This window comes from Pseudochaenichthys georgianus, chromosome 11, assembly GCF_902827115.2.
Source record: "Pseudochaenichthys georgianus chromosome 11, fPseGeo1.2, whole genome shotgun sequence".
NCBI classification, from domain to species: domain Eukaryota; kingdom Metazoa; phylum Chordata; class Actinopteri; order Perciformes; family Channichthyidae; genus Pseudochaenichthys; species Pseudochaenichthys georgianus.
The window spans coordinates 20,186,242-20,316,320 of NC_047513.1; the positions used below are offsets into that span (position 1 = coordinate 20,186,242).

The window sequence follows — 130,079 nt, forward strand, 5'->3', positions numbered from 1 at the left end:
TCTACAAAGGGTTTGTTAAATGAATAGAAAAACCTCATCTGTGTTGAGAAAATACAAATTAAAGTCCATTAAAACATATTTTTTAATCAACTTTTACTTAATAATGGGGTTTTACTGTACACACATGTTTTGCTTATATCAGATTTCTGTATGTATGTGATAGCAAAACATACAAAAACCCCTGAAGCAGTTTTTAAATATGTTTTACTAAACTTGATTTAGCCAGATATGTAATGATATAGATAAATACTACACCTAAAATAAACTTCTCGTAATAACTCTCATTCCCTTAAGTTTATTTTTAATTTCCTGCAATATATTTGTATGTTAATTTCAAAGTATAACAATGAATATGTCCATCACAAAATCTATATAATCTTTCCTTAACATGTATTTGGTTAACAAAAAACTAGCTGATGAAATCATTGGTCATATAACAAATAAACATCTGTTTCCTGCTGACTAGAACAGGCACAGCTGTGCATCAGTGCCCTAAAAATCCTTCTGATAAACACAAACCTCAGTTTGCCTGCTGACGATAAAAAAAAATATATATAGTAATTATTTAATAATAATTAATGCTGGACTATGGTGATCTGGTCTATATGAATGCACCTGCCCATTGCCTGGTCAAGTTAGATGCTGCGTATCACAGTGCACTGAGATTTGTGACAAACTGTAAAGCATTAACCCATCACTGTACCCTGTATGCAAGGGCTGGTTTGCTTTCACTAACTGTACGGAGGCTCAGTCACTGGTACATTTTTATATACAAAGCCATGTTAGGGAAACTTCCATCTTATATCTGCTCCCTGATCTCACGGCGAATTGTAAGTGGCTACTGCCTGAGATCGAATGCTCTGGTTTTATTAAATGTGCCAACTGCTAGGACTGTCTTAGGGAAGACAGCTTTTAGATGCGCAGCTCCTCTGTCTTGGAAGAGTCTGCAAATTAAATGGAAACTGAACAATCTGGTGCCACTAAATGTTTTTAAAGCTCGGTTGGATGCTACTCAATCAGAAGCTATTGGTACCTGTTTATGTGGATAATTATGTAAATGATGCTGTATGATGTCCTTTTGTTGTTCTGTTTATGTTTTTATGTTTCATGTGGAACTACTTGAGCAGGTCTCCCTTGAAAAAGAGATCAATGATCTCAATGGGATTCATCTGTATAAATAAAGGTTAGAAATGAAATGAATATTATATTTTAATAAGAAATCATATTTATAATGTTCTCCTTGTAAAGCTGGTCTGCTACATGAATCACAATCATTATTTCAAATTATTTTTAGCTTTCATCAAACTTTTGTCACACAGCACTTAACATCCTTCAGTGTGATGAGCAATATTCCATTAGATCAATGTGTGTGTGTGTGTGTGGGGGGGGGGGGGGGTGCGTGTGCATGTGCAGATAATAGGAAGCTCTATGCATACAATTAGATGTCTGTCATTCATAATTACAGGTCAGAGATATACAGACTGCTGTGCCTGTAAATCTGTGTATGTATACGGAGAAGTGGGTATTTACATGCTCTTGCATGCACGTGACCTCTCGCATAATGTAGCTGCTGGTGACTCTCCAAACAGGGCCGCCCCAGCGACAGCCCATAATACAGTTTATAATAATGGGAGATTTGCTTTCATGAGCTAAGCTCCGGGAATGTTTGGACCTCCCATTTAGACGCAACAGGAGCTTGGCACAGACTCTGCACAGGTGCAGACTCGGAGAGAGAGAGAGAGGCAGCGAGTGAAGGGAGCAGAGAGAATTGGGTCCTGCGAACAACATTCAACATCTGTGTCAATGGCTGTTGCACAAATGTTCACCAATAAAACAGAGAGCAAGGGGAGAGGAGAGAGTCAAACAGAGAGAGAGAGGGATAAGGAGTAAAGCGGGGATTCAACATCTGTCACTGTCTGTTATGCTTTCTACTAAATTGAGAGAGAAACAGAGAGAAAGGGAGGTAGGAGCTTAAAATAGCTGAGAGAGAAAGTTGGTGGCTAGCCAAGCCTGGATGAAGCAATCTACATCCAGCTGTTGTTCTGTTTGTGTATCAGAGAGAGGACAGGAGGGGAGGCAGGGAGGACGGAAGGTAAGACGCTACTGAAGGTGGGGAAGTAGAGAAGGATGAAGGGAGGGGAAGATTAAAGTAATAAGCTGAGAAACATGGAGGAAGTGAGGAGGCAGCGGGTCCAGAGGTTGGATTGATGAATAGGAACTCTATCTCTGACGTAAGAGCAGTTCTGTATGTTTTTCTTTCCTGGATCTCAACACACAGAAATCCCAGTCCATCTCATCAACCCAACTTCTATGAATCTTTGGCCTGATCTCACTGATATTTGAAATGTGCTCTAACTATCTGGTTTCTTAAACTCACTTGTTTGTTCAAAACCATAACCCATCTTAATCATTTATTTATTTTCTATACACACTTATGATGTTCATTTGTTCAAGGTGGCAAAATTCTAGATTCAACACAAAAGCCGAATACATAAAATAATGCCAGCAAGAAATACTTTGAATTTGTTTGTGTTGTAGGCTGTGTGTCCTTGAGTAAAAGCGCGAACAGATTAATCAGTTTGTGGGATCTCAATATTTTTTCTTTTTTGTGTGCCGAACAAAATGATATTTAGAAAACAAACCATCCAATTCATTTGGAAAACCCTTTTTCATCTTCACAACTGCACTGATTAAGCCCGTGGTGATTGACATTCTTTTATCATTTACAATAAGCTCTGAAAAATAATATGTTTGTATTCAACAAAGCACACATGACATGTCAAATTGAAAAGATTGCCTTGCATTTTAAAAAGAAAGTGGCTTGAATATATTTGATGGAGAACTGATTTCTAACATTGCACTCATCGTGTCCTTCTTAGTTTGTTTCTTAAAAACACCTGCTGTTATCGTGGAAGCTGGTTCTTTTATCCAACCAATGATCTGTCACTTCTGTGTGAATGTGAATCTTTTTCTGTGTGTCTTATTTTTATTTCTTTAAACACATCCTGAGTTTTCCTGATAGATAAGTGGCAGTTGTAAATCAAAAAGCTTTTTAAATTTCTAAAATCATCAGGCTTGAATAGGGAACTGAGAATTCAAAAAGTAGTGCTCTCTTAATGTGATTGCATGTGAGCCAAAACCAATCTTTTTTTCGGCAATTGATTTGAGATGTTTTCTTTTTACAGTCAAATGGCTAAAATGAAGCTGTTTAAAAGCTGAGGAGACTTGACCGGGGAACAAAACAGTTGGAAAGAACACTTCCTCTAATGTGAGGAATTTGTATTCAACTATTTATACGTTTTTATTTGCATCACGTTTTTGTATCTGTCGTTCCAACAAATCAATAAATACATCAATGTGATGTCTGTTGTTTTGAAACTATTGTTGTCGCCATCTCCTGAAGTCACCTTGACTTACTTTCAACACCCATCGAGATCCTTGAGGTTTTTTTTCCGAACGATTTTCTCTCCTTTTGAGTTTCTGTAAAGATTGCTTCTTGGCTGTTACCCATGCATAGCAAATGCTGCCACAATGTTGTAGATTGCACCCAATGCATAGAAAGTAGATACGTCTGTTGTGTTTTTGGAGAAATGTTTTGGAATCCGTCAATACTGATAATGATGACAGTCTTTTGTAGTCACAGAAAATCTGTGTTTGTTCATTTTGTTTGGATTTTCTTCCAGTTTCCAGACTAATAGCTGTCCTCTTTTTGTGAGTTTTCACTTCCATTTGAAGAACAATAAAACGGCATGATAATAATAATAGATTTATTTTGTTAGCGCTTTTACAGGTGCTCAAAGTCGCTTTACAGAGATAGTGAAAAGAAAAGAACAACAAATAAATATAGTTAAATTAAAATCAAGCAATACAAAAACAATCACACATTAAAAGCCAGATTGAAGAGGTGAGTTTTTTGAAGGTGGTGAGGTCAGTGCAGTCTCTGATGGGTTGGGGGAGTGAGTTCCAGAGGGAGGGGGCAGCGACGGAGAAGGCTCTGTCCCCCCAGGTCCGGTGCTTGATGCGGGTGGCGATGGATAAGAGGTTGGCTTCTGATGAGCGGAGGCAGCGGGAAGGGGTGTGGTGGTGCAGCAGGTCTGTGAGGTAAGGGGGAGGGGCCTGATTGTTGAGGGCTGTGTGCGTTATGAGCAGGACTTTGAAGATGATGAAGGATATATTTGTTTTTTTTAGACCTATCTAATGCAAGGAATACATTTGGTCCGTTAACATTTTTCACCTTGAGAAAGGCAAAGAGATGGTTATTGGGCTGTGAAATTGTTGAGTGGCCCAGTGAAGGACGTTTGACAGAGATGAACATGTGTGTAACTGGTGTGTGTTATTAAAAAGGAGCGTGTGCACCCTACCCTCTGAACATAAAGTAAAAGTGTAAAACGTTTGAATTTCCTTGAAATTGATTATATCCACACATTCCACATTACCGTGTCTAAGTGCAGATGTGTTGGCAGACCCCATGATTTATTTCTCACTTTGTCCTTTTGTATTAGCAGTACATTCCTCCATTATATAAAATACATCTTCACATCTCCATTTTGTGTGTTAGTCGCCGCTTTATTAGAATTGATCTCCTCATTAAGATTCATAGCGGCACTAATGGTTAATGGACACCTCACACAGCTCATCAGTTAAATGCATGGCTAACCTCTCACAATTAGCAAGATCAAGGGACGCAGCTCTCTTTAAATGGAGAGAATGAGAGAATTTCAATTCCATTAGAAATATGAATAATGTCTTTTATGTAATTTCTTCTTCTGCATATAGATCTGCCGTATGTTTTTTCACTTCTTCTTTTCACACATAGAGTTGTGTGAGCATATGCTTTTCACACACTCTCGCTCTTGTCTTCTGCACAGGCTATTAACCTGTCTCCTTTCTGCAGAATCTCTATAATTTGGCCGTCAATTATTAAAATTCTACCTGCTGGCACGTGGCAGGTGAAAAGATCCCCTGCACTCATTCTGGACCCCAAAAAGACTGACTGCTAATACACACGGGCTAATGTGACTGTGACGTCGTGGGTACTGCAGGTTTGACACTGGGCCCAGCACACTGAGTGGATAATTGTATATGTGATGAGAGGGGTGGGTGAAAAGGAAGGGCTGGCGTTTGCTTAACAGTACGAAATGTTATAAAAAAATTGGCCACCGGTTGTGTTACTTTAAATGGGGACAGACAGTCATTTCATGTACTTCATACTGAATATTTTACAGCAATGGAGCCTTGATGTTTAAACAAAGACACACAATGTCATTGATACAGAGCACCTGAATGTGTTGGAGCTCATAGCAGAGAGAATATAAATGTACATCTGCAGGATTAAATGTCTGCAGCTGCATTACTTTCATATACTCCTAATGGTTGGAGGGAATAGCTGATGCACAGCTTTTTCTGCAGCCTGCTAAGTGTGAGTTTGTGAGTCTGTGAGTGGCTTATAAGCAGTGAAGTGTTTTGCAACTGAATATCAATTACTCACTGAGAGGGGAGGGGACTGTAATAGTTCTAAACAATTGCTATTTGCAGTGACAAAACTTGTGACAGGAAGTTATTGGAATCGAAAATCCATCCATGCAGGCTACACTTTTTGTGTGAATGGAGAAAAAAAAGGAACAACATGCTAACTATTGAGCTTTAAAGGTCTTTGAAGAACTTTGTATGGATCCTGATTAACCCGGTTTCAATTCAATGCTAAGCTAAGCTAACCAACTGCTAGCTTTAGCAAACACTTTGCGCACAGAAGAGAGAGTCGATCCCTTTAATCTCTGCAACAAATTAATTAAGCAAAAATGTCAAACTACTACTAGTTTCTGTGACTTAGCAAATATTTAAATGTGTCTATTAGTGTTTGTTTAAGTGTGTGTTTTCAATGTTTGTATTTCATTTCTGCCATGACTTCTTAAAGGAATGGTCCACTCATTAGATAATTAATCAAAACTTCAGTATTTAGTGAAACGTTATGTTTAAACCATACCCTGAAGAAATCAGCGATATTCCCCGGTAAATAATGATTTTATAGCTCTTTTTTATCAAGACCTGTATATTCCGTCTGGCCGCCGCCATGTTTGCCATTTTCAGTAGTCACGTGATGGTCGTGACGTCATCCATGCGTTCACTTTGTCAACACACGGAGTATTTCAGTTCGAACTCGTCAGCAGAGGAACACGTTTTGACCAATGTGAAGAGATTGGATGGGGGAATTCAGCCATACATATCAGTATGACAATACGACACCCTCTGTCCGTAGACCCTCACATCGTACAAGGAAAAACTTCCGAAGAAAACCCCCAGTTTAAAGGGAACATGGGAGAAACCTCAGGGAGAGCAACAGAGGAGGGATCCCTCTCCCAGGACGGACAGACGTGCAATAGATGCCGTGTGTAAATTGAAAAGATAATACATTTGCAACATAGGTAGTCCAAATGTTTGGAAATGCATGTGTGTATAATGGGAAGATTATATAAGATACTATATGTATGCATGTAGTACCACCCTTGCTAGCGATTCCCTCTCTAGTCTAGCATACTCAGCTTCGTTGTCCCTGGCCATAGAATCACGATTTTATGGAGCCGGAAAAACTGGGGGGAAATACACACTAGTCGGTACTACGCTATATGGAAAGGCCACCAAAAACTGTCCTGGCCTGGACGTTAAAACGGGGCTAGCCGCTGCAATGGAAATGCGCTATAACATACCTTATTCTTACTCCGAGCACTACTTCTGCTCCTCCGTCGCTTCACACTTGCAGAGGGCGATTTCTCTACTGGCCGAACTGGTGTCCTGGTCGGTGATGACACCAGAAAGACCGATGGTACTGCATCTCCATTGAGTAATGGTTGTTCTTTAAATCCCATGTTATGTTTGATCATACTCTCAGAGTAGTCGTCCGGAAATGTGAAATGTTCGCTGCATACATGAGCCTGTAAATCTCTCGGTTCGGGCCGGCCACATTTCGCTAGCCACTGCCTCCGAATGTACTTCTTACGCTTACCTTTTGGCAACAGATGGAACCGAGCATTCCGTGGATTGTTCCTATCCGAATTATGGCAATATTTCGCGATACAGTGAGGCATATTTGAAGAGAGAAACTACAGTAAATAACATGGGGATCAACGTGTCTTCGAAAACCAAACGCATGGATTACGTCACGTCCGGGAAATGGCGGCGCCCACAGTGTTGATGTTATTTCGGTATATAATCAGTTTAAAATCACTGATAATGTCATCGGATTAAAAAAAAAAAAAGAGAGACTGGCAGAGACTGGTCTGTTTTATCGGATGATAATTTTTAAAAAATGAGTGTCATGAGCATACCATTCCTTTAACAAGAAGTATAGTGTTACTCAACAACTTGTACAGCAGCATGGAATTTTCCAAATTGACTTCTATATTTCTGCAGTGGAATGGCACATTCAGTATAAGTAGCACCTCTACATTTCTAAAGAGAAAAAGCTAAATATAGTTGCTCTCACGTTGAGTGTGTGGTTTTTGAGGTCATTGTGCCTTTCTGCAAGACTTTGCACGAAAAACTAAACAAAATACAGAACCATATTGAAACAGAATGAACATTTTGCTCTTTCCTTTCAGGCTAATACGAACCATACAGTCCCCCGCGACAACTTGCCAAGAACAAAATGGTAATGGTGGAACGTTGAGGGGGTGCGCTTGATTATTTATTTGTGTTTCAACAGGGGGAACCGGAGCTCCGTCACCACTGTGACTCATAAAAGCCTGTTTATTTAGAAACCAGAACTTGCTGCTCAACAGGCCGTTACATCTGGTGACAATTATATCATTCAGTTTTCGATCCCACATGCTGAATTCAAGTCATATGTGGGAGTTGCATCACATCAGAGTGTGTCTGTTTGTGTTGAACTGTATGTGTAGGGGTGGGTGTGTGTGTTACATGCCTTACATGGTTTTACTTGGGATCCGAAAAACAAAACACAATGTCAGTTCAAAGGAGTCATATGTTTTGGACTGAAGAGATATCCAGTATTTTACGTTCGTATTTCCCTGGATGATGGGTCTTGGACTGTTGACATTCATTCGACTCAGAAAGTCAATTGTGTTCTTGTCTGGGTCAAGATTTTTTCCATTAGCTTTTATCACTGCACTGAATGAGGAATGTTTTTCAGAAGAATGGCGAGGGTTTCTGTTGTGGTTTCTTTTCTTATGGGGCTCCAGTCCAACAGCTGCTTCCCGCCGTCACTAAAACAGAGCTCGGCTGTCGAGGGAAAACATCTTGTTTCATTTTAGCCGCTCTGTTGTTAAAGGACTTGGAACAGTCGCTCTCTCATCTCCTCGCCGCTCGCTCGCCCTCCTCTTGCCTCCTCCCCTCTCTACCCCTCTCCTCCCCTCAGGTCCTGTCAAACCTCTCACCAGGGGAGAAAAAGAAGGTGTGTGACTCCTCTGCGCTACGTGTGTTTCTGTGTGTCTATGTGCGTTCTGGTGCGTTCAGCTACGTGTGTGTCACAATGTGACTCAGTGGATGCTCTGTCTCCAATGCCTTACAAGGCTTCCTGTGTGTAATTGGTGACCTATTACTTTCTACCCATTGCATTTGACAGATATGAATTGGAGACTGCCAGGTGGCCATGCTGATTAATGACAACCACAATTTATCCTTTTTAATTGCCAAGGTGAGAAATCAGGCGTCGCAGAGCTAAAGAGAGGGAGAATGATGAGCACGGGCATACATTTGCACACATCTATAATTATAGGGTTGCTATGTTTGTCTCCACATGTACAGGCCATTTCTGACACTGGGATGGAGTTATTCTAATCAACCAATGGTAGAGCATGATGGAGCCAGCTGTTTGCCAATGATGCTACTCTCTCTGTCTGTGTGTGTTTTCATGTATGTGAACCCATGGGGGGCTGGGGCTGCAGGGGGGTGGCATTAGTAATGTGTGTAATTTAGCACACATCTGGTCATATACACTCAGCAAGGGAGAGAAGAGTTATATTAGCACACAGTGCGCACACTTGAACAGACCTACACACCGCTAATTAACCTGGTGCTTCTCACAGCTGCTGGCCTCGACTCTGCTCCTGCCGAGGCGGACGTGGGTGGCTCCTCAACCTAAATCAATCCGCACTAATTGCTGGTCTACGCTCCCCTGCGTCTTTACCTTGCTGCCTGTCAGCATCCTATCTACCTGTCTCATTTGACAAGCAACTCCCACATCTAGGAGCCACTGTGATCACTCAGGCAACTCAAAGGACTCGCTGTTTTGACGTAGCGATGTCGAGATATTGTGTTGCAGAACTGGCTGAAAGCTTATCTCTGATCTCTTGTAGTATTTAAGTGTTCGAATGAGGTAATGTGTGCTTAAATTCATGTATCGCTCCTCTGTGAATTCTCTACTTCAAGTAGCTGAACTTTGTCCTCGCTTTACCGTCTGCCCTAACTGTGCAGTCATTTCCAACAGGAGTTCACGTTAAGGCCGTTTAAACTATTCATCACATTAGAGCTGACATAAAAGCCTCTCGTTTAAATTGCACGGTGATTCAGTGGTGAAGCCGTTCACTTAGATTTAGAGAGATGTGGTTTGGAGAAAAATGAGGATTACAATTCATGTTTAGGTGAGTCGCAGTTTTCTGCCTTTTCTGGCACGCTAACATATTCTTGTCACAGATGATCAGTTACACTCACTCCATCAGCAGCTTGCAAGCCGACTAGAAATGGTCTTGTCATCAATAAGCTTGTTGCCAGTAACCCCAGTTTGAGAATGGGACCAAGAACAGAGTTGGAGCCGACTGAATTGATATGCAGCTGAGTAGCTGAGCTTCTCACAGCCAGCAGGGCCTTAAAAGGGAAAAGGTATGAGGAGACAGTATACTGTTCTGTGTCATTAAAAGCAGACATATGTCTTCTTTTGGCATTCCTCCCCATGCCGACAGAGGTCATGAGTTTGGGCGGGTAACAGTGATTCTGTTCAACTCAATGGAATGATATGAATGTGACGAGAAAGGCAAAGAGCATGTAGAAATAACAGAAACATGAAAGATGAGCCAACGGGAGTAATTGAATTGTGAGACAGGTTATCCATAGAAGGGCATTCATTTCACCTCAAGATCATAACTGCATAGAGTCAATGTTGGAATTGTCAAAAAATTGTAGAATGAATCCATCATTTAACTTAACTTCACTCTGGCTTGTTTTAATATTGTTGTTATTGGACTCGCTTTTGGAGCACCTTGTTAGCTTTGAGGATTTTATCTGGGGCTTCAGGTGAAGACGTTTGGCATTGGAGAGGGGGATTGTGTACATCTGTGTGGTAGAGGAATAAGTCGAAGGCCTCCATCCCTCCCTCTCCACCGATGGAGACGAAGCTGTACTTTAAAACGCTGGATGAGGTCGCAGAGGGGCTACTGAGAACAAAAAAGAAAAGCACCAAAGAAAGGCTGTGGGTCCTTTTGCTGGAGCAGTTGTGTGAAACTGTAAATCCATCAGCTTTATTTCAGAGGGGCTGGCAGCTCTAAAGGACGCATCTAGTTAATATTTTATCAAGTGTATGATGTGTGTGCAAGTTCAGGGGAAAAGACAAGGGGTGTTGCAACAAGTCCTCCAACTCATACGACCAAATGGGTCGATTGTTTAAGCACCAGATTACGACCCATAGCCACGTTTTAAAGTGTAGCACCTCTAGTGGTCGTGTAAGAAACAACATGCTCCCGTTTATTTACAAATAACCCTCTCTGGAAAATCCTAAATTGTAGGATAGTTTGGCCATTAAAACGCTTTATGATTAGATTTCTAGCGAGAAGTATATATTGTACTTTTAGAATCCACGTCCAGTCGATATGTAGGATCTATAGTTTGATAGATATTACGAAGATGATTTGAGATTTCGTCAGGAGAACGTGTATATGCGGCAAGCTTCCATGTAAAGTTACGGGTTGAAAACAGTATTTCCGGTCTCGCCGTTTTCATAATAAAACCAATGATCAAATGATTTAACAGTGATATCTGCACTACTCATCCACTAAAAAAACATCAGTTTATCCTAGTTAATTATACGACATTAATTGGTTTAAATTGTGTACAATGCTTTTGTGTTTTTCCCATAGGTTTTTCTCTTTCGATTCTGAGAGACACATTTCTTTTTTCAGAGGTTTTGATAGGCTAAAATCACGCCGCAATGCACGTCGGGATTTGGTGTTTATGTGATATGAAATCGGAAAAATAATAATAATAATACTTTATTCCGAGTGTTCTTGCTTTTCTCTTTGAAGGTCATCACATAACGGCATTGTAATACACGGTTCGGCTGCATTAAATATTACATATCTGCCCTAGATATGTATTTATAGAGCCCTGATCAGAAGACCTTTTGACAAACTGGAAGAGATGCCGCCAAAACTGAATACGTGACGTGAACCATAAATATATCAACAATTAAACAACATCTTCCATTTCTTTTCACACAATACGTCTCCTTGCAGTATCAACACTAATTCGGCTGACTTTTATATTTGATCCAATTAGTAGATAGTCTGTATTTACACCATAACGGTGCACAGCTTTTTAAAGATATTACTGATTTTCTGAACTACCTTTCCAACTCCTCATGCAGTTGACTGTTACAGGTCTATACAGGTTCATGGTACAATGCATAAGCTTCACATCGAGAGACTGAAACTGTATTTTCCTTTACCGTTCTGTTTTAAACTCACAATAAAGTGAATAATCATATTATGTACGATATTATTATGTTTTATTAACTAGACCACTGGTCTAAACCGCACCTCCTAGTGGTTAAAGCACGTTATTGAATGTAGTTGTTGAATAAGTTATATTTATTTAGTTATTGATGAAAACATTTAAATATTAAGAGTAGCCTACATACAAAATAGGGGTCAATGATAGAAATATAGAATGGAAAATATCTAGAAGATACTGTAGTGATCTCTACAATAAAACAGTTTAGTGCAGGACGTCCAAAGATATTAACAGGAGGATGTGCAAAACAGACAAACTGATAAGGCTGAATTTTACTCAGGTGTAACTAAAGTCTGATTTAAGGGTTGTTTATATTTCACATCATTAATCAGAATCTGCAAAGTAACAAAAATAAATGTAATAGAGTAAAAATACCAGGTTAACCTCTGAATTGTAGTGGAGTAGAACAAAGTAGTACATGCTGCTGTAACAAAAACATTTCCCAACTTGGGATCAATAAAGTATATCTTATCTTATCTTAAGATGATCGATGGCTACTGCCATATTTGCAAAATTTGCCTCTGAACCTTGACAAGTGCATGTTTCCGGCTTATCAATGAACAACAGGAGGGGTAGACATAAAACCATCTGTTAAATAAAGCTCTTCTGACCTTAGGTGTCATGTGGGTATATTATTTCACCATTTATTAATTATATGTTTTACAATTGATAACACCACTGTGTTTCGTATCCCCTAAACCTCCAGGGTGTACACGTTTAATACTGCCAACTTCTAATTGTGGGAAATACGAAAACGTCTTATAAAGAGACGTGCCATATATTGCGAAACACACAATAGCCAGCATGTGTAGTTCTGGGGGGGGGGGAAGCTGGAGCCGGGGGCTGGACCCGTCCAATTCCAGTTTTGGAAAGTCTGCCGTGGTTCCATTCCATTTCAAAGAGCTGTTTGACAGCGTAACCTTGTCGCACTGCCACTCCAACATCCAATCACAGGGCTTGATGACTAATCACGGGGTTTGTAAAGCAAGGCGGATGTAGTCTCAAACGATAGCTGGGGATTCTGGGTAGTGTAGTGTCTTCGGAAACTGTAGTGTCTAAACTCCTAAAAAACTATTTGTTTCTCTGACTCGAAGGTTAAAAACACAAAAGCATTGTACACCATTTAAACCAATCAATATTGTGTAATTAACAATGTTTTTTAGTGGATGAGTAATGCAGATATCACTGTGTAATCATTTGACAGTGAGGGGAATATATCCGGTTTTATTATGAAAACTTCGAGACCGGAAATACTGTTTTCACCCATGCTAACTTTACATGGAAGCTGCCGCGTATACACGTTATCCTGGCGAGACCTCAAATCATCTTCGTAATATCTATCAAACTATAGATCCTACACTTCCACTGGACGTGGATTATAAAAGTAAAATATACACTTCTCGCTAGAAATCTAATCAAAAAGCATTTTAATGGCCAAACTGTTCTACAATTTAGGATTTTCCAGAGAGGGTTATTTGTAAATAAACGGGAGCATGTTGTTTCTTACACGACCACTAGAGGTGCTACACTTTAAAACGTGGCTATGGGTCGTAATCTGGTGCTTAAACAATCGACCTATTTGGTCGTTTTTTGTAGGAGGACAGGCTGGGTGTTGTGATGGTGTCACACCACACAGGCAGTTAAATGTGGTTGGCAGTTATGAGAGAAAATGTCAGTGAGTGCATGAAGAAGACGTACTGTGTCTCTATCCCATAATTCCCATATTGTACATGCCGCTGTAAAACAAGCTCGTTCAGGGCCTGCAAGTAAAGAGTTGACAATTGCAAGCGAAAGTATATTAGGTTATATTTGGGAAGCATTTACATTTACTTTATATTTACAGGAATAGCAATAAAAAGCATTGTGATACTCCTTCAGCTATATGATTAAGGTATTACGGAAACAAATATTACAGTTTTTAATAACGTTTTTGCATTCTGTAAACTTGACTTGACTGGAAATTAGAGAAATGGCATGAATGAAATCAATGTAGAGGATTTGAGGTGTGTGTGTGTGTGTGTGTGTGTGTGTGTGTGTGTGTGTGTGTGTGTGTGTGTGTGTGTGTGTGTGTGTGTGTGTGTGTGTGTGTGTGTGTGTCTCGCCGCCTGTACCCTCCAGAGTGTCTGATTCCCACGAGGAAAACATTGCCATTCTGGACTTTTTCTGCCTCATAGACTCACATCTGCTTTCTCCCATAAGAGGAGATTTGTCAAAACCCATACAGGAACCAATTCATTTCAATGTTAACACACGGTTGAGAAAGCCAAATGAATAAGGAAACGGTTGATATTAAAAACATACATTTATTTATACAATAAATGTCATTAGATACATCTCCATCAAAGTGGTAGTATCCTGGATAAGCCATACATTATTTGTTTTTGTATTTAAATAAGTGCACCGTGTTGATACAATATTACATCTGACTTGGTGGAAAAACGTGTTGTGGTTAGAACACATAAACACCCAATATGAGGCAGTTTCATTCTACACATCGCTTAGTTTTTGTCATGAGCCTTATAATGAAGTGTTGACCAGCATGGAGTCAGGTCATGCTCTATCTAGCCATCCACCTCAAGGCTGGAGCAGTCACAGAATCCCTCCTCAGTCAAAGGCACTGGGAGCAGTGAGAGGGGGGGCGGTCATGGACGGTCGTACACCGACTCCAGAGGATGACTGCGAGGCAGAGAAAGACAGACTTCAAACCCAGATGGGCTTTGATACGGACTCTGAACTGGTCCCTTGTCATCTAATGGGTGGTGGCAAGAGAGAGATATGGAGGGGGAGAAGGGAAGGAGAAAGGAGGCCTCGGGACTTTGAAGTGAATATACTTGTATCATGATCAAAGGGGAACTATAAGAAAGAGGGGAGGGGGAAAAAGCAGAGAAACCTAATGCCCTTCAGAATTGTTCAAGTCAAAGTAAAGTTAAACTTTGCTAAACACTGAACACTTCTAAGAAGCAAAAGGTATTTTTATGGTAAAGTGTGAATATATAAATATAAACTACTCATTTAATGGGATGGAAGTGCTTAAATATACTTTATCTTTATAAGCAAGTATTTTAGGTGCCTTATCTGACATTTAGACAGTTTTCCTGTACATCAAGTGTCCCCCAGGTATGTCATGTAGCTCTTTGGTCAAACCATGTGTGAGATCTGAGCTTCTATGGCCTATGTTCTGACATCTGTTTTGGGTGAGAGGGCTAAATGGGTCTTGGACGGGCTCTGTGACCAACTGTCTGTCCCTGAGCGTCGAGAGCTTGACTGTGTGACCGCTAAATCAGCCCAGCTGAAGAGCTGCCATCCAGCCTGTGTGTGTGTCTGTGTGTGTGTTTTCTATGAGTTTATCATGTTGTGGGGACTATAATCTGTTAGCACCATTATTAGTGAGGGACTCGCCTCCCATATGGGAAAAGTCTGTTCCACATAAAAATAAACATTTATGGTTAGGGTTGGAGTTAGAGATGGTGAAGGTCAAGGTTTATGTTACCCCCACACACACAAGTAGCATTTCATGTGATAACATGGATCTTGGATGGATGTGGTGGAATTACTTATTTATTGTTAAGGTATTTGTTGGATGCTGAAAAATCGCAGGTTTACAACAGTAGCAACAGCCCAATATGCCCCTAAATATTTTCAGGTGATAGTAAAATCAATGTGTGTGTGTGTGTGTGTGTGTGTGTGTGTGTGTGTGTGTGTGTGTGTGTGTGTGTGTGTGTGTGTGTGTGTGTGTGTGTGTGTGTGTGTGTGTGTGTGTGTGTGTGTGTGTGTGTGTGTGTGTGTGTGTGTGTGTGTGTGTGTGTGTGTGTGTGTGTGTGTGTGTGTGTGTGTGTGTGTGTGTGTGTGGACTAGCATTACTATACTTGTGGGGACCTAAATCTGTTTACATAGTCACGTGTGGGGACTCGCCTCCCTTATGGGGACAAATTGGAGGTCCCTATAAGGGGGATCATTAATTTTAGGGTGAAGACTTGTTTAGGATTAGGGTTAGGGTTAGGTTAAGGGTAAGGGTAAGGGTTAGGGTTAGGCATGTGTTGGTTATGGTTAAGGTTAGGATAAGTCTCTAGGAAATGCATGTAAGTCAATGTAATGTCCCCTGAATTGATGTATACATGGTGTGTGTGTGTGTGTGTGTGTGTGTGTGTGTGTGTGTGTGTGTGTGTGTGTGTGTGTGTGTGTGTGTGTGTGTGTGTGTGTGTGTGTGTGTGTGTGTGTGTGTGTGTGTGTGTGTGTGTGTGTGTGTGTGTGTGTGTGTGTGTGTGTGTGTGTGTGTGTGTGTGTGTGTGTGTGTGTGTGTGTGTGTGTGTGTGGCTCACATACATGTTATGATACCAAAGATGTAAGTGTGTACATCGTTCAATAAGAAAGGAAGAAACGGGAAAGAAGATGGCTTTAAGGGTAAAAAGTGGTTTAGAGAGGAATGCTTTGCTCGAGTAGCACTTCCTTCTCACTCGCTCCTTTCCTCTCGTGTGTTCATTTTCAGTTGGAGAAGTGATGGTGGGAGAAAATGTGAGATCCAGATGTCGAGCCCTGACTGCAGATGTGTTCACTTAGAGGCCAAGAGACGCTAATCTGCCTTGCCGTGCACATTCACACAAAAACTGAGCACACACATTTGCATAAGCCCATATTATCATAAAGAATATAACACAAAGACAGGATGGTTCATGAATTTAAAAGCAGAGAGACAAAAAGAAACAAATGCTTTAAACCAATATAAATCTACAGAGCAGAGTCACATATGGGTTGAGAGACAAAAAGACAGCCGTGCTCATGCATCAAGGACTTTTGGTACAAAACCTCTCAGCTGCATTTTTATTTACTTAACAGTCACTAACCTCTCACTCCTCACTGGCCAGGAAAAAACATGCACACACTACAAGCTTAATGGTCTTCAAAATGGTTTCAAATATTGATGTTTCCTCTGTTCGGTACTTACATGCCTCATAGCCCATTATTGTAGAAACAAGCTGCGTACGAAGGACCTCGGCTAGCCTTGTCCAAGGACTTGATGCTAATGAAATGAGTGGGGCACAGCCTCATTGAACCACTTGCATTAAAGGTGACATGTCATGCTTTTCCGGTTATTGCCCGTCCCCTTGTGTGTTATGAAGGTTTTTATGCATGTAAACGGTCAGCAAAGTCAAAACCCTCAAAGTACACCATGTAGGGAGTAAAACTCTAACACAGAAAATACCTCCCCAAAGCGCCTCGTTGGAGATACGTCACTGTCCATTTGATTCTTCCGGGTACATCATGATGTCATGTCGTCCCCGGAACGAAATGGACCAATCCGTGGAGCCGTTACGTTACGTCCCGCGGAGCCGTTACGTTAAGCCCCCGCTGATTGGTCCAAATTGACCAATCCACGGCAGAGTCCTGCACGGGTCTGATTTTCAAGACCCGCTCCCGCCCCACACCCGCGACGTGCAATACCGAACCCGCCCCGCTACCCGCACATATTGCCAATTAGTTCCGCAACCCGACCCGACCCGTCGGCACAAGATCCGCGACCCGACCCGAACCCGCATAGCTTATATATGAGCAGTGAAAACGTGCAATTATTAACACACGCAGTTGCATATTTGTCTCAAAAAGCGTGGGATGTTGGTTATTTCCTCCATCTAGGAACCAAAAGCCTCCCAGACGCTGGGTTTCGCTCTTGAGGAAGTGTTATTGAAAATGCTGTATTCTCCGCTAGAGAGCTTCACCTCAGCCATTTCGAATGTGGCGCGCACAGCAGCAGATTGATGCGCTGCAGAGGTTATGATTATGCACGGTCCCGCGGGGGAGAAGTCTGAGGATTTAAACATTAAACTAAATTATCATTATTTCAATATATTTATTATGCAACACCCACGACCCGACCCGCATCATCTTTGTTTTACCCAGAACCGAACCCAGAAAAAAGCGTTTGGAAAAATACCACCCGCGAATCACCTTTTCTGCGGGTCACCCGTCGGGTACCCGCGGGTACCCGACCCGATGCAGGACTCTGATCCACGGACTTCCTCACACACTCAGTGCAAGCAGCTCTGCTGATCTCTCCTCCCTGGCTGCAGGCTGATAACAGACAGTTGGGATCGCGGCGAAATTCTCTCTGCAGACCCATTCTCACAGCGTTTATCAACCTTTTTCTTACTCAATATCAAGCCACACTTATTGTTTTTACTTCGGCTGTGCCTTTGTGTGTGCTCAGGGTGAGTTTGGCTGTGTTTCGCTGTGTATCGCAAAACAAGGAAATCACACCTCCACGGAGCTCAGCGCGATTCACAACGTCCCGACTGGTCCCGACCAATCGGAGCACACTGGGCTCACAGGGAGGGGGGGGGGGCAAGAGCTGCAACGAGCCGTTTAGTGGAGAGAGTGAATACACATACTTTACAGAGATGCTGTATGCGAAACCAATGTGAGTTTGGAAAATTGCACAGTATAAATCTATTCTAGTAGACCACAACAATGGAATTATGATCAGTGGAAATGGCCATGATATGTGACCTTTAAGGCCATTACAGAGAAATACAAAAAATGGGAACAACCAGGCACAGGAATCCAATTCCCACTTATGTTCTGTGAACCATTATCAATGTAACAAGCAATAGACTTGTTCAGGTGAAAATGACGGGTTGAGCAGGGGCGGTTCTAGGGGGGGGGGGGGGGGGGGGGGCAACAGGGGCCATTGCCCCCGTAACACTGACCTTGTGGCCCTCCCTAAAAAGAAAATGTTACAATATTATGATTTATTGGAACTAAATCAAATCATAGACCCGGATGTACAGTGGAGATGAAACTGTTCATTACCTTATAAAAGCAAATGCTATTTTTTTATTAAATTGTCACTCAAAGTTACTAAAACAAATACTCTAAATGAAAAAACTACTGAAACAAAGGACTGTAGCTTAAATGTACTAAAACAAATACCTTTACAAAATTGTATGTTGATGTTACACAATAACAAAGTTTGAGTAAGCACAGAAATAAATGTTGCAGTGGAAAAGAGGTAAAGCTAAATTAGCTTTACTCGACTGCAGCATATCAACATTAAAAATCATATATACATATACATAGACTTTAGTAGTATTAGCCTCAGCCTGTACTCTAGTGGATAAGCTAAATTAAAGGAAAACTCTATAGAAATGAAAGACTATAGGTCCACGACTACTAATTATTTAGTCTTTAAAGCTTATTTTTTCGTATTCTTTTATCTGTCCAAAACATGTCCAAAAAATTGTGACAAATATTTTTGGCAAGCTCTCACTGCCCGTGGAGATGTCTTCTAATGTCTTGTGTTGTCAGACCAACAGTAAATATTCACATTATAATGAAAGAAACTCATTCTGTTGGAGAAGCTGGTGTCAGGGAATGTTTGGCTTTTTCATGAATAAGTGACTAAAATAATGAAACTTTTAGCAATGTTGTGTGTTTGTGTGTTACATTCCAGTAAATCATTTCAGTCAAAAAGAAAGCATTTTGAGATAACACCCTGCCGGCAGGAAATTTTTTATTGACATGCTGTGTTATTATTAATATTTTGATAGAAATGTTGACATTTAAGAAACATTTTAATTTGATCTGCTTCAAATTAGGCTCTCTTTTTGCCTTTAAACTGCACTGCTGATTCAATGCTCGGGTCTGCTTTGGTGTAAACTCTCAGAAGTATTCACTGCGTAAGCCGAATAAATCTCTCTCTCTTTCTCAGTGTGTGTTTGTGTGTGTGTGTGTGTGTGTGTGTGTGTGTGTGTGTGTGTGTGTGTGTGTGTGTGTGTGTGTGTGTGTGTGTGTGTGTGTGTGTGTGTGTGTGTGTGTGTGTGTGTGTGTGTGAGTGTGTTAGGAGTAAAAAAAACATCAATGTGTTTGTAGTGAATGGGTGGAGCTAAAGAGTGGCTTTGAAATATTCAATATAGAACAACTCACTGACATCAAGGAAAAAACACTGATACCCATGAATGTGTGTGTGTGTGTGTGTGTGTGTGTGTGTGTGTGTGTGTGTGTGTGTGTGTGTGTGTGTGTGTGTGTGTGTGTGTGTGTGTGTGTGTGTGTGTGTGTGTGTGTGTGTGTGTGTGTGTGTGTGTGTGTGTGTGTGTGTGTGTGTGTGTGTGTGTTTTTTCTGTGTGTGCTTCCATTTGTCTTACTGAGACATACTATAAGAGGATGCCGGGCCACTTTTGAAAACCTTTTATACTTCGTTGGTATGAGACACTCTAGAGGGCGATTGCAAACAAATTGAAAAGTATCACCAGGGTTATGAAGGGCAAAATCCTTGACACACCTGCACACAATTTACAGACTAATTCAAATAATTACATACCATATGTTACATACTTGTCCTTACATTGTTTTGACTATTATTGTTGTTGTGACATGTGCAGCAGTCACGGTTAGAACAAGATGTCATGGCATTTACATTGTAAAAGGGTTTGATTATATGGAAGGTGAAACCAGAAGCTAGGTCTGTATTTAATTCAGCTATTTGCAAACCATGAATCATAACATCCTGCAGAAAGAAGCACTAATTCATGTTTCCCTGTGGAGAATGTCTTATTAACTTCATCACGGCTGCTTGCAAACACACGCGTCAGATCTCCATTGAATTTTGTATTTGTTATCTATTTATTGCATCTTTTGAATCCATGTATTTCTCTCATTGCGGAAGGATTGCCGCAGATAACACGCCACTATTCATTCTGTTGGTTGAGGATTTGGAGTGCCTTCTGTTGGCTTGCATCAGTGCCCTCTTGTTTGTTTTCTCCACAAGAGTAGATGAGTCAACTGATTGGCAGTCAGACGGTACGCTAGACGATAACGCTAAACCTTGGCCCGGGTTAGCTGTTCAATTATTCACAGAAAGAGCAAGACAGAAAGGGGTGTGTGTGTGAGAGGGAGGAAAACAGAGAGCTGGAGAAAAAGAAAAATATATGAAAGATGGCAATTTAAACGCTGAACGTCACATAATATTACCAATTGAAAAATATCAGCTTCTCACTGCCTAATGCCTTAATCTTGCTGCTAGCCACTGCCACCCAGCACAGCTTGAGACACAATAAAGTAGCTCTACCTCTGCCTACACAACACACACATACACCAACACACACTCCAAGCACTCCAGCATATGGGTCAGATCTAATCACAATAATTTCATTTCCCCCCTCATCAGCTCCGAGCCAGATAGACTAAGTCCCATTTGCAGCGCTACTGGAAGGAAATATGACAGATAAGAGGACTCTTGTAATAAGCCGGCTGTGTGGATCTGATAAATGAAGAGAGCTTTTGCCAGTTAGCTAGAGAAATATATTGTGGAACGGAGGAAAAGTGTGGTAGCTTGAGGATTCATAAAAATAAACGGGGGAAACAAATGAACTTTGTTGATTAGCGGCTAGATGGTGGAAGCTGCTTGGAAATGACTCAACGACGCCTGGGAAATCTTGGGAGCGCTGTGATATCAAGGGAAAAAAACATGTAAGATACTGTAAAACCTCGTAGGCATCTTTTCGTCGACAGTCACTCCTCTCTCTTTCAATAACGAATCTCTTTATCTCTCTCTTGCACACACACACATTTGCACAAGCACGCTTTCTGCAAAAAAAAGCCAACCTTTTCAGCTGTTCCTTCCTAAAAGACAGATGTGCAGCGCTGCTTTAACGGAAAGTGTAATATCTGTTTAGAGCATAGGCCTGCATCATGCCCATATGGTTTTCAGTGGGAGAGGTGGAGTTGCTCAAGCGGAATTTGAAACGTAAATAGAACAAAGGATTGTGGGAGGTGGTTAATTTCAGCTGTTTCCATGGCAGGTAAGCTCCGTCGGCAAGGCTGTGATGTTTATTTGTGTGCAGTTTTTTCTCCACACAGCATGTGAAATTATGTTTGACATGCTTTGCACAGTTAAAAGATATGCATGAAATGGGTTTAAACAAATCAACAATAAAGGGAAAGTTGCACTGTGAGAAAATTACATCATCACAGCTAGATTTCTACAGTATGACTGTTTAAACTAGGACAAAATGGGTTGAAACGCAGAGCTGTTTCAACATTGTTTTATCTAATGTCTGAAGAGGCGGACTGAGAGTTTCTAGATATTTTCTGCACAGGTTATTCCAATGAACACAGGTCGAAAGAAAGTCGTGCCGTGCTCTCTAGAGGAAATGCTTCGTTGCATCTCAGAGACTCATCCATGCGAGACCAAACACACAAACAGTCACCTTCTCAGTGACCTTATCAATCAGCCTGTCCATCAGTTAGCCAATACCCAGTCCTCCACCTGTCCAGCCAGGTGATCATTTAATTTTCCTTCTCACACACACAAGTTATACTCTCCTAACTCCCCAACACCAACAGTGTCTCTAGGGAGAGCTGCAGGCATAAAACCTCTTTCCTTTCCCTCACATCCACTCATGGTGCTCTACATTGTCTACACCAGGGGTTCCCAAAGTGGGGGGTCGCGAGATGATTACAAAATGTTTATTTAAAAAAAAAATAATAATAATTATGTTTTTTTTTAATTATTATTAATAATAACGTGTGCATAGACATTTTTCAGGGGCGGACTGGCCATCTGCATAATTTGCCCGCAGCGAGGCTCCCCCCGTTGATAATAAACTAGCGCAGTGTTTCTCAAACTTTTTCATACCAAGGACCACTTAAACCAATAAAAAAACACTCACGGACCACCTAACTCCACAAATATCCAAAAACAATAGGCCTGCTTACCACTCCAACAGTACATAACAGCCTAATAATGACAGCTTAACTTTCTCTATATCGCCTCGTTCACACAATAAATCAACAATACAAATACAACTACAGATTATATAAGCGTTTAGTTCAAATGCGATTTGAAATGCTCACAGGTTTTACACCTCTTGTGAAATGTAGACTACATTTATTATGGAGTTTATGTCCGAGACAACAGACTCACAGATCGTTGGCTACTGAGAGATATGCAAAGTACACCGCATGTAGTACCGACACAAACCTCCGCTGTGGATTTTCAAAACAAAATACAGTATAAAATTATGGTCGCAGGCCCAAGTTTAACTCTCTGAGGTCTAAGCCCTTTTTTCACATGTTAGGCTCGCCTGGGCTTTTTTTTTGTAAAAATGCTATTAAAACATGAACCTTGGTGACCATCTGCCTACAAAACTAAAATAAAAAACGTTTTTTGCAGCCCCAACAACAGCCTCTCTGATCATCAACAGACTCTCTATCTCACTCCTAAAACATCTAAATCTACTTCCAGCATGGATAAATGTTCATAAAATACATCCATTGTTTGTTCTATATGCTTCTTGAAATCCAAAAAAACTGTTTTTCTAGAACAGATTACAAATCGCCAGAAAATGGTACAAACAAGTGGCAACATGTGTGATGAAGGTGTTGCGCTGGGCTATATCATGCAATCGAAACTTAAACTCGCTCCATTGCGGAGATACGGCCCGCGAGACCATTTGATACGGCCCTCGGGGCAATTTATAAATGCACGCTAATTTTTTTTTTAATTAAAGAAATCTAGACCGCAAAATAATTAAACAAACAAGTACCTGTATTTCCTGGCAAAGGTCAGGGTCCTTGAAAACACAACACAAGCCTAACGTGTCATCACGTGGTATATGTCTCGTCTGACAGGGGTGCAGTTCTGACTGAGAGCACCAGAACGCGGCTCCGTACACATGCCGCAGTTTTTTGCGTGGCTGTATCTTTAGTTTTAAGCCCATGGCATCTGTTCATCTGTCATACTGATACAGTCAATAACTTTGTTGTTATTAGCATCTGGCTAGCTAGCTATGCTAACGAATATAAGAAGCTTTTTCTACAACCAGTGAGGTAAAGGCACATCTTTATATGATCATTATAGTTATACAAAAATAAGAGAATAAAGGAAAAACAGGTATAAAATACTATATGACAGTAAAAAAAAAGTTGATTTGTAAAATATCCATAAAGAAAAAATAAAATCTGCTTACAGTTCTGTTTCATATGGGTGTTGTTGAGAGATGTATCCATATATCTCTAAATGTTCTCAAAGTGCACCAGATAGATGGTTTTAACTTCAACATTTAAAAAAAATCTTCCCGGAGGGCATGCCCCTGGACCCCCCTAGAGGATGTTAGGTCCACCGCCTACTTAAATCATGTACACATGGATAGGATACTAAATACATTTGCACACATCTTGGGTCCATATCTTTCTGTGTTGGTGGTCATGCCACAACCGTGCACGTGAATGCATGCGTGAGTCATGGTAATCTGAATTAAGAGGTTGCTTTTTCTTTGCACAGCATGAAAGAAAGGCCAAATGAATGGGCTGTGATGTTATTATTTTTAAGCAGAGGTCAATAATGTGTATGGCCCTCAGAGGATGTTGTAAAAATTGAAATGGCCCTTGAGAGGAAAAAGGTTCCCCGCCCCTGATTTAGAGCAACAAATTAGCTTGATATGAAAATGTAAATTGGAGAATAAAAATTAATTTGGTCATAAATATTTACTTTTATCAAATTTAGGGATTAATAAAACACTGTCCTTTGGGGAAATTATGTATTCCAGGGCTGCCATTGAAACATGTAAATGTTAAGATCCATAATTGTTATTACTAAAGCATCAGAGCAATAAATACACCCTACCAATCGGCAATAATGTAACAGCGAACATGTTAATATTTTTTATAAAATAAACTAAACATGCATTATTTTAGCCATCTCTCACTGCATATCGATTCAGAATCAAATAAAGAGGAAAGAACAATTATTTCTGTTCTTTCAAAAAAAAATGAGTGTGCTTGTGAGGCAACTGAATTGGCATAATTACATGGGTTTAAATGCAAATTTACAATGTGCTTATTAATTCTATTCTGCTCATTTCAAATGACTGACTGCACTTAATTAAATCAGATTGATTAGACCTTTTATAGACTTTCCCTTTACAACCACATAATTATGACAAATAGAGCCACTTGACACACAATCTACAGCAGAGGACTGAGCTTTCTTTTCTCTGCCATTCAGGGTCTTTCAGGTCCTGCATGGGGAACCACAGGCGGGTCACAATAATGTCCAAATGGCCTGCCACATTATCCTCAAGCAATGCTGTTTACTTCTACAGCCACTGACCTGTTCACTTTTCACCTTAGTGTTCATGAAAATATGACATTGGCCATGTCCTCCGCCCACACACAGCACTTTCACTCAAACATCGCCTTTTCAGACTCAATTGTTCACAACAGATTGTGCTTGTTTCATTTCATGGTGTTCCTCATCATGTTCTGGAGAAATTGGTGACCACTGGTTAATGGATGTAATAGTTATGGTTTGCAATGTTGGGTCTTGCACCTAAATTGGAGACAGGATGTTTAAAATAGTATGGACGATGGCTCGGTGCCAAAACTCAGCATTTTCTAATTGGGTTTCTGGTTGCATACAACAGTAGTGACTCCTTCAAGATGTGTCCATAATGACGCTGGTTGTTTTTGTGGCTTGTATATTTTTAAACTTTTATTTCCTGCAGTTTAATGAGCAAACATCATGTGTGGCTGTTCACAGTGTGAGACAGTAAACAGAAGAAAACTAGCAGCCTTCTTGTAAAAGTGGTGCTTTGTCTAATACACTTTAGCAAGGTCATGTCAGTATACAAAGAGACTGGGGATGGGGGGAATGATTAAGTGCATGAACTTTTTAATATTCTTTTGTCAATGCGGTAATTTAGCTTGAATATTAATAAATCCCAAACAGTGCTAATGGTGAGTTCAAGACAAAGAGAAATAGGAATAATAATGACATAGAAAAAACAATATGCAGAAAACACATTCAAATAAATGTAATATTTAAAAAGCAGCACCCCAGGACCTGGCGAGTTAATGGCTGAAAGGGCTCCTGCTCCTCAAGTGTTTTTCTGAGCTTTGATTGCAATTTGGAGAAGGAATTATCTCATCGGGGTGCGTGGGTGGAGGGAGGTCGGATCTGACTGTGAAGTGCTTGTCAGATCTCTCCCTTTTTTATTTCCCTTGTTCCCTTTGTCTAACTCCTTCCACCTCTCCCCTTTGTCTGACTCCTCTAGTTGTGGGTGTTCTGCAACTGCAGCTTGACACTGTCAAAATATTAGTGAGTGCAATAACACCACACACATTGCAGTATACTGCACTTTAGTGTGTATTAATACGGTCAAACACACATTTATAAGCTTTGCAAGCCCTTGGATGTTTGATACTATCCATGATTCCAAACAATAAAACTAAATTAAACATGCAATGTATTCATTTAGGAGGATTCATAAATTGTAGGAGAAATACAAAAACATAAGTCAATCATGTTTCAACCCACTCATACCTGCAGTTCAACCCACTCATACGTACCTGCAGTCAATTTACTAAGTTCACACTCATAGAGGCGTGTTCATGCATACTGAATCCATCCCTTTTGTAATCACCGATGCACCCCATCAAGACAGGTTCACTCTCCACATTCATCCCCCCTCCCTCTCCTCCATTGATTTGACAATCACTGTCTAATATCAGGCTTAAATGACTCTTTTTTTAAATGCCGTGGGCACCAGGGTCATGATATTTCCCCTTAATTACTGTGCCACATTATCACCATAAAGCACTTTCCACCTCTCTAGCACTTCTAATTACATTGTTCCGATTGCCGTGACACGTCCTTTCATTCGCCGATGCACTTTGCAAGCAAATGTGTGCGTGAGCAAGAAAGGAGAGAAAGAGGGCGAGAAGGCAGCGTCATAATGCAGGCAACATGACTTCATTAAAGACATTGTCTAAATCATGTCCACACTCACAATCCCTTATAGACACACACACACACACACATCATTCACAGAAAAGACTACAAACAAGTGGTCGGATGTTGTGCTTTATTGTGAACAGGTCACAAATCTCTGCAAAATCTCGTATTTTGGAGACAATTGGCTGGTATTTCCAGTCTTAAACTCCCTGTTGTTACTATGTTAAAAATAGAGTTGCAAAAGTAAATGACGTTTTATGCAAAGATGCAAAAAAAAGTACCTATATCGCTTTATTATGTAAAACTGTACCTTGTGAACTTAAGTAAGCCTTACTTTTCACTCCAGAACTTCCTTCTGGAAAGGTACATGTTTTACTTCCAATAATGTTTAAAATACATATATCCAAGTTTTAAGTTGCTTTCAACAAATGTTAAGTCAGAGAATCCTCAGAACTATAACTGTACTTGTTTCTATGCATAATTGTGCTCATTAGGGAACAGCGTTGTGGAAGTAGCTTCGGACAGAGGAGGGGAAAGCACATTGCTACAATTGTTGAGCTAAAGGTGAGACATTCAAAGTGTTTACAGAATAAATAACCCAACCCTGTTGGGCTGGGCTTTCCAATTTTAAACACCTTAACTCCCACCCCCACCCCAATTTACTTGTCACAGTGTTCACAAACCATCATGAGGTCTCTCCATGGTTTCAGTGTGGGAAGGGGGGAAGGGCTCGGGGGCTGCGGTTCCACCAGGTGGGCTGTTACGCTAAATGGCTGTTGCTCACTTAATGTGCCCATTAAGGGCAGTGAAGTGTGGGACAACCCCTTCCTGTTTGAACACCTTATGAACCCTGGTGCTTTTCTATTGGTGGTCTCCATATCTCTTATTCTCTCTCTCAAACCAGAGCTATTACACACTGACAGGGAGAGTCATGTGTACGACATAACATTTAGCATTTTCCCAGTGTGTCTGAATTACGGGGCAAACAGTGGACGTTTTAGGTAGTGGGGTGCAGAGGACATGGAGACATTTAGGATCAACATTTGTAATAATAAGGGTCTGTTTTATTTAGTATAGTACATGCAGTAGATGTTCACACACACACACACACACACACACACACACACACACACACACACACACACACACACACACACACACACACACACACACACACACACTCATACACGTGACGCAGAGATGTATCTACGGGTTAAAGGAAGTGGACAGGAGAAAAATGGAGCTTTGAGTGTTTTGTATTGAGTGAAAAATCAGGAGGAGCAGAGCATCAGCAGATTGAAAGAGCAGTGCTTTGTGTGGGCAGTGTTGAAGGTCAGTTCCCTCAGAGCAATTAGTGTTTCCATTGAATATGTGAGCTAAATAATTCACCTCATGTAAAATTAATACATGGTTTTATGAAACAAAACCTGTCTCTGTATTGGTCTACATCTCTTTCAACAACTAAATGGTGGAAATACTGTAGCCTGCATGTTTCCTCGAGAAAAGATGGAATAGACTGAGTATAGCTTTGCAATCTTTTTTTTATATTGTTGCCATGAACTCGCGTTTAATGATTTTATAAAAACGACAATGTCACAGTATTTCAACATACATTTTTTGTAAAAAGTTGCATTTTAATTATTTTATTAGAAATACACCTTAAATGGCAAAAGTTATGCTAATTAGGTTTGGTAAGTGTCGAACAAACATATTGTCTGATACAAAATTCAAGTGAAATGAGGCAAATGTGACTCAGGTTTGGTATTAACCTTAATATGGAGTCAGTCCGGCACAATTTCATCATTCATTCTTGACCTCCTGGTAAACAGATTAAATACTTCCAATTTAGCTAATTATCTCCGTGTTGGGCTATTTTTTCACAACCAATTAGCAGTTCAATACTACTGGTTTTATTTACCCTACAGCAGTGTATGTCAGACGGTAAGGACATACATTAACATAATCAACAGATTTCCTTTATTCTTAGATCTGAGTGAAGTGTATTCAACAACCTCAGCAGCTCATCATCTTCATACGTTTCCATTACTGACGTGCTTTTCCCATGTGCTATTGTTCTAAAATAAAGGCATACTGTTCTTCTATGTGTTACTATAGTTACCATATTGCACCTAATCAGCCACACTAACATAGTGTATGCATTACATATATCAGCATGCCATGGGTACTTTCCAAGGTCACACATATGAACAATACCCTTCTAACATAATACAAGACGATATAATCATGATGGCTTTTCAATGCCTGCGATGATGTGGAGGGAGATGGATTGCTTCAGAGGGATGAGAAATGGATGGTTGGGGGTGAGGTGTCAGGGAGTGTCCATTTGTCAGTGTGTGATTGCATCAGCGTGTGTGCATGCAGCACATTGGAAGCGGCCCAGAGAGGTGAAAGTGAATAGAGATGTGTGTGGGGGCGCGTGTGGGGGCGCGTGTGTGTCTGCGCCCACGTATGTGACTTGGTTGTGCATGGCTCTCAGCCTTTGATAACCTTTAGCGTGTTGCTGCTGCGAGCAGAGTGACCCGGCTGTACTCATTAAAACCAATGGGACGGATCATTCCCCGCTAATTGTTTTCCACTGACAAATGGCTCCTCTGACTCCCGAAGACTGCTGCAGGGTTGCTGCCTGCCTAGAGCACACTGACTTCACTAATGAGAACTGCTAGTCTGTGAGTGAGTGAGTGAGTGTGTGTGTGTGTGTGTGTGTGTGTGTGTGTGTGTGTGTGTGTGTGTGTGTGTGTGTGTGTGTGTGTGTGTGTGTGTGTGTGTGTGTGTGTGTGTGTGTGTGTGTGTGTGTGTGTGTGTGTGTGTGTGTGTGTGTGTGTGTGTGTGTGTGTGTGTGTGTGTGTGTGTGTGTGTGTGTGTGAGAGGCAGAATACATGTATTTCTGTGAATGTGTGTATATGTGTTATTGTGTAATGTATCGGTGCTGCCAGCCTCCCTCGCTGTGCAGAAGCATGTGTAAGTCAGAAACTCTGCAACATAATGCTCAGCATAAGCCATTAAGGCATTTTTATCTTGTCAATCATCCTAACAGCAAGATATTGTTAACACTTAAGGTATTCTATCTAACTGTGTTAAGAGTCATTATTGAGAGCTGAATACATTTCATGCAATGTGGAAATGGCAATCATATTAGTGAGCTGAAGGTGATTTTGCTCTTATTTTAGACTGTAGGTTAAATATGTCTCAACATGACAGCAATAGTGGCATTGTCCTCATTAAAAACCAGGTGAAAAAAACCTGACACCCCTTTTCAGTTATGTAAACATCAACATAACGGCCATAAATAACTGTTGCACAAAACCCTTCTCTGACAGTGCCACGTCAGTTTAAGTTGTGTTGGGTGAAGGCACAACAACCTGAAGGTTAGGGAACAATTGTTTTCAGTTAGAAGAAACAAGCATTTACTGTGGATCTGAAACAGGAAGAACAGTATACCTGTCCTAGTGATTTGAAAACACCTTGGTTTATAGATGTATAAACAAGAATGACTTGCTGCATCTTAAAAGTAAAGACAGATTCTCAATCAAACAACTCGTCATTTTCTTTGGTCTCCTTTTGTGTTGTTCCTTTTTTTATTCCTTCATCTTTTAGTGAATTTAATGGCTCTTCCACCATTTTCTCCTCTTTGTATTGCTGTCTGAGTTACGCTTCATCACTACATACCCTGTCTTTCTCGTTCCTCTCACTCCTTCCACCTGTTCCATGGTCCACTGGATGACTGTGAATCCTATTAGGGGGCACCCCTCAGCACTGCCACCCCCTCCCCAGGCGCACTCCCTGGCACTAATCCATCAGAGGGGCAGTTAGCCTGTGCACCACCCCGCCACCACCCAATCCCCGATACCCGCCAGTGCCCAGTGCCGCAGCAGAGGCCCCAGCTGGGGGACCGCCAAAGCTCGGTCGTTATCAGATGACGGATAGCTTCATATCAGGTGTATAAAGCGGGCGAGCGTTGGCGAGGGCCATCTGGCCGATGATTTGCGGGAAGTTGGGAAGTCGGGTCCACAAGCGAGGTGCAGCAAGGTGGGTGATGATGATGGATGGGGCCTGGAGCATCGACGCCAATCATAGCAACTCTAGGCAGCTATTATACATACATGTGTAGGAGAAATGCTTTACATCCCATAGGTACAGCCATTTTCAGACACCCAATCTCCCCACTTTACCTTTCGCTCAACCAGTCATCTCTCTCCTTTTTACCATCCTTTGTCCTCTTTCCACTCATTATCTTCTTAACTTTTCTTCTCCTGTCATATACAGTACTATTTTTTTGTATTCGATCCAGGCAGAAGCATCCAAAATCCCATCCAACATGCGGTAATATCATTGTTAACTCAATCCCTGAGGTGGGAATGATCCCCCGATACCTTTACATTGAGTTTGGTGAATGTAACAGGCTCCCTCTGAGGAACATGGTTGCAACCACTAAGAAAACAATGACTTTTTATCCATTAGCTGATAAAAGACACAAGTCCTCAACAGTCACTGCCATATTAATTTGACAATAGTTTACTACTTTCAGACCTGTGGTAGATCTCAATCTGCCAGAATATATTGTGAAATCACATAATAATAGAGTTATCCAAGTAAAACTGAACTAAAATAGGTAAAAGGACCATAAATAAAACGTTGAGTTGTCAACAGTGACAATCTTGTGAAATGTTAATCAACGTAACATTTTCCATTACATTTCTCATACATCCAGAGGCGTTAAATGTGTCCTTGTGTGACGAGAATAAACAGTGGAAGAGTCCTCTTCAGTGGGTGAAAGCAGTGAGTCAAGAACACACTGTTTCCCAAGACAAAGGAGAAATGTTAGGTGGTTAATTACTTTCGGAGCTGACGAGTAGTTTCATCAATTGAATTCCACTGTTTCACCAACATCAAGAGGCTCAGAAGAACCAAGTAACATTATAACAAAGGGATTAGCACAGCTGTCGAAGGGAAGCTACGAGGGTAGGAATTACAAAAGGCAAAACCTTCACAGTAAAGGAAATGCCTTTATTGCATTTTCCTAATGAGTAACTTCTTATTGCATGGAAATGATGGGTATGGCGGGAGCTCCTTTACAGTGTAGGTCCATGAGCCGTAAATATAAAATGCCCCAGTGTTTTTTTAGTGTGTATAATGTCCCGAGGCTATAAAGTATACCTGGCTTCCTAATTTTTCCGAGATGTGTTTTAAAGGTTTCATTGACTGAGTACACTTCCAGTTGTTAAAACATTGTCCCGTCTTGGCAAATTAATGGTGCTAAATCCAGGCTCAATTTTCCGAGGTTCTGCTCATTTCAGGAAAAAAAAACAGACTTTCTGCCAGACCGACTGACAGGAAAGCAACAGAACATTCCTTGCATCTTGTCTGTAAATGGTTTTTTTTCACAAGCAGAGTGATCATGGGAGTGATGGAAAAGGGAGGAGAGGGCTAGGCAGAAAGAGGAGCGGTGTGGTTGCAAACAAACAGGGAGATTGTCACATGAAATGCATATGAGACAGCAGCCCCGAGCATTGTGGGAAACCCTCCAGGCTTCAGGAGAGAAGCAATGACAGACGTATATTTCAGGATTTGATGTAAGCAAAAGACAAAACAATTGGGATATAATTTTTTTGGTTGGTTTTTTTCTATCTCCTCGCAAAGGAAACTTGCCCTAGCGCATTTTTAAATGTAATATATTTGTCAAGATGTCATCCTTTCTGTTTGCTGTTGATTTTGTCCGACAGCGTGATTTGAAAGTTATTGTCTTGCTTGTTTGCAGGCTGTCAAGATATTTAGCGGGTCTTCTCTGAGTTGGAAAGACTCATTTACATTCTCATGGAGGAAGGCAAGGTTGTCAGTTTTTCACCCACTTAGTTCCTCTCCTTTGCTACGAGCCAGACGGTGGTTGAATTCCATAATACCCCAGTGTGTGAGATCCCTCTCCAGACACTGTACCTGCATAAGATGCTGCACTGCAGCTGCCATCCCATCATGCAGCTCTGTGTCTATTCCTCCCTCTTAAAATCCCTTTGCATCTCTTTTGAAGTAAGGTTGGGGATTTTGTTTTTGTTGGTTAATTTAATTCATTGATTTTTATACTTTCTACATAAGTTGTTGAGAAATATTTGGAGTTTAAATATTTATTTATTTTGTGACAGGGATGTTTTTTTTGTATTGTATTTCATTCAGTTCAGTATTTCGTAAATGGATTTTAATGGCATGTGGATGATGGAATGTAATGTTGCAGAAATGCCTCAAGTTAAGCCAAATAGATAAATCAAAAGTTTTTGTAAAATATTACATTTGAGCCATGCAGTTAACAAAAAATCCCTCACTCATTTAGCACATCGACCTTGAGAAGACATTTAATAAAAGTCACATTTTACCCTTGACAGATCGCACTCCATGTCTCCATAAATGTTACTTTCATTTTGTATCCGTAGCTGATTCATCAGGTATTAATTATTTGCTGAATAGCTTGTGGACAATTTAAAAGTTACCTTGAACACCATTCTTTAAAAAAATGAATATACTGTATTTGATAGAGTTAATCCCAATTACCGAACAATAATAGTGGTATTGGATGATTCAAACATGTACCTGAATTAACAGATTTTTTTTTAAATCCTGTGCATATTCCAAAAAACAAGTAGGTGTTAACGTCGATATCAATACCAGACATGTGAGTAAGGCAACAAATAATCCAGTTAGGGTCAGGCAAAAGGGCAGAAGCCAGGCAGATGATGGCTGTAATGATAAGTTAAAAGCACATACAATGTATACTGCAAGGCTAATGGGGAAGTTGGAACAGGTGGTAGATTAGGTGATAGGAAATGGCGTTGACACATGGGATACTTCAGAGGAGGAGGATCTAAAGTGAACATGAGATATTGGAGATACTAGCTCGAAAATGTGGAAGAGAATCAGGGTGTGACAAACATATCTAAAAGCATCAAAGATCTAAATCTGATTCGGTTGGAAAGGGAGGCATCATTATTTTCATGCAAATCTTTCTGGATTAATCTCCACTAGATCCCTACTGATTTCTTTATCTTACAGTCATTAAAATACTGTACCTAACTTTAGATATATCTCCCTGCTTATCCTGTTGTTTGTATAACCAGTGGTAGTGTTGATGATGACGAGCTTCTTGGCCCCAGACTGTTGTTGACCCAATGGCAGATAATTACAGTTACAGTTGTTTCTGTAAACTCCCAAACTCCCAATTTATATTTGTCTCATTCTGGCTTTGTCCCAGAGAATGTGTATGTAATCTGAGTGTGTGAGCGTGTGACTGTGTTACAGGTGGCCGCCCAGTAGGTGGGAAAATGCAGGAAGTCTGCTTGTCTGTGTCCACATGTATCAGGCGCAGCATGTTTTTCCCTTTCAGAGGCGAGGTATCCTGTGTGCGTCCTCATGTGTGTGTGTGCGTGTGTGTGTGTGTGTGTGTGTGTGTGTGTGTGTGTGTGTGTGTGTGTGTGTGTGTGTGTGTGTGTGTGTGTGTGTGTGTGTGTGTGTGTGTGTGTGTGTGTGTGTGCGCGTGTGTGTGTGTGTGTGTGTGCGTGCGTGCGTGCGTGCGTGCGTGTGTGTGTGTGCGTGCGTGCGTGCGTGCGTGTGTGTGTGTGTGTGTGTGTGTGTGTGTGTGTGTGTGTGTGTGTGTGTGTGTGTGTGTGTGTGTGTGTGTCGCCGATCACACTGGGCGGCTGACTTCCAGGAACCCCTGCAGCAAAAACAGGCACTGTGTGTTTCCTGCTCTCATGCACCGTTATCACAGGACACACAACACACAACACACACACACACACACAGATCATTGCCCTATTCTCTTTTCCCTTGCAGGTTTCCTCAACGCCTATCCTTGTGCCTCCGGCCGTCAAGATGTTTCGCTGTGATTGCCATGAGAGAACTTGCTCTCCGGGAACAAACCAGACGACACAAATAGGCGCAGAGTGACGGCATCCTTACAGCCCCGCTGGTTCCTTCGGACTACATTAGGTTATTCACTTTGAGTTGGCACATTACCTTTGCACCTCTCATGTCTGATTCAGAAGTCACTTCTTTTCTCAGACATCAATTCACCACAATCTTTCCTTTTTCGTTAATTTCATTATGAACCACATCTAATTTTCTTTTAATCTATTTCGTCCAATATTCTCTCCCTCTTCTTCCATCCCATACCTTCTCCCCCTATCTATTCACACATCCTGTGTAGCCCACTGCCTTTGTCAGAGATTAACAAAAAGACCCAGACTGAAAGATGGAAGTAGAGCACACAGTCTTTGCTCTGTGCTCGTCAGAGAGCCAGAGACTCTACCTATCCATTTTCCCTTTGAGAACACGTACCCGCCGCTGACGCTGTGAGACAAGGGGGATATGAGAGGGGGAGAGCTGAAGTGAAGGAGAGAAACGCACAATGTTAATGTTGCAAACAATTGCCATTAATGGCGTCATCTTTTCCCCACAGAGACTGCGTTGAGGGAACAATGAGCTTTGTGCTGATGGTGTGCTAACAATGTTTTACATACAGCTCGTGACAGACAAGTGGAAGATATTGCTTTTGTTGTGGTGATGCTCCATAAGGTGGATGAAGTACTTTTTTAGTAAAAACACAGAATTAGTTTTTTTGTTGTATTCACCTCTGTAAATTAGAAACCACGTTATCTGACATCAGACAAGAGGGGACTAAATATTCATAAAGGTCTTATAATCAATTTGAGTTATTGTTAACACCACCACCAACGCACATACAAGTATATGAATATTACAGGACAAAATACAGTAGAATCTTAACATTTATGAGATGCTATGATCGGGCCTTGGTGCATGACTTGTTCAACCATGCAGTTCAAGTGGAACGGTTGTTATCACCGAGTTGTAAACGTAGCTTCTGCTCTGTGCTTTCACTGGCTCTGCGGGCGAGATGACTTCCAGATGGTCCGGGGAAAGTGTTTGCCTTAGGTTACTGCAGGCCAGCCTGCCTGTGTCTTTTTCAGCTGAGGGACACACACGCACACACACACACACGCACACACAAAATCCTTTATGTGTGTGTGTGTGTGTGTGTGTGTGTGTGTGTGTGTGTGTGTGTGTGTGTGTGTGTGTGTGTGTGTGTGTGTGTGTGCGTGCGTGCGTGCGTGCGTGCGTGTGTGTGTGTGTGTGTGTGTGTGTGTGTGTGTGTGTGTGTGTGTGTGTGTGTGTGTGTGTGTGTGTGTGTGTGAGAGAGTTAAGACATGCATCACACAATCTTGCTTGCACACACACTCACACTCACAACAGCCTACCAGCTCCTCAAGCAGTCATCTGGCTGGATGTTGTTGTTGTCCGTGACACTCCGCTGCTGTTGGTGCAAGTATTTCTCCAAGCGGGCTTCAAGGATCACTGAGGGTCCCTAAAGACACTCTGGGGGGTCCCAAGCTTAACCAAATTGGTAATCCGGTTAATTTCATGTTGAATGGATATGCACAAAGTATTTTTATCTAGTATCTAACTTGTCTCATTAAGCAAAGATGTGAATGATGGTTCAACGTTGTTAGCATCTTTCTCAAAGCAATGCGGACACACACAAAATGTTGTCGCTGAAATGCTTGTTCCAATCCATACTGGCAACAAAGACAACCTTCATAAGAAAATTCAATTTAAGAAAAGTAAATAAAAATAATAATCCATTGTGTGCAAATAATGCAATATCAGCAAATAATGACGAGTTTATGCAGACATGGTCATGTAAACAAAAATTAAGACAGACTTGAAGGTATCATTTAATTATCCAGTCATATGTGATGGCACTCGTTTCCTTTGTCTTTGGGTAAATTTCAACCTTGGAGTGATCTCCCTGGGAGCCCCTGACGTGAAGAAGCTTCGAGAGCCGCTGCTACTGGTAGAAAACACTTCGACTTGACCTGACCCCGCTTTTTCCAACCTGTTTTAGGACACACAGATGCTGGCTGCTGCCCAGTCGCCGCCCCCTCCTCCTCGGCAGTCCCGCCCACCGCCACCTGGCTCTGCTGCGCACCGCCGACTGGAGGCAGAGTGCCGCTACTCCTCTATCGCACGCCAGAAAACAAGGAGCCCATTGACCGACGGTGTGTGTATGAATTGTTCTCATATTTAAAAAAGAATTTCTACAATCTAGACCGACTCGACGTTTTAAAGGATTTTGGAAGAAAGTGGTAAAGGCGGATAGGAAATCAGACGGGTGCCCTGCGCACTGCATCCTCCCTCTCCATCGCTGTCTCATCTCTCCTCCTGCTCTGCGCCTTTACAACACTCCCGGCTTCTCCCATCCTGAATAACCACAGTGACTGAACACTTCTGTGAAGCCGAGAGATCCCCTTCTTCTTCAGTCGGAGTTTGAACCACATTTTGGAGCTCCTGGAAGTATACCGCCAGAGCCCTTGAGAGCTGGCTGGACTCTGTAGCTTTCGTTTTCCCGATACAAGAGGATCATCGAGTGGACCTTGCGCGGAGTCCAAAGGACTGGAAATTATTTAGCCCTCTCACATCAACGTACCGCATGGTGGGAATTTCTGCCTCCTTTCAGTGTAAGTGGCTTCTCTCTTTCTTTAAGATATTATTTGTATTTTGATTACGCATTGGCTTTGTAAGAATACATAAGAAAATACTAGGAAATAGGAACTGAACCACTATATAAAATGACATTAATGATTCGTTTCATGTTTCAATGTAAATTAAGCAGCAGCTCCGGTGCGGCTGATAAACGTGGAGTCATTTATATTAAAACACAACATATGACAATAGCCAGCAATAACATTTTTATTTTATTGTCGTTGTCTGAGATAAACTGCGATGACAGACCTATTGCAGGAGGGAACAATGCGTGTCTGTGCTGTGCGTAATAGTGCATGTTATGGTTTTATTCTGATGGAAGAAAAAATGCTGAGCAGTGGAGATTGAAACCCAATTGCTCACGATTAAGGACTATTCGAGTAAACCTATAATTTTGTCTATTGGGAGCTGCATTTTAACTAGTATTTGTTCCATGTTTGTGTTATCAGAAGTACAATTGGCTTTCTATAAATTGCTGGTTCAGTTTGTGTAATCAGTGACACCAACTCACAGCTGTCCCTGTCTCCATAAAAAGCAGTTTACAATTCATGGGCTTGGACCCGGGATGGAGAGTTGTCCTCGGGCAACAGGCCACTGAAGTTCACGGATCAAGTGTTATCCTTCCGATGTGTCAATACCATTTCGAGAAGTGAAGTAGCCTTCCTATCAGCTAATAATCCCCAGAAAGCATGAACACTTTATGGATTCAGAGTATTAGTTATATTGTGAGGCGACTCCTGAGATAGATATTATTGTGCCACAGGTTTTTAAATCAAAGATAAAGAGATGAATTCACGGATTTAGGCCCATTCTCACTTACAGAACGTATTCATTAATTTGATGACAATTGTTTACTATTTTCTAAAATAGGAACATGTCATTACATCTGTTCCAAAAGGTTGATGTTTGCAATTTTTTTGGAAAGATATTTTGACTTTGCTATCCCTGGCTGTTTAGCGAAGAGCCATGCTCTCCTCCTCTCCCTCTGCTGTCTTTGAGACAGACTTTGAATTTCACAGTTTGCATTTGAAGACTTCCTCCAAAGCTCTGTCACAACTGTCAAACGCATCTTCTAAAATCCATGTGAAGTTTCCATCTTCTCCCGCTGCGACTTTGCCTTCACAAAATAATCAAAAAGCACAACAAAAAAAAGAAGAGAAAAACGGATATATTTTGTTCCCCTTTTTAATGGAGTGTCGTAGGATTGAAATTAAAGGGTTCGGGCTATATTTGACTCCAGTGGGAATCTGTTTCCCGACTGGGAGAAGCTCAGAAATGCGGGTTAGGGTGGGAGGTTGCTGGGGCTCAACCTGCTGTCGATGCCCGACTGTTCTCACGGCTCAGATTAGAGAGGGAGGAAAATATCTCCTGGAAACCAACAGGGTTTTGGAATTTATTTACGCATGGCGATTAGTCCCTTGCAAAGCTTTTTAGGCATCGAGGGCGTGATTGTTAACTCCTCTTAAAGGCGTGACCCACCAGTTAAATATAGATTAAAAACGAGGATTGTTTATGAGCATTTTGCATTGTCAATAAAACATAGTAGGCTATATTAGATTTTTTTTGTTGAGATTTTAATGTCTTCTGTGTATCCAAGATTCGATCATTTCAGGCTGTCATATGTATCCTATATTTCTGTTTAATTGTGATCTAAATGATCAAACTTATTTTTTATTATTATTATTATTTATCATTATTAACTGCAGTGGTCATACTATTTGAATTTGTTTCCCTGCACGTCATTTATTACGTCATCTGTTTTTGTTTTTGTCCATTCTTTAACTTCTGGGACTTCCATTAAAATAGTGACTTGACTGAAAAGACTATTACCTGGAGGGTGTGTGTTTACAGAGATAAAGAGAGGCAGAGAGACAGAAATAATAAATGAAAGGTAAACAAAGCTGGGATGAGGGAAGAGTAAATGATAAGTGCTGTTTGCAGGTTATGACTGTGTTTGTGTGTGTTTGCACGTGTATGTGTGTGTGTTGCCGGATCTACATGCATGTCTGCGCACGCTGTATAAACAGGATTGTATTAACGTTGGCCGCTAACTCTCTGCAGTCCATCCAGGCTCTGCAGCACCAGCTAGCTCTTCCAGGGGCCATCTGCCCAGCCACCAGCCTGCCTCACACCTGTTCTCCCTCCCTCCCTCCTCCCTGATCTCAGGCTTTAGGGTCAGATGCATCAGACCGCTGCTAGACACAGACGTGGCCTTGCAAAAATGATGGCAGCCATTTTATTCTCGCCTTCACACGCACAAAGACGTGCTCAGAAACACTTAGCCTACATACCCCTGGTGCATACACCTCACCATTTTTTATTTACGTGGTTTTTAATGATTACCACAGTGGTGTATTTCAATACAGATTTGAGATCACACCCTCAAACAATTAATTACTATGATTTCACAATGAAAACATTGATTTCCCATTAATCACAGAGTATCATGGAGGCTCCAGCGCTGTGATGTCATTTCAGAGCACTTCTTTAAAGTATGACACACAGACATTTGGATGCAGTCCAGGTTTTCTGCATGGTGAATAATTGATGGTGACTCAACGGAGTTATATGCCGGCTACATCATGAAGCCCACTTGTGTATTTCTGTATCAGCTGAAGGGCTGAACTTTCTCACAGCTACACATTGCACATATTATCTCACCAAAAGGCAAAAGCTGAATGATGCCAAGAATAATCGCATCAGCTGTATTGTTTAGTATGCTCATTTGGTTTTACACAAGCCAATTTGAGAGTGCTTGACACCCAAAATGATCAGTAAGACACATCTTTTGTATGGCAAGTTGTTATGGCAGAATCAAAGACTAGCTACGTAATTTATGGGCTGGCTAGACTATATGCATAGGATTTAAATGCAGTATGGTCTCGTGAGTTAATTCACTACGTAATAAGTAGAATAAGTCAGTTTTTCTTGTGCTGGAATGTCAAGTTATGTCTTGGACTTCAATCTCGAAGGTCGGTTGCGATCCCATTCAAGAAAAAAACAAGGACAACTAAGAAGTCATTCCTCCTGTAATTGCATGAAAGCTGTATTAAGATGGCAGAGCGTTTTGAAACAGGCACAGGTTGCATTTGAAGCCATGCAGTCCGGGGGCAAATGTCAGCAGTCGAATTGGATAGTAAAACCACTGTTCCATGCACTCCTTCAAGATGTATAGATCTGTTCTGATTATTCAGAGCCATCTCTTACCAAGTCCCTGAGTGAATTATAGATGGAGTCTGTGTGTGTGTGTGTGTGTGTGTGTGTGTGTGTGTGTGTGTGTGTGTGTGTGTGTGTGTGTGTGTGTGTGTGTGTGTGTGTGTGTGTGTGTGTGTGTGTGTGTGTGTGTGTGTGTGTGTGTGTGTGTGTGTGTGTGTGTGTGTGTGTGTGTGTGTGTGTGTGTGTGTGTGTGTGTGTGTGTGTGTGTGTGTGTGTGTGTGTGTGTGTGTGTGTGCGAGCACCTACATACACACACATACCCTTGTAGATCGATAGGCCCATTGATGGTTATCAGCAAGAGGGCAGTTCTCTTCACTGCTTATTGAATTTCATCACCCATGAAAGAGCAGCAGCTGTATAAAAGGATTTGCTTGTATGTGTGTGTGGGGGTCTGTGTAAGGATTTGTCCAAGTGCGTTGTATATGTGGCGCGTGTGTGTGAATACTCCGGTACTCTCAAAACCAAGAGGTCTTTGTTTTATTGTAGTTGTGAGTTGGCCTTTACAAGGGGCTTATTTAATGTCAAAGTCAACAGCGAGCACTACAAACTGATTTTATTGGCATTGTTCGTGTTTTTACTCCAGATAACAGGAGACTTATAGGGCAAGTGAAGAAGAGACCAATAGGGCAGAGTCTGACAATTCATCAACTTTTATGGATGCAAGCAAGGGTGTAACTTTGGTTTGAGAAGTGGGGGGGGGACACAAAACAGGGGGTCCTCCGCAATGAAAAATGTTCTCAATTGAATTCCATTTCCTGCCTTTCTACAAATATATTAGGGACTATAGTGTTAACAAATCCAAGAAAAATGTGTAGTGTATATAATGAGTGTGCACACTTATCTAGTATCCTATCCATGTGAGCCTGTTTTATTTGTGATGACCTCTAGGGGGGTCCGGGGAATGCACCCCGCGAAGATTTTTTTTCTTTAAATTGAAGTTGAATGCATCAATCTGGTGCACTTTGAGGGCAACATTAAGAGATTTATGGATACAGTTCTCAACACTCATATGAAACAGAACTGTATATATTTCAATAATCAAAAAACCATTAGAATATGCTCACAACCAATAACAATTCATTGATAAACTCCTCTCTCCTATCTTTATCTTACCTAGTCTGCATTCTTTCTTTTTATTTATGCATATATGACTAATCACTCCCCTTTCAAACTGTGTTTTTATTTTTGTACTGACCTATAGTACACATTGGAAGGATTTCTTAACTTATTTTATATACAACTAATATTACATAGATGGAAATATTTGTTTACATAGATGACCAAACCGTTTGAGACCCACTGAGATAACTTAGACTAAAGTTTACAATCTAATCACTCAGAGAGTCCTTTACCTCCCTGAGCTGACGTTATCCCTCTCAGTCCGACAGGAAAGAGCTCTCCCTCTCCTTATTGTTGAAACAGCTTCTAATCTCCGTTAGCTCCGAGCTAGCACCAAATGCTAACAACAACCCCCGTAACTCTCAATGTCTCTCTCTCTTTCTATCTCTCTCTCACAAGAAGCGCTCGTGTCACACACAGACGCTCCTCCGCGACGATGACCGCTTGCGTACAAAAATAATAATAAACACATTTAAAAACTGGGGGGGACACAAATGGGATTTTGAAAAGTGGTGGGGACATGTCCCCCCTGTCCCCAGTGGAAATTACGCCCATGGACGCAAGTAAATGTTTCAAAGGTTTTTATACTTCAAGCCATTAAGGAAAACATTTTTATAATAGATCAGTTCTATTACCAAATCCAACTTCTTCTTCTTCTTCTTCCATTTCTTAACTGTTGTGAACATGCATAGAGGCAGCTTTACTAGCAGTATTGTTAAAGAAAGACAGCTGGGAAATAGTCTTCACTTGCTTACTGTATCTGCCTTATAGTTCGGGTTCTTCAAATGAAACATTCTGATAGACGTGTGCAGGACAACACACACACACACACACACACACACACACACACACACACACACGCACACTACTCGCTCAGTCCTCTCTATATAGACAGGGATTGAGTTGCTAATTAACTTCACTTTCTCAAACTGTATCGCACACAGGCAGACTGCCACACACACACACACACACACACACACACACACACACACACACACACACACACACACACACACACACACACACACACACACACACACACTCACTCACTCACACACACACACACAATCTCTTTCTTAGGCTCTGTCTCATGATGTCTTTCCCCTCATGCGCTCTCTCTCTCTCTCTTTCTCTCTCTCTCCCACTGTTTATTTTCCTGCCTCCATCTGGAGTCGGCTGATATTGTAATCGCCCTAATGCACATTGCCTTTCACTCACACACACACACACACACACACACACACACACACACACACACACACACACACACACACACACACACACACACACACACACACACACACACACACACACACACACACACACACACACACACACACACACACACACACACACACACACAGACACTCACACAATGTGCCATCCTGACAATCCCCTTTTCTTATTCCAAAAGATAAGTGACTGGATGTGATTCTGTGACTGTGTGTGTAAGCGTACAGTAAGTGCACATGTAGGTGTCTATGTTTTTTTTAATGAATACAAAGGGACACACGCTAAAGTGTGTGGTGCCCTGCACTCTGCCAAAGTAACAATATTGAATAAGCACTTCTTCGTGATGTGGAGCGTCGATAATGTGGCAGAGTGAAGATGTTACCTGTTATCCCTTTCCTCCTCAATATTTACCTGTCACACAATTTACATCTAAAGTTTAGACAGTCGTAGGAAAAGGAATTCAGAGGTGTGTTCCTATATGTGTGTGTTCCTATATGTGTGTGTGTTCCTATGTGTGTTTGCCTTTTCTTTTATGAAGGTTTGCATGAAAAGGAAATGTGTGTACGTGTGTGGGCACATGTGGAAAGAGATTACCGCGCTGCCATCTCTAATAGCTTTTGTTTTGTGATTCCGCAGAGGTTTGGGATGTTGGAAGGTGAAAGTGTGCACACACACACACACGTGCTCACACAACTGCCGAGGACACACAGAGAGGTTTGATTGATGGGGAGTATGAGCTGTGAAACTGTGCGATTAGGAGCCTTTTTTTCCCCCTAGTTCACGAGAGGACAATTGTTGAAGAATGGACCGGCTTGCTTTGCTGCCAGTTCATAAAACCTGCCCATAAAAGTCGTTTGTGTCCTTGTTTGTGTGCGTGTTTCAGAGACAGAGAGGTGGGCGCAGACAGACAGCTCTTAAAACAAACAAACAGGCAGGCAGAACGTCTGACAAATTGACAAAGAAAGAGGCAAAGAAAGAGGAATGGGATGAAAAAAGGGAGAGGGAGGCTGTGGAGAAACCTTCCCTCAGCCCCGTTACGCTTTAGCGCTTTTAATCACCTAAACCAAGGTGGCTTTCTCCATCAAAAAGTCTACATTGTTAACGTTGACCTGCACCTTTCTACACTTCTGTTACTGCTTGTTTTTTAAAAAGGACATAATGTACCATCACCATCCCTGCTTATCAGCTTGGATACCCTCATATTTGATCTACAGCTCATTAATTTTGATGTATGGATTTGAACTGTACACTTTATGAAAAGGGCAGTCGCTGGAGTGGAGGCCATGGCTAGCCTGGTAAAAAGAAGTGTAATTAAGATCAGCAGACAGGGAGGGAGAGAAAGAGAGAAGCGGCGATCAATAGATGCAGACAGTGGACCCTCGGTGTTTTTCCCTCCGAGTATTGACGTGTTCAGTCAATTACAGCTAGAGAGAGAAGACGAGGAAGAGGAGAGATGGGGATGTTCAACTATGTGTGTGAGGAGATGGGCGCATATTCTGAATGTCTACACCCATATGTGTGTCAGTATATGTGTGTATATGTGTGAGTAGGTGCAAGCAGCCAATACACATCTGTGTTTAAGATGTGCTAAAATACTGTCGACAAATGCAGAGCAGATAGATCTGCTGTTGTTTTAAGACTCCAGTCGCTCACAAGATCTTTTATCTACCATCAGCACACACAACTAAATGATTGTTTCCTCTCTTTGCTGGTTAAAATCACACCACTGCAGCCAAATAATGAGGCCCTTTTATTTTGTGGTTGAATTTGACTTGCATGATGAGTATTGTAGGAGGAGAGGGCTTCCAGTTGTTGTCGGTTAGTGTCACAGACAAACAGGGAGAAGGGACAATGGGGCGATGGCCGCTCGCTCCGTCCGATTGTCTTGTTGTCAAACCGACAGCAGGTGCCTCAAATGATAAACGCAGAGTGTCAATTATTTCAAGGAAGGACCATTTTAGAAATGGGTCAAAGAGAAAGAGGGAGAGTGGCAGAGGAGACAGTGGGGGTTACATAAAGAAATGAAAGGAGCTCCATTTTCCCAAAATGGGGCCAAGTAAAAGCCCTATTTTGTTTAACTTCTAGTGCATCCTGTTCTCAGTATTCAGCCTTCAATAGCCTGAATTGTTGCTGGCCACCCCGCTAAGTGTTTGTCTGCTCACAGTCGATATAGCCGTCGCCGGGAACAAAATTGCACTTCATTTTATCTCAGTAGAAATGATATTTGATGGCATTTCCACCTCCAAAAAAAGAAGATTATGCTCACAATAATCACACTCACTGGGTTTTCCTTTCTCCGAGGGGATACAAAAAAAGTCCTGGTTTTCTGGCTGAAAATGGTGGTTAAGTAAAGAAAGGGCGAGTTGTGCGGATTGGATGCGAGGCTGTAGCTGTGTATCGATGAATAGATAGAGATCTCAAGAGCTGCCTTTCCCCAGATGTGTGTGTTCAGATAGAAAGCCTTAGAATTAGAGGAGAAATATCGTGGTATCTATTCATCTCTCCATCTCTCCATCTGTCCAACTATCTAAACAAATCTATTTGTCTGCCTCTGTATCTGTAGTGTCATCTGATATACATTCATGACCCCAGCTGCTCTTATGGATTTGCGATTGACAGCCCTTTCATCAAAGCATCTGTTCTTCCCCTCTGTCGTACTCTCACCATATGGACATGTCATCCTCAGCTGCGCGTTTCATACCAGCGTAGATGATGTGTCTCCATGGTAACCAAGCTCCACTTTTAGAAATATGATATCAATTATGTTTTTGGCCCCACATGTGCAGGACGTCTACTCGCGCACACACTGGTGCCTGTATTGCAATGTAGACATTTATAGTGTTTCATATCGAGTTAGTGTGCTTGATACTGGACTCGTGCAGATTTGGGCAGATACTGTGGCCCTGTTTGAAGTTTTATGGCTCCTGCAGTGGACGGACATGTTTGTCTTCTCTACACGATAAAGCCATTTGAGGGGAATATCCCAGCTTTTTCCAGGATTTTAAACAGCTCCAGATTGCGGCGAAACTCTTTAGTCCTGGTAGCACTGGGAGAAGGCGCGGAGCAGAGGAGGGAGAAGGGCTCTCACGGAGCCATAAAAATCCAGGAGAGAGCATAAATCCATCTCCCCTTGTAAGGTCCGACATTTTTTTGCAGATGTTTCAAGATGTTTGGCCCAAGTGACGGTAATGTCTTGCCCATCTGTCTTCTCTCCTCCCCCAATGTCTCTTTATCAACATCTGGTTTTCGGTGCGACAGGGAAACAAGTATCCTTTATAAGCCAAGGGTTCCCAGTTCCCCCTCTGCTTGGGCTATTAACTTAGCCTCAACTACTGCTCTCTCTCTGAGCACACATACTCACATATGCTAACCATTAGAAAGTCATACCATTCAGAAAATGTAATAACTTTCAGTTAGAGGGGGAGATAAAGTATTTGGCTTATTTGTTCTCTCTTCACTTTTTCCATAACTGCAAAGAATTTGGGGTTCTGTTTTTTATGCCTCCCCTGTGAGAGGGCAAATGATTGCTTAGTTGTTAGTTTGAGGATGCTTTAGTTGGAGGAAAGCCCCGTCCCCTTAAGCATTTCAGTCGGCCCCTTGGGTCTCTGTCTACACCTTAGGAGTGAAGAGCATAGAATAAGAGACCCATCAATGAACTTGTTATTTCTTGGGCAATGAAGGCACACCAACATGTTGCCGCACAGTACACACAGAACAGCCAAACAAGGATCTTAATTTGCTATTTCCTCTTTGGCAATATTAAATTGTCCACATAATAATTCACAGCTGTGCAGGGATAGCGTATTGTGGTGCAGCTGCAACTTTATGTTTGTGAATCAAACCATCTCTGAACTGCACATCATATGCGCACACACACTTCTACAAACAAACACACAGATCACCAGATCGCTCTCACATGCTCACAGACAGTCACAAGTTGAATGTGCAGACAAAGACACGCAGCTCAGCACCATATGGCAGGGTTGTCAATCTAAAAGGAAAGCATGCAGAGCGTGTTTGAGTGTGCCATGTAAGGTGTTGTACAACGTAACTGGTGTGTGTTTGATAAGGTGAACTGTATCATTATCACCTTGACCAGTTTACACATTCATACAGAGCTCAAAAATACTACTTCTGTTTATTTCTGTATGAACACAGCATACACACGCTCTCATTCTGCCACATACCCATGTCTACTTGTCATCATTTAGCTGCTTAACAAAAGCATGCTGAGCTCATTATTACAGCCAATTATGTTCTATAAAATCAGTGATGTTAATGCAACAAAACAGTCTCGCAATTTTGTGAAATGAACATCGAAACTAAAATGTGTCAGACAAATGTTGAGGCCGCAGCATGTATCATTTTTGACCAGTTCATTAAAGTGACAGGCCTCCAAGCTTAGGTAAAGGGCAGCACTTCAGTTGTAATTATGTTTTTATTGATGTCATGTTGGAAAAAACTTTTACAAAATCATTAAAGACAACCCTGCATTAGTTGTACCACACACACAGGTGCTGGGTTTGAATATAACAAGTCTTCTTTCAGGGTTTTGCCACTTTGCCCAAGGGTACAAGGCACAGAATCATGCAACCCCACACGACAGATGCCCCTAACTGTCAAAGACGCTAATGCATTAGTCGTGCACTGCCCCAGGCCAATAACACGCTCAAGTCACCAGCTGACACACACACTGATTCAGCATATGTGTGTGCTTATCCTGATCCCATGTTTGTTTACAATTACCATATAAAAGGATTACACTTGTATCTAAATGTATGCATTTGGTTTTAATAATTCAGCGGTACCCACTCTCACATTTACCTGTTAGCACTCATTTATATATTAACCTGAAGATGATTGATCTTATGAACGTGGTTTTAGTGCAAGTGCTTATTTAACCACCAACAATCATGTCTTTGATTGTGTTTTGAGCCTCGTGTCGGCTGCTTTTGTGTCTTCGATATGTCTGTTTGCTCACGGGATTGAATGTGTGTGAGTGTGTATGTTGGGGGTTGGTTGTATCTTCACGGGGAATTGATTGCAAAGGATTAGATTGTGATTACAAAAGGGGGTGGGGAGCAGGAAGTAGAAATTGGGCAGGGAGAGGGGTATCAAGGTGAGGGATGTAGCAAGGTGAAAAGAGACTGGAATGACATTTTAAAATAAGATATCCAAGTGCAAAGTCATTTCTAGAACAACATTTTGAGATATAAAGACCTGCGTGTTTCAAATGTTTAATGAAATTATAACCAAGAATTAGTTTAGTACCAGATAGTGTTCTGCTTTGATTTGACATGATGCCTATAGATTAACACTTTTATTTATTGACGGCACAGACGCTCAGTCAGGCCAGTGGGAACAATCCAAAATGGGCTTTTTGTGTTTTGGGATAAAAGCCATTTTATTAAGCATGGTTTGATTTAGACGTTAAGATGGACTTTTATTAATCCCTCGTGGGGAAATTGTTTCTCTGCATTTGACCCATCCTAGTGTTAGGAGCAGTGTGCTGCCATTTTGAATGGCGCCCGGGGAGCAGTGTGGGGAACGGTGCCTTGCTCAGGGACACCTCGGTAGCACTTGGTCTTGCCAGACTTGAACTGGTGACCTTCCAGTTGCCAAGCCAAGTCCCTATCGACTTCGCCACCACCGCCGCATATAAACCTGTTTGTCTGTGCCAGTTGGAGTACAAGCCTGATAATAGAGAAACTGGGAGAAATGCTGGAGACTGATGGCAGAAGCCACAGTCAACATCAGAGGAAGAGATGAAAGCAGTAACAGAGAGAGAGAAATAGCCTGTACAAGATGTTCAACAACATTTATGAGTCTCCAAATTGCTGAGCTGGGATACAAGCCTCAGCTTTCAGACCTCTAATGTGTTTTTGAGATTCTCTGTCTCCCTTTTAGAAAGCCACTAACGCCAAACTGCCTCAACGCTGGAAGCTTTTCAGCAATTGAGGAAAAATAAGATGTGAAATCCGTCAACCTATATTTAACTAGTCAATGTCAAGGAGTTCACACAGCTCGTCTTAACCACAGCTACATGTAATTCACAGTGTATGTATAGCTTCTCTACTGTAGTAGAAAATGATAGTGCAACTGAGGATTTAGAGGTTGTTGTTGCTGCATTCATGGTATGTGGAAGAAAACTTGTAAAATGTGACACAGCCTGCAGCTAAAAGTACCTCTTGCTGTTCAGATGATTGCCAATATGAAACTACCTTATTTCATGAAAATGGATCTAGAGGCTTACCGTTGTTGTTTTTTTAATAAGTGAGGAAAGACGCAATACAGCTCCTGCCTGTGCACTGCGAGGGGAGAATGTATTTAAATGTATTGCCTCTTCTCATTGGAAACGTGCCAGTGTTTTCATTCACGCCGTGCAAATTAAATCAGGATCTGGAGAAGGCATGTGTAGGAACGATAAATTAATGAATTCACATATTCTAAAATAGTTTATTTTCACAAGAAAACGTGCCCTGAGAAATGGCAGCAACAGAAACGACACTATTTTATATCTCAACATCATACACACGCCATGCTTCAACCACGAAGACATTTGTAAGTACACACACATTCACCTCCACACTCTCACATCCCTCCAACCTCCGAAAACAATCAGCTGTTATACCGCAGAGTGGTTTTGATTTAGGAAAGGTGGAACAGTCTCCTCTCTGTCTAGTGTCTGAAAGCAGCAGTAATGTTGAACTAGTGCCAGAAGAAGAAAAATCAAGGACACTGTTTTTATTTTATTTTTATTTGATCAGCCAGACACATGGACAGTCATCAGACAATCATTAGTGACAATAGTGAGACTTCCTGGCATAACTATACTGCAAGGAAAAGTACATCATTGTTCTGCACAAACATTTATTGCCATTGTCTATTTTTCGTCAGATTTTATTTTATTTCGCTCTCTTTGTTATTTCACTCACCTACCTTGTATATTTGCACACATATATTTGCGAATGTGTTCGTATGTCGCCTTTTACAGCTGTAATTAAAACAGTGGACACCCTAAGGTTTTTTCCCCTTAAAGACCCCAAATAAAAAAGGTCTGATCAGGAGGACTCGGGCCACATTCAGGCCTTTACCTTGACCTTCCTTATTCACTTCTTCTACTTTGAATGTTTGTCCTGATGAGTAGAAGCCATCAGGAAGTTCAGAGACCGAATCTGCTCCGCTCTGACTGTTTGAGGCCCCGGGGCAGTTTCTGAAAAAGCCAGATAGGACGGTCTGCTTACCCAGGGAAGCAGGCAGGACAGTGGGGTCAGGCCCAAGGCCATCAGTCCCTTACCACCCTCTTAACCCCCCCTTCCCTCCTCCATCAAATATTCTCCGTCCGCTTTCAATCCCACAATTGCTCTTCCAACTTTTATTACCTGAAAACAAGCAAAAACATCCTGGCTCTGGAGTGTGTGCGTGCTGCTGTGTGTGTACGTTTGTTTTTGCACAAGAACAAGACATTTATGTGAGCAGTGCAATGCCGTCTGTCCCATAGACACACACACACACACACACACACACACACACACACACACACACACACACACACACACACACACACACACACACGCTGTCCCCCTCACACACATCCTGACCCCGAGCAGCCAACCATCCCCACCCTTCTCTCCCCTATGCTCCCTGGGTTCCCATCCTCTCCCCCCCCTCCCAGATTCCTTCTGGTTCCTGACCAGCGGGGCTATCTCTGGATGGCCGGCGGTTCCTCTCATTCTGCCGGCCCATTGTGTAGTGAGTTGGGTTGGGCCCTGGGCCCCGGGGGCCGGGAGGGAGCCAGGAATGGCCTGGTTCCTGTTGCTGTACTTAAAGGAACTGTGGCACCATTTCCATTAGTCAATCATATCTGCTGTGAAACTGATGTTAGGGCTATTTCTGTGAACACTGTTACGATCTTGTAAGTTGTTTCCCTCTCATTTGGAGAATTGTGGCTTTTGACCAGGAGAATTGGGAAGTTTAATTGGGTGTTAAAGTCACTTAATAACGTAATTTTTTCCACAGATGGCAGGACAAGTTTGTATTTTGCATGTAGAAAATTATTCCATAAAAGGATTGGCTTTCCTCTGACTCAGGATGTAGTAAGACAGAGACAGGAAATACTTATGATACTCAGGCTCCAAAGTAGGTATATTTACATAGATCTAGCAAAGGCAGACATGTGTTATTATATTCACTGGATAATGCCACTGTCAACATACTTTTTTTTAACTTAAAAAATACAAGCACTGATGTACAGGGAGTCTTGTATTTTAACAACCTTTCAAAATCGAGCTTTTCAATTTACACTATCAAATATGGCCAGCAGTATTTTTTGAATCATCAGTTGGTACTCAGTAAAGACACTTCCAAACACCTTCAAATAACTGAAATGGAGCCTCATCATTATCTTTGCCATTGAGTTGACAATCTGATGAAAACACACAATTCTTTGCACGCATGTGTTTAAATGCCTCTGTCCAAACGTTATTCCTCACACACTTACAGCCACTGCCATCATACCTCGAGGCAGCTCTAACTACGAACTCCGTCCCTGTGGGGCTTGTGAGTTTCTCCTCTGAGAGCCCTCGCTCTCTAGCTACAGCACTCGGTTAATTATGACTGCCAAGCCAGGCTGTCGCAGTGATTCACTATGGAGGAGAGAGAGGGGCAGGAGAGAGAGTTGGCAGGTGTTCAGATGTATCGTTAGCGCCACCCAGTGATGCAGAGAGAAGAGAGTCGCAACTAGTCAAGAAAAACTTGAACGGGTGTTGATTTCGACTGTTCCTCATTTAGCCTGTTCATTTTCGTTTCTCTTGTTCTTTGCTATACCTATTCATCCTTTTCAAATGTCTCTCTGCTGCTTTCCCCTCTTCTCTCCATCTTCTGTTTGTACCTCAATCCTTCAACGCCCTGGCACTCCCCTTTCTTCCCAGCTTGTTTTTCTTTTTTCTTGATGTCACCACTTCTCTTGCCGCTGTCTCATGAACTGTTGTGACAAATCAAGCGCTCCATTCCTCTGGTGTCGTCTGTGTTACAGAGAAGTGGAAATGTGTGCTCTCTCTCCTCTTCTCTGTCTCCACTGACAGCCACCTCTCCACTTTATCATCTCAGAGCGGATCAGATCGGAACTGGGCCAAGTAACTCGGAGCAGGATAAATGGATGGAGGCCATGAGTGTGGATTTATGGGACTGGTTGAGGCTGCCTAGGCTTAAAGGATATGGGGTAGTTCCCCATTGTGATCATATGGTTTATTTGCCATAGATCCTTGAGGCACAGCGGGAAGTGCATTTGGATTACAGTTCCCTCGACTCTTTGTTAAAAGGGTTATTGGATATATTGAATAGTATACTGTTTCCAGTGCTTTAGAAATCAAACATCTGTGTACAAGACATCAGATCATGTGTCGGTAATCTGCAGTTATGTCGTGAGGAAGCGAAAATGCCATCTGAATACCCATTAACAAGTCTTACGGCAGTTAAGCGAGCGATTTGGTAGCAAGCAGCTGAGATTGGAAGAATTCAGCAACCCATTCAACCACCCACTCACACACACACACACACACACACACACACACACACACACACACACACACACACAAACAGGCCCGCACACATGCACGCACCGACAGCAAAAAAGTCATTTGTTCTACCTCATTAGCATGTATTGTGGCGAGCGGGCGTAACACACTGAAAGGTGAAATGGGTCCGCCATGAATAGCACACCAGTCGGCAGAGGAGAGGAGAGGAAGAGGAGGGGGAGGAGAGCGAGAGGGAGGGAGGGAGGAGAGTGTCCAGATGGCTGGGGACCTGCCGCACACACAGGGAGTCTCTCGCTCGCCTTTTTTACTCCGCTGATTGCACCGTTTCGACTACACTCGCTTTCACTTGCTCTCTTTTCTGCAGCTCCCCCCCTCTTTTTCTCACTTCCATCAACACACACACAAAGGCCAACCCCATATGTAACCTCCCTTCCTCCGGAGTTGTTGTTCACATGCAGCCGTTGCGTTCGTACACACACACACACACACACACACACACACACACACACACATACATACATGTAACACTCTCACGGGCAATTAGTGACCTGGAGGGGCCGAGTGCAGCCTGGTGGGACCCGTTCACACACCCGTTCACACACTGGTCTTCTTCTTTCCTCCTCTTCATGTCTCTTTCTCGTCACCTTCCTCCATCCTTCTTCCCTCCAGCTTGCTGTTTGACCTTCTTTTTTCTGTAGGTGTGTCCTTTAAGTCCTCTTTCTCTCTCATCTCTAAATTATTCATGCACTGAAGTGGTTGTTAATAACCGCTTAATTAATCACTTACATGGCCTGGAGTTTGTAACAGTCCACTCTGCAGTCGGACACAATTTGGATGGATTTCACATAGCCTCCCTCTTCAGCTTGATGACTGGGCTATGACTATGTTTGATATGCAGTATTGAGACTCTGTTTCTGGCAAGTTACATCAGATTGCACTCGAGCTGAGGCCATCTTTAGACGATCCTTTGACTAGGAAAGAGGGAGAGAAAGCCGCAGAGAGGAAGAGTACTGACGTTTGCCCTGATGTTCCCTTATTCTCTCAGCATTGTGTTGCGCTGCCAGAATATCTGTTCATTTATCTTCCCATCTGTGGGTGTCTGTGTATCAGTCTGCCAGTCTGTCACTGACTTTCTCTTTCTCTCATCCCTCTTCTCTTGATTCTGCCTCATCTCTCCCCTCTCTCCCTCTCCACCACACTTTTGCCTCTTTTCCTGTGTCTCTCTCAGACTATGGCTTCCCTGTGTGTCTGGTAGAGAATCACTAATGGTCTTCACTGGGGTGTAAACTGTGTGGGGTTCTTCTGTGCATTATAGGCTGTGCACACACATTCACAAAGATACCCACACATCAATTTTAGACAGCACAGAAGTAGGGGTTAGTGGCAAAGAGGACAGGAAAGGGAAGAGAGGGAGGGAGGAAGACATGTCTGGGTGTGTGTGCTGACGTGGTGTACTACCCGTCCAAACACAAGCCTGTATTTACATCCTTTTGCATATGTTTTCTTTGTTTTGCATACAGCTACCTCCCTCACTTCCCTTTTCTCACACATCACTTTGGCCATTAAACCTGCACATGCCAAGTAGCCAGACTTCAGTGTGTGTTCATGTGTGTGTGTGTGTGTGTGTGTGTGTGTGTGTGTGTGTGTGTGTGTGTGTGTGTGTGTGTGTGTGTGTGTGTGTGTGTGTGTGTGTGTGTGTGTGTGTGTGTGTGTGTGTGTGTGTGTGTGTGTGAGCGAGCGAGCGAGCGAGAGAGAAAAGGACATCATTTTGTGTGTGTCTCACTCCATCACCCCCTCTATTCAAGTCCACCTCATTGACTCATCATTGAGTGGGCCCTCAATAAGCTCTATTGAGTTTATCAAGTCTTCCACAAAAAAGTCACACCCTTTGTTGCCCCCCTCCTTACACACACACACACACACACACACACACACACACACACACACACACACACACACACACACACACACACACACACGATGGCTCGGTCCCACATGCACAAAACCGCCTCAGCGCTCCATTGAAATCTCCTCAGCAAAACGTTTTCTCCTCATCAGCATTGTGTGACTATTCATTTTGTTAATGCGCCTGTGTGAAGAAAGCCTTTTATTTGCCTGGTTTGAATTTAAGCACATATATTAACCCATATATAGAGAGCGAGTCTTTAACAGCCTGAATAGGAGGTGATGGGGAGGTGAGGGGGGGGTGTCAGGAGAGGAGACAAGAAAAGACAGATCTTTATTCTGGATGCAGCAAGCTTACGTAAAGCCACAGCTTCTTGGCGACAAGTTGACTTGTTTAATACTTGCATAAAGCGAGCGTTTGGCGCTCATTCGCAGACACACTGGCACAGAGAGAGTCATTGAACACAGCACGACTCATATCCCATGCAATTGTTAAAGCGGTATTTGCAATGCGAGTGCCTCAGATGTATTTGTCCCCTTTTTAACAAAAGTGTTCAAATGGCAGGATAATGCTTTTATAAAAAACAGGTGAAATTACAGACATTACAAAACCTAGGCTATTTATCACTCTTTGGCCACCGAAGCTTTTGTTGCTGTCAGTTGGATTATATGTTTGGCAAGCCTCTCGATAAACTATTTGTTTGGTTGCGTTTGTCTGTTGCTGTTATATGTTTTTGTTGCGGAAGAGACGGTGGAAGTGGGACTGATTCCAGGCAATCTGGGACAGAGGAGTAACAACGAGTTAAAGACGAGGCTTTAGTATTCTACAACACCACATTTACAAACACATAGGGAATGATTCCTCTGGTGCTGTGAGCCAATCATTCCTCATTGTGTTAAAAAAAAAAAAAACCTGTCATCATACTGACTGATCAGATTATTTGACTGGCATCAGCTGGTGCTGGTGAGAATGGCAAGCCTTCCTCGTACCAGAGTTGGAATTAATCAATAGCAAATCTCTGATTACAATAACTGGAAGGTGGGATATGAAGTTAAACTCCCAACTGCAGTGTGTTGAGTAAACCTAATCCATTGTATCAATGTCTGCTTATGAAAGGAAATATGAGCTTAAATAAAGAGGGTACAGTATGTGTGTGAGTAATTCTGGGGCCACAAGTCCCAAGGGAGCTGAGATATTGCTGTTTTCTACAGTGGCACACACACATGCACACACACACACACACTTTCACTCTCATATGTCTCTATCTCTTCTCTCTCTGTCTTATTATTTTTCTTCCCTTCTCTCTCTCCTCCATGACTGGCATTCTAAGCAGCTCGCTGGGGAGCATGAGGCTTGTTGGCTTGCAATAATGTTACGATGTTTTGACTCTCATCTTCACTGTTGTGGGCACAATCATCACACACAAAGAGGTACATGCCGTTTAAAGGAGGATCAGTGGCATTGCTGTGCTTCTTCTTCTTCTACCTTTCTGAACCTGAGACACTGAGCAGGAGACGGTATGACTGTGGTGGGTGTGCATGTGTGCAGATGCCTGCAAGCTGACAGGGAGTGAAAGCCCAGACATATGTTAATCAGATGTTGTGATGATGGCAGAGCAGACGGAGAGAGCGAGAGAGAGAGAGAGAGAGAGAGAGAGAGAGAGCACTGGAGGGAGAAATGAAGGGTGAAAGGAAACGAAGAGCTTTTAAAAGACAGAGAGAATAGAGAGAGAAAGAAGCAAAGCTGCGGTGGGAGACGAGCAGAATAGAGAAAATGACAGGAAGTGGTGCAGTGATTCATTTTCTGACTGCAAGAACCACTGCTGAGAATCGATCCAATCCATTAGTTTAACTGAATGGACCTCCATGGTAAGTTTGAGGTCACTGAACAAAAATGATAAATGCTTCCTGTAGGTACGGGATACATTATCTATACACAGTGGGATTTTGTTCAGATTTTAGTAGGACATTGCTACCCTGTTTGAATCTGGTGGCAACATCTGATATCTGTATCATATGAATGAAAGTAGTAGATTGGCGGTAATCTAATATTAAAGCTGCTATGATCATTATTTGTATTATAAAGATGTATAAAATGACTATATGTAATGTGAGAGGGGTGACTCGTAGTGATGAGCCCACAGAGAATTATCACCAACTGTGCCGTTTCCCTTCCGCAGTAAAGAGCTTATTTAGCATCTCTCAGCACAACTTTATTGTTTTGGTTCCCTCGTACTGTTCTCATCGTGTTTCTAGCTGCATGAGGCAGCTGCTTTCGGTGAAAAGGCTCTAATACAGTGTACACTATCAGCCCAGTACCACATGTCAAACAGACAAGTGCATTCAGCTGCTCAACATAGTGGACCGTTTAGCTGCTCCACAGCTGGATATTAAGTGTCAGTGGAAAACAAAACCAGAGCTGAACGAAGAGTACACATTGGAGCTACACAAATAAAGACACAAACACAACTCTTAACAAATGCTGATGTTGATGTTTATCTGCTGGATGTGAACATTAGAAAATGTTTTCCAGAACGTGTGCTACATCATCTTTATACGGTCATAATGCCTGAAGAGGTTTTGTCTGTCATTGATGTGAACAGTAAAACCCATTGAAAAGCAACATTTTGTATAATGACGATAACAGGATTATGTTGCATGTGTTTTGATAGTTTCTATTTTGAGCTCCAACCTTCCCTGTGAATCAATATAGAGAGCAAATCTGAAGGTACTACAAAGTGGCTCTAGAAACAGACAGAAAGAGAAATGATCATGAAGAAGAGAAATCCAAGAGATAGAGAACAGAAGAAGAGAGCTGAGAAGAGGAAAGATGTGGGGCATTTCTTCTCAGGAGAGTTCAGAGGGGTCCAGAGAAGCAGCAGACGGCTGCTTCAAATGGATTTTCCTTGTTTGTAATGAGGCTACTTTGTCTGCCGCTGCCAGGGCATGTGGTGCTTTTGGGGGGGCTGGATGGAGAGAGGGGTGGAGAGAGGGGTGGAGAGAGGGATGGAGAGAGGTGGAGAGAGGGATGGAGAGAGGGGTGGAGAGAGGGATGGAGAGAGGGATGGAGAGAGGGATGGAGAGAGGGGTGCAGAGAGGGATGGAGAGAGGGATGGAGAGAGGTGGAGAGAGATGGAGAGTGGGATGGAGAGAGGGGTGCAGAGAGGGATGGAGAGAGGGATGGAGAGAGGTGGAGAGAGATGGAGAGAGGGATGGAGAGAGGGATGGAGAGAGGGGTGCAGAGAGGGGTGGAGAGAGGGGTGGAGAGAGGGGTGGAGAAAGGGGTGGAGAGAGGGGTGGAGAGAGAGGTGGAGAGAGGGGTGGAGAGAGGGGTGGAGAGAGGGGTGGAGAGAGAGAGGGATGGAGAGATGGGTGGAGAGAGGGGTGGAGAGAAGGATGGAGAGAGGGATGGAGAGAGGGGTGGAGAGAAGGATGGAGAGAGGGATGGAGAGAGGGGTGGAGAGAGGAGGAAGGATGGAGAGAGGGATGGAGAGAGGGGTGGAGAGAAGGATGGAGAGAGGGATGGAGAGAGGGGTGGAGAGAAGGATGGAGAGAGGGATGGAGAGAGGGGTGGAGAGAGGGATGGAGAGAGGGATGGAGAGAGAGAGGGATGGAGAGACGGGTGGAGAGAGGGGTGGAGAGAAGGATGGAGAGAGGGGTGGAGAGAGGGGTGGAGAGAGGGATGGAGAGAGGGATGGAGAGAGAGAGGGATGGAGAGATGGGGGAGAGAAGGATGGAGAGAGGGATGGAGAGAGGGGTGGAGAGAAGGATGGAGAGAGGGATGGAGAGAGGGGTGGAGAGAAGGATGGAGAAAGGGGTGGAGAGAGGGGTGGAGAGAGGGATGGAGAGAGGGGTGGAGAGGGGTGGAGAGAGAGATGGAGAGAGGGATGGAGAGAGGGATGGAGAGAGGGGTGGAGAGAGGGGTGGAGAGAGGGATGGAGAGAGGGTGGAGAGAGGGATGGAGAGAGGGGTCGAGAGAGGGTGGAGAGAGGGGTGGAGAGAGGGATGGAGAGAGGGGTGGAGAGAGGGATGGAGAGAGGGGTGGAGAGAGGGATGGAGAGAGGGGTGGAGAGAGGGATGGAGAGAGGGATGGAGAGGCTTACAGGGATAGCACAGGATGAGTGAAAATGGGTAGAAGTGCTCAAGAAGAAGCAGGAATAAGGGGCTGAAGTGGGAGGAGGGGGCTGACCGAGAGAGAAGCGCGAGGAAGAGTAATAGGAGTGGGAAAGTGTTCAATCGTAGATCTTTCTGATGGCGTAATGCGGTTGCCAGGGGGACGGAGGATAACGGATAGATGGTGGGAAAACAATCAGTTATTGCAGGAGGTGGCCAGTGAGAGGGAAATAGATAAATGGAGCGGGGAATAGGAACAGAGAGGAAATTGAAAACATTACAGCTATTGTTGTCAAGGACAAAATGATAGCTTGGTGCTATTCCAAAAGTCAAGCTGTTAAACTGTGATGTAGAGATACAATAGGAATACAAATGGAACAGCATCTTGACAACGTAACACTTCTTTCTGTTCAGCAAATGAGCTAAATCACTCGTCGTCACATACAGCGGAAGAAATGAAAAGAACATCCTTACACGTGGAGCGCTTGTTTCTTTCCTTCGCCTTCATTTCAAACAGCGGTTCAGAGGTTTTCAATGAGCACGATGCGAGTGGGAGCTTCACCCGAGGCAGAGCTCTGGTGAAGACAGTGACCTGTTTTCGCTTCTCTTTGATGTGAATTCCACGGATCTGAACTCATATTACCTTCGCACTTCTCTTTGCCTCCTCTTTCTTGTCTCCTTTCTACTTTCTGTTGCCACTCTCTCACTCTCTTCCTGCTCTTTTGTTCCCAACTTCCCTCACTACTCCCAGCAGAAGAACACGATGTATTATGATGATGGATGGATACTCGCGCGTACATGAAATCCTTTTATCCAATGTTTTTCATCTTTCCCTCTGGTTTCCTTTGCAGGTCTGATGTATTCCAGGCTTGATATGCATGCATGCTCATGCCTCTGTTAAACGCATGCACGTGGTTTTCAGTATGACGAAACCACTCTAGGACAACTCTTTAGATTTCTCATCTGTACATCCGAAAAGGAGGATAGGAGGTTTATAGGAGAGCCCCTGTGGACTCTGCCTGTCTCGCTCACTTCAACTTAACCTGAAAAATACCAGTCAAGTAATAACTTAATCTTGTACGTTTTGATATAAAAAATGCATGACTTATCTAAAAGGACAATGAGAGAATGGGAGGAGAAGGACAGAGAGCTTATGATAGCAAAAAAACAAGGGCAGAGGGAGAAGTCAGAGGCAGCGCCCAGATGGTGAGCTGTCAGCGGCCGTGTGTGTGTGTGCGCGCGTGTGTGTGTGTCTTTCTCTGTGTGCATTCCGCATGTATGTGGAGGGCATTTCTGCCCTTATGTGCAGCCATGCGTGTGTGTGTGTCTGTGCCCTCTGAGCTGAGGAGAGGTACTGTATGAGCGCAGAGCTGTTCTTCCCAGATGGCACTGGCAAACAGACACTGCAAGGCTGGCAGGGTTGGCACAGCGACCGGTGCACAGTTGGCACTGCCAGACACCATGCTCTCCCCGATGTACCGGGGCGAGGGTGCCTGCTGCCAGCCGCCTGAGCTCATTGACTGACTGGCAGGCAGGCTGTACAACCCAGTGACTTATTCATGAAAGTTTCTCCGTATCTGTTTCAACTACAGAGCTCTCACCTTAAATGTGAAAGCTCTTGTTTGCACGAGTCAGTCACTACTGTATACGGCTGAGACAAAGCATGAAGGAACATCCGATTGCCTGTCACGAGAATTCACATCACACCTTGAGCGTTACAACGGCTTCAATTGTACACAGCTGCATTGTAATTATATTCTGTTGGTTCTATTGTTACAGCACCAGCTTTCATGTCTTCATTCATTAAACAGTGATGTGTCTTAACTCACTCCTATGATCGTGCTGATCTATAGGCCTCCGCTGGCAGGTTGCCAGAAGTACTGGAGGCTTTCCAGCTGAACACCTTGATGTGTTCTCTGTGTGTTGAGCAACACAAGCAGACACACACCAGGTTGAATAGCTACCGACAATAAAGTGGCGTATTAGTGTCTTGATTGTGTGGATGTGCTTGTGGCAGATGCAAAGGCATGCATACGTCTGCCTGTGTGTGTGTGTGTGTGTGTGTGTGTGTGTGTGTGTGTGTGTGTGTGTGTGTGTGTGTGTGTGTGTGTGTGTGTGTGTGTGTGTGTGTGTGTGTGTGTGTGTGTGTGTGTGTGTGTGTGTGTGTGTGTGTGTGTGTGTGTGTGTGTGTGTGTGTGTGTGTGTGTGGACTTTACACTTCACATGCCTTAAACAGGAAGTGTAAACTAAGCGTGTGTTTGTGTATATTCGTGTGTGTAACTGAATGTCTTTGCTGTGTGTACACTACACTGTATGTGTCTATAATTGTGTGTGTGCCTCTGAGGATGCAGCTGTGCAAGTGGCAGCGTGTGCCAGGTCGGGAACACTTAAGCAGCAGCAAGACACTGTGTGTGTGTGTGTGTGTGTGTGTGTGTGTGTGTGTGTGTGTGTGTGTGTGTGTGTGTGTGTGTGCGTGCGTGCGTGCGTGCGTGCGTGCGTGCGTGCGTGCGTGCGTGCGTGCGTGCGTGCGTGCGTGCGTGCGTGTGTGTGTGTGTTCTTGTCTGTTTGTGTGTGTGTGTTCTTGTCTGTGTGTGTGTGTTCTTGTCTGTGTGTGTGTGTGTTCTTGTCTGTGTGTGTGTGTTCTTGTCTGTTTGTGTGTATGCAGGAAGGAGATGGGGTGGGGGGGTATTTTGGCCACCCATCTGTGCTAGGCTATTTCGCTACTGTGTCTGCAAGCACACACTCATGCAGTCACACACAGAGACACACACAGAGCTCTGTGCCAGGCAAGCTGTTCACTCGCTGGCGCTGGCATCGCTCCAGAGAGAGTGGTGGCATCCATCTGTAGCACTGGAGAGTGGTTAGGAAGTGTGTCTGGTTCTGTGTGTGTGTGTGTGTGTGTGTGTGTGTGTGTGTGTGTGTGTGTGTGTGTGTGTGTGTGTGTGTGTGTGTGTGTGTGTGTGTGTGTGTGTGTGTGTGTGTGTGTGTGTGTGTGTGTGTGTGTGTGTGTGTGTGTGTGTGTGTGTGTGTGTGTGTGTGTGTGTGTGTGTGTGTGTGTGTGTGTTTAATTTGTGTTTATGCCGCAGAAAAACAAGACAATTGGATTGTCGCGATAATGCTATTAGTAGAGTTGGTGGTGGGTGCGATGACAGAGTTCAGAGTTGTGCTGGTTAAAATCTTCTGTTGTTTGAAGGGCAGTGGGCGGACGATGTGGGAAGGACGTGATATAAAGACTGCAACATGTGTCCCACACTGCTGAGTTAACTTCATGAGCAAAGCTTAACTATTTAAGAACTGATCTTATCCACACAATTAAGATGGACTCATTGTCCTTGATGGAGAATCTACGCTCATTTTAAAGCTGATCACATGTTCGTGAATTATTAGATATACTTGACATATACATACGTATCATACTGCAGATATGTACAGTATATATTGCCTTTCTCACCAAATTTCATTTAAAAAACACATATTTTTAAAAGGAGCAGACCTTTTTTGTGGGATTTAAAGTGAATATGGAACGTGTCAAATGACTATTTCTATCTAAATTACTGAATTGAATTGATACATTTGTTTTACTCGAAAGAAGAATCAAACTGAGAAAAATCTTGACGAATTAAAGCAAATTGCAGAAGCACTTAACAAGAGCAAATTATAATTAAAGGGGCCGCAATTTACTTCAATTCATAAAGACGTTTCTCCTTCTTTGAATGTGGCTTTAAAAGCACTTTGAGCTATGGGCGCATTGATTTAGTGAGAATGGCTGAGAGTAGCATTAGCTAAGAGTTGTATGATTCTTGTTTTCCTTTGAAGTTTACCAGTTGTTTAATACTCACATCAAATACAGAATCATTTCAGCGCACATACATGTTTGAATCCAGGCAGTGTCTCCGGTGTTTTCGAGGTCAGTGTGTGTCAAAGCTTTGCTGTAAACTGGTGTGTTCACCCGTTTTGAGATCCTCTCTTCTTGTTTGTCAGATGCCTCAGATGGCTGTGCGCCGACAGGGAGGTAAGAGAGAGAGAGAGAGGTGAAACGATGAGGAGGAAAGAGCCGAGGAAAAAGTGTGTAATGGTTAGATGAAAGGAGACAAAGACACATCGCTGACCTGGAATGGTCATGGTTGTAGTGTGTGTGCGTGTGTGTGTGTGCGTGCGTGCGTGCGTGCGTGCAGCATCCCTCCGCTGCCTCCCCCTCCAGACATACTCTGCTCTCAGCTACTCAGAGCCATTAACAAACCATGGTCACTGTCTCACACACACACACACACAGGTACACACACACACACACACACACACACACACACACACACACACACACGCACTATGTAATTCTGGAAATGCCCTGATGCGAGGTCACACCAACCAGCACTCTCTGGCTGCCTGCTCACCAGATGTGACTCAAGCCCCTTCCTTTAAACATCTTCTCCTGGAGGGGAAAAGGAGGGCGAGTTGGGGGAGAAGAGGAGGGAGTGCAAAACCAAAGGAGAGTAGCGGTTTTCAGAGCAGGGGCGGTGAGAGGTAAAGGTTTTTGTTGCTCTGTTTTTTAAATCTGGTTCTACTTTGCAGAGCTCTGAAACACATTTCATAAATTGCAGAACATCTTTTTTTCGAAGCGGTTTTGGGGGAAGATAGTTAACCGGCAGTAATTCCAAACACATGGCAGTCGTCATGTGATATTTTGAAAACACCAGGCAGACAGGCTGGTTCCCTCCCCCGCAATGCTCTCCTCTCACCAGGAACCCTCCCTCCCTCACTGTTAGCCTCTGCCCTGTCTTCTCTGTGCTCGTCCCCTGCATCTCGCGTTTGATTTCCCCATCTGTCTCTCATAGGTGCTTAATTGTATCTCTTGTTTTCTGTCCCTGTCTTCACCATCCTCACCTCCCTTTTCCTATCTCTTGTTTCTTTCTAGGTCTTTGTTTTCCACATCTGTTTTACCCTTCCATCCCTGTCTGTTTTACTGCCGATCACACGCGGTAACTGCACCCTTATTGTACATCACATCATCCATCCATGGCTGTATCCTCCTTCCTCTCCCTCTGTGCCTCTTTACATTGTAAAAGATAACTGTCATGGAAAACACAAAAGTCTTGACTGTCTGTTGAAAATTGATTTCGCTCGCAATGACAGGGATATGATTCCTTCTAGCATCGACGCACACGCACAGATTCAAATTGGCTGCAGAGAGACAGTTCCCTGTAGCGTCAGGAGGGGAAAGGATACAAATTGCCACTTGGGCTTTGTGTATCAGTGCGTATCAATGTGTTTTTGTTTAGAGTAAATGCATCAATGATTTTAAATTGTGAAGCAGTTCATAGAAGGCTGGTGCTTTTGTACGTTGTGTCTCATCACTGACAGCGGCAAAGCTTTATGTTTAAAGAATGCATTCAAGAATACACCGACATTCCCATAGGCAGGTTGTTAAACAGTGTTATCTTCTATATGTTGCAATACCTCAAACACAAAACAGACATATTTACTATATCACAAAGGAAAGAAAGTATAAAGCTTAAGAAACGTAGCCATAAAGTGTTGTCAGCATTAGGATGCGTGATGAGTTCTTTGTGTAAGTACTTATTTGCTGGCGTACGGTAGTGCCTGGGAAAACACCCAAAGCCATATGGGTCACTTGGCTGTGTGTCACTATGGCATCAGAACCAAAACCAAATTGTACACAGCGAGCCATTTTCAATAGGCTGGCTTCCATCGAATGGCAAAAACAGAGTTCCCCAAAGTTTACATCTGATTTATATCCCAGTGTTTTTCCCCTAAAAGCAGCATTTATGTCATTATTTTGATATCATGTTGTTAATGCCAATGACAGGCCAACTTTATATAAATAAACAATGCTTTTCATAGGATTGTGTTAAGCCCCATGGCTTGGCTGTGGACAAATGTCTGATGGCATACATTTATAGTTCAGTGATTTCTATAATGGTGCTCTCTTTCTCCCTGTACATATTCTCATGTGTTGGTACCTTTACCTCTCCCTGACCCACATCTCTCCCTCCTGGCCTTCTCTGTATTTTCCCCAGAACCCATTCCTACTGCCTGTCTTTATTTTACAAGACCCTGCAGTGCAATTTTGCCTGGCAACAAGATGTGGCAGGAATCGGTTCGATTTGAGAGGACGCGTAACGGGCACTGTGAATCATTTTTATTGTTCTTTAACACTTGCTTCCCCTCTCTCTTTCTGCGAGAGAGACTTTATTTCAACAGATGGGTAAAACAGACATTACAATAAATCAAAATTGTTAAAGAGTGAAGGACTTCTTATGTTATACACCGCATATGTTTTATTGTCCAGCATGTGTGTAGTTGGAGGTGTTTTGCAGGATGTGTGTGTTTAGTTGATCGTGCATATGTGCTTGCGTTTGCGTGTTAATGTTTGTGAGATGGAACAGATGGTGTTCAGACCTTTGTGTGCGATTGAGAAATCTCCTTATGTCTCTGCTGGCTTGGCAAAGTGTAAACACACGATGTTACACTGAGAGGAAAATACAGATATGGTGAGAGATGCTAAGGACTGTCAACACTGATCAGGAGCAGCAATGAGTTCTTCGATGCTTTGTATCACATCACTCTTTCACACTACTGTAAATAAAGTCCCATATTTATGATAGGCGGGAAAGATAGGGTCGCGCGTACAGAAATGATTACAAATACGCTAAGCTTAATCGTAAAGTAAAAACCAATGTTCGAAGTTGCAGTTCTCCAAAGACATGCTTGTGGTGTTCTATACGTATACAGTTTATTCTTATATATAACAATAATGGCACTCTTAACTTTTTTTGATAGAAATTCTATAACATCCATATTACAGTGAGCAATTCTTCACATAAGTCCCAGATGTAGCTGTACATAACTACTTTATATGACTGATGGTTAGAGAAGAAAAATTGAGATAAGTAGTTCCCGTTAACCTGCCTCACCAGCTGCTGGTATGGTCAACTCTAAATGGATAAAGTTTTCTGAAATGTGTCATTTAATTTCTTGAAGTATGCTGTGTGACAAATTACTTTGCTATAATGGCTATTGAATTTAAAAGAAAATAGAGGACCTGAGATCATGAGTGTTGAAAGTGTTGATCCCTTAGAGCAGGGGTCTCAAACTCAAGGCCCGGGGGCCAAATCCGGCCCGCGACTTCATTTTATGTGGCCCTGCAAGAGCTTGCAAAGAATATAATACGTTTATTATACAGTTACATGCCACTTTACAGAAGCAAGTTGCCCATAAACTTCATGTCCCACAATGCATCTCGTTTTGTGACATGTGCACTGAAGAGACTTGCAATTATTTGGCCTGGACTTCTGCTTTCAGACATAGTTAATTACTACATTATTATCCTATCCGATAATAATCCAATTCAGAGGCAATAATGTAATATAATACATTATTTTATATATATATATTGTATATTTATATAGGTACAACCGGCCCTTTGAATGCAACCTTTATGCGAATGTGGCCCACGATGAAATTGAGTTTGACACCCCTGCCTTAGAGTGAAATGTAAAGGAATGATATCAGCATTGAAGGTATAAGTAACAGCTAACGTGTTGATGTCATAAATATCAGCTGCTATAAGGGGGAACCTACATCACACTGTGCCAGAGTCTGGGAGATGAGATGAAGCAGCGGTCAACAGGAACCTTCAGGAGAAACGTGTTCACCACAGAGCATTCAGTGGGGGGGGGGGGGTGAAGTTGGGATTGAAAATGGGACATTTTGAGAAAGAGATTGTAAGAGAAGAGAGAAAAGTCCAAAGGGACCCACTGGTACTGCTTTCCCTGCATCTTCTGGGGAGGTAAATAACTAAGTGGAAACCCAATGAGTGTGTGTATGAGAGACACTTGTGTTGTTTTGCCTGCAATGTGTGCATGGGTCCTTGCAGCTGTGTGTCTGAGTTTGTATTTGTGTGTTTGTGGGCTTGTGGTAGGGCGTTGCATCCATACATCATCTTGACAAGCGGGTGGAGTTTGATGGGACATGCTCTGCATACTGCTCCATCTGGCTGCCGACGACGCTCCCTCTGTGTGTCTGTGTGCATGGTCGAGAAGAGAGGGATGATAGAAAGAGAAGAGAGGTTGCTACACTTGCATACCAATAGATTTTTCTTGTTTCTCTGCGTACTCCATCTGAATCTCAATCGTCCCCACCTGTCCCTCAACTGTGTTCCCCCAACACATCCGTCTCTCATTCTCTCCTCCTTTATCTCTCTCTCGTGTCCGTCCCCTACTCCCTCTCTCCACATCTGTACGAGCAATCACCGCAAGCCCCTATCGCACCATCTCTATATCGCTTCATCTATTCCATTACCTATCTGTACCGCTCCCTCTCTTCACACATTATTGTGTTCCATGTAAGTGTGCTACATACCGGAGGCACCATTTTGCACAGACATTGGCACGATGTGGACATTAGTGCTCAATTCAGAGGCTTCCTGTGGCTTCGATGCATCACCGTTTTCACTTTAACACCTACGTATCTTTGTGTGCGCTGAAGATATTACGCCTGTCTAGATTATGTCTGCCTGTGTGTGTGCAGGGCATAAGTAGTTCAATCCAGATGCATTTTTTCATTTAAGTTCATAACGATGATATCTTATGTCTGACTAATACTGTACAATCTTGTGCTCGCACAGGCGCCATAGCTACGTAAATTGTTTATGTCACTGCCGCCAACTCTCGGAACATTCACCCAGCGTGATTGAGATCCATTGTCGTTTTGAAGAATGGGATTTGCCTGTGTGAAGTACTCTCAAGTGGCATATTACTGCCACTGTTATCACATCATTCTCTGGGTCTCCAACTGTACGATCACAGCTCACACATACACCTAGCAAACACACACACACACACACACACACACACACACACACACACACACACACACACACACACACACACACAGTGGAAATTCTAGCTTGAGAAGTTTGTAATGGAGATTGTTTGACTGTCTCCTGATGATAGACTTTGAAGTCTTCGTAGCCTCTATGAATAATCTAAAATATCGAGGTTAGGTGATGTTTTGCTCACTTTCCGAGGTGATTTGAATACGTAAGGACCTCTCAGCTTTGTGTGTGATGATGAAATGTATAAGGTTTTGATATAACATTGTATTTTTGCCTTGAGTTGTAGGTTAGCGAAGTCCTCTCTGTAACATGTTGAGCTATTTCTCTGGGACCGCGTTCCTTCTAGATATCGTTGATTGCAACAGCCTTGTTTTAGGCAAGTGATGTAACTCGCATGTAACCTTAGAAAAGTTGCATTGCAAGTCAGCGGGGGGATAAAATCTCCTTTCTTTGAGCTTGGCTGAAAGAGGGTATAGCAGCGAGAGAAGCGAAGAAAGAAAGCGAGATTTTGCAAACATTGGGGCTCACGTAATCATGGACGATGCAAACGGGTGATGTAAGTGCGAAGACATCCTCGTGAGTGGCAGGTGGGGGTCCAGAGTTTTGCCTCGCTTCAGGGATCGGTCTGTACATCAGAGGGATTGTTAAAAGATAAAAGGAGTAACAAACATTAGCATTAAATGTTTTACTTTGTGCTTTAATTTCAACTAGGATTCTTTTGAAATTGGGTTTAAGAGTAATGAGAACTGTAAGTGTTTTAAAAGTCTTCTTAATTGTTCTCAAATGAAAGAGTAGTGAAAAGCCTAGTATGATGAATGGTTCCCAACTTTAATGACTTTATGTAGCTCGAGCAATCACAACCTCACCCCTCCTGGGATCTCACAATGCAGTCACATATGAGTGTAATTACTTCTGACACATACAATATGATAGACGACGAACAATATACCAAATACATTAATTAAAGCATCACTACAGCCCTGGTAGTCTCATGGGTTTGAGTCTCCTTCACGCCACCGATGCTGCACATATTTGCGCTAAGAGCCTCTTTATGATGCTCTGGATAAAGCTACACAGCAAGTGGTTGTTGTGATACATTAATCACTGTCATCCACAAGCATGATCGTTGATGGGTTTAGCACCTCTGCCTGCATAGAGTGCACGAGCGTATCAACACACAGTTGAGAGCCTCTTCTGTTCTTTTATAGCTAATTGCTGCCTCTTCAACAACCGTCCTCATGCACTTCAATCCATTAATTCCTGGACAACAGCACTTCTGAGAAGTCGTAAAGTGAGTTAGGCAAAGTCAAAGCACTCATCTCCCCTTTCCATTAAAGCTCCGCACATCAATACCTGTCCAGACCTGGAACACGATCTATCGGCCGGCCACAGAGCTGCTGATTTGCCGACAATATGAAAGCGACTGGGCAGTAACAGGGCTACATTAATAAATGAACCATAGATGTGCATTAAGTTCGGCCATTAACTTTTAACAGATGTATTAGGCTGGAGGAGACGCCCAACTTTGTTTTCAAGGTTGTTTAAGGTTGCGTGTTCAGGTGGTGCTTTTTGAATTGAATTATGCATGAGGTAGCGAGCACTTGCTATTGTTCAGCCTCACTCTATTGCTGTAATAAAATGAGGTCTTGTCTGCCTGCTGTCTGTACATGTCTTTAGTATTTCAAAATGAACATGCCATACTTGCTCATGAAAATGTAAATCACGTAGTCATATAACGTTAGCTGTTTTCAGTAATGTGCTTCAGTTGTAAGACGTATTTTTATTTTTCCCAAAGACTGGGTAAATTACCTTGTAGTGGGAGTATTGCTATTGATTCGAGTGGCATGGTAAGTGCCGAGCGAATGGATGGCTGCAGCCCTTGTTGGTTAGTATGAAGCCATTGATTTTATTCTGCTTATATGCTTTGCAGTGCTCTCAATCAAATCAGAAACAGAGAAGATGCTGTTTATAAATCACAAAAGTGTGTGTGTGTGTGGGTGGGTGAGTGAAAGAGAGAGAGAGCATGTTATCGCCTGGATGAATGCATGTATGTGCTCTGTACACAGATTTCACACGTTTTCTCTCTTTATCTTCTATCTTCTCCCCCTGAGGGACTGAGAACGTTTGAAATGCGTTCAGGGTTTATGTTTCTCTCATCTTAACCCGACAGCCGTCCAATCATAACACTGACCCAGGTGTTAATCCCCCAATTACAAGTCTGTAACCAAACTCATCTCTTCACACTGCTGCAGGCCTGTACTCCCATGCAGGAGTTCAGGCGGATCATGAATCCAGACTTTTGTGCTTTTACCTCTTTATGTACATTGTGGACAGACTTTCCAGTTTTCATTTTGGTATCATGTTGAAGTTTAGGAAAAGGTTTTTTTTACCCCATCATAATGCTTCAGGCCGGTCTTAAAACACCCAAGATTGCTTTTAATTAAATAATTAAAAGAGTTATTATTATTAATAATGATATTGTATGCTTTGCACTCTGCCAACTGCTGGAGGTCAGTATGAGTCATTCACGTTATCCACCCCACTATCTATAGTCGCAAAGCTCAAAGTGATTAGAAGATGATTTGGATTGTAATTTGACAAAAGATGAACTGGCCAAAAGGACCACACAATTAGAAAAGTCAATAAACAGAGCTATGGAAAGCATGAGCTCAAAGACCCAGTGAAACAGGATAAGTACAACCATGTGGTAACTTCTTTCTTTTTCACACGGGCTCATTATATATGTAAAGTCTCTGTGTTTGACTGGAAAATGATGAATTACCTTTGGTCCGGTCACCCGGCTGTCTTTTTTAATGACCTTGTATTTTCATAGATCATATTTTAGGCAGGCACACAGGATACGATAGTTGGCAGCCAGAGGTAAGACTATATGTTTCCACTAGCTATTCTGCTATACCCTGAGTTTATAAAATAAATACTCAGGTCCAGTCTTGTTTTACTGTGGAGAAATCAGAGTTGTAAACCTTTCTCAGTCTGGCCAGGTTGGGAGGATGGAGAGGAAGGGGGTGTGTGTGAGAGAGAGAGGGTTAGAAGAAATGCAGCATAGTGAACACACAGTGAGAGGTTTGGACTGTCTTCTCTTAGCATTGACTTTCCTTTCACCTGAAGTCCTATTTTCTCTGCTTTCCTAATCAGTTAGCTTGTTCTCCAGCCATTTCCACCGTGTATATTATCCCTTTTTCACCTTTGCACTCCATTCCAATACTTATTGCTGATCTAAAACCTGTTTTATAATATGAGAAAACAGGTTTTTTAACTTAAACAATATTACATTTGTACTAAAAAAAAGAAAAGTAAAAACTGTAAGATTGGAGGGATTCAGCGACACTGGATCTTTCCCAGTAACGGTAACAAATGCCAGTGTGCTGGGAGCCACATAAATCCGACCTTCCCAGTGACTTTATCAGTAGACCCCTCCTAGGCTGTATGGGTACAGAGCGCCAGTCATCTGTAGCGAGTAAGGAGAAGCGTGCCCCCTGTCTCCGGATGTGATTCTTTACTCTTCCTTTCCTGTCCTCTGGCATAGTCTGACTACATGGGTTGGGATCTGTTTGCCTTTAGGAGACCATTTTACATCAAGGGCCTATCATTATATAGTCAGTATACCAGCTATACCACTTCTAAGATTGGCAACATTAGGCAGTAACTTTATTGTTTGAATGCCATTACAATAGTCTTTGGATCTTGAGTTGAATCTTGAATCTAGTTCAATCATTGCCGTTGGACATATGGAACAGTGAAACCTCTCTGAGCTCGTGAGTTTTTTAGGCTTTTGCAGAAAATACATTGTTTTTCTTTTCTTGTGTGACACAGTTTTTCTCTATACACTTTTAAAGCTTAAGAAGGCTATTATTTTCTCGTCCTGAGCTATCAGTAAGTTTGTATACCTTTTTGAATGTCCTGTGATTGTTTCATTCACTCTGCGTATTTGACATGAAGCTAAGGATTCCTCTCTCTTTGGATTTGAGTGACATCTCCATCTCTCACTTGCTTGTCTGCTAACGCCGAGCTAGCGTGACCGAAATACTTAGTCACAGTGCACCTCGGCAGCAGAGAGCTGCTGAAGCCTGAGCCCACAGCTAACAGGCTTATACTATACTGTCTCTCTCATCACAGTTTCTCTTTCTTTCTTTCTTTCTTTCAGTCTTTATTTCGAACAGATTAAAAATATAACAAACAACAAATGTGAAAAACAGAATATCGTATTGTTATAATATAGTATTTATCCACATTCATGGTAATAATTTGTATATTCAAAAAAAAAAAAATGTCTTCATATTAATAATAATAATAAATGTCCGAAAGGGAGTAGGAGGAAGAAAATGCTTATTAATTCCCACCCCTTACTTGATCAATGATTGTCCTTTAAATCATTATTTTTCATTTCACATAGACTCAACACTATGGATCCAAACAGTCGGCACAGAGGAAAACTAACATCTGTATGTCCTTTAGTGTACATACATTACAAACACTGTGGTTAATATTCAAACATAGTTACATGTAAATTATAGTGTATATTCCTCTTCCAAAAACACACACAAGCACCCTCCAGGGTCTTGACCAAGTGTGTGTCTTTGATTCAAAGCGTAGCATCCACCTTATTGTTACAGCTTTATGTTCCCAATGTCACAGATAAACTCTTGTTTCTCTTGCGGCTCCTCCCTTCCCTCTGCTCTTCCTCCACCCTCCTTCCTCCCTCTTTTCCTCATATATATTTCTTTACTATCTCCTATTCACAATCTGGCACAGAAACGGTTGATAACAGTCTGTTGACTCTGTGTTACCGCTGAGGGAACTTGTGTATCTTATCCTGCACAATATGGGCCCGGCCCTTGCTGCCACTGCAAGACACTGATAATGTCCTGTTGCTGCTCTCATACATTTGATACGGTCAGTTATCTGGAGAGCACATAGCAACTGAATAAGGTGAAAACAGACTTGTCATCAAACTAAAATGTAGTAAAAATAAAGTGATGTCTTTGAAATGACTTATAACTAGAATGAGTATGATTCTGCTTGTTATTCGGTATCTGTTGGGCTTACATTTGTAGTTGATGGTTCATTTTTGTCACAGGAAATTAAAGACAGGATAAGAACTTGTTTTGTGTTTCTGCCATCTTTAAGTTAGGCCATTGAATTGTTGTGTTCCAGGGAAACAAGATAAGGCATTGTACATGTATTTGCTGGTGTGAGGTGTGTGTGCGTCTCTGTGTGTGTAATGAGCTCTGCAGTCGTTAGCAGGGGAGGGGGGGTCGCTGTGTTGCCGTGCTGTACAGCGGGCATGCAGGATGGCACAGATGGTGGTGGAATGAGAGGCGAATCGCTGCAGATTTACGCTCCTCTCTCGGGTGTCTGTCTGTCAGTCTGTCTGTGTGTCTGTGAGTCTCTCCTTCTCCCACTCTCATCCCTCCTGCGACAGTCTGAGCATATGCATCAGTGTCACTGTGGCCGGCCATATGATGTGGTGAGCCATCTATTTACAGAGCTAGTCCATTGAACCTCACAGGCGCTTTGCTATCAAGTCAAATCCTGCTGCTGTGTATGTGCACACGGTGTAATAGCTGCCTTGTTTGCGCACAGATGTGGAAACGGTTGTTTGGTTTCAGTTATTTTTAGTATGTCACTATAATCTTACACTTCTGCCTCTCTTCAGATCGCACTGGGAAGCGCTCCACCATGCCCGACTCACCTGCGGACGTCAAGACACAGTCCAGGTTGACCCCCCCTACCATGCCCCCCCCACCCAGCACGCAGGGAGCGCCTCGTAACAGCTCCTACACCCCCACCACATGTGAGTCAAATGGGTTGTATTTATGTGTCAGGGGTAAATCAAGTTATGTCGTTAATCTCAGCAGAGTTCTCAGTGCCATAGCATTCCTGTTGTGTACATTTTTATTTGGGAAAATTAGATCAGTATTGGTTTCAGTAGATACAGTACACTGTGTGTGTCTGCCTTTATGTCTGCCTTTATATTTGTTGTTTTTAACTTAAATGCTACAAATTGCAATATGTTCCGTATATTTTTTATTCATGTACAGCACTTTGGCGCTACCGAAAGTTGTTTTAAAATGTGCTTTATAAATAAACTTGATTTGATTTGATTTGATCTGTGTTGTGGTATCACAGTCAATATCTGTAAGAAACAAAGTTGGATTGGTGATGTGTCAACATGTGAAATGTAGTGCTGAGCAGAATGCAGAAGCAGCTGTCACTGCAGAAGTATAAGTCCACCTTTGTACGTAACAAACACGTTACATTGAAACAGAGCAGACTTACATGCACTCACAATTGAGAATATTCACTTTATGGTTGCGTTAAACCCAATAATCGAATTCCATCAGCATCAAAAGACCTTTTTAACATCTATGAATTGATCCTTTTTTCAAATTGCAGTCATTCCTAACAACTCCCCCAACAAGTTCCTTAACACCCACGCTTACAAACTGTTGGAGCTTTGCCACGACGCGCACATAGCCTGTGACGGGCAAATTACACCCTAGTATTCACTTAGAAGTGCACACTTAACCACTTGCATGAAGAGCACTAGAATCAAAGAATCAAAGGCCTTGTGGTTCAAAATGCTCAGAGCACTCAAGCCTGCGTTAGTATTTCTGTTTTTCTTTTTTGGAGCAGAGGCATTATTTAGTTCTTTCTTTGGTATTTACTTTCTCCCTCTCTCTTTGTATCAGTCTGTTTCTCTCTCTGTTGCTCACACTCCACAATTAACATTGGGGCTTCCGTGCGATGAGGGAGGAAAGGCCGACTCTCTCATTACGCTTGCCGAAGGTTTTAACAAAGCAGTATGCTTTGATTTCCACCGATGTAATTGTTACCAGATGCAGTTTGAGTATCTCGTCTCTCTTTACAGTGGCGGCTTTGGACAGCAGCCAGAGGGGGAGTGAGTGGATCGCTAGTCAAACCCTAATCTCATTAGAGAGAAAGCTTTATGCCGCCTTGTATCTCTTTGTACACCAACTCCCCCAACACACACACACACACACACGCCGTGCTCTGGCACGACGGGGGTCACACTGTCTCTGCTTGTTTAGACTGCAGGGAGGGAGGGAAAGGGGAAAGGAGGTGCAGAGAGGCAGCATGTCTCCAAATGCAGGCTTTTGGGGTTTTTCAGAGGACGCCACAAAGGATCAAACAAGCCACGATGATTGGAAACAAATGTCGAGGATTGTGATTTTTTTTCAGGGGAATGTAAATCATTCCAAATCACTGGTTTGGTCTCAGTGAAGCCGACGCATGTTGTTTCCTCTGTTGGTGTTCGGTAAACACAGGCAGGGATTTTAGGTTGTTTTGGGTCATTTGGATAGAGCCAGAGAGAAAGCAGTTTGCACAATGTAAATACAAAAAAAATCAAACGTTTTTTTTGTTTGTGAAACAATTTGGTGTCCTTTCTCTGAACACTTGATGTCCTTGTCTCACGCAGTAACCAACGGCAGCAGCCACTCTCCGACGGCGCTAAACGGCGCTCCGTCTCCTCCCAACGGCTACAGCAATGGTCCCAGCTCCTCCTCCTCTTCCTCGCTGGCCAATCAGCAGCTGCCCCCGGCCTGCGGCGCCCGGCAGCTCAGCAAGCTCAAGCGCTTCCTCACAACTCTACAGCAGTTTGGCAACGACATCTCACCTGAAATCGGCGAGCGGGTCCGCACATTAGTGCTGGGACTAGTGGTGAGTGGCTTCTGTGCATGTGAGCGTTAGTTCAAAGGGCTCACAGGGAAAGGTGACACCGGTCCTTACGTTAGCAGGAATCCGTCAATCCATTAGTGGGCCATTTGAGAATCATTTTTAAGATTTGTTCAGCTGCACCAGATGGCAGGAGTTTACTGAACTAAACAGATGAAACAGTGTCAGGTTAGTTGTCAGTCATTGAGATGATTACTTGAAATACTTTGAAATACTTATCGCTGATTACGAAAGCCTCAGGGGTATTTCTTTAAGACTTTGTTATGTTCTTATGTCAGAAATCTAACCCATCTGGTCCTTCAGGCATAAGTGTAAAATAAACAGAGATTTGTGAACCCCTGCCTCCAGCATCAACGTCTATAAGTATTGTACAGCCCATTATTCAGTGAAAAACTAGGCCTGACCAATGTATGGCATTTGGCTGTCTGCTGGGACGAAGAATAACATCAACCTAAAAGACTACAGTCTGATTAGACTTATTTAAATTCAACAACAGGGAATACCAGATCCACGGGAAATAGAGATTAGACTTTATTTTAACAGCAAATTAATGTTATCACTATTGTGCAGGTGTCTGACAACCTAACATGTTGCAATATTAAAACGTTATTTATTAAGCTAATTAAAAAACTGATTGTAGCTTTAAGGTTTGCACAAATTAAAGCATTACTGATAATCACACTTCTAACGCAAATGAATATCCAGGAGATGTGTGTGTGGAGATTCAAAACATAATTTAGAGTTGAATAAAGTATATAAACAACATGAATGCAAAGAAAAACAATCATTGAAATACAGAAAATCCAAAATAAAACCTGCAAACATCAAACGACATTCATCCAACAGAGATTTGATCTGACAGATGTTTTTCTGGGGCTTAGCTGACATGGTTTATACGAAGATAATATAAAATACATGTGCAAATCTGAAGATTAACTACACATCTATGTGATCTGAGAAGATTTGACTTTACGAGCAGGGGAATACAGAAATAGGGATTGAATGTTGTGCAGAGAGGAGGAATAGGCGGAGGAAACGGAGGGTGGAATTATTTTAATTAGCCTCACAGAGCATAGCCTTCTTTTTGGCTTCTCTATGTTTATTATTCTCACCGTCTGCACACGCACTTGCCTCTCCTGTGTCGTTTTGCCTCCCCCCTCTCATATCCCTCTCTCCTCTTCTTCCTCTCTCTCTGTCCCTCCCCTTGCCTTATTGAAAAGAGTGACACCGTTAATTAGCTGCTTGTGTGCTGGGGAGAGGTAGAGAGGGAGACTCGGGAGGTTTCTCTAGCTGTCAAGAACAGCCCCTACGCAATCTGGGCGAACAGATGTAAGGCTGAATGTAACAAAATTCAGGTCTGGGAAATAACACCGACAGAGTGGGGAGGAAAATATATATCTGCTGCTTTTTTTATGTTCTCCGTCTCGCTTGATTCTTTTTTGCCTTGTTTGTATTTTTGCTTGTAAAGGAGCGCACTCTCTCCCATGTGCACTCTCCTCTTTCTTCTCTCCTTTTACTCTTCCTCTATTCTCTAGAAATAGTTGTGAAATGTTGAGGATTAAAAATAGTACCGACGCTGGCGTGTCAGCCGTTAATGTGAGTTACATCTAACCGAAGAAGGGGGGGGGGGGACTTTGTTTGGGTTTGACAAACTGAAATGTATAACCCACTTTGGACCCCCCACATGCACCACACACACTCCTCCTGTTTTCAACTGCAGAAATACCCTCACACTAAATATACTACTTCCTCCTGTTCTGCACTTTCTATGATTTTAAATGTTTGTTCTTATTTGCTCTGCAGCCCATGTGTCAGGCTCATATACGCTCTTGGTAACATATTAAAGCATGTGTTTAAACATCCAAATGAATGTCCGAGTGAAGGAGATAACAGAAGAGCAATGAAGAAGGAACATCTATCACCTCGCCTCTGACGATAGGAGGCTGTATTTCAATCGAAAAGGCTACAGTTTTCTAATATACTGTGCAAAGCTGCAATAACTGTATTCATTAATAGGACATATTTAGAATGCACTCCAAAAAATGAACACATCATATTTTCTTGTATTCAGAATAGCAGACAAGCAGGCCTGAGCTAAAGTAAGAAGTCAACAAACAATTAAGATAAATAATTAGATAAATATGTAAACGATTTTAAACAAGCCAACTCACATAATTCGGGGGGGGGGGGGGGGGGAAACATATTCCTGCATATATAATCAAAGTTAAGCATATTTCTTCCTTTTTTGATTGCATTTGTTTTGTTAATTGAAGAAAATGTCTGCTTTGTTTTCTGTGGGCTCTTTTCACTGCGGCCTGCCCATATGCTTCCTATTAGAGAGCCCGAAACATCCAGGCCAGGATATAGCTTAGCTTCCAATAAGTAATATTATCACTTAATGCCTTCCACATGGATTCATGTGTTTTGTCTCTCCCTCTCTCTCCTCCAGAATTCCACCCTAACCATCGAAGAATTTCACTCCAAGCTCCAAGAAGCCACCAACTTCCCTCTGCGACCGTTCGTCATACCCTTTCTGAAGGTAGATACTGAAATATGCAATTACGAAAGAAGTTTGCCTGCCTGCCTCCCTGATCCACCACATCTGGAAACCATTTAACCAGCACAGATCCAGATGTGCATACTTGTGTTCATGATATTTAGCCCTATTTTCTCCCTTATATATCTTGTTATCTGTCTCTTGTACCTATTCCCAATATCTCTCTTTCTTCCTTCTCCCTGTGTCTCTAATTCTGCTCTCAAATCCCTTTTTACTTTCCGCCACTCTTTAATTAAAAGATTCATAAGTCATTTTAATACTTAGTTTGACCTTACTCTGATAGGTTACCTCAGTTTAACCCTATGCTATAGCAGCTTAATTCATCATCTGTGAAATATTAGAAGTTGTTTTTTGTTGTTGTTATTTTAAGAAATGTGCCCTGGAACAGAGCACAATGAGTGTGGTTGTGGCCAGAAGACGACATCCCCTTTCATGCGCGTTTCCTCAACCTCTTTCAGGCTTGTTTTGTCCTTGACTTGTTTTCATCCAGCTGAGCCACGTTTTTCAAAGAGTATTTCCCCTATTTCTCAGCCATTAGCATGGTATTTCACCCACAAAGGAAGCAGTCTTTTAAGCTGCCATGCCTGCCCTTGCTTCAGCCCATTTGTCAATGGCCGTCTTTTTTCAGTCACAACAGCACAGCTCCCATCTCTGTATTCAGTCTGGAAGATAAGAATGAAGAGGGATGGTGGCTTTTCTGTTTGTATCTACAGGTAAAATAGAGGCCATTTATGTGCATTTGGGCTGTTTGTGTCAGACAGGGGCGCATTCTGAATCTCTGCAGGATTTGAGGAGCTAAAGCAGTCTGGAGGTGAGACTGGCGGCGGGGGCGCTATGATTTGTTTTGGTAGTCAAAGATGACAAATGGGACTGGGGCTTTATATTGAGGGATGTACTGTGCAACAGCAGTTCAGATAGTGTTATGGGGTCTCGACGAAGCTGAGATCAATATCAGTGTGGAGCTGAGAGATGGAGAGCAGGGATCAGCATGACATTTAACACAGAGCTCGTTTGTTTCTATTACTAGCTCTGTTTTGTTTTCTCCATTTTCTTTTTGTTCTCATCAAACCTTCTTATTTTCTCTGTTTACCTCCTTCTTTGTATCTATTTCCCATCCCTTCTCTATCCCTCCCTCCCTGCTCTATCTGTCTGTGTCTGACTGACAGGCGTGAGGTTAATGTTATTTGTAAAAACAAGACAGTCGGTTCTCCCTGAGCACAGAATCATCACACTCTACGCTGCCTGTATACGTGTGCACGGCTGCATCTGCAGATGTGTGCATGTGTGAGCTGACATTCACAAGCCTATTATCCACTGAGGTCCTGCGTGAATGTGATATTTGGTCCCAATAGAATAGCTGTGACTGGCTGTTAAAGACACAAACAGGGTCTCCCTGTCTCCCCCTCACATCACTCCCTTATTCTCATGTTTTCTTCATCTTTTCTGCTTTCTGCTTATTTGCTCTCCCCCCATATCTTTCTGTCTTTATCCTCGTTCTTCTCTGTGTGCTGTTCCCCATCTATCCATCCTCCAGTCCCTCCTTTCCTTCTCCTCTCCTCGCCAGATGGTTAGTGTATCACTGGGATGGCTGCGGAATCAAAGATGCAACTCTTTTTTTCCTCCGTCGCTCCTTCTCTGCCTCTCTCTCTCCCCAGTCTAATTTTAGTGTCTTCCCACTGCGGAGCCTTTAATGTCAGCTACCATATGGCAGCAGCGAGCGGTTGGAGGTGTAGGGGAGTTTTTATAGGTGCGTCGAAGCACAGCTGCAACAATGCGCGTCAAGGCTCAGAGTTTTTCATTACGCTAATGTTAGACTGAGCCGACCCCTCCAACGCCCCAACCCCCCACCCAACTCCTTTCCCCTTCTCTTAATACTAAACCGCAAATTGGTTGGGACTCTTTACTGGAAGGAGGCAATCATAAACCACACAGCGCCAGTGACGTGATGTGTTGGCGGGAGGCCTGCCACACGAGACAACGGGCTTCCAGAGAAACAATGTTTCTCTGTTTTCAACTTAAAGACAAGCTTTTTTTAAATCTGTAGAAGTGATTTGCTTTTCTAGTGTCATGCCGAAATGAAAGGAGTGCTGTGAGGAGTAAACACATTAACCAAAGAGAGAGAGACAGAGAAAGTGGTGATAGGAAATAATTGAAATAGGACAATATATATACATGCAAAAAAGGTCGCCCAGATTTTACTCCAACTGCAAATTACAGAGAAAAGGAAAGTTGATGAAGTGCAGCATATCCTGAACGTGGCATATTCTAAATAGTTTTTTAGCTCCGTTAGACAAAATGACAGCTCCAGTATTTTCACAATAAATCATCCTGTGCTGATTTTAGCTGTGGCTGCTGAACACTACTTGAAATGTTCCCTTTATGCAAGTGCAGATGTTGGTTACCGTTACTGCACGGAAGCAAATGGCCGTACTTTGTCATGGGAAAAATGATCCAGTCTCTTTAGCGGTCTGCATTTCTTGAATCAGTCCTTTTGTTAATGCATCCCCCATCTCTTACAATTGGGATGACCTCTAATTAATGAAAGATGAGTTCACTGGGGTCAAAGCAATCTATTTGATGCTTCTTTTCAGAGGGTAATTACGATCATAAACTATTAACGGACCATTAACTCGAGCAGGTAAAACGAAGGCCAGCTCTCTGCATTTCTTTCACAGCAGCCAATTACTGGAGAGGGATTTCATATGATTATAAAACATAAATCCCACTAAACAAATCATGTTTATGTTTTGCAAGTAGTATTTCTGTATGCAGTTGGCAAAGACAACACGGAACAGTCCATGAAACGGAAGCACATTTGTGAGCTAATGCGGGTTGGGGGCGAAGAAAGGAAAGGATAAAACAAAGAAAGAGATTATGTTATTGATGACAAAACAAAGATTAACAGACCTGAAGCGTACAGATGGCCTCTCCAAAGGCTCTTGTGATGAATGTACCTTTCCAAAAAAGCCCCCACTCTTATTCTGAACCTGCCTGACGCAACACTTTCATCTTCTTGCTTCAAAACACACCCCATCAGATGTCTTTGAAGTCGGCACGCACATACCTGCACGACCCTGTAACTCCTGACAAGAAAGCAGACCCCCTTGTTATGTGGAAGAGATTGAAAATAGCTACTGTTTCTCTATAATCAAAAAACGTACATGTCTCAGAGAAACTCTGTGGGTGTTGATGCACTCTGTGTCACAGGAAGTGGTGATGGTTCAGTGGTAAAGCAAACAGGGGTCAGATGATGTGGAGAAATGGAGCTCTTGTTACCTCAAATTGGTGTTTTTGGACTGCAAAGGCTGGGGGAAAGCTTTTGGAATACAACATATTGGATGTGGTTTAAAGGCAATATGCAGTTTAGTTTCATATCAAAGAGATGCTTCGATTTTGAACATGAATCTTGTGACATAATTAATCAACAACATATTATATTTTGTACCTGAAGACAACTTTAACAGCAGATTTCTTTTTGAGAGCTTGAGTTGATTTTGATTAACCTTGAAATGGTTTTATTATTAAAATGCATTTCTTATACTTTATTATAATGTTTCCCTTACAATATACATCTGTTTACTACATTACATTCAATACACGAGATCACTGCTGACACCTATATACGGAGGTTTCGTGCCCTCGACATCCAACAGGACGAGACCCCACGTGAGCTGTACGTCCGACTGAAGGACCACTTCTGCAAGTGGGTTAGGTTTGAGACGTCCAGCATCAAAGACATTTGTGAGATACTCATCCTTGAACAGTTCCTCCGCATGGTAAACCCAGAGATGGAAGTTTGGATCCGGGAACATGATCCTAAGTCTGCGGAGGAAGCGTCCCGCCTCGCTGAAGTATTTCATTCAGCAAGGAAAGAAAGCAAAAGCTTTGCGAACGGCCAGAACCGATACCCGTCGGGCAAAAGTCATGCTTATGGGGGTGAAAAGGGTAGTGGTTACACCTATGGTAGCAATAGCAGCGGCAAGCAAACCACGCCAAGTGGAATGACCTATGCTAAGAGGCAAGTTCAGCCAGAAGTAAGGTGCTACCATTGTAATGAGTTTGGCCACACACGACCCGCATGCCCAGTGGCTAGGCAGAGTAAGCCCTCTCTTCTTTGCACGGTTCCCAGACCCTCCAGGTGGGAGACAGTCATTGGGGGATATTGAGGCGGTCAACCATGTACAAAAGATGAATAAATACCCACAACGGGTTGTATCAAGACGTTCTGTCTCTGTCTCCTTACTTGGTCGGACCGCTCACTTGTCAGCCTCACAAATGGTGTCAGAAGTGGGATTTACCAAGTAAGGAGTTGGAAATGCAGAGAGGGGGAAAAAAATGACCAAATGGAGGTGCCCGATGACGGGGTGGCTAGGCATGGAGTTGACCAGGGGGCCACGGCTGGTGAACCAAGGGACAGGTTTGAGGAACTGTCTGAGATGATGAAAGCACTCATGCAGTCTCAGAAGCAGCAGGAGACGAACTGGCAAAGGCTTTAAGCCCAGGTATCTGAGATGAGAGCGGGGCCGCCAACAGAGCAAGGCAGTGATGAGGAGCGGCCCAGAAGAAGAGGGGACTTCGGTGATGATCTGGAGCAGACGTCTTCATCCCGGCGAAGGTCGCCAATACGTCAGAGAGAACAACCGCTTCACCGCGAGCCAAAGTTGTGGCCACTGGGGCCAGGTGACGACATTGAACAGTTCCTCACCACCTTCGAACGCATGGCCCAGGTCTGTCGTTGGGACCAAGAAGAGTGGGCTGTCCGATTGGTTCCCCTGCTGACTGGTAAAGCACGCAGTGCGTACGTGCTAATGGACATTAGAGACTCTGAGGACTATGAGCAAGTCAAAGCAGCAATCCTGGCCAAATACAAGATCCCACTTCTGACACCAATTGTGAAGCTGACCGTTGAGCGGCCCAGACCAAGCAAGGAGGCAGAACGTCCACAAATATAACCCGACGTGGGCATTTATTAAAATCATGTGCACAAAGTTCACAGCCTCAATCCTGCTGTTCCCCTTGCACACATCCTGCAGCCACAAGGATCTCACACACACCCAGTTACAAGGAAACAGCACCTAAATACACACATACTAACAAGACACAGGTGAGGGGGGAGGAGACAACACAGGACACCAGGTGCACACAATCATCAGCCACAGACATCAACATATTATTTGCACCCTGATTACTCTCAACCGCTGTCATCCTTACACCAGCATAACTACTCTCGGCGCTCTCGCAAACTCCCCTATCTTTTCAGGCGGAGCCGAGGACCCGACCAGCACCTGCCAGAAGACATTCCAATACATACGGTTTAATCAGTTAAAAAAATACTACCTCAATAATTAGTATAAATTATGTGCAAATATGTAATGTCAACTGTACTGTGCAATTACGCTAATAAAGTGCAATATTACCCGGCCTGAAGCCGTCAGTCCATAGTGACAAAGTTACCTTCGTCACAGAGTGAATCAGCTCAGAATCTGACATATTATTTTCAGTTTTTTGCAAATTAGTCAGTGACTAGGAGCAAAGTGTTTGAAGGCAAAAGACAGATTTGATGATTCTATTCTTGCTTCTCTACAGGAAATCGTTGTTTGAAAAATACTCCACAGTTGTTATTTTTCTCTCTGGTTAAACAGTGTTGTTTCCTTGTGTAGGCCAACCTGCCGCTGCTTCAGAGGGAGCTGCTGCACTGTGCCAGGCTGGCCAAGCAGAACCCCGCTCAGTACCTGGCCCAGCACGAGCAGCTGCTCCTGGACACCAGCACCACCTCCCCTGTGGACTCCTCCGAACTCCTGCTGGACGTCAACGAGAACGGCAAGAGAAGGACGCCAGACAGGTGTGTGAATCAGAAAGTTAGAACATTATTTTGCCGGTTTGGGACTCTTCTTTCTGTTCATACATTTACCAGTTCCAGACATTAAAGCTCATGCATGAATCCCTTTGAGTCTGCCTGCATAAACCCATACAACACTCCAGACACAAGCTGAGCCAATGCAAGGCAATCGTGTGATGTGTTAGTGTATGGGAAGTGTCTGTCAGTGCGCCATCGGGCCTCATGACGTGCTCTGTTGGACATCTCAGCTCCAGGCTCCTGCTTTTAATGGGCCAGAACTGAGGAGAGGAGGCAATGGGAAATATAGACCCTCCCAAACACACACACACACACACACACACACACACACACACACACACACACACACACACACACACACACACACTGAGGTTAAAAAAAGGAAGGGAGACAGATGTGTATTAATGAAAAGTGTGAATACGTCAATGAAAATGTATTCTGTGTAAGTTATCATTTGCTTCAACACTGGATTGGGTGTGTGCGCCTGTGTGTGTGTGCCTCTTCTCTACATGAGTTCCCCACCCCACCGCAGCCAAATCCTTACATCCGTTTGTTGTCACGGACTTTGGTAATGACTCAATGTTCTCTGCTCGAATGGACAAGCACTGAGACGTGCCGTCCAGGAACACACATCGCTGTGAAAACCTTTAGTCCTCTTTTCAACGGTCTTCCTCGGAGCTCCAGAAACGGAAACGAGCAGAAAACCCGCCAGACCAACCGCGAGCATGTGTGCATGTTTAACACTGTGGCTCATTCCCATCCCAATAAAGTACATTACTTTTGGTGGAGCTGCAATATTACTACATTTCTTTGGAAGGGAGACTTAAAAAACTTGAATTAGCTATGGAATCGTACAAATATTCTCTGTTAATAAGCATCTTCTTAAAACAGAAGTTTGCAATCATTTCTGTTTGTGCATTGTTATGAGTTTGAGCCTGTGCTTCGAGCACAATATGTGCATAGTCTTTTGAAATAAACAATAATCCTCCAGGGGTCTATATTTTTTAATACAGGCAGGGGAGAGGAAAATGTACTTTTTTTATTTGCTGAGGGACAAAAATGCCAAAAGCAATATTAATAATTCTCACCTCTCTTTTCCCCCAACAGTCGGATAGGCAGACTTTTTCTGTAATACCTGCATATTTGCAGGCCGTCTGGTGCATAAGGGAGTGAGCTTAGGGGGAAAGGTGTGCGTGTAAATGTGAAAGAGAGATATAATATATGGAGAGAGAGGAAAAAAAGGAGGCATCTGTACACAGTGAAAGAATGTGGACTGTCTGTGAATGTGTATAAGATTCTCTATTCAGTGTGTAGGCATGACTATGGTTCATCTATGTGCACCTCTGTACAGAGTGTGTGTGTGTGTGTGTGTGTGTGTGTGTGTGTGTGTGTGTGTGTGTGTGTGTGTGTGTGTGTGTGTGTGTGTGTGTGTGTGTGTGTGTGTGTGTGTGTGTGTGTGTGTGTGTGTGTGTGTGTGTGTGTGTGTGTGTGTGTGTGTGTGTGTGTGTGTGTGTGTGTGTGTGTGTGTGTGTGTGTGTGTGTGTGTGTGTGTGTGTGTGTGTGTGTGTGTGTGTGTGTGTGTGTCTAGGGAGATGGGCTGATAACACTTACAGATGAGGCTCCAGCTCCAATACGGCTGGCTAAGCACCTCTGCTTTCTGCTTACCTCTGCTCTGCGCTCCTACTTATTGGAGCCCTGTGTCAGAATATTGGAATTTGAATGGGAATCCTTAATTACATACAACAATGAACCATCAATGCATTCTGATTAATACCATGGTCTTCAGGAACCAGACCAAGAATATCGCACCATATAATATGCATATGAGGGGCAAAAAAACCTGCATAACACCATTTTTTTTAACAAAGCTGAATAAATAAAAGATGGAATTGTAAAATCACTGGTACCTGTGCTGTTATGGTTAATCCAGTATAATTCAGCACATCTCCACAGCTCAAATTCTATTAACAACATACAGTATAACCTATTAATTTATCTTTTTAAAGCGAAATGCTTTTCAATTTGAAATGTGTGTAACAACAACGGGGAGCAGAACAAAATGAGCTTTATTTCACACAAAAATTATAAATGTACTTTTAAAATCATTTCTTCACTGTGAAGAAATGGGTCTCTCATCAGAAGAGGTATAAAACATGTTCATTCACTATTTGAGAATATCCAATATTTATCTGCATGCATGCGAGAGCAGGGGTCCAGACAGTGTTTTTTGTTATTTAATATTAACTTTTTTTATCTGTAAATAAATAAATATATTAAAATGTCACCGCATTGGCATATGCAAATTCAGCCCATGTCTGTATCGACAGTAGGTTAATGATGTGAGCACACATCAGTGCATTGTGTAGGTGACTGTGGGTGTGTGTGCATGATGGTACTCCGGTGCCTGTAGATATAAACATTGTTGCAGCAGGAAGGCTAGGGAGATAAGAGTGTGGTTTGGGGGTGGAGAGAAGAATGGATGGATGAGTCGAGGGAGTCAGCGAGAGACGGGCGGATGGAGAGAAAGAGCATATGGAGAGCTGTGGATGAGCATTAGGAGCCCATAAAAACAGCTCATTAAGAAGTTCAATCTGTTCATCGGAGAGAGGGATGGGGAGAAGGAGGAGAAAGACAGAGAGAAGTGTAGGATTGCAGACAGTGGGGGGAGGCTGGCAAGATTTAACTGTAAGCTGACAAAGCTGAGAACACACACACATAGACACACATGCTCACACACAAACACACCTGGCCACATTTATCTTCAGAGGAAGGCTTACAAAATGTCACCTGATCCCTTGGCAGGTACTTTAGAGGGCATGTATGTGTCTGTAATTTGTGTCAGTGCATACTTTAATGTATGTGTGTGTATCGATGAATGGACATGGTTTCCATGAAAGAATTCCACAATGTTTCCTGGAAAGAAAAGAGCCTTTCTGTAGATCTTTTGTCTGCTAGCAGGTCAACTCAAGCCTTTACAGCACACAGGAACAAAGAGTTGATGTGATGATTTGTTTCAAGTCTCATTTGTGTGTGTAAGAACTGTAACAACCTATTTCTGAATAAGACATATTTTTACTGAATAGGTTTGATATTAATTAATTATCACACTTATTTGTGCTTGTTTCCTCTTTCCCCTTTTTTTGCCATAGTTATTTCTGCTTTTTAGCCTTAATAGATCTTTAGTTGTTTGCCGAGTTTTCAGGCATTTAGTCTCATATCTAGTCCTATTGTATCTTTTGTCAGTAGGTCAGAATAATACTGTATGATCCTAATGTGGTGTCAGGATTCTTATTATTTAAAAAACCTTCTTTGTAAAAGAAATTAACATGGAGGGTAATACTCAATTTGGTTTATCTGTCTTTCTCCACCCAGAACCAAAGAGAACGGCTTCGAGCGAGATGGCGCCCTGCACCCTGATGTTCACCCTAGCAAGAGGCCATGCACCATAAGCCCCGCCCAGCGCTTCAGCCCATCCAATGGGCTCGCCTACCAGCCCAACGGCCTGCCCCACCCCGGCCCTATCCCTCCTCAGCACTACAGGCTGGACGACATGGCCATCGCCCATCACTACCGGGACAACTACAGACACCCCGCCTCCAACCAACGGGAGATCCGGGAGAGGCCCAGGCCCGTCGGTGAGGACATGGGGGAGAATGGAGGGTGCATTTAAGTGTGTGTGTGCGTGCGTGCGTGCGTGCGTGTCCATACGTTTGGATATGGACACTCAAACCAATTCCACTAAATGGCACACTTCCAAAGCTTTCACTCTATAAAACAAAGAGATACACTAAGAGAATTGTATATATACAAAAGTAAACTGTTACTACAGTTACATCATTTTTACATCATATCTTATGCTTCTCAATTATTTTTATACCGCTGGGATCCGTATCCATTTTTATAATACTGATAATCAGTCAGTTGGCACTTGTCGGCTTAGCAGACACACAACCGTCCTTCTGAAGTAATACACTGTTGGATATGCCGGACAGAAATACATTGAGGCACAGTGTGGTCATTTAGAGACGTTGTCTGCACAGACCAAGGCTTGATGAAGCTGCAACGACGATGGTGGCTTCATTCTAAAAATAAGAGAGTTATTAAGCATGTCTCGCCTTGTAATGGGTGATTCTTCGGGACTAGAAGCTCAGTCAAGGGGGGAGTAAGGGGGAGGAGAAAGAAATGGATGGTCAGAGAGTTTCAACCTGGGATCAAATGATGAACGGATGGAGTGATGTTACATTGATCCTCTCGGTTTATCGTTCTATCTATCTTCTCTTACAGGTATGCACACAGGGACCAGGCAGGAGGAAGTGATTGACCACAGGCTGACAGACAGAGAGTGGGCTGAGGAGTGGAAACACCTTGACCATGTAAGAAAAGTAATAACATTTTTTTATTACTATATCTTAAGTAAAAGAGGTTATCTAATAATTAGAGATGATCTATTTGTTATACATCACATAGTCTTGTAAGTCTATGTTACACTCCTAAGAGAAATTGTGTGTTTGCCAACTGCTGTAAAGCTTTGACATCACATGCATAGACTACTAGTCAGGGTTTTATTTATGTGCAGGCTTGCATGTAAACAAACAATGTAAATATTGCTTTGTTGCTTGCTTGTTCACCTTCAGGGTTAACATGAAACACAGCCGCATGTTCATACTACTGGAAATATGACAGAACATCTAGTGACACATTTGCGATGCTGTTTCACCTCACAGTTGTTGATATGCAGTGAAAATGGAATCACTCAACCACATAATGTATAACTAACTAAAGTGTATGATGTCAAGTGGAGAGGTGTGTTTCAAGGGTGAGGGTGTTTCTCATCATATACAGAACTCTATAATTCATTATTATTATTATTATTATTATTATACACTATCATAATAACATTACAGATGTTGGCTTTCATTTATAACCCTGCCTGCCACCAATATCCTTGTTTAATATGAATCAATCCTTCCATGTCTATATGTAAACTCAGCGCCTTGTCCGCTCCCTGTCACCCCAGCTGCTGAACTGCATCATGGACATGGTGGAGAAGACGAGGCGTTCGCTGACAGTTCTGCGGCGCTGCCAGGAGGCCGACCGCGAGGAGCTCAACTACTGGATCAGACGATACAGCGACACCGAAGAGCTGAAGAAAGGCGCCGCGGGGGGGCAGTCGAGGCAGCAGAGCCCGGCAGCCCAGGAAAATGCCACACCAGGTAAGAGATCACACATACTGTAGGGTGCATGTATTAAATAACAGGACAGCTTAAAGCCATGTTCCAGTAAGTTATGTCAGTGTTTCCATCATTGTATGACAGCATCACCCCTTGTTTTATAGACTAACTTTCATTTTTATCATTTTATATAAATTTATCAAATATGTATTTTAAACCACATATTTTGAGGTCAAACTTTTTTTAAATATGCAGTTTTAAACCACTATAAAGGAAGCTCTTACATGAATAACTAATGGCTTTAAAAGATAATTCCATTGTTCTTAGCTGGGTTGTGTCCTATGTAAAAGTGATGGTATTAATTGTATTAAGTTTTATATTCAGAAAGGCTACCTAATACTCAAATTGAGTTGGTAATTTGGCTCACACCACAATAGAAATATACTTGGTATACATAAGAGTTCGCCAGTTGTCTATTTTAGGTCTTCTACTCTTAAAGCCATGTTATCTAAGTTATCATGATACAGGCTGTTGAACATATAGCTGCCTACTGACAACCTGATCCATTCAACATTGTATTCGTTTATTGCATCAGTGGCAAATGAATGTTTGTTTTTGTAACGCTATCTCTGATTGCCTTTGTGCTTTGTGCTTGCTTCTTCCCAGAGATTCACAGGGAGATGGTGCACCGGCCTGTGTCTGGCTACGTTCCTGAGGAGATCTGGAAAAAAGCTGGTGAGCAGCCCTGCCATCATCATCATCTCTCACACACTCACACACACACACACACACACACACACACACACACACACACACACACACACACACACACACACACACACACACACACATACATACACACACTCACACAGACATGCACACACTTTTTCTCTTTATCTCTATGCCATTTCTAAGACATTTTGTCTTTTAGAAAATAGGTCAATCTTCTTCACCTACATGACTTAAGGCTTGAAGTGGATGAGAGGCGCCCCTTTAAACCCCATTCTCCCCTCTCATCCTGATGTAGTCTGCTGTCTGCCTCCTCTTTCCCTGCTTGGAGAATATGTTATATTTGATACAGTAATAAGAGTTTCACCACCACACTCAACACTTTCCAAATATGATGTCATGTTGTAAAACGTTTTATTGCTCCAGTCAAATAAGGGACAGAAGTAGCTTTAACAGCTGGTCCAGCGGTTCCCCTGTTAACAGTACAGTAGCAAGATGTGGTATCTTCTTCCTTTTGGCAGTCCCCATCAGAGACAGACATCGCAGCTATTCTATTCAGCGAAAGTGTTGTAAAATGTAGTGCCAGATAAGATCAAGTGTTGAAACTCGTTGTTGCTTTAACAGCTTTCATTAGCTGCCATTATATTTTAAGGGTACACAAGCATCATTTTTTAAACTCATGAGCACAGCTGCAATCACCATTATGGCCAAGCTGAAAAGCTGAAAGGCTTTTCCGCTGAGGGTTTGGCGCTCGTGGAATCTACTTTGTATTCCCCATCAGTGATACAGTATATCTGCTTTTAAACCCCTTGGAGAAAGGGAAATTGTCCCCTTGCTTGACCAAGCATGATGTGTGAGATAATCAGAACAAGTAATATGCATTTAAATTGAATTAAGTATCACCATCGGGACCGTGCCTGCTCTCCAGTACTCTCCTCCTCTCTCCGGCTTTGATCGATCTTCCATCTAAGGCATTTGGTGTGTAATCACAATTCCATGCACAAGGCATATATCACACGACACTGGGGCAATTTCCATGACATCAGGCAGCACAGTAGGTTAAAGACAAAACCCCCCTGGTTGGAAAATTCAGCTCAATCACGATGGAAAGAAAATGTCTTTGTCTTTAGAAAAAGCCCACATTCTGTCAGATATTGAAAACAGATTTTATATTTGTAATACATGTGTAATGTGTACAAAGGAAATGAAAGTAAAGAGAAGCATATTTGTCAGACATAAAGCGGTATTTATCTCTTGCCTGTAGGATAAACGGTGGCAGCTATTTCTCATTCTCTCCACATTCTTCTCAGTATTCCTTTTCACTTCAGTTGCATATATTCTGACTGGGAGACTGATTTAAATGTGACCCAGGGAGGATTGCAAAATAGGATTTTTAACACAATGGAGTGTCGTGGTGAATACATCTGTTTGAAATAGGCAAAATGTTTACAGTTGGTGATAAATATTCAAGCACCTTGCGCGGTGTCCTACCGGTTTCCCACTTCCCCTCACCACATGGGCCTCTGGGATCACAATGGAGATGCATAATTTAAATATAAATTGCCTGATTTGCATACACAATTAGTTAAGTTACAGGCTTGAAGGGAGCAAACAAAAAAGCCCTCCTTTTGCTTTGACGTTCGATCGAAATTCCACCGCTTAACACCCGCACGGCAGGGTTATTACACAAAACATGTATAAAATAACACATTGCTTCATCTCAAAAGCACGTTTTCTGACTGATTACCTGGAAGTCATTTCACTCATGCTGTTGACTTGAGGTTATTTTTCAAATAAGAAGAAAAAATATCCATTTATTTTGCTCGACATTTCAATCAAATAAGATCCTTTCTCCTGTAAACGTTAAAATCACATATACACCACATTTTTAAATTGATGTCTAAATACATGTTGTGTATCTCAAGGGGTGCCACATGCACTTGTTCTTGGAATACAAATGCTACATGTTTTCCCTGCCATGTAAACTACTCCTCATCATCTCCAGATGTACAAAGCATGTATTTTCTCAGATTTCTTCCTCATGTAAAAACAAATGAAAGAATTGGTTTTATGGTTGTGGTTTCTGTCTTTCAGATGTGTTACAGATTTATCTCATCTGATTTTTCCATCATCTTTGTAAAAGGCATAATCTTAGATACTATTTCTGTTGAATGAAACTTTTACAGCAAATTCATAAAAAATGTTTTATTGAACAATAGAAAATAGTATTTCATTTAGCAGTGTGCTCATTGAAAATAAATTCCCAATGTCAGGATGATACAATGCAAACTACATTACAGGTGCGGGAGGCTTGACTTCCTCTGTCTCCACACTCTTTCCAGAAGAGGCCGTGAATGAGGTGAAGCGACAGGCCGTGTCAGAGCTGCAGAAAGCCGTTACGGAGGCAGAGCGTAAGGCTCACGAGATGATCAGCAGCGAGCGGGCCAAGATGGAGCGCACGGTAGCCGAGGCAAAGCGGCAGGCGGCGGAGGATGCGGTCTCCATAATCAACCAACAGGAGGACTCCAGCGAGGTTAGGAAATACACACATCTTCAAAACATCCTAAGTTGTAGCCTCATTCTTTCAAACAAATCATGGAAACGGTCATCGCCTCTTGTTTGGTAGTATTGGTATTTCTATGTTGTCACTCTGACTATGCTTACAAGCTGTTGATGATAGGGGATCTTCTCTCATACATAAGTAAGTGTCTGTTTCTAATTTATTATTGGATTAGTAAACTTTGTTGTAAGTGTCCTGCAAATCTAACTTAATTTATAGTCAGCAGAGTGATCAAAGTGAAGCGAAACCAGGTTAATCAAGTATCAATTACCCTCGCTTTCCTGCTTCCTATTTCCCTCCGACCGAGTAGCTAGCATGTTTATAAAGGTGTTATCAATTCAGCCGAGAAGATACAAGAGAAGGAGCTTCCATTTTCTAATTACCATTAGAGGCCTAGACGTTTAATCAGTTAAGTGAGATGGAAATATGTCTCACATCTGCCATTAATTGCAGTCGTGATGTTTATGAGAGGGAAGTGCCCCAGAGGAAAACTTTTAGAAGCTGTTTGTATTATTGTTCTCCAGCCGCCTTGACACACTCTCCCTGTGGTTTTAAAGATCTACGAGGCCCTAGATGTAATCAGAGATGGGTTTTTGATCTATCTGTGGTTTGTTTTAAGCTTAAGGGTTGTAAAAGGAGAGACCTATTCTGTTATTGTGGTGTCTGTTTTGTGTGATTAGACACATGAAATCAAACAAAAAGGACACCTTTCTCAGTTCAGCACTGTAAATACTTTTTGTTTGATTGTCCTGTTAGTTACCTTTGTCTCTCCATCCTTCCTTCAGAGCTGCTGGAACTGTGGCCGTAAAGCCAGTGAGACGTGCAGCGGCTGCAACACGGCGCGCTACTGCGGCTCCTTCTGCCAGCATAAGGACTGGGAGAAGCACCACCATGTCTGCGGTCAGACCCTCCAGGCCCAGCAGCAGCAGCAGGCCAGCCAGCAGCAGGGCGGAGTGCCGGGGTCAGAGACCCCTGCCCCCATCAGCTCCACCGCCTGCACCCCGAGCAGTGGGACTGGGAGTCCGGCTGCAACCCCCCCTGCTGCCACGCCTCGCTCCTCCACCCCCAGCACCCCATCCTCCTCTGCCCTGGAAAGCACACCGCGCTGAGACACTCAGGCGGAGGATGGAGGCAGAGGCTAACCATCCAGCCCTCAACCCCACAAACAGCATGACTGTAACATTGCCTTGGAAAGATACTAAGCTAACTTGGCTAACAGAAAGAGATGGCAATGCTTCCGTCTATCTTGCAGCATATGTTCATAGAAGAAGGAGGAGGAGGTCCGTAATCAGGTCATATTGACTTGATTTTAAAGAAACACAAAGATATTCTTTGTTTTGAATGAATGAATTTAAATATTGACATCCTTTTATCGTTACACTTGCTATTCTTGTTGTCCGTTTGTTGTTGTGCCTGTTGTTGTTAATGTTGTTGTCATTGTAGCTTATTTTATTTTTTCTTGTAAATATTAAGAGACTGAGCAGAGATAGCCGTGAACTTGAGAGAAGTATACCTGACCTCCCCTTTTTTATGTTTTCTTTTTTCCTCCTTGAATTATTTCCTCCCTGTTCCTGTGAAATGATAATACTCAACCTCATTTTACTAAGCAGAATACCAAGAGAACAACACTAACTAGCAGAACAAGTCATCAATTTTCTTTGTAAAGAAACATATCAGATTTAAATACCCTGAAAGACAACCAATGGATGGATGGATAAACAAGTTAGCTGCTTGGAGAGAGGAGAGGGGTGGACTGGATGTCTTGCCCACAGACAGCCATGAAATGGGCATATGTGCAGCAGATTGCAAGCAGAGCCAGCTGTTCAACACATTTTATTTCCCTCTCACTTGTAATAATATCCAGGTCAGTGGGCTAGGAAATACAAATCCGTGTCCCTGAAGGAAGAATTATTGGACAAGATACAAAACTTTGCCCACTGCACATGTGGAGGATGTACTGACTACAATGTGCACGTGCATGTTTGGTGGATCACAGAAGCTCTCGAACAGGAAGTGAAGTTAGTGCTGGAAACCTACAACATGGAGGACCCGGTAGGAAGCTCATTCTGCGCCCCAGACACCCCCTCTTGTCTCAACTCTGAAAAACATTTTCATCTTTCTTCATGTTCCTTTTCTTTTTCTGTGGATGTCATGGTGTTTAAGACTTCTGTCCTGTGGTGTCACCAATGGTTATTTATTGTATATGTGTTGGACAATTGTGACGATGCATAGTACTTCAACCAGTCACAACTCTAAGTCCCTCATAACTCACTCTCTCTCTCTAGCAAAAAGAGATAAAAAAATAACAAGTGTTACCTTTATTTCCAAGCTGCTTTTCTATTCTGTGTGTAAATGGTAGATCCCTCGTAGTTCTCTAAGTTTTACTTCCCTTTGTCCTCAAGAAAAGACACAAGCTATATCTCAGAGCTGCTACTCGAGTCCGACCCAGATCTTTTCTGAGAACTAGCATGTTGCGCGGAATGCTAACCTAAATGTTTTGTACAAGGGACATACATAAATGTATTTGCACTGTCACAGAGGTTATTTCGGCATGCTTTTTTTCAGCATACTTGTGTTGTCGGTATAGAGCCATAACTCATTTTTTTATGTAGTGATAGCATTATTTTCACATTTTTTGGGATTGTGGGAGTCGGAAATATGTAAAATCACCCAACTCATTGTTTTTTCTTATCAACATGATAACAAAAGCGGCCATAACATAACGTTTTTTCTTTTAATAGTTACAGACAGTGCATGCACATTACTGAACGTTTGTTAAATATTTGTTATTTTTTTTTGAAAAACTGAAAAACCAACCAAAAAAAGTACAAAAAAATACAAAAAAATATTCTAACAAACTAACTTTCCAAAATGCAGAAGTGTAGACTCCAACAGCTTTAAACACTGCAAAGCACCAGGTAACACACAGTATAACACAGAGATAACAAAACAAAAACAGCCAAAGACTGACACCAAGGACCAAAATCCTGAGTTAAAACGATTTTCAAAAGAGGTTTGTTCACACATATATTTGGTTATTTTTCTGCAGGTTTTGTTCACACATTCGAAAACACACAACAGTGACATAAAATGTATTTATTTTTAATACTTTCTGAAAACCAATGGCACTAATCTTACTATGTGAAATGAGAAGGTGGGATTAAACATAATGAACTTGTTCAGCAGTGTTACAGTTTAACCGGAACAATAATAAACACTGATGACTCCTGTGCCAATTTTTGGAGAAATAAACATTTTAGATATTTTTTTAACTTGTTTATACATGTTCTCATTACACAAAGGTCAGATTAAGTGCCCACTTCAGCTTTAAGAAGAGTATTTCTTTTTTTGGAAGTAGGTGAGCATGAGACAGGGCTTTCACAACAATGCCATTTGCAGTTATTTTCTATTTATTTACATCAAAGTACATCATTTTGTTGCTGTTACGGTAGATAATAAGTCACAGCTTTGTTGTAAACCTTCAATGTAAATCAAACAAACCTCTCATTCGCAGTAATAGAGCACTTATCCCGACGCACACAAAGGCTCTTCACCCCAAACACCTTGGTGCTACACAGAAGCGCGTTACAAATTCTGACCTCAAGGAACAAGTGGAGGCCCACAAAGGTTCAGGGCTGTTTGCTCCCTCTGTACTTCCTCATCTCTCCCTTCTTGTCTAAATAAAGTACACACCTGCATTCTCGACTCTAAAGGGTTAAACAATCCAAAAAGGTGTCTGACACCCTACTAGCAACTCCTCAGAAGCTGTGAAAAGACAGCAAAGCTGTTTTAACACTAGTGTATTTGAAAGTATAGAACAAGTAATGTGTGTGTTCATCAATATCAGGGCAAAACCTGGATAAAAAAACAGAAATGAAGACAAACATTATCGTTCTTTGAGAAGCTCTATTTTTTTCTTTCTTCCCTCCTCTATGTGTGTTTTGCTACAAATTCCTCGGTGGCAAACAAGTCTCACTCTACCTCTTACAGCACGATAAGAGCATCAGTCGCGGCGCTGATACTGGTCTAGTCTAAACCAAATGGGCACAAGAGAACAGGAAAATAAAAAACCCAAAGTCGAAGCTCATACAGCTGCAAAACCATATCACTACTTGGTAACAATGCAGACCTCATAAATAAATGAAACATAAATGAATAGAAATGAGAAAAAAAACCTGAAAACACTTTTGTTATGTTCCTTTATGCCTGTGGCGTTTTTAGAGTACATCAAGAGTTTGAATTGTTTGAACAGATTTTAAAAAATGTGCTACTTTTAAATAAAATTCTTGTTGATTCTTATTTCGATGATACTGTACAAGCTAGGGTGACAGATAAGAAATGTTTCTCTCTTGCTCTTTTATCTCTCCTGTTTCCCCTCCACTTTTTTTCTCCTTACTCTTCTCTGTTGTGAAGACAAGCCAAAGCGCTTGTCAACTTGTCAGCGAGGGTTCAATTCAAAAGAGGGGGTATACAAAAGGCAAAACCTTGTAAAAAAAAAAGTCAAAAAAGGAACATCATGGCTACAGTTTAGGCATGCCTGTTTTTCACAATAGGGGGACATATTATTTAAATGTCCTACTTATCAAGAAACTTTGGGGAAATGTGTGGGCCAACAGTGAAAAGTGAAGGCCGTAGCATTTAAACTTTTGGGAGTGAGTTGAACTTCTGGGGTGGGAGGGTTTGTTTTTTGGGCTCTCTTGAGAAAAATATTGTGAAAAAAAGAGCTCAAATGATTTGAAGTTGTTGTGCAATACTTAATTGAGACATGAAAACCACAGGTTAGTGGTAGGCTGACCCTGGGCGGTCTCTTCATCGCCTAGAGTCAGTGTCCTAGAGAGCTTTCCAGTCTACTATGTCAGAACTGTGGTTTCTTGTTGATTTATTTTCTTTCTTTTTTTCTTTCTTTTTTGGGCTGTAAACTATGGTCTGTCAGTCTGTGAAACTTTGCAGTATAATTCTGGTATTGTTGTTCTCTTAACGGTGTAATAAATATGTTAATACCTGCCTTGGGTGACTGAGACTTGTATTTGTTCTTGACAGCAGGAGTCTGAAAGATTAGCAACAAAATTCAGATAAACAACAGCATGTCCCAAATGAATGGGAGGCTCCACTGATTTTACAGTTCCTTTAACATGTTCACAAGTTGCATTATAAGAAATAATGATTTAATAATTATGCCTCTCTCTACTCACCCCTCAATTTCCAATTTTCCTTAAGGTCACCAAAAGAAACGCAAGGCGCTCTCTAGAGTTTGGTTTGTCCCCCGGACTACAGTCGGCGGATTTGTTTTCATTCGCCACGATACCATGCACGATACCCACCGCGGCTCCTTATGACGGCCCGTTCAATAATAATAATAATAATAATACATTTATTTTGGGGGGCGCCTTCAAAACACCCAAGGACACCTTACAGGGTTACAGATTTACAATTTACATTTTACAATTATACCTTACAAATTAAAACAGGCGATTTAGTGAAGACAAGACAAACAACAGGAAATTGACTACAAGAGGACACAGAAGGACACAGGGTACAGATTATAGGGAAAATGCCAGTTGAACAGGTGGGTTTTGAGTTGGGTTTTGAATGTTGTTATGGAATCAGACTGTCGGATGTGTCGTGGCAGGGGTGTTCCAGAGTCTGGGAGCCGAGCAGCTGAAAGCTCGAGCACCCATGGTTTTGAGGCGATAGCTTGGGACGGTGAGAAGTCCTACGGACGAAGAGCGGAGGGTGCAGGAGGGGGTTGTACTCGTGGAGGAGGTCAGAGATGTAGATGGGGGCCAAGGTTATGGACAGCTTGTGTATAGGAGTAGAATGTTTTTGTAATCAATACGGTAGCGTACAGGAAGCCAGTGTAGCTGATGTGAGAATGGGGGTGATGTGGTCGGATGATTGGTGCGGGTGATGATCCGGGCAGCAGCGTTCTGGATTAATTTGCAGTCTATTGAGGAGCTTGATGGTAAGGCCAGTCAGAAGTGCATTGCAGTAATCAATCCGGGATGTGACGAATGAGTGGACCAGGATTTCAGTGCTGGTGTTGGGACAGAGATGAGCGAGTCTGGAGATGTTCCGAAGATGAAAGAAAGCGTGGCGGGTGATGTTTTTTTATGTGTGGTTGCGAATGAAGGGAGCCGTCCAGAATGACACCGAGGCTTTTCACTTGGGCAGAGAATGGTATCAATCAATCAATGTTATTTATATAGCCCAATATCACAAATGTTACATTTGTCTCAGTGGTCTTCACAGTGTGACAGAATATCAGTATGACAATACGACACCCTCTGTCCTTAGACCCTCACATCGTACAAGGAAAAACTTCCAAAGAAAACCTAGTTAAAGGGAAAAATGGGGAGAAACCTCAGGGAGAGCAACAGAGGAGGGGATTCCCTCTCCCAGGACGGACAGACGTGCAATAGATGCCGTGTGTAAATTGAAAGATAATACATTTGCAACATAGGTAGTCCAAATGTTTGGAAATGCAATGTGTGTATATTAGGAAGATGAATCCACGAGGATATCCATCCAGGACCGATTGATCCAGGACCACAGCCACGACTCAAGATCCAGCGCTCGCGATCCAGGACCGCAGGATCATCCATGACTCCTGGTAGGGGAAGCCGTCGATGATGATGTCTGATCTTGGGGTGATATTGAATTGGTGAGGGTGGATTTGGAGCCGATGAGCAGGCCTCAGTTTTGCTACCGTTAAGCTCAGAGGTTCCTGTTCATCCAGCTCCTGATGTCCTCAAGGGCATGTGGTGAGGGAGGTTGGGGGGAGGCAGGTGGTGGGTTTTGGAGGAAATGTAGACCTGTGTGTCATCGGCGTAGCAGTGAAAATTAAACCTCATGGTGACGGAGGATTTTTCCCAGGGGGAGGAGATATGATGAATAGGAGTGGACCCAGTACTGACCCCTGGGGGACACCCAATGAAATAGCACTTTCTTGTGACTTATGATTACCGAGTTGTACAAACTGTTGTCTGTCAGTGAGGTATGTCATACGTCACGGAGACAAGAGCCTGGTGGTGGACGTTGGTAGAAGACCTGAGACTGTGTCGTCGACAGGATTAAGCCTACTCATGGTGGACGTTTCCAGGCCGTTGGAGTTGGCTCTGCCGGCTCTGCCCATGCTCTGCCCCCACGTCGGGGGCCGTCCTCCCATGCCCCGACCCACCCCCTGTGGGGAGGCCCTCGCCCTCGTTGGCACCCCTGCACTCGCCCTGTGGTCCGTACGCGCCGGAGGCGGGTGGTCCTTCCTCCCCGACGCAGAGGATTTTGACTATGGGTGAATTCTAGGGGGGGGCTTGTGTGGTGGGTTGACATAATTCACCCACGGAACTATGGGTGGGGTATTGTTCCGCACGGACACTTTAGTTAACAGGACTTCCTGTTTTCCCCGGTCAGTTTTCCCGGGCTTGAGTTTGTTTACATTCTGTTTTTATGTCTAATAAAAGTCTAGCTTGTTCTTTCGACACAACCGCCTCCGACTCTCCCCGTCTCTCGGCACAACAAGATACAAATCAGAACAGCAAGAAACCTGCAAGCCTACATTCGCTTCAAATAAGACAACCCATTTTAAGATAGAACATAGACAGGTGACACTCACCTGACACTCCGGAAATGATTTGGTCAGGTGTGCTAGAGGTGAGGAACGCATGGTCCCAACGTGGTCCGGGGCTAGCATTATGTACAGTAGCCTACAGACGATTCAGAACACAAAGTCTTATCTAGGTTCACGTCTTAGGTTGCTATGGTTACATTTACTGTGCATCGACATAGTACAAAAGGGATGCCTCAATTTACCATTAAGAAGTCATTTAAAACACCACCCGGCAGCACGCCAGGGGACACAAATCAAACACACCTATTACATTGTGCAGCATCAACAAGTGCAGCTTGTGTGGCTAATTGCTAAACGCTAACAGTGGATCCTTCAGCGACTCCTTCATTCACTGAGGAACTTTTACCTTCAGTGAGGTTGTGGTGTGTGGTGTGAGGACTTTCTGCAGTTGTGACTGATGTGGCGGCAGAGCTTCGTGCAGCTCAAACGTGATGAGGCCGAGTGGATTGGTTTTATTATGAGAGTTAAAGCTACTGTGATTGAAAAGGACTTAGCGTAACGTCCGAGGTGTTAAGGCTTCAAAGATACTAACAAGAACTCAGGAACTTCAATACTTTTTGGAGCGTCACAGACAGCGCCTCCGATTATTATTTATTATTAGGTCCTGATCTGAAACCACTAGACCTAGACTCATCAAATCTGGACTGGATTATCCCAGAGGGTCTAAAGATTCTTTATAACACAGTTTCAGATTTGTGAAATCTTTATTTTATTTGTGAAAATACAAACACAGGTGGAAGGCTGAGGTTGCTGCAGCAGGCCAGGATCAGGATCAGAAAGTGAACCTCCCAGCTGGGCAAGCAGGGCACAAACAGGACGACACTCCCAGTACCTGCCAGAGGACAGCCAGGCAGGGAGCACAGACAGGCAGAAGGGGGGGAGGGGTCGTCACAACATGTTCTTTTGTTTTGTTTTATTGTTCTGTCTTTGTATTTAAGTATTCCAGTAATGTATGTTGCATGTTTTAATTTGATTGTATTTACTTGTTTAAATGAAATTTGTTTTAGGTTCACTTATAAAATCTGTCCAGGGACAACAGATGAAAAATAGCCTCTTGGCTAACTCTGGCACATTTACAGGAATGTTAATTAATGTGCACTGTCCCTGTTAAACAAATGAATAAATAAATAAAAATAAGTGTATGCTCCTCATTTAGGTGATAATTCTTTAGCTACAAAGTTTTCGTATCTTAAATACTGTTTCATAGCAAACAACAAAATGAAAGAGATGTGGAATTCAGGTTCATGAGATAAAGAAAAAGGCTAACCTTCAGTCTTTCATCCACTTTGAACAGCTTCTGCTGCTTTGTCCTAAAGCAAAATATGAATAGCAATTATTTTTCTGAGAGAAGACAGGATTACAATGAACCAACTTTCTCATACCATTGTTACCAAAGTGTTATTTTCTAATCTTGTAATGTATTTTACATTCCAAGCAATCCTAGTACTCAAGATGACATACTGTAATTAGGCAAACAAAGCTTGTTGCTTAAAGTAAACTTGAACAATGTTATAGACTATATTTAATTTCCTGTTGAAATGTTTTGCCTGCAACTGTAATACATTAAGTTTATATAAGTATACCTACTTATCTGTTGAATTTTTATTTGCAACAAAAAATTATAATACATTTGAGAAGTAAAGACTTTATGCTTCCTTCATTAGCTGTCCATACCTTACCCGGACCATAACAATGTGGCCAACACGGGAGTTAGCCCCAAGTTTTCTTTGGATGGTCGTCTCTTTGATGACGGTATCTCCTCTTCCAGGCTTTTCATTTTCTTCAAGGCCATCATAGAAATGCCAGCTATCTAAACCCAATGTGTGGAATGCCACAAAGTTGATTGCAGGCCCCAGGTGATATGTCACAAAATCTCCAAACTGGGTTATAAAGAATCTTTAGCCTCCGTGGGATAATCCAGTCCAGATTTGATGAGTCTAGGTATAGTTGGTTTCAGATCAGGACCTGGTCTAATGTGGTCTACTGTAAAAAAAAAAAGCACTGAAATCTCCCCTTTTTTGTATTTTCACAAATAGAATAAAGGTTTCACAAATCATCAAATTGTGTTATAAAGAATCTTTAGACCCTCTGGGATAATTCCAGTCCAAATAAATCGGACTATGCAGCGATTTAAGAGGTTCAAACACGGAGGATCGTTCACTCAGCGCTCTGTAAATTAAATGTCCCTTAACTTTCCCCTTAACTGCCGAATCGGAATTGCTCTGAATCGGAAGCCAACTTCAGCGTCTGAGCATTTGTAGAGTTTATATTGTGTGTACATATGCTGGTTTGTTTCACACGTTTTGCATGGTTTTATACCATTTTTTAATGTATTGTAGGGTATTGTGTCTGAGTTTTGTTCATTTAAGTGTATGCAAAGATTGCAATGTGATGAAAAGTGATTTATTGTTGGTTGGGACATCAGGGGGTCATGTTGCTGATTTCTTTGTTCCACTAGTTGGCCAAGTACGTTGACATGTGTATTTTGCAGGCTTAACAAGGTGGGGATAGTGGGGATAAAACGGTCATATTTAGGCCTTTATATTTATTTGATGAGAATAGACTCTTATACTTCTAACATGCTATATGATTATAAAGCCTGAACAATTATTTGCCTTTCAGGTGTCTAAGTTATAAATGCATATGAACAATGTCCCAGAACTCAGAAAGTTAGGTTCAGTTTCAGTTTGAATATAATCTGTTGTGGAGTGGTCGTCCAGGCTGTTTGGAACTGGAAATATGCTCACAGTCATCATGAGGCTGCATAGCTCAAATCTAAAGAAGGTCTGCTAAGTACATACACAGCTTCATCATTTTCCACATTGCTCAGCTATTTCTTTTTTTCATTCCTGACCTTGAACCTCACTGTCTTTTATTAAGGGTCTTCTTAACATTTTCCAGTGGCTTGTTAATTCCTTTAAACTAGAGACACAGTTAAAGTTTGGAACCTGCACCTTATGATTTGAAACCACACAAAGCTAATGTAGCATTTAAATATTTGCTACATGAAGGCAGGAAATACTGTATAAATTGTGGTAATTCTTTATAAGAAATAAAAGATTAGAAAAACGTTTGACTCAGAAAGCCTCATGACCTTAGCTTTAACAGTAATCACTGACATTATAACAAATCATTGTTGACTTGAAATGTACTTATTCTCTGTCTCTATGACAGGGGTGTCCAAACTCTTTTCACCGCGGGCCACATACACAACATACGAAGGGCTGGGCCACTCACTAGAGGAGAGGTACTGTATATTGCCTCATAAGTTCAGTTATAAGTTAGCAAAATCAATCAAATGTAGGTAAATTATACTTGATACTTGAAAATGCTTTAAGAAAAAACAGCCTACATCACAGCTCTCCATAGGGTTTCATTTATTTTGTTACAAAAGTGTTGGCAACTCATTCCTTAAAAAAGAAGCTTCAGATCGCTTAATAAGAGGAAATATGAAGGGTATATTTCAAGGTTATGTGAATTTGTTATTGTTTTTTTTTCTTATAAACTTATATTTGTTAGAACATGTTTTCAACTTTAATTGGACTGAATTTTATTTGAAAATTGGGCTTCGTTACATATGAAGGTAGATATGGTGCAAAATGTGAGAGTGTGTAAAACCTGATGTGAGCACTTGCAGAAAAAAAATCTGAGGTTGTGTGCATACATTTACACTTGTATAAAATATCCACGTATCTGTGAACCAAATGTGAAGTCACAGAAGTTTTGTAGCTTGTAGAAAACAAATTAATTTAGTGATGAAATGTTCACTTGCAGAAAAATATATATTTTTAAAATATATTTTCCATTACAAATGCAACTTGGTTATTACAACCTCTCAAATCAGTCATTACAAAACTTTTTTCTTCTGTGACTTCAAATTTGGTTCACAGATACATGGATATTTTGTAATCCATAAGTGTAAATGTATGCCACACAAGCTCAGATTTCTTTTCTGCAAGTGCTCACATCAGGTTTTACACGCTCTCGCATTTTGCACATATCTGCCTTCATATTAACACAGGAATACGGTTTAATATATTGAACATTTATATGTAAGAAGTACAAAACAAGCTTTCATTGCAGGCCATATTTCATTATATTTTTGAATTTGCTGAGGGCCAATTCAAAATGGTCCGCGGGCCGCATTTGGCCCAGGCCGTAGTTTGGACACCCCTGCTCTCTGACTTCTTAATATTCTGTGACCAGGCAGCCTGTATCTCTTATCCTCTCGCAAGTGCTCAAAGTACATTTGACAGTTTGAAATGAATCCACAAATGTATTACAGCATATTGTATTAAAAACACAGTATAAGGGAAAAAAAAATCTGATTACTGACTTTTAAGAGACATATCAAGTTGCATATGATAAACTTGAAAGACTTATCATTCAACCAGTGCATCAACCTACCCTCTGCCTTAAGCATAGTGAGGAGGCTAAAGGAACCGTTAAAATTAACCAAGTCATAAACATTACAACAAAGCTGTTGAGATAGGAGCCTTTGATGGAGCTATTTATGTGCTTCAGGTGTCACCAGTACAATTAACCTCCTAACTACCTCAGGTTTTGCCTGACAAGATAGCTGGGATCTGCTGCTCTCCTCCAAAATGAATGACAGTGAAGCCATAAAGAAGCTTGTGAGCTCTGGAAGCTTTGTCCCCCCCCATCTATATCTCGCCGTTGAACCACTTTGGAGTTGATAAAGACCCATGGATGAGTTGGACTGCTGTGATATTCCTGCCACATTTCTTCCACATAAAGTTCATTGGTGACCAGGGCTCTTTTCTTCTCGCCCTCATCTCCTCTTCTCCCCCCTTCTTTTCTCACTCTCTCTTATCAAGCCTGGCAGAAGCAGACAGTGACTTGAATTAAGCGTCTGGTCTGGTGGGGAGCTGCTTGGAGCCGATAGAACAATACAAAATGGATTTTCTCAAACAGAGAAAAACAGCTGTCTCCATTATTTAAGAATGCTTCACCTTTCCCCGCTCCATTAATTGGTTCTTTGATCACAGGCAGGCAGAGGTGCACAGTGACTGATAAGGAATAGGTTATTAGTAAGTAGCCTGGAGGACCAGGAGGCGGCCGGCTGTGCCGGGCTGCAGGAGATGAGATAAAGGCGTGGTATGCCGGCGTGAGAGAGTGCCGGTTGAGTGATAGGGGCTGTGCCGGCTGGCCCTCGCTCTCGCTTTGGCTCACGGGCGACGGAAAAAGAGCAGCAGCAGGACGAAGTGTGATATAGCAGCTTTTGCAGGACTGTGATTCAGCTTGTGGGGGATAGAGTGTGGGATTTGATTCCATAACGGCTTGCTCCTTTAAGTGTAGATCTCTCTCTCTTCCTTCCAGTCTACCCCCCATCTCACCCACTCTCACAAAATCAAACTGTGTGACAGGAAATGTCCTCTGCGCTTTTCATATTGGCCTGATATGTGGTAAATGTTAGGCCTATGATAGCCCTCGAGGAGAAGAACTAGAAGGAGGGGGTGCATTGACATTACCCCATCTAGGGCATTTAAAAAGATGGGCGGCTCCTTTGATGTTGCACTGAGCTAAATTCACTGCTTTAAATCTGATGGAATTTTCACTATAAGCCTGTTTATGTATTTTCTTACATTCATGGACAAGGGGCGATTTGCCACACTTCTCAGCTGAGGGAAGGCATCTTGAAGAAGTCACTATCTTGTAATCCTCTCTCTCTCTCTCTCTTTCTCTTCTTTCTCTCTCTTCATGAAATAGGACCAGAGGGGACAAGCAGGGTATTTGTGTGTTGTAAAGCGTGGTAAGAAAAGAGGGGAAGTGTTGATATTAAATTACCGAACACAAGGTTATCTAGTTCCTGCACATGGCTAGGCTGCCCTGGGCCAAGCCTAATCTGCTAATAGCGTTCACACCGAATGACATTATTAAGGAACTGGGCCCATGTGTCAGGCCTCTATCTGGCTCACTCTCTGTACATCTCTCTCTTGCTTGCTCTCACTCTTTTTCTCTGCTCTCAGTCACACACAGGGAACAGTAGAGAGAAAGATAAAAATGGCTAAAGAGACAGGGGGCAGAGATAGATGAGGAGAGCTGGAGGAAGAGATAGGAGTGGAGAAACTGAAATGAGAGAAAGACGGAGGGAAAAAAGGGAAGCATGTAGAAGTTGGGGCTAAATGGGCTGAAATACATTCTATTATCAGTGCCATTTGTTTGAAAATGGCCTGCAAATATCCTAGTTTTTAAGAGAGCATATGACAAAACACCTGTATGTTGGGAATTGTGACTCGCCAAACCACATTGAGGAAGGTCATCAGAGTTGAATTAGGGCAAGTAAGTTAGTCAACCAGAGGGGGTAACATGCAATAAAAGCAGAAGGGGAAAACTGCCATTGGTCACCTTACATCTCCTCCACAAAAACACACTATGCTTCCTTGTGCCCCTGGGGGATAGTGAAAACTCACCGTGAGGATTCAACAGCAGACACAAAAATCTTTACATTCTTTGTGTTTTTTTACACTGCCTGCCCCCTTCTTCAATCTCACTCTCCGCCATGGCAGCATCCTGTATCCAGCGTGCAGTTATTGTAGTTGAAACAAATGGAAATGCTCTGTTGTGAAGACAAGCCAAAGCGCTGTCAACTTGTCAGCGGGGTCCAATTCAAAAGGGGTATACAAAAGGCAAAACCTTGTAAAAAAAAAAGTCAAAAAAGGAACATCATGGCTACAGTTTAGGCATGCCTGTTTTTCACAATAGGGGGACATATTATTTAAATGTCCTACTTATCAAGAAACTTTGGGGAAATGTGTGGGGCCAACAGTGAAAAGTGAAGGCCGTAGCATTAAACTTTTGGGAGTGAGTTGAACTTCTGGGGTGGGAGGGTTTGTTTTTTGGGCTCTCTTGAGAAAAATATTGTGAAAAAAAAGAGCTCAAATGATTTGAAGTTGTTGTGCAATACTTAATTGAGACATGAAAACCACAGGTTAGTGGTAGGCTGACCCTGGGCGGTCTCTTCATCGCCTAGAGTCAGTGTCCTAGAGAGCTTTCCAGTCTACTATGTCAGAACTGTGGTTTCTTGTTGATTTATTTTCTTTCTTTTTTTCTTTCTTTTTTGGGCTGTAAACTATGGTCTGTCAGTCTGTGAAACTTTGCAGTATAATTCTGGTATTGTTGTTCTCTTAACGGTGTAATAAATATGTTAATACCTGCCTTGGTGACTGAGACTTGTATTTTGTTCTTGACAGCAGGAGTCTGAAAGATTAGCAACAAAATTCAGATAAACACAGCATGTCCCAAATGAATGGGAGGCTCCACTGATTTTACAGTTCCTTTAACATGTCACAAGTTGCATTATAAGAAATAATGATTTAATAATTAATGCCTCTCTCTACTCACCCCTCAATTTCCAATTTTCCTTAAGGTCACCAAAAGAAACGCAAGGCGCTCTCTAGAGTTTGGTTTGTCCCCCGGACTACAGTCGGCGGATTTTGTTTTCATTCGCCACGATACCATGCACGATACCCACCGCGGCTCCCTTATGACGGCCCGTTCAATAATAATAATAATAATAATACATTTATTTTGGGGGGCGCCTTTCAAAACACCCAAGGACACCTTACAGGGTTACAGATTTACAATTTACATTTACAATTATACCTTACAAATTAAAACAGTCGATTTAGTGAAGACAAGACAAACAACAGGAAATTGACTACAAGAGGACACAGAAGGACACAGGGTACAGATTATAGGGAAAATGCCAGTTTGAACAGGTGGGTTTTGAGTTGGGTTTTGAATGTTGTTATGGAATCAGACTGTCGGATGTGTCGTGGCAGGGTGTTCCAGAGTCTGGGAGCCGAGCAGCTGAAAGCTCGAGCACCCATGGTTTTGAGGCGATAGCTTGGGACGGTGAGAAGTCCTACGGACGAAGAGCGGAGGGTGCAGGAGGGGGTGTACTCGTGGAGGAGGTCAGAGATGTAGATGGGGGCAAGGTTATGGACAGCTTTGTATAGGAGTAGAATGTTTTTGTAATCAATACGGTAGCGTACAGGAAGCCAGTGTAGCTGAGTGAGAATGGGGGTGATGTGGTCGGATGAGTTGGTGCGGGTGATGATCCGGGCAGCAGAGTTCTGGATTATTTGCAGTCTATTGAGGAGCTTGATGGGAAGGCCAGTCAGAAGTGCATTGCAGTAATCAATCCGGGATGTGACGAATGAGTGGACCAGGATTTCAGTGCTGGGTTGGGACAGAGATGAGCGGAGTCTGGAGATGTTCCGAAGATGAAAGAAAGCGGTGCGGGTGATGTTTTTTATGTGTGGTGCGAATGAAAGGGAGCCGTCCAGAATGACACCGAGGCTTTTCACTTGGGCAGAGAATGGTATCAATCAATCAATGTTTATTTATATAGCCCAATATCACAAATGTTACATTTGTCTCAGTGGTCTTCACAGTGTGTACAGAATATCAGTATGACAATACGACACCCTCTGTCCTTAGACCCTCACATCGTACAAGGAAAAACTTCCAAAGAAAACCTAGTTTAAAGGGAAAAATGGGAGAAACCTCAGGGAGAGCAACAGAGGAGGGATCCCTCTCCCAGGACGGACAGACGTGCAATAGATGCCGTGTGTAAATTGAAAAGATAATACATTTGCAACATAGGTAGTCCAAATGTTTGGAAATGCATGTGTGTATATTAGGAAGATGAATCCACGAGGATATCCATCCAGGACCGATGATCCAGGACCACAGCCACGACTCAAGATCCAGCGCTCGCGATCCAGGACCGCAGGATCATCCATGACTCCTGGTATGGGGAAGCCGTCGATGATGATGTCTGATGCTGGGGTGATATGTGAATTGGTGAGGGTGGATTTGGAGCCGATGAGCAGGGCCTCAGTTTTGCTACCGTTAAGCTTCAGGAGGTTCCTGTTCATCCAGCTCCTGATGTCCTCAAGGCATGTGGTGAGGGAGGGAGTTGGGGGGAGGGCAGTGGGTGGGTTGGGAGGAAATGTAGACCTGTGTGTCATCGGCGTAGCAGTGGAAAATTAACCTCATGGTGACGGAGGATTTTCCCAGGGGGAGGAGATATATGATGAATAGGAGTGGACCCAGTACTGACCCCTGGGGACACCCATTGAAATAGCACTTTCTGTGACTTATGATTCCGAGTTGTACAAACTGTTTGTCTGTCAGTGAGGTATGTCATACGTCACGGAGACAAGAGCCTGGTGGTGGACGTTGGTAGAAGACCTGAGACTGTGTCCGTCGACAGGATTAAGCCTACTCATGTGGACGTTTCCAGGCCGTTGGAGTTGGCTCTGCGGCTCTGCCCATGCTCTGCCCCCACGTCGGGGCCGTCCTCCCATGCCCCGACCCACCCCCTGTGGGGAGGCCCTCGCCCTCGTTGGCACCCCTGCACTCGCCCTGTGGTCCGTACGCGCCGGAGTCGGGTGGTCCTTCCTCCCCGACGCGAGGATTTTGACTATGGGTGAATTCTAGGGGGGCTTGTGTGGTGGGTTGACATAATTCACCCACGGAACTATGGGTGGGGTATTGTTCCGCACGGACACTTTAGTTAACAGGACTTCCTGTTTTCCCCGGTCAGTTTTCCCGGGCTTGAGTTTGTTTACATTCTGTTTTATGTCTAATAAAAGTCTAGCTTGTTCTTTCGACACACCGCCTCCGACTCCCGTCTCTCGGCACAACAAGATACAAAATCAGAACAGCAAGAAACCTGCAAGCCTACATTCGCTTCAAATAAGACAACCCATTTTAAGATAGAACATAGACAGGTGACACTCACCTGACACTCCGGAAATGATTTGGTCAGGGTGTGCTAGAGGTGAGGAACCATGGTCCCACGTGGTCCGGGGCTAGCATTATGTACAGTAGCCTACAGACGATTCAGAACAACAAAGTCTTATCTAGGTTCACGTCCTTATGTGCTATGGTTACATTTACTGTGCATCGACATAGTACAAAAGGGATGCCTCAATTTACCATTAGACGGTCATTTAAAACACCCACCCGGCAGCACGCCAGGGGACACAAATCAAACACACCTATTACATTGTGCAGCATCAACAAGTGCAGCTTGTGTGGCTAATTGCTAAACGCTAACAGTGGATCCTTCAGCGACTCCTTCATTCACTGAGGAACTTTTACCTTCAGTGAGGTGTGTGTGTGTGTGTGAGGACTTTCTGCAGTTTGTGACCTGATGTGGCGGCAGAGCTTCGTTCAGCTCAAACGTGATGAGGCCGAGTGGATTGGTTTTATTATGAGAAGTTAAAGCTACTGCTGATTGAAAAGGACTTAGCGTAACGTCCGAGGTGTTAAGGCTTCAAAGATACTTAACAAGAACTCAGGAACTTCAATACTTTTTGGAGCGTCACAGACAGCGCCTCCGATTATTATTTATTATTAGGTCCTGATCTGAAACCACTAGACCTAGACTCATCAAATCTGGACTGGATTATCCCAGAGGGTCTAAAGATTCTTTATAACACAGTTTCAGATTTGTGAAATCTTTATTTTATTTGTGAAAATACAAACACAGGTGGAAGGCTGAGGTTGCTGCAGCAGGCCAGGATCAGGATCAGAAAGTGAACCTCCCAGCTGGGCAAGCAGGGCACAAACAGGACGACACTCCCAGTACCTGCCAGAGGACAGCCAGGCAGGGAGCACAGACAGGCAGAAGGGGGGAGGGGTCGTCACAACATGTTCTTTTGTTTTGTTTTATTGTTCTGTCTTTGTATTTAAGTATTCCAGTAATGTATGTTGCATGTTTTAATTTGATTGTATTTACTTGTTTAAATGAAATTTGTTTTAGGTTCACTTATAAAATCTGTCCAGGGACAACAGATGAAAAATAGCCTCTTGGCTAACTCTGGCACATTTACAGGAATGTTAATTAATGTGCACTGTCCCTGTTAAACAAATGAATAAATAAATAAAAATAAGTGTATGCTCCTCATTTTAGGTGATAATTCTTAGCTACAAAGTTTTTCGTATCTTAAATACTGTTTCATAGCAAACAACAAAATGAAAGAGATGTGGAATTCAGGTTCATGAGATAAAGAAAAAGGCTAACCTTCAGTCTTTCATCCACTTTGAACAGCTTCTGCTGCTTTGTCCTAAAGCAAAATATGAATAGCAATTATTTTTCTGAGAGAAGACAGGATTACAATGAACCAACTTTCTCATACCATTGTTACCAAAGTGTTATTTTCTAATCTTGTAATGTATTTTACATTCCAAGCAATCCTAGTACTCAAGATGACATACTGTAATTAGGCAAACAAAGCTTGTTGCTTAAAGTAAACTTGAACAATGTTATAGACTATATTTAATTTCCTGTTGAAATGTTTTGCCTGCAACTGTAAATACATTAAGTTTATATAAGTATACCTACTTATCTGTTGAATTTTTATTTGCAACAAAAAATTATAATACATTTGAGAAGTAAAGACTTTATTCTTCCTTCATTAGCTGTCCATACTTACCCGGACCATAACAATGTGGCCAACACGGGAGTTAGCCCCAAGTTTTCTTTGGATGGTCGTCTCTTTGATGACGGTATCTCCTCTTCCAGGCTTTTCATTTTCTTCAAGGCCATCATAGAAATGCCAGCTATCTAAACCCAATGTGTGGAATGCCACAAAGTGATTTGCAGGCCCCAGGTGATATGTCACAAATCTCAAACTGGGTTATAAAGAATCTTTAGCCTCCGTGGGATAATCCAGTCCAGATTTGATGAGTCTAGGTATAGTGGTTTCAGATCAGGACCTGGTCTAATGTGGTCTACATGTAAAAAAAAAAAGCACTGAAATCTCCCTTTTTTGTATTTTCACAAATAGAATAAAGGTTTCACAAATCTCAAATTGTGTTATAAAGAATCTTTAGACCCTCTGGGATAATCCAGTCCAAATAAATCGGCTATGCAGCGATTTAAGAGGTTCAAACACGGAGGATCGTTCGCTCAGCGCTGTAAATTAAATGTCCCTTAACTTTCCCCTTAACTGCCGAATCGGATGCTCTGAATCGGAAGCCAACTTCAGCGTCGTGAGCATTTGTAGAGTTTATATTGTGTGTACATATGCTGGTTTGTTTCACACGTTTTGCATGGTTTTAATACCATTTTTTAATGTATTGTAGGGTATTTGTGTCTGAGTTTTGTTCATTTAAGTTGTATGCAAAGATTGCAATGTGATGAAAATGTGATTTATTGTTGGTTGGGACATCAGGGGTCATGTTGCTGATTTCTTTGTTCCACTAGTTGGCCAAGTACGTTGACATGTGTATTTTGCAGGCTTAACAAGGTGGGGATAGTGGGGATAAAACGGTCATATTTAGGCCTTTATATTTATTTGATGAGAATAGACTCTTATACTTCTAACATGCTATATGATTATAAAGCTGAACAATTATTTGCCTTTCAGGTGTCTAAGTTATAAATGCATATGAACAATGTCCCAGAACTCAGAAAGTTAGGTTCAGTTTCAGTTTGAATATAATCTGTTGTGGAGTGGTCGTCCAGGCTGTTGGAACTGGAAATATGCTCACAGTCATCATGAGGCTGCATAGCTCAAATCTAAAGAAGGTCTGCTAAGTACATACACAGCTTCATCATTTTTCCACATTGCTCAGCTATTTCTTTTTTTCATTCCTGACCTTGAACCTCACTGTCTTTTATTAAGGGTCTTCTTAACATTTTCCAGTGGCTTGTTAATTCCTTTAAACTAGAGACACAGTTAAAGTTTGGAACCTGCACCTTATGATTTGAAACCACACAAAGCTAATGTAGCATTTAAATATTTGCTACATGAAGGCAGGAAATACTGTATAAATTGTGGTAATTCTTTATAAGAAATAAAAGATTAGAAAAACGTTTGACTCAGAAAGCCTCATGACCTTAGCTTTAACAGTAATCACTGACATTATAACAAATCATTTGTTGACTTGAAATGTACTTATTCTCTGTCTCTATGACAGGGGTGTCCAAACTCTTTTCACCGCGGGCCACATACACAAACATACGAAGGGCTGGGCCACTCACTAGAGGAGAGGTACTGTATATTGCCTCATAAGTTCAGTTATAAGTTGGAAAAATCAATCAAATCTAGGTAAATTATTCTTTACACTTGAAAATGCTTTAAGAAAAAAACAGCCTACATCACAGCTCTCCATAGGGTTTCATTTATTTTGTTACAAAAGTGTTGGCAGGTCATTCCTTAAAACAGAAGCTTCAGATTGCTTATAATAAGAGGAAATATGAAGGGTATATTTCAAGGTTATGTACATTTGTTATTGGGCTTTTTTCTTTTCAAATTAGATTTGTAAGAAAATATTTTCAACTTTAATTGACTGAATTTATTTGAAAATTGGGCTTGTTAACATATGAAGGTAGATATGGTGCAAAATGTGAGAGCGTGTAAAACCTGATGTGAGCACTTGCAGAAAAAAAATCTGAGGTTGTGTGCATACATTTACACTTGTATAAAATATCCACGTATCTGTGAACCAAATGTGAAGTCACAGAAGTTTTGTAGCTTGTAGAAAACAAATTAATTTAGTGATGAAATGTTCACTTGCAGAAAAATATATATTTTTAAAATATATTTTCCATTACAAATGCAACTTGGTTATTACAACCTCTCAAATCAGTCATTACAAAACTTTTTTCTTCTGTGACTTCAAATTTGGTTCACAGATACATGGATATTTTGTAATCCATAAGTGTAAATGTATGCACACAAGCTCAGATTTCTTTTCTGCAAGTGCTCACATCAGGTTTTACACGCTCTCGCATTTTGCACCATATCTGCCTTCATATTAACACATGAATACTGTTTAATATATTTGAACATTTATATGTAAGAAGTACAAAACAAGCTTTCATTTGCAGGCCATATTTCATTATATTTTTGAATTTGCTGAGGGCCAATTCAAAATGGTCCGCGGGCCGCATTTGGCCCCAGGCCGTAGTTTGGACACCCCTGCTCTCTGACTTCTTAATATTCTGTGACCGGCAGCCTGTATCTCTTATCCTCTCGCAGTGCTCAAAGTACATTTGACAGTTTGAAATGAAATCCACAAATGTATTACAGCATATTGTATTAAAAACACAGTATAAGGGAAAAAAAATCTGATTACTGACTTTTAAGAGACATATCAAGTTGCATATGATAAACTTGAAAGACTTATCATTCAACCAGTGCATCAACCTTACCCTCTGCCTTAAGCATAGTGAGGAGGCTAAAGGAACCGTTAAAATTAACCAAGTCATAAACATTACAACAAAGCTGTTGAGATAGGAGCCTTTGATGGAGCTATTTATGTGCTTCAGTGTCACCAGTACAATTAACCTCCTAACTAACCTCAGGTTTTTGCCTGACAAGATAGCTGGGATCTGCTGCTCTCCTCCAAAATGAATGACAGTGAAGCCATAAAGAAGCTTGTGAGCTCTGGAAGCTTTGTCCCCCCCCATCTATATCTCGTGTTGAACCACTTTGGAGTTGATAAAGCCCATGGATGAGTTGGACTGCTGTGATATTCCTGCCACATTCTTCCACATAAAGTTCATTGTGACCAGGGCTCTTTTCTTCTCGCCCTCATCTCCTCTTCTCCCCCCTTCTTTTCTCACTCTCTCTTATCAAGCCTGGCAGAAGCAGACAGTGACTTGAATTAAGCGCTGGTCGGGGGGGAGCTGCTTGGAGCCGATAACAATACAAAATGGATTTTCTCAAACAGAGAAAAACAGCTGTCTCCATTATTTGAATGCTTCACCTTTCCCCGCTCCATTAATTGGCTCTTTGATCACAGGCAGGCAGAGGTGCACAGTGACTGATAAGGAATAGGTTATTAGTAAAGTAGCCTGGAGGACCAGGAGGCGGCCGGCTGTGCCGGGCTGCAGGAGATGAGATAAAGGCGTGGTAATGCCGGCGTGAGAGAGTGCCGGTGAGTGATAGGGCTGTGCCGGCTGGCCCTCGCTCTCGCTTTGGCTCACGGGCGACGGAAAAAGAGCAGCAGCAGGACGAAGTGTGATATAGCAGCTTTTGCAGGACTGTGATTCAGCTTGTGGGGGGATAGAGTGTGGGATTTGATTCCATAACGGCTTGCTCCTTTAAGTGTAGATCTCTCTCTCTCTTCCTTCCAGTCTACCCCCCATCTCACCCACTCTCACAAAATCAAACTGTGTGACAGGAAATGTCCTCTGCGCTTTTCATATTGGCCTGATATGTGGTAAATGTTAGGCCTATGATAGCCCTCGAGGAGAAGAACTAGAAGGAGGGGGTGCATTGACATTACCCCATCTAGGGCATTTAAAAAGATGGGCGGCTCCTTTGATGTTGCACTGAGCTAAATTCACTGCTTTAAATCTGATGGAATTTTCACTATAAGCCTGTTTATGTATTTTCTTACATTCATGGACAAGGGGCGATTTGCCACACTTCTCAGCTGAGGGAAGGCATCTTGAAGAAGTCACTATCTTGTAATCCTCTCTCTCTCTCTCTCTCTTTCTCTCTCTTTCTCTCTCTCTTCATGAAATAGGACCAGAGGGGACAAGCAGGGTATTTGTGTGTTGTAAAGCGTGGTAAGAAAAGAGGGGAAGTGTTGATATTAAATTACCGAACACAAGGTTATCTAGTTCCTGCACATGGCTAGGCTGCCCTGGGCCAAGCCTAATCTGCTAATAGCGTTCACACCGAATGACATTATTAAGGAACTGGGCCCATGTGTCAGGCCTCTATCTGGCTCACTCTCTGTACATCTCTCTCTTGCTTGCTCTCACTCTTTTTCTCTGCTCTCAGTCACACACAGGGAACAGTAGAGAGAAAGATAAAAATGGCTAAAGAGACAGGGGGCAGAGATAGATGAGGAGAGCTGGAGGAAGAGATAGGAGTGGAGAAACTGAAATGAGAGAAAGACGGAGGGAAAAAAGGGAAGCATGTAGAAGTTGGGGCTAAATGGGCTGAAATACATTCTATTATCAGTGCCATTTGTTTGAAAATGGCCTGCAAATATCCTAGTTTTTAAGAGAGCATATGACAAAACACCTGTATGTTGGGAATTGTGACTCGCCAAACCACATTGAGGAAGGTCATCAGAGTTGAATTAGGGCAAGTAAGTTAGTCAACCAGAGGGGGTAACATGCAATAAAAGCAGAAGGGGAAAACTGCCATTGGTCACCTTACATCTCCTCCACAAAAACACACTATGCTTCCTTGTGCCCCTGGGGGATAGTGAAAACTCACCGTGAGGATTCAACAGCAGACACAAAAATCTTTACATTCTTTGTGTTTTTTTACACTGCCTGCCCCCTTCTTCAATCTCACTCTCCGCCATGGCAGCATCCTGTAATCCAGCGTGCAGTTATTGTAGTTGAAACAAAATGGAAATGAACATTCAAGTATAAACAGTTTCAGACACACATGCTTGTTCAATGCGGAGGGAAAAGAGCCTGGAAATTTAGATCACATCCAAAAGTGTTTTATACGGTTTATAACTTCTAACATTTTAAACGGTAAACTTCAAACAATCTCCTGTACAAAGCAAACAATAAATCGGAGGGAGTAGGATAGCAATCCATCGATTACATTACAAAGTGGCTTTGCAACCCTTATAAAATGGGTTATGCTGCCCTTTTGCTGTGCTAAGGACTCCGTTTGACTTTCTCAAATTCTCATCAAACTGTTCAGGACAGACAAGCTGCTTAACCTCAAGAACTGGCAGACTATCAAGCACTGCTTTATCATAGCAACTAACCTCTTGATATTTGACATTGACTTTGTGAGCAAGTATATGTGTTCCCTCCTGCATGTGTGTCTGCATGTGTGTGTATGCATGGGTGTTTAAGTGCCAAAGTGAACATCTTGCTAGGATGTGAAGTCAGGAGGTCTCTTCCCATGCAGGCAGCCAGTAGAGAGGAGTGATTGATGGCTAATGAGGGCTGGATGAGGAGCCAGGGCCAAACATACTGTATACTGCCTACTGTGGCTTTACCGCATGATGGATGGCCCGCTGTGAGACAGGGCCCACACATACACATGATGCTGCTCTGAGCGTATGCGCGGACATGCTTCTTTGTGGGCTCTGTGTGAGAGTGTTGATGTAAGACGTGCATATTGATGTAGAAAGGTTCATTTACAATTTTTTGTAGTTTTATGATTGATTTAAATGTGTTGAATGAGTGTTTTTAATGCACCAGGTAATACACTTTACTCTGACTGTGCAAAAAACACTGACATTAGCGGATTTCCATGCATCACTACACTCAGTATAGTAACTTTGGAAGCACTTATTTCACGTTGTATTTTCTCCCATAAGCCACTCTAAAGCCACTGAGCCAAATCACATCCTAAAACAGTTTACCATGACACTCAGTGGGACATCACACTCCATCAGTCATCTTGTTTCCCACTGTTTCCCGCTCAGTGGATCCATCCCATACCATTCAAACACCACACAGACTTCTCCTATAGACGCCGCATGGAGCCTCGTATAAACCCTGCAACATATGGATAGTTGAGAAATCCTATTTTATCTTTCAGGTTAGTTCCATCGGTGATAATTTGGTCCTCACAATGGAGTCTGACCTTGACTGCAGTGTTTGTGCATTCAGAAAAACAGACGGAGAATAAAACATACAAGTGATTAGGGCCGCAACTAACAACATTTTCATCATTGTTTTTAGATAATCAATTAATTATTAAATCTATGGAAGGTCAACTAATGATGAGCATTTCCCAAAGTCAGAAGTAACGTCTTTAATAGACCAACACACCAATACATACAGATATTACGTTTACGATTATTTAAAGCTGAAAAAAATGGCAGATTTTAAACTGAAAATCTATTAAAGTAATAAGTTCATTATAAAATTGATGCCAATTCATTTTCTGTTGATGGACTAATTACTTATTTGACTTATTGTTTCAACTCTACAAGTTATAAATGTGCAATGCTTTACAATAAATAACATCAGTGGCGTCTAGAAAATACCCAATAAACATCAAAATAAAAAAAACATAGTCAGTTTTCTCTCTCTGTGACCTCAGGCAGTATTGTCCTCAACTCGTGACATTATTCAGCATAATCTAATGTTTCTGCATACATTCTGAGCAGTAATAAATAAACCTGTCCATTAACCTAATGTGCAAATAACGGCAGTGTTTCCCAGAAATAACTCATTCTAAAGGCACATGGAGTTCACTCTTAAACATGAGTTCAACTTAACTAAATCATACATTGGAGCCATACATCAGGAAGTGTAGTGACTGACTGTTGGCCACATTGAGCATTTAGAGAATATGGGACTGCCTGTGATGTACAGTATCTTTTACCGTCCTGAATGAAGCACCGGAGCAGGGCTGTAAATCAGCAGGGACTATTTTCTTCCCTTTCAATCTTCTCCTTTAGCTTCTTTTATTGGCTATTCTGTATAACACTGTTTTCCCAGTTCTTACACACTCAGAGATGTAGAGGACACAGATTAAAGTGTATCCTTAAAAAACAGGTGTGACTGATGAAACCACGGCAACACCATCGATTATTACTGCTGTCCGCACAGGCAAGCAGACGCCATAAGCACCCGGAGCGCTCCTGCGGAAATTTATAGCTTATTCCTGAGCATCCTTTACACCCCCTGGCCCCTCTTCCATCCACCCATCCCTGGACCTCTGTCTCCATCACTCCTTACACAGCACCCCCCCCCCCTGGCTTCCCCAGCTGTTGTGCTCCTGGATACTGGCCTAAGAGAGGGATGGGAATGCATGCCATCCATCTCTCTGAGGAGGCATGGGAGGAGTTGGGTTGTGATGGGTATAACTCAATGATAGAGTTTTACTACTTAAAAGACCCTGCAAAAATGGTAGTAAAAAAAACACTAAGGTTTTTTTCTCTTTATCGAACAATGTGCATTCCACTAGCAGGAACCACGCCACAACAATGTGATGTTTGTAAGTTTATTGAAGTAACATGTGGATGATATGAGGGGGATGAAGGGATGATCTGGGAGGACGAGCTGTGGTCCGTGCAGTGGGAGACTCAGAGTCGAGGTTCCGTCTCCGGCATGATCTGCGTGGGCTGATTACGGGCCCCCAGACAATACCTGGAATTAAGGTGTTAGTATACGCAGTATATAAACGTACACCGTTTAAATATAAATGGTGACGGGCAGAGGATGTTGGGATGAAGGGATGAGGGATGGAGGGATGTAGTGATGAGGGATGGAGGGATGAAGGGATGAGGGATGGAGGGATGAGGGATGGAGGGATGTAGGGATGAGGGATGGTGGGATGTTGGGATGAGGGATGTAGGGATGAGGGATGGAGGGATGTAGTGATGAGGGATGGAGGGATGAGGGACGTAGGGTGAGGGATGTAGCGATGAGAGATGTAGGGTGAGGAATGTAGGGATGAGGGATGTAGGGATGAGGGATGTAGGGATGAGGGATGTAGGGATGAGGGACGTAGGGTGAGGGATGTAGGGATGAGGGATGTAGGGTGAGGGATGTAGGGATGAGGGACGTAGGGTGAGGGACGTAGGGATGAGGGATGTAGGGTGAGGGATGTAGGGATGAGGGATGTAGGGACGTAGGGTGAGGGATGTAGGGATGAGGGATGTAGGGTGAGGGATGTAGGGTGAGGGATGTAGGGATGAGGGATGTTGGGATGAGGGATGTAGGGATGAGGGATGTAGGGATGAGGGATGTAGGGTGAGGGATGTAGGGATGAGGGATGTTGGGATGAGGGATGTAGGGATGAGGGATGTAGGGATGAGGGATGTAGGGTGAGGGATGTAGGGATGAGGGATGTAGGGATGAGGGATGTAGGGTGAGGATGTAGGGATGAGGGATGTAGGGATGAGGGATGTAGGGATGTAGGGATGAGGGATGTTGGGTTGAAGGGATGTAGGGATGGAGGGATGAGGGATGTAGGGATGTTGGGATGAAGGGATGAGGGATGAAGGGATGGAGGGATGGGGGGCTGTAGGGATGTTGAGGGAGGGAAGAAGGGATGGATGGATGTATCGCTCGGTGTGAGTCGGAAGGGGAACTGTATGGGTAGAAAGGGAGAGGGAGGGTGGGTTGAAAGGATGGAGACGAGCAGTGGCCGGAAGTGTTGCCGGATATAAATAGGGGTGGCCGTGGTTCGAGGCGAAGTTTTAGGCGTGGCCATGCTCCTGAACCTATGTTAACAATTTAACCTCATTTTCTGCAAGTCTATCAAATCTCCATCCTAGTTTCTCAAATTCCAAGGTTCAATTGTCTTATTTTGTAAATCCAAAACCCAAAGATATGACTCTTTTATGATAATTAAATCAAAGAACAGCCGTACATCTCAATATTTAAGAGAATTAAAATAGTATTTTTCTGATCATTCGCACGAAAACTTATTTATTTAATCCATTTTCCAAAAAAGATTAGTTTTCTGTCTTTCGATCAACTTATCGAGTAGTTGACCAAATCATTGCAGCTCTAACTGTTCCTACTGTGTTGTAAATATATTTCCAGTGTGCTATTTTACTAGTTATGTTTGTCCTGGTTTTCACAAATAACGTTTTTATATTAATGATTTGACGAAAGTTGAAGAAAGCATGAAAGTATCACTGGAATAGTAATCACTTCATTAGGTCGTCCCTGTGGACAATATAAGATTCATTGATTCCAGTGTTATGTATTAATAAGAATTAAAATGACAGAAGCACCACAGGCACATCAAGACATCATCTTGATTAAAAGCTATATTATTGGTGAATGATTTGTTTGTGGAATCAATTTTTCATTCTAAATGTCATATTTAGAGTTTTGCATTGCAGATTGGCTGAGATATTCTCCTGAAATATACATGGGAGTTCTCTGCTGTCCCGTGGCACACAGATTTGATTGGTGTGAGAGGGAAGGAAGATGGATGAAAATCGTCTGGGGCTGGTTGTCTGGAGACCAGGGGAAGGTTGCAACGTTGTTCTTTATCTGTGTGAAATGTCTCAGATCGGAAATGGCAGCTCCCTTATAGATTGAAATCCAGACACAAAGCGCATACTAATGAGAGCACTGCACACAGAGAGAGACATAGGGAGAAGACGTGAGCACTTTGCAGCAACAGTTATTCAAACATACGGAAACAAACCTGTGTGGTATAAACCTAAAGTTAGATCAACTGAACAGTAGTGCTAGTCATGTGTTTGTGACCTGTAGTAATTGTTTCTATACATAGTTATTCTTCTATATCAGAGGATTGAAAAGACACTCCTAGGCTTTGACACATTTATATTTGGAGACTTAATAAGGAGATCAGTGAATGTCTTCATCAAGATTTTGTGCCTACTTTTTTCAAAATGTAATACAGCATTCGGTACATTGAGTAGTGTGTCGATAGAGTTTTCAACCACACTGCTAGCATAAGCAGTTAAAACCGTGCCTTAATTTGACCGTTTATCCTAAGATTCTTAATTTCTTAAAATAAGTATTCTGACTGAATCATATTTGGAGTATCAGTATTAATCTGTGACAGCAGTGTTTTCTGGTCACTCTGTTGATTGTTATATCCTAAAAGATCTATATGACATCTAATGTTTCCTGGTGTGTTCTGTGACTTAGTTTACACACACGCTGACAATGATCTGACCAAAGGTTAAGTTTAGTTACATTTCTGTAACTGAGCTGTGCTGAATGGAACCTCTTTCTTTTCAGCAACCAAAGACATCTGATAAAAAGTTAATTAACTGTCTGTCTAACTCCGCTTCCAGTTGACCGGCAGAGCATTGCTAAACTTTGTGAGTCACGAGTTCCTTTTCATTCGGATTTACAAAGCATCCCTGCGGTGTCACATAACTTGTTCTCTTCTGCCTCCCACACACATCCACACAATAAATAGCTCTCATTTTTATATCATCCCGTAAGGTCACATTAGTATACAACTTTAACTTTCCTTTAAATGGTAATATCCCAAAATGAGATCCCAGTAGGACTGCAACTAATGAGTACTTAAATTTTTTTGGTATATAAAATGGCAAAAATAGTAATAAATGTTCATCAGAAAAAAATAAACTGCATTTTATTTTCCTTTTTAAATGAAAAATGACTTTGAGTAATATTCGATTGAATATCTTATGTCTAATATCTACAGCTCTAAATCGAATTAAGTCCTAGTTCCAACTCCTCTCTTCCATGGAGAGGTACGTCGGGCTACATGAGGTCAAATAACTGAGAGGATCATAAAACGATTTCCTCCATCAGACCGTCTCTCTCTCTGTTTCCTCGCTCTGACATCTTGGATTCATCTTTCCTTGCTGTTCATCTTTCTCCACCATTCTTTTCACTCCTGCGTCATCCTGGATTTATAGTTTCATCTGTTGCTTTCTTCTCTGCTATCACTCTTGACATTTTGTAGTTAGAAGTCCACCCTTTAATATTCTACCAAGTTGGACTAATATTCACTCCGTCAGTTCATTGCTCTCTGTCTGTCTGTCTCTCTGTCTGTCTCTCAGATCTATAGCAAATGTTTAACCAAGCTGTTCTACACTGTATTATTCAGCGCTGTGTGTGAGCCGCCGTCATCAGACATGTATGCCTGACATGATGCATCGGCTCTGTTTAATTATAGAGATGCTGAATAAATATTTACAGATGGCCGATCCGTCTTCTCCCGGCCAGGCCCACAAATGTGATTTATGAACCGTCAGTTAATGCGGAAGAACCGGCTGTCATTGTTTCTGTATGGAGGCTGGATGAATGTAACACAGCCAGCTTTATGGTGAACTGATCTCAGGTACGGCTACGTTAATGCATGCTGCTTTATTTGCTAAGAAGCTTTCATGTCTTTTCAATCACAGTACCAGCAAAGGTAAATGGAATACATTTAAGTTTAAAAACTCTGCCCTGAAATAACCTCACTGTGTGGATTCTCTTCCCTGAACTCAACTGTATGTCTTTCGTCTCCAAAGTGTAACTGTATCCCCCATCATTTAAATTGTAAAATACAATTCTTAAATTACATTTGTAGTTAAGAGCCATTTGTGTCACGGATGAGTGAAGGAAGCAGGACCCAAATGCAGATAACTCTTGAGAAACCCTTTATTCCAAGGATACAGAACAGAACACTCTCCGGTGAACTCCGTCACCAACAAACAATGACCCAACACTGAACACAGACAGAGACAAGACTAAATACAAGAAGGGGTAATCATGACAACGAGAAACAGCCGGGCAGGGGAGGAGAAACACAAGGACAACAGGTGAACACAATCGGGTAATCAGGGAGGGAAACAGACAGAAAGCAGACAGGCAGGAAACGGGGGTGAACACTTAACACAATAAGACAGGAAACCCAAAGACAAGAAAAACACCAACACAGACAAAACTACAAACGTGACATAACATGTGCATTGTGACAATTTGTTAACTTGAGACTTTTCCTCAATAGACTGATTACATCTTAGAATGTGCAACTAATTGCAACCCTAGACATTTCTAAATGATTTCTAAATGATATGATCAGGCCATACAGTTTAACATTTTTAATCAATGCAAGCAAATAAATAGCGTTCTAATTTAGGGGGGAAATTATGAATACAATTAAACCTGACCTAATTCGAGCCAGGGGGAATTAGATCCTGAATCAAGCCAAACCCAGAGAGTCAGGATAATCGGGTTTGGGCTGGGATTCAAAGCTCAAGATTAGCAGCCCCTGAATCCAAAGCAGTCTATTGCAGGCGTGGGCGGCAGAGAGGAAACGGAGGAGCTGCAAGGCGTTATTATGAAGAAATACCAAAAACTGTGCCTTTACATACTGTATGCTTGGACAACTTGTATATGATGAAACAAAAGTGACCTCACTTTCAGTCAGTGACTTTTTAGAAGCACGAGACCTCAATCCACATGAGATAATGCTTCTCACAGTAAAGCATACAGCAAAGCCATATTTTTTTTGGAACAAATAATGTATTTTTTAGTATCTCTTGTAACTGTAGGTCAAAGCTTCCAAAGGTAGCTCAAATAACATGCCAGTATTTATTTAAGAACCATAACTGGGGTCTCGTAACCTCAAATTCAACCTGATCTAGTCGACTTTAGACTTTATGAGTGACATTTATGTGCGCTCTGAGTTGGAGCGAGTTGTATATGTCTGTGTTGTGCATGACTTCTCCCTCCACCACTGGGAGAAGAAAGTACAGTAAAAAGACATTAAGCATTTCACTTCAAAACTCACTGGAGGGCTGCAATGTTTCCTAATGCTCTCGTTTTTACGGCACACAACAGAGTCTTTGTGGGTGTGTGTGTGTGTGTGTGTGTGTGTGTGTGTGTGTGTGTGTGTGTGTGTGTGTGTGTGTGTGTGTGTGTGTGTGTGTGTGTGTGTGCGTGCGTGCGTGCGTGCGTGCGTGTGTGTGTGTATGTAAAGTATGACGATCCACTTGCATGAGCAATGTGTGTGTGTGGTTGCATGCCTGCTGGTGCTCCACAGCCATCTGGTATCTGGTCAGTGTAGTGAGCCTCTGGAGGGCACCTGGCCAGCAGCTTGCTCACCTGGCGCTGCTCACCGCTGCCAACCACCACACCTGGCCTGGCCAACACACAGGGAGAGAGAACAGATTGCAGAATACAGCCAAAAGCACTCCTACCGACAGCATGAAATAATGCAGTGATACAGGATATATGATCCGCTCGCAGCATAATGGACGCTATGGAAAATGTGATGCTTGTGAATTACTGCACAATTGTTGACTTCACCAGACATATCTTAGTGCCATAGGATACCAGACTCTTCCTTTTTACGATTCCATAATGAGTGATGTTGACTTCCAGTGCATCTGTCCCAACAGTTTGTGCCAGTCTGTGCCAACCCATCCATTTAGCATACGATGGCACTTCCTTCCTGCAGGTTGTCCTCTGCTATCAATTACACTCTCCTCTCCCTGCAAGATAGATGCTCTTTGTCCCCTGTCGCACACACACACACACACACACACACACACACACACACACACATGGGCGCACACACCCAGAGGGACAGACACCTGCAGAGTGTTTGTCACCTCTTGTGTTGGCATCTGCGACCGCACGGCATTGTGGGAGAGACGGCCATCTGGTGTCGGCAAGGCTGGATTGGAAGGGGGCAAGTGGGCACGGTGCATCATGCTGCTCTTTTCTGTCGGTCGGCGCTGTGTGGAGTGTTGTGTTGTTATGTTTGTGCTCCCTTTGGTGCAGCTAAAGTAACATAGCAAACGAAAAATGCTATACTTAATTCCACATTTAATAGGCATGTAATGCAGCTGCGATACTATGTAAAAAGAAGGCTGAGCTTTAGTTGAGACACGAGCACTTTCTCTTGAGGAAATTCAAGTTGTGCTAATCACACAAAAGCAACATAGCATACAGAATGGTTTTGATTCATTAAAACCGCATGCAAACTGTTGCCTTTTGTCACAGGCAGACAGCACATGAAGGCTTGATTGACATGACAGTGGCTGCAAAGTTTCCTCAATTATCCCGGCAAGGTTACGATTGCTGCCTCTTGATTCACAGCACGTCCTTGTCATTCTGAACACAGAAATAATAAACTCTTCTCTCTGCCTACGCCGCTGTAACCTATGCATTTTAAATCTGTTGAGATTGTATATAAAATATGGACAGGGAGCGAGAACCATTAAAAATGATTGTGGTTTTTAAAACATGTGGAGTGAGCTGAGGAGAGCTTTAGCGTTGTTTTTGTTGCTTTGTAGGTCAGGCTAGCATTTGTGTGCAGACTGAAATACCTCAACAGGCATCAGATAAACTGCCATTTAATGGACAGACATTCATGGTCCCACAGATTGAATCAAACTGACTCACGTTTCCTAAAGCGCCATCATGAGGATGCTTTCTTTGGTAATTATTGAAATATTGTATTTAATGATGGATTGATTGCTATGAAATGTGCATTATTATTATTTGACCCATCATGACTGCTGTATATTCTTAAGTTGTGACAAAGGCTGACATGACAATAAGAAAATGTTCTTTTGTTTCTCAGCTGTATTTTCTAACCCTGGCCTCTAGCCAATATGTTTGTATGTTTCTAGCCAAGCACATTTGCTTACGTCAACAGAGATATAACAAGAATGAATTTCCTCAGCATAGTGAATGGGGACACAGAAACATTCTCATCGGACTTTGTATGAATGCAGGTTCCAACTTTTTTTTTAATGTACGATTGAACCAGAGTCGGTGTGTACTTGAGCTACATGCTAACATCACCAAGCTAAGATATTCACAATGACATTATGCTGATGTTTAGCAGTTATAATATCACTATTTATGTTTTCCTGGTTTCCTAAATGTCCTAAAACTAAGTAGAGCTGTGGCTGATTGGAATGTTGACATTTTTTTATATAATATTGAACAAATATAAATGGTATCAGATCAACAGTTAAGGGGTCATGATGCATCTTTCTGTAAAAACCAAGAGAATGTTGTTGTTGAAATATTCCCAACATATTCTAGGTTCAGCTATTTCACTGAACAGCAACTTTGACCATTGTGTGAATTCGTTAAAAAACATGTGCTTCACATATAATGACGCATTAATAAACATGGAAGTTTAGAGGATGTGGTCTATGCTTCAGAATGAAGAACAAACAATGACAGCATCTTTGTGAAGGACTGGATAGAGTCAGATTGAGATATGAACCCATATTCCTGAAGGACGTTCAGTTGGGCGGGACGTTCCTTTGGCTGGTTGGTTGGGTTGTGGGCCTGCACATCCTGACAGATGTTCGGCCAGTCAAGCCTGCAGCGCCACAGGCAGTGTGTGTTCTAGAAAAACCCGGAGACCAGATGCTGCTACCTGGTGTCCCACCCGCCTGCTGCTCCGCTACACTGGGCATGCTCCAGTAGCCATCACTTGACCTCAAACTGGGTTTTGAGATTGTGCGCTGTCAATCATATTAATGATAGAGTAGAGTGGAGCGAGAACTGAAAGACTAGGGTTCGACTCAGCGGGTTCACCTCTGACGGGCTGGATTTATATTCCTGTTTGTTTTTTAATAATGAATCGAAAAAGGGTGAAATATGAGTCAGAGGATTAACATGTTCTAAGTCTGAATTGAACCAGAATGTCAGGAGTAATATTAACACCACAACAGAGAATTAGAAGTGAATATCAAACAAATATATTATTAAGGGGAAATGAAAGCATCAAAACACACATCATAAAACACCACATGGCATCCTACTGGGCGAACTATCAGAAGTAACATCAAAAGATAAAATGCAGCATCTACCTCTTTCAGCCTGGTTTTCCCTCCAGTTTTGTTCTCATATAAATAAACAGTCAATTTCTCCCGAACAAACAGAAAAACACATTCCTCATCCCTCTCCAAGGTCCCTGTCATTACCAAGCCCGAGGAAACTTTTGAAGAGATTCAAAGACATGAAAGATTAAAGATGTATTTGTTCTCTTGAAGTTCCCACACTGTTTTTGTCTTATTTCGTTGCCAAATGCAGCTTTGTAGTGGTGTGTTTGCTGTGTGCTTGGTGCTGACCCAGAACTGCCAGAGAGAGGTTGTTGGCCCGATGGCCCCGCTCTTGTTTCAAAACTCCCCCGAAGGAGGATTCGCTCAGTAAAGGCGTTGCTTCCTTGTAACCTCAAAGGGCGGACGGTTTACTTGCTTGAATTCAAAATGTTATTTATATTTATTGGGATGTAAAATTCGACGAAGGAAGCCGAATATTATATTCATTAGACTGGTACATCTGGCTGGCTTTGTTCTGTAGCATCTTTTTATAGTCTGGTATGCTTCAAATCCCATCATTCATAGATTATCTTTCCCAATCCTTTATCTATATTAACTCATGCGCTTTTGTTCAATTGTGTTGATTTGATTAAGGGACTATGCACTTATTGTTTTGTACATCTGGTGTCTTTTTCATCGCTTTCTTCCCATTGATATGCATAAATGATTGCATGCAAACTTTCCCCTTTTCTCACATTTGGTTGCCCTTTTTCGATTTAAAAGTCACACATGAGTTACTCTGCTCTGATCCGATGCTTGGATTTCAATTAAACTTCGGATTCTAATAAGAGCTCATTGTTCTTGTTTTTATTAGCTTCTCTATCTCCTTGGATTCTTCAGGCATATCTCAGTGTGCCTTGCATCAGTGCATCTCTCTGCTCAAATCCTGGAGTGCCAGCGGAGAATCATACTGCCCCCTAGTGTCCACAGACATTAGGAACACAACAGAATTGATTGTGCAGCCATCAAGCAGACAATACCCTGGTACTCTGCCAGTGGCTCGATACCAAGATCTGTCATGGGCAGCAATGCACAACAATAGATTCTACTGATTGGAGTGGTGCACACTCCTGGCTATGACACTAGCCTACCGCTCGCTTTTGAAAGGCTGTTTTTCTCTCTCTTCAGCCACAAGTCCCCTAATTTAGCAATCAATGCTACTCATTTGAATAGCACCTCTGCTGTTGCCCCGAGGAGAGAAGAGGAGAAATCAGGGTGAGCCGGTGTCAAATCATGTCTCTGAGGGGAAGACCGCAATCATGGCTCTGGTGGATCTCTGAAAATGACTGAACATGCTAAAGTGTGGCAGAGTAGGGAAACCATGATGGGCTTTGTTTTACTGGAACCAGTTGCACAAAGTTAAGAAAAGAAAAGTCCAGATGTATACCAAAGACAACCATGCAAATGATAGATTTAGTGTAGTACTGAAACTTGATGATACAGAGAGTATAATATCAAAAGCACATTCATAAGAGACCAGACTGATTTTGACCTTCAGCAGCATTGTCATCACATACATTAAAATAAAATCTTGTTCCCAGCATCCTATGTTCTGTTTTTAGCTCTCAGATCATTTGCCTTTCTAGCTCTTAGATGCAATGTGAGCTCAAACAGCCATAGGCTCCTCTGCAGACATCCTAAGTAAGTGCTCCAAATGACAAGACTAAATACCCTGTAACAAACGATACAAGACTGCAGAAAGCGCTTTAACAAAGGAGGAATGTAATGAGTCCAAGGTGCCTTCTCCCCAATACATCATCCTGAGTGAATTTGCCAACATCACTCTCTTTACCTCCAAGCATGGTAAATGAGAATGCTACTTTGTCATTCTTTACTTTTTTTTACCCCAATGAGGGGTAGCCATGCCAAGCGAGACAGATATTTCCACCAAAGGCAATATCCCCTCGCAGTAATTATATCAGAGTGAGAGAATGGCTCATTAACATATGCTAGGCATGTCAGGAATTTACAAGCGCCTTTTGTAGATGCCTCTCGTCGGTGTGCTGCTCCCATCCGTATGGTGTCTCCTTTGAGGATGCAACCTCCTCATTTCCATAGACGTCAATCAAGCTGAGCGTGGATTTTAAGAATATTCTGTACAAAAACACAGGGCTCTCTGAATGTTGCAATCATAGGGGACAGCTGAGTGATATGGGAAAAGTGTTTCTTGATGAAAACAAAGAGATGGGGGCAGAATTGTCTTGATGATGCGTCATCAATGAGGAGTGGGTGGCAGGATTTGTATTAGCTTATCTGCCTGTCTATGTGTGAATACATGCTCTGGACACCAGACAGACAGACAGACAGACAGACAGACAGACAGACAGACAGGTCCCGGGGCCTCGGAGCTTCTGATGTTCCACGGCTCCAGGACTCAACATCTGCTGCTTTCAAGAAGGCCCGTACAGTTGGCCTTTCACCCATTAATATGGTGCCAGCAGAATGCAATGACCTAATTATCAGACATGTTCAAAAACAATTACAGAGTTTCTTGAATATGTATTGAAATGATGTACCATTTTAAAACAGTGTCTGTGTAATCTTAGTCATGGTTGTTAAATCTTTAAAAAGTGTAAATGTAGATTGTAGAATGCAGCTCTCTTCCTGTTGCTGGAGGCAGGAGAGCGAAGTCTGTAAGAAACCAAGCAACATTTCCCTGTGAAATTCTGTGTATTTAAAATAGACCAGCGTTGAATTTAATGAGCAATATGATGGTACCTAGTGTCGTTATTCAGGACTAATGTAAAACATTTTTGAAAAACGTGACTCTTCCTAACTGACATCAGTGGGAGAGAGGGTTTATTATATAATTTCATAAATCTAAGTGTGTTGTCAAATCCTCAATTAATGTTCTGTACATTGTTAACGAGAGGACATGATTTCTATTTTTCGGAGGAGCATTGATGTGCTGCAATTTTGAAAATATACATTTTAGTATTGTCAATTTTTTGTTATAGTTATTGAAAATAAAGTCCATAGTATATAGGGCAAATGCATACGCTCAGTGGCTCTGACTGCTTCTCTTCTGTCTGCCTGACCCCCAGGGTTTGTCCACTAAGCACAGCAACACTGACTGGTGTGCGTTTTAGTTCCACCACACTGACTTGGCCTAATGCCATCATCCTCTAATTGACAGTAAACTAACTCAGCTGACTGGAAAAAGGAATTTGTGCTTTGCAGAAAAGTAAAACACATCGACTTAAGCAGATGGCAGCCTCACTTTAGTTTGTTTGGGCTGTAAATGGACAGCAGCTTTGAAATTGACTTTTTTTAAATGAACACGGTAAGTGAAAATGAACTAAAGACATTACTGAAAAAGTATATGGATTCATTGGCTAGAAGTGAAAAAAGTGAGAGTCTAACAGAAAGCTGACAAAGTGAGACGGAGACGGAGACAAAAGTCATTTTGTGTCTGAATGAGTCTGGTCTTTTGCCCCAGAAAATGTCACTGCAATGACTGAAGACCCAATGTCCATTTCCATCACCAACCACTCTCCCTATCTCTCGTTCTTTCTCATTCATTGTCATTCCCTTTTCCTTTTAAGTGCACTTTCACCCACACCACTTGGAAATTGATTGAAACAAAATGTCACAATTATGCCCTGTAGCTCGCCGCTTC

The 130,079-nt window shown here is 42.3% G+C and overlaps 1 protein-coding gene across 4 annotated transcripts; it reads left to right on the forward strand.

The window, feature by feature from the left end:
* The first annotated feature begins 36,499 nt into the window (after positions 1-36,499).
* On the forward strand, positions 36,500-94,519 carry runx1t1 (RUNX1 partner transcriptional co-repressor 1). 4 transcript variants are annotated; one of them, XM_034094676.2, is made up of 11 exons: positions 36,500-36,999; positions 72,678-72,815; positions 74,463-74,704; positions 77,169-77,258; positions 82,937-83,118; positions 86,506-86,768; positions 87,418-87,515; positions 88,151-88,346; positions 88,971-89,039; positions 91,334-91,566; positions 92,379-94,519. In XM_034094676.2, the coding sequence occupies exons 1-11, from the start codon at positions 36,972-36,974 to the stop codon at positions 92,700-92,702; spliced, it is 1,863 nt and encodes a 620-aa protein (XP_033950567.1). In that variant the 5' UTR covers positions 36,500-36,971; the 3' UTR covers positions 92,703-94,519. The 4 variants fall into 4 exon arrangements, with proteins under 4 accessions (XP_033950567.1, XP_033950569.1, XP_033950568.1 ...); XM_034094678.2 differs by having other exon boundaries at positions 91,376-91,566; XM_034094677.2 differs by having other exon boundaries at positions 87,418-87,506.
* The last annotated feature ends 35,560 nt before the right edge of the window (positions 94,520-130,079 follow it).

Coding starts and splice junctions, on each gene's coding strand:
- runx1t1 (XM_034094676.2), top strand. CDS start 36,972: ATGGTGGGAATTTCTGCCTCCTTTCAGT. Junction 87,516..88,150: donor ACCTTGACCATGTAAGAAAA/GTAATAACATTT, acceptor CTGTCACCCCAG/CTGCTGAACTGCATCATGGA. Junction 91,567..92,378: donor AACAGGAGGACTCCAGCGAG/GTTAGGAAATAC, acceptor TCCTTCCTTCAG/AGCTGCTGGAACTGTGGCCG.